Here is a 139,810-nt window from a genome sequence, read left to right on the forward strand (position 1 = left end):
CTCACAGTGCATACTTCAGAGTGAGAGCAGCAGACTTTGAATAAAGGCGTTGGTCAAGAATCCTTCAGAATCCGAGTCTTTTATCTGTCTTAGACTGGCTGTAACCCTGAGGTCCTGGGCACCCACTTTGGCCAGAGACCTTGCTACTGTCCAGGATGTCCCTGTGCTGAGGGCTTCCTGGGCTGGACCCTTCTCTCGCTGGCTCCGTCCCTGGGTCTGTGGTTAACGACAGTCCACTTATTTGGTCCAAATGACTGGGGAGACCCTCCGAGAGTGTTTCCAGCTAGGTTAGCTCCTCTCCCTAGTGTGATCTGAGGAGGCTGACTCACCCAGAACCCCAGGAGCGATGGCGGGTATTACCTGTCCATGCCGTCATCTCTTCACAGCTCCAGGGACAGAGCATGTCACCATCATTTCAGACAGGAGCGTTCCTCCATCCGTGGAACCATGTGAGGGGCATTAGGACGTCAAGTAGAGGTGACAATAGGGCTTTCTGCCTCTGCCAGAGCTGCGCTTTGACTCCCTGCCTCCTCTCTATTCCTCTCAATTCCCTGACCCTGCCCAGCATTCATGATCCATAAAAACCAGTATCCGAGCGGGGAGCCCTTGTGTTTCCCCTTTTCCCCTCGGTGAGGGTGGGGATGTGGCATTCTTAAGTAAATACAACCACCATAGCCCCCAAACCTCCTTCTGCCAGGGGATGCCTGGTGGTGAGGCTAAGTGACACAGGGGTCCACCAGGCCTGGGTTTGCTGCCCTCTAGTGGCCCCTGCTCCGAACCGTTTATATCCCAAAGGAAGGAAAGTGGGTAGGGTTTCCCACACAAGAGCTGGGCTCCAGGCTCCCAAGTGGATATCCTGGAGTTCCTGTCTGCCACCAGAGGTCACACTTCAGCACTGGGCTGACCAGGGAGGAGATCTGAATGGTTCTTTCCCAGGTTCTGGGAAAGTCGACGGGTGGGTGGGGACTCAGACGAGAAGTCACCTGTCAGGGAAATTCCCTGGCCCTGTGAAGAACCCCAGAGTAGCCAGCACAACCTGACAGAGGCCCATGGGACCAGCAGGGAATGGAAGTCTTGTCTTAGAGCTGGTTGTTGTGGTGTTGTGGTTGTTGTGGTGGTGCACAACTTTAATCCCAGCACTTAGGATGCAGAGGGAGGTGGACCTCTGTGAGTTCGTGGCCAGTCTGGTATACAAGGCAAGTTCCAGGATAGCCAGAGTCTCGGGAGGAGTGGGGGAAGCCTGTCCCTTCCCATAGAGAGACAGATCCTCTGTGGGCAGTGACCTTGACTAGCCTCTGGCTACATCTGTAGTGGCCTTGAGCCTTCTGTGTCCATGTGGTCTGAGATGCTCCCCTGGGTGCCCCCACTTCATTCCCACGTTCCAGTTACTCTACCTGCTAGCCTGTTTTCAGGGATAGGATAACCTGAGCCCCCCTGTGTCCCACTGCCCAGCTTCAGTAGACGCTTCATAAATGGGTTATAGAGTAAGACTCTTGGGTCACAAGGGGCAGTGTCTAGGACAAGGGCCATATTCAGACTTAGCTGGGGCTTCTGTCTGGAGGCAGGGGCTTTCTTAGCTATGCAGACAGATAGAGAAGCAGTCTCTATCCATCTGAACACAGATTGGATGTCTGTTTCATGGTCTCCAGAGCCTGCCTGTTAGTGGCGTGTGTGTGGTGTGTGTGTGTGTGTGGGGGGGGGTATCTATGTGTGGGGTGTGTATCTGTGGTGTGTGTGTCTGTGTGTGGTATGTGTGTCTGTGTGTCTGTGTGTGGTGTGTGTATGTGTGTGTGGTATGTGTGTCTGTGTGTCTGTGTGTGGTGTGTGTGTCTGTGTGTGTGTGGTGTGTGTGTCTGTGTGAGGTGTGTGTCTGTGTGTATGTGTGGTATGTGTATTGGGTGTAGAACTTGACAGCACTTCTTTGGGCAGTCTGAGGACTGGTATCCGAGTACTTTGGGGTGCCACAGAATTCAGGCCTAGAGTCCCATCACTGATCACTGAGGGATAGCCAGGAGGGAACAACCTACATCAGCAAGCCCATATCTTCTTGGGGGTCCAGGCCTTTGATCTGAAGTCCACCCTGCACAGGCCTTTGTGCTCAGATGCCTCTGCCTGGAGCTGCTGTCCCTTGTTCTGGAGATGGTGGTCATGCTCACAGGGTTCATTCTCTCAGGGCACAGGTGGGCTGGGCAAAGAGCTGACAGGCCCAGGTGAGCAGGTGTCACATTCCACAGCCTCCAATTAGGAGCTCCACATGTCTCTCGATCCACCGTCTCCGTCCACGGGAGGTAGGCTATCCTGACAGAGATATCTGTGAGAGAAGTTTGCTGAGAGAGCTCGGAGGCTGCCCTGTAGCTGGACTGAACGCCCGGCTTCCTGGAGCCTGCCTGCGGGACCTTGGTTACCACTTAATGACTGTGCCACAGGACTCCTTCCTTGGGACACTGGTTGCCATGCCTTCTATCCCTGCATTGCCCTAAGTCCGTGACTCTTCTATCAACGTGCTGACCTTAGATTTTGCTGCTCCCAGATCAGGGAGATCTGGACAATATTGGACTTCCTGGCATGTTGTCAGACCTTTGGGCTGCCCCATAAATCCCGACCGAATGCTCAGGAGGAGGCAAGGCGAATGAATAAGGTCCCAACGAAGTGAATCCAAGCATGAGAAGAGGATTGGGTGATTGACTAGATGAGTTAGTATTGTGTGGGGTGCAGTTCATAAGTAAGGGAGGGGGTGCTTCCCTTCAGACCCGGGAAAGTCCCCGACCAAGTCAAGGCTAGGGTCTTGCTACACATCGATACTTACATATTCAACTTTTTCTATGTAAAATTATGTTCCGTGATCTGGTTTATGTAAAAAAGAGAGATCATATCGAGAACCTCTTGTTTTCCACTATAACGAGTTGGTGGAAAATAAATTCATGTGTTTTTTTTCTTTTAAGAAGAATCCTGAGCCTAGCAGGCGGCAGGAAGTGCGGCTGTTGGAGGTTTTGACCTTCCCCTCCCCCTGGCTTCCTATTGTGCCCAAGGAAACCAGCCTGTGAGCTAAGCTGAGCCAGGAGGCCCAGCTCTTGGGTTATGCTCAATAATTTCCTAGGCAAAGTGCAAATTCTTGCTCTCCCGTGGGTCCTTTCTTCCTCTCTCCTTCTTCCCCCTTTCTTCTCTGCTGGTAAATTGTGAGACAGGACAAATGTCAGAAACTCCTGTGATGGTTGTCTCGCCCACGTTGACCCGGTCATAGTGAAGACATGAGATCTTCAGTCCCACCAGACTCCGTCCTGGTTTACTTTTCCTTTAAAATCTGGGTGCAGGAGGGACAGCTTGGATGTTAAGAGTGCATACCGCTCTTTCAAGGGACCTGAGTTGGGCTCACAGCACCACACTGGACAGCCCACAACCACCTGAGACTCCAGCTGTGGGAAATGCAGCGCCCTCTTCTGGCCTGTGAGGGCACCACTGTCACATGTGCACATTCTCACACAGAAACACACAACATACATAACCAAAAATGAAATAATAAATCTTTAAGAAGCGTAGAGTTGCTGTTTTGATATTTTGAGATGGAGTCTTACTATACAGCTCAGCCTGGCCTAGAATTTTTTGTCCTCCTGCCTCAGAGGGATGGGATCATAGATGTGACTTTTTAAGAAATCTAGTGAGCCAGGCATAGTAGTATATGTCTTTTAATCCTATCTATTGGGAGGCAGAGGCAGGTGGATCTTTGTGAATCTGAGGCCAGCCTGCTTTACACAGTGAGTTCCAGAACAACCAGGGCCACATAAAACATGCACAACATAAAGTCTAATGTTTTAACCATCCATTGTGGCAGGGTTTCTGTCCTGCCTGGTCCCACAGCTGTTCGGTCCCAAAGAAACACACAGAGGCGTATTTTAATTATAAACTGTTGGCTTGTTAGCTCAGGCTTATTATTAACTAACTCTTACAATTAAATTAACCCATAATTCTTATCTATGTTTAGCCATGTGGCTTGGTGCCTTTTCTCAGTAAGGCATTCTCACATTGCTTCCTCTGTGTCTGACTGGTGACTGTGTCTGACTTTTCCTCTTCCCAGAATTCTCCAAGTCTGGTTTCCCCACCTATACTTCCTGCCTGGCTACTGGCCAATCAGTGTTTTATTAAACCAATATGAATGACAAATCTTTACAGTGTACAAGAGCATTATCTCACAGCAATCAATAAGATTTTTAAACACTAGTGCAAAGTATGTGCCTGATTCTTTTAATAAAGACTAATTTTTTAATTTTTAAAATGTTTAGTTTTATTTTGTATATAAATGTTTGCCTATATATACGCTTGCATGTGTGCCACACGCCTGCAGTGTCTGATGAAACTAAAAGTGGGTATTGGTCCCTCTTGGAACTGGACTTGCAGATGGTGTTGAGCTCCCAAGTGGGTGCGAAAGCTGAAAGTAAGTCCTGAGCCATCTCTGCAACTCCTATTTGTGTGTGTGTGTGTGTCTTTGTGTGTGTGCCTCTGTGTGTGTCTCTGTGTATGTGTCTGTATGTCTCTGTGTGTGTCTGTGTGTCTCTCTGTGTGTGTATGTGTGTCTGTGTGTGTATCTGTGTGCCTCTGTGTCTGTGTCTGTATGTCTCTGTGTGTGTCTCTCTCTGTGTGTATGTGTGTCTGTGTGCCTCTGTGTGTCTGTGTGTGTATCTGTGTGCCTCTGTGTGTGTGTGTCTGTGTGTGTCTCTGTGTGTGTGCCTCTGTGTGTGTCTGTGTCTGTATGTCTCTGTGTGTGTGTCTGTGTATCTCTCTGTGTGTGTGCCTCTGTGTGTGTCTGTGTGTATGTGTCTGTATGTCTGTGTGTCTCTCTCTGTGTGTATGTGTGTCTGTGTGCCTCTGTGTGTGTGTCTGTGTGTGTGCCTCTGTGTGTATGTGTCTGTATGTCTCTGTGTGTGCGTCTGTGTGTCTCTGTGTGCCTCTGTGTGTGTGTGTCTGTGTGTGTGTGCCTGTGTGTCTGTGTATATGCACGTACACTGGAAACTGGAGGACAGCATCAGATCCTCTGGAACTGGAGCTACAGCTAGTTGTAAGTTGCCCAACAGAAGGGTTGGGAAACAAACTCAAGTCCTTTTCAAGAGCACTGTGTGCTCTCAACCTCTGAGCCGTCTCTTCAGTCCCCAGACTCCTCTTTTGTGTATAGCGATCAGCACTGTTCACATCCAGGACTTTTTCAGTATCCTGTGGACTTCTCCCAGCCCCCATATATCTGCACTGCCTTTCTCCTGTCTTCTTCCGGCTGTGTCTTCCCCTGCATGGATCGTTCAGTATCTACTGTTCAGTGTCTGGCTTCTGTCTCTCAGCACGGTATCCTCCAGATTCATCCATGTTGTATCACACGTCAGTGCTCCATTGTGTGTGTGTGTGTGTGTGTATGGCCGGATAACTTTTCACAATAGGAGTTTGCTATCTACGCACCAGAGCACAGCTACTTGGTTGCCTCCACTTTTCATCTGTTGGGGATCAAGCAGATATGAAGGTCCACGGTCCTGCCCTGGAGGTGGCCTCTGGAGATAAAGGCTAGACCCAAATTCCCAAGTCCAGGGCTGAAGAGTGAGGTGTGGGGAGAAGCCTGACTATGGGGGTCGGCTGTGCACCCAACCCTAATGCCCGACTGGGTCGTTGCTGGGGAAATCATGGCCTCTTGAGTCCGCCTGGTGGTCCAGGCTTCACAGGGCTATGCGTGTTCATCCATCACTTGCAAATGCTTTTCTGGTAAAGGCACAATGTCTGTCAGAGACGTTCAAGCCAGGCAGAAGTGAAAACAAAATCAAAATGGACTGCAATGCTCTCCATCAACTCCCTGGGGGACATGCCTGGCAGTTTTTTCAGGACACAGATGAGAAGACACATCTTACAGACACAATCTCTTACAGACATTGAACATGGAGATTCATATTCTTGTGTGTGGAGTGTGGGTGTAGATGTTTCTGGGAATCCAACTGGCCCTCACACTTCTGCAACAAGCACGTTACTTTTACTGACAGAGATATCCCCTTGACTCCTGGGGACGGGGCTTCTGAGTTCGTACTGAGCCCAATGCCTCGACTGTCTGAGGGTGGCACTTTAGGTGATTACGTAGGGGTCATTAGAGTGACCTTGAAAACAAGCTAGAGGCACCAGGGGTGTCGGTGAACAGACAGAAAATGAACAGACAGAAGGTGCTGGCTGTGGCTGGGAAGAATGCGGTTGAGGGGCCTGCATCCTTGAGCCAAGTTCACACCCCGTAGAACCGTGAAGGTGTGACTGTTTCTTCTTTCTGCCACTGAAGTAGATGTTTGAGTCCAAGTCTGACATAGACCAGACTGGCCGCAAACTTGCTACGCAGGCAAAGACGACCTTGAACAATTTCTTTTGAGACAGGGGTCTCATGTTGAGCCTGGCTGTCCTAGAACTCCCTGCAGAGACCAGCCTGACCTCAATTCAGACATTTGCTTGTTTCTACTTCCAGAGTTACCTTGAACTCTGATCCTTCTGCTTCTACCTGCAAGGGCTGGCATAGCCACAACACCCAGCTTGAATGCTTGTCTTTTAGTCCCATCCGCGCTGTCTCGTCACGGCCACCAACCAGCTCAGATGACCCCACCTGGTCACGTGCTTTCTGGATCTTTCTGCGCTCCCCCCGTCGCCCCCGACTGCTCTGCTTGTTCCAGAGCTTTGCTCAAGTGCAGTCACATAGTGTCTTCCTCTGTGTCTGCCTCCTCCACACAGCTTGGGCTCAGAGCACATGTGATATGTGTCCACAGTTTATCCTGCCCTAGTTGCAAAGTCGGACCTCAGCTTGGTGTCCCTCTGCTGGGAGGAAGAAACTGAAACCATTTCATTCTCAAGTGGTCTGAAGTGAGTCGTTAACAACTTTTCTCTAGAACTTACCTATGTATTTATTTGTGTGTGCATGCGTGCACATGTGTGTGTGTACACGTGTGCATGTGTGCGCATGTGTGTTCACATGTGTGTGTGTGTTGTTTTGTTGGTTGTTTTACTCTTTGACTCTTTGGGAGCTCGCCACCCAGCTCCCAAATAAATATACACAGAATCTTATTCGTACTTATGAATACCCAGCCTTAGCTTGACTTGTTTCTAACCAACTTTTCTTAACTCAAATTCTGTCTGCCCTTTGCCTCTGGGCTTTTAATGTTCTCTATGTCTGTATTTCTTTTCTTTGCTTCTTTCTCCATGTCTGGCTGTGTGGCTGTGTGGCTGTGTGGCGGGGTGGCTGGGTGGCCCTGATGTCCTCCTCCCATTCTTGCTTCTTCTTCTTCTCCCAGATTTTTCCTACTATTTATTCTCTTGGTGTGCCAGACCCGCCTATCTTTTCTCCTGCCTCACTATTGGCTGTTCAGCTCTTTATTAGACCAATCAGGTGTTTTAGACAGGCAAAGTAACACAGCTTTACAGAGTTAACTAATGCAAAATAAAAGAATGCAACACATGTTTGCATCATTAAACAAATGCTCCACAGTGTAAACAAATGTAACACATCTTACATTTGTTAAATAAGTGTAATATTTATTTAAATATTATTTAATATTTAAATATTACTTAAAATAATATTCCACAGTGTGTGTGTGTGTGTGTGTGTGTGTGTGTCTGTGTGCAAGTGCCTGTGTGTGTACATCTGGAGAGCAGAGGGTGACACTGAATGTTTTTCTCCATCACTTTCTACACTATTCTTTTGAGACAAGGTTTCTCACTGAACCTGGAGGTTGCTGTTGTAGCTAGAACAGCTGGTCATTGAGCTCCCTGGATCTGTCTAACTTCTGACCCTTCCGTACCGGAATTCCAGACATATGCCACCATGCCCAGTTTTCAAGTGAGTGCTTGTGATCTGAAATCAGCACTTTAACTAAAGTTAGCACTTGACCCACTGAGTCATCTTTCTGGTTTCTTCTGACGTCTGGAAACGTCTGTGTACATACCTGTGTGTAACTTGGTTATGTCCCTGGGAACTGAAATGCTGGCCACACAGATGGTATGTATGCGACTCTGTAAGGCTTCCCCGTACCGTTGTCCAATGTGGTTGCACCATCTAACGTCTTACTAACAGTGTGTGAGAGTCTTCGTTGCTTCACGTCCTTGTGATGCTTGGTTGGGCCAGAGCCTTCTAACGGTGGAAAGGCCCCTCTTGTGGTTTTAACTTGAATTTTCCTAATGGCTAATGATGTATAGAGTGTCTTTTGTATTCTTTGGTGCAATCAGTTTTTTTCTTGTTTTTTTTTTTTTTTTTTTTTTTTTGACACAGGGTTTCTCTGTGTAGCCCTGGATGTCCTGGAACTTTTGTGACCAGGCTGCCCTTGAACTCACAGAGATCTGTCTGCCTTTGCCTTCCGAGTGCTGGGATTAAAAGTGTGTGCCACCACCACCCAGCTAGATTTTATTTTTTTTAAATTTTGAGAGACAGGGTTTCTTTGTATAACAGTCTTGGCTGTCCTAGAACTCTCTTTGTAGATGGGGCTGGCCTGAACTCACAGAGATCCACCTGCCTCTGTCTCCTGAGTGCTGGGATTAAAGGTGTGCGCCACCACACTTGACTAGATTTTCTTTTTCTTTTTTATGTTAAGAAAAATTAGGTGAGTCGTGGTAGCACAGACCTTTGATCACAACACTCAGGAGGCAGAGGTAGGTGGGTCTCTGAGTTTCAGGCCAGCCTGGTTTACAGAACAAGTTCTAGGACAGGAAAAAGAAAGGAAAGAAGGAAGGAAGAAAGGAAGAGAGGGAGGAAAGAAGGGAGGGAGGAAACCTAGATTGTTGGGGCTGGAGAGATGCCTCAAGGTGTTAAGAGCACTGACCGCTCTTATAGAGGACTAGGCTTCAAGTTCCAGAGCCCACGTGATGGCTCACGATCATGTAGCCGTCCCAGGGGCATTGATGTACTCTTTTGGCTTCTGTGGACATTAGGAAACTTGTGTGCTGCACACAAGTACATGCAGGCAAAACTCCTATACACATGAAACAAAAACAAACAAAATCCTTTTCCCCAAAAAACTCTTAAAAAACCCAGCTAGGCTGTTTTTTGCTACAGGTTAACATGATACCCAAAGGCCCAGCTTGGGACAGTACTGGGTAGTGGTGGAACCTGCAGGAGGTGGAGCCAAGTGGGAAGAAGTTAGGTTCCTGGAAACGTGGCCTCAAAGGGAACCATGGGACCCGTGATTCTCTGCTTCTCATCTGTGTCAGGTGAGCAGCCTCCTCCACAATTAGTTCAGCCTTGGTGCTCAGTCTCTACCATTTCAAAGCCCTAGGGACATTGGTAGCGGACAGAAGTTTTTGTCTTTAAAAGTTGATTATCTGAGGCATTTTGTTGCCATCACAGAAAAATCGAATAACTTGTTTGTCTTCTCATTAAATTATATGAACTAAAAACATGTTTTGGCTTTGTGATTTATGTGCTGCGAGGGTTTTTCCCGGTGTGTGGCTTGCCTCTCATTTCCTTAACAACACACTCTGAAGTGCTGACAGACAGACGTCCTCTGTCTTCACAAAGCCCAGCTTCCCTTGTTTACTGCTTGTGTGATTTCTCTCCACGCAAAGATACCCTTACCCGCTCAAGGTCGCAAACATGTTTTCCTACGTTTCCTCTTGGTCTTGCAGGTTGGACATTTCCGGTCAGGCCTATGGTCTATCCAGAGACTGGACTCCACTACAGTGCTAGAGATGTTGGAACACACCATCGACGTCTTTGCTTTCATTGCTGTTTTATTTCTGTTATTTTGACATGACGTCTCACTGTGGCGTTCAGGCTGGCCTGGAACCTCCTTTTATACACCCCTCCCCGCCCCAGGGCTGCGATTATAAACGCCCTTTGCTATTCTTTTTCTTTTTAAAGATTTATCATTTATTTATGAGCATGTGTGTGGGCACATGCACATGAGTACAAGTGCCTATGGAAGTCAGACGAGAGCATCAGATCCTTTGGAGCTGAAGGTAGTGTGGGGTGTCCATTGTGGGTGCTGGGAACTGACCTCTGGTCCACTGCAAGAACAGCAAGTGCTCTTAACCCCCGAGCCACCTTTCCAGCATTGAAAGGCTGCCTTCTCAGATAGCCAGTTCCCTGATAAAGTACTGTCTCTGCCCATTGGCAGCCAGTTCTCTAATAAAGTTGTCTCTGCCATTGGCCTCTTTCATAACAGGCAGTATGAGGTCTAATATCCCGGGTCCAGCCACATTTTTCTACCCTGTAGATGACTAGTAATTTCTAGCCAAATGCTAGACGCCATTTAGCCACTTAGCCTGGATTCTTCAGGGCAGGGAGGCGCCTCCTCTGAGGGATGCTGTGCCCTGTGCAATTGTGCAGCCAGCGTGGTCTCACTTTGTCCTCCCTGCAGCTGCTCTCAATGTTACGGCAGCATTCCTGTGGTTCTCCTCTAGGACTCAAATCCTGGCCTTCCCAGGGCTCACTGGCTGCCCGACTTACTCCCAGAGTAGTCCCACGCCGGCTCTTGGGAGTTCTCCAAGTTGGGCCTACATCCCCTAGCTTTCCAGCAGCTTGCTGTTCAGGGCTGGGGGAGCGCTCAGCACACACAGCTGACCACCTGCACGTTTCTGTTTCCTCCCTTCTGAGCACGATTTAAGCATCTCTGAGGCCTGCAAGGCAACATGTCCAGGCTTCTGTGCAGACACCACAAAGCTCAACAAATGCTGACCCATGACTCCTGTGACTTCTCCTGTGCTTTTTCATGTTGCCCAATCTTTAAAAACAGTTGATTCATGCATTTTCAGTTTCAAACTAACCACTTCTCTTTCCCCCACTTTCTTTGTTTCCTTTTTGGAGACAGGATCTCTTTGTGTTTGTGTCAGTGGTGGTGGGTTCTCTGTGTAGTCCAGACTCACAGTCCTCCTGTCTGTACCCAGAGCGCTGGGACAGGTATGTGCCAACAAGCCAGACTCTACCAGGTCTGTTTTGGTGAGCGTGTGCACTAAAGATCTAACAGTCTCGAGCACAGCAAACATGGTGCTGACAGGCTTTGCCCTTTATTCTTCTCTTGGCCGTGCTAAAAACAGCTCAATACATCCCCAAAGCTAGTCTGCATGGCTGCTGACTCACTCCCGAGACTAAACACCAAAGTCCAGCAATCAAAATTAATTACACAACTATTCTGGCTAACCTGTCCAATCAGGACTTACCAAGTCTTTTCTCCATAAAAACCCATTCCTGAAAAACACACCTACTTGCTGCCTGCTGCCTGTCTGCCTTGGTCCAGCCCAGAGGCAGTCCCCTACCCCTCTTGCCCCTCTAGGGTAATAAACATCTTTAGTGCTGAGAACTTGGTGTCTGGGTGAGCCCTGTACCCAACTCTGAGGGGCCACCCTCCTTACACGACTGTTTCCAGTGTCCCCTTTATTTTCAGGGTAGCCTGAGGGGCCACCCTCCCTTACACGACTGTTTCCAGTATCCCCATTATTCTCAGGGTAGCCATGTGCCTCTTTGTATACATTCCTCATGCTTGGCTATTTCTGAATCAAACTGGGAGTTGATGTAAACATACTTCCGACTTACAAACAATTTTCCAAATAGGTTTCCCTGGTGGGCAGTTCTAATAGAGGAGGGAGGTCCACTGAGTTCACACACTGTCTTCTTAGCCTTCATGGCGTGTCCAGTGCTGGCCCTCAGGATGTTTCCTCCAGGGGGTGCTCAGTCTCTCCTTCCCAAAATGAGCACCCTTGCCTTTCCCCATCCCTGTCTTCACAGATGCCCCGCTCCCTCTCTGCAGAAGGTAGCTGCTGCCCATGCCTGCCCAATCTGGAGCCCAGGGTCTCCTGAGCTCCTGGAAACCTCCATAAAGCAATGACCGTGGCTCTTCCCTAGGTCCAGTTCCCTCCAGAAGGTCAGGGTGTCCAATGATCCAGGAGACAGGAGGACACTCCCCGCTGGTCCTCTGTGGCTGTCTCCTTGAGCTGTCTAGGAGTGGTACAGGGTAGAGGCTCAGCTCTGGCACCCTGTCATGTCTGAAGCTCTTAGCTCCTTCAAGGTTGCGACCCTGGCTCAGGGTGCCTCTGGGAAAGGTGGAAGGGCCAGGCTTAATGAGAGGGCTGTGGGTGTCCTTGCCACTGCAGGGTCACAGGGAAGCTCTGGTGTTGAATGCACAGGCTAGAGAGGAAGGTGGAGTCTCTGGGTTAGCAAGCAAACAAGACGAACAGGGATTCAAGGAGCCGAACCTGAAAAGGCACTGTAGAAGTGGGCACAGATTGTGGGTGGGCAAAGAGCAGGCGCTGGCAAGAGGCACCCAAGGGTGAAGGAGAGGGGAGACTGGGGGGTGCTCTGGTAGCCTGAAGTGTCCCTAAGCACTGCCTGGACACAGTGTGGAGAGAGGTGCGTTTATGAGCTCAGGGCAGGACAGCGGGGCTGGAGGGAGGGGATTCAGGGACATCCCTGGAGCTCAGGACTGGTACCAGGCAGCAAGGAAGGTGAGGTGCAGACACTTGGCTTCTATCCTGGTTCCTGATCCTGTAGTCCCAGAGGAAGGTGGCCAAAGGTAGGCAGGGGCGGGGGAGATAAGAGGGCCACTGAGGTGTGACAATGGTGGGTGAGGCAGCAGCTGGAGCTTGGAGCTGAACCGAAGACCAAGCCCGGGTGTCACACGCTTCTGCCTCAGCGTCTGAGTCCTGGAAACCCCCAGGGCTTCTCTCTCTGCCAGCATCTTCCTGACTGCACGGCACACCCTGCACCTCTGTTCTCTGTGCAGCTGCTGTGCAGAGCCTCCCTGTCCAGTCTGCCTCCACCATGATGGCTGGAGTGGGAGTCCCACTGCTCTCACCCAGCCCAGCTCCATCTCCGTGGTTAGCCTCCCCATCATGTCTGACTTCTCAGTAGTTCTCTCCTGGCAGACCTCAGGGTCTGTTCCTCGGAGCTACTCTTCCCATTCCCCACACAATACACAGCTCTCTCAGTGTGGAGTGTGTCTGTGCTCATGGCTGGCACCACTGGGGCCTGGCATGCCTCACCAGCCGCGGACCTGACAGTTCAACGTGTGCCCTAACAGAGACTGTCTTTTCCTCTATGCCATTGTCATCCTGCAGTAGCTCATCTGCCAGGTACAGCCCAGAGCAGTCTTGAGCACTGAACCATGGGAGGGAACCATTTTAGAATGGTCCCCTCACTAGGGAATCTTGGTGCCGGACTTCAAGGTGAACGAACAAGAGCACTGGGGTGAGTCAGGACCTCACCTTCCTTTCCCAGAACTGAGATCAGATGTTTTCTGCATTTCGCTTCCCACTGTCCTGACAAGAGAAAGAAGAAATACCATAGGGGAAATTCCAGATGCTGGAGACTTCCCTGATGGGGTCAATGTACCAGGGGGACAGCAGGGATGGGCAGCCCCTGCGGAGGTCACACTGATTAGGGGATATCCTCCAGAGGATGTCTAGATGATAGAGACAGGCTTTGGCTTGGGGCTTCTGCCCTGTGGAGATCAGAGTCTTGGCAGGGGTGTCTGTGTCTGTGATCGGATCTCCTTCTGCCTTAGTTTCCCATCTTCATTGGGGGAGGGGCTGTTATGGTCCCCTCCCCAACCTCTCAGCCTCCCCTGGATCAGTTGGGCACCCAGAAGGAGCCTGGATAACCAAAGGGATCTTGGGGGTCTCAGAGCTCATGGGGACAGGAGGCAAGAGCCCAGGGATGTTCGCACCTGTCCATCTGTCGGTGGCTGAAGTCAAGGGGCAAAACCAGCAGGTGGCAGCCACTAGCGAATGCTTTGTAGGTGGGTAAGAGCTGGATCCGGCCTCTGCTGTCTGGTTTGTCACTGGGGACCCAAGCAGAGCTTATCTGGTGATGGGCATGGGATGGCCGGGGTTGAATGAGTGGCTGGGCACCTGTAAACGGGGACTGCTCGTTCTTTTTCCTCTTTGATAACACCACAGTCACCCCTAGCTTTCATTCAAGAGGTGGTGAGGTAATCCTACACAGGGTGGAGAGTTATAAGGCATAGGAATGGATCTCACAAAGCCCTTCTGTTTAGGCTAAGATCCGTACATAGATAACATGGCCTTTATGCTGGCATCTGGTGGAGGGGCCGAGCAACGGGGCATTCCCGCTTCAGCTAGGTGCTCCACGGTATCAGTAGCTCCTGTCTCTTGCTGTGTCCCAGGTTCCTGACTGATGGATGATCTCCAATTGTGTATCTTCTGGGAATGGTGGCTTGGGAACCTAATGGTGTGTGTGTGTGTGTGGGGGGGGGGGTGTCTTTGAGGTACTGTACTGGGTTCAGGGATCTCATCAGAATCCTCTGGTCTCCCAGTCAGAAGACATGGAGACATTCTAGCAGATCAGAGCCTTCCGTGTGTTCTGAGGCACCGTGAGCTGTAGGCTCACGCATGGGATGGGGTACAGGGGCTGTCCTTCCCTTCCTTGGAAACTCCTACAGTGCTATGTTGGGCTGCCAGAGCAAGAGTTGAAAGATGAAGCACAATTAATAAAAACTCAGAGAGAGCCGGGCGATGGTGGCGCACGCCTTTAATCCCAGCACTCGGGAGGCAGAGGCAGGCGGATCTCTGTGAGTTCGAGACCAGCCTGGTCTACAGAGCTAGTTCCAGGGTAGGCTCCAAAGCCACAGAGAAACCCTGTCTCGAAAAAAAAAAAAAACTCAGAGAGAGAAATTGGGGTTCAACCTGAAGATCCAAAAGCAAAGCAGCCGGTCACTGGCTTTTACCTCGACCTCAGTCTGAAGTGGCGATCCTGCCCCTAGAATCTCAGAATGAGACTGCCTGTTGAGAGTTGTTTCCTCCCATTTTATAATTCTCTCTAGGGCTAGAATTAAAGGCGTGAGCCACTGGGATTAAAGGCTTGCACTGCCTGGTTTCTATGGCAACTAGTCTGGCTACTGGGATGAAAGGTGCGTGTTACCATTACCTGGTCTGTGAGGCTGACCAGTGGGGCTGTTTTACTCTCTGATCTTCATGCAGGCTTTATTTATTAAAATACAAATGAAATGCCACCACAGGAGGAGTTGACCCTTCCACAGGCCCTCAGACTACAAGGTTAGAATATGAGTGATGAAGGGCTGGAGAGATGGCTCAGTGGTTAAGAGCACTGCCTGCTCTTCCAGAGGTCCTGAGTTCAATTCCCAGCAACCACAAGGTGGCTCACAACCATCTGTAATGAGGTCTGGTGCCCTCTTCTGGCCTGCAGATATACACACAGACAGAACATTGTATACATAATAAATAAATAAATAAATATTAAAAAAAAGAAAATGAGTGCTGAGAATCTCATGAAGATCATAACCTGACCCCTGTCTGGTCCCCCACTTCAGGGCCTCAGGAACTGGGAGTGCCAACCTCTTTACCCGTGGAGGTAAGCAAAAAGCCTCTGACCCCAGGTCGGAGAAGCTTCGGCCTGAACTGACAGGGCACCTCTGTTCATGCCCATATAGAAACAGTCCTCCTGCCCTAGCACCTCTATCTTCCTCTCTGGGTCTCCAGTGTGACTTGAGGACACTAGTGGCTGTAGCCAGTGTGACCCTTACCAGTGGACAGCCTTGCAGGAGATATCTGAGCAATGCTGTCTGACCCCAGTGCCTGTAGTTTGTAGTGGCTTGTCCCTGTCCCTGTGTCCTGTTTTACTTTCTGTGACTTGTCACCCTGAACTGTCTGCTACAGACAGAGCACACGAGGGGCTATGTGGAACAGCCCCTGTAACATACAGCAGACTCTTTGGTGTCCCTCTGGGGTGGGATTCTGGGGGACTGTGGGCTAGTGTCCTGGCTAGTTTTATGTCAGCTTGACACAAGCTGGAGTCATCTGAAAGGAGGGAATCTCAACTGAGAACATACTTCCGTAAGATCTGGCCAAAGAGCATTTTCTTCATTAATTATTGATGGCGGAGGGCCCAGCCCATTGTGGGTGGTGCCATCCCTGGGCTAGTGATCCTGGGTTCTCTAAAAAGGCGGGCTGAGCAATCAATGGACAGCAGGCTGGTAAGCAACACCCCTCCATGGCCTCTGCATCAGCTCCAGCCTTCAGGGCCCCGCCCTGCTGAGTTCCTATCCTGACTTCCTCCAGTGATGAAAACGATACTGTGGAAGTTCAAGTCAAACAAACCCTTTCTTTCCCAACGTGCTTTTGGTCACGGTGTTTCATCGCAGCAGCAGCAGCAGTGGTAATCCAGACTAGGACCCAGAAATTGCTATGGGTGGGTCCGTCTCCCAGGAGTTTAGATGGAGGGTCCCAAGGGAGCAGATGGGAAAATGTAGAGGCTCCTGGACCCCATTTGGCAGTAAGAATGGCAAAGCAGCTCCTCGACTCTGAGCCCAAACCACATCTCCACTGCAGCGCGGGTGCTGGAGCAGCCCAGGGCAGCAGCCGTGCTCCGCAGCGTACGGAGGTTTCCATCCAGGGTCGCCAAGGTTCTCATCACCCAGAACTCACATGGTTGAAAGCTGTCTCCTTCTCAGCAGGCCCAACCTCAGCGACTGGAAACTGCACAGTGTTGTCATCTAGGTTGGCTCACAGTGTTTCCTGAACAGGGTGTGTTAGGTGTGCGCAAGCCCAGGGCTGGGTGCCAAGCAAGCCTGTGAGGCCGGAACATTGATCTGTGGTTAATGGACAACAGAGGGGACAGAGCCAACAGCGCAGGTGGAAGGATCCTGAGGAACTTGGTTTCCTGCGTTCTCTTGAGGTTGCTCAGTCCTCTTTGGAGCCTAGGTCTGTAGCAGGCCCCCACCTCCAGGCTTACTGAGGTCCATGCTCAAAGAGGGTGGATCTGGGCCCAGCGCACAACTCTGTAGTGAGAAGCCCCACCCACAATGCAGAAGGACTGTTCTGCCTGGGGGGACAGTGATAAGAAGTCCCGCTTCACCCCTTCGAGGGATAAAGGTTGGCTCCTATTCTTAGGGCCCCATGTACTCAGAAGTGTGTAGGCTGAGGAACTGGGCCGTGGCAAGCGGCATTGGGGAAGAACCCTCACATGGTGACTGGGAAGTGACTAGAAGCTTCTGGGGAAGGGTCCTGTGAGAGGGGTGTGTTGGGAGGTGGGTCAGCAAAGTTCCCAGTTGCTTGAGGCTGAGGTTCCTTTGTCAGAAACTCAAGACCAGCACCAAAGTGTTTGAAGTGCTCTGGAGGGCAGACAAGCTTCCACAGGGTGTCCCTGCAGGCTGGGACTGTACGAAGGGGGACTCGCTAGTGTTCTCAGTGTTCTCGTACTGCTGTGGCTGAGGCTTCAACTGCTGTTCTGGGACTGGCCCTCCCAGATCACCCTCCTCATTACTCTCGGTACCTCCCCCAGGCTGTCTGGGTTTCTCTTTCATTTTCCCTTCTTGCTAATGGGCTGAGGAAGGTGTCTGTGTGCAGCCCAGGCCCACGGGGCTCCGGGCCTTCAGTGTCTTGGTCAGGAACATGGAACCTCTGCCAGGATGGGAGTCTTCACCCTGGAGCCAGGCCCCCACAGCCAACACCTTCAGGCTGGTGAGTCCTTGAGCCTTTTCCTGTCCCCAAGCTCTGTCCTCCCCAGCCGAGCTCCAGCCATAGCACTGATCACCCCAGCCATTTCCTGTCCACAGAGAGGTCTCCTAGGTTCTCTCTGGAACACAAGCTCCCGGGGCTCTTCGTTCCTGGATGTCCAGATCTCTGGAGGCGATTGAGGACAACCCCATGTTGGGAGCCTACAGGCAGGCTGGCCCCAGGGGGCTCCACTCACAGACACCTGCTGTGGCTCTCATTCAAGAGCAGATGGTGGTGCCCTGGGCATGGGGGCACTTGGTAGGCCCTGCAGAAAACGGTCAGCACTACGCAGCTCTGCCCCTGAGAGCAAGCCCCTTCCTACTGTGGAGGTGGACATCAGGCCAGGCCAGCAGGAGCCAGGATGTCTCTCCTGTTTGCTCAAGTACGCGACTGACCACAGACAACAGCTGCTCTCCCCTGGATTCTGAAGAACTGTTCCCACCCCTGCCCTGCTGGGGGAGGGAGGGAGCCAGGGAGATGGAGGGAAGATTGTCCTTTCCAATGCTCATCTCGTCTCCCAGGGGCTGTGTGTCTTCCTTTTGAACTTCCTGTCCTGTGTCGCTGTTGAACCCTTATGCAAAGAGGAGGAGTATTCTGTGGGGGACCACTGCTGTCCCATGTGCAACCCAGGTAGGAGCAGCTCCAGGAGCAGAGCTGTGCCAGGGAAACTCCTGGACTGAGTCTCTTGACCTCTAGGTGCTAAGTCCAGTGGCCCAGTGGGTCCAGGCTGTACAGTGTTCAGTCCGGGGATATCCCCTGGCCGTCTGGATTCCTCAGCCGCTGGGACCTTTGGAGTGGCACCCTGTAGGGTGGGCCTGGGACATAGGGAACGCATAGCTTAACGGGAGGCTGAGAGTGAAAATGGGCTGCGGTCAGAGGCAGTCCTGGGTGAATTTGGAGGCCCCACACTGTGAACTTCTGAATCACCCATAGAGGACACAGAAGGCAGATGGGCCAATGGGTCCTGTGGGGTCGTTGTTTTGGTCAATGCGGTAGCTGCCGGAGTTCCGGGTGAGGGTACAGGGTAGGTTTCTGCAGGCTACCCCCAGCACTGAGGAACTGTGGTCTGTGGCTGCAGGTTACTATGTGAAGCAAGCCTGCAGTAATTGGACAGGCATAGTGTGTGCCCCCTGTCCCCCACAGACATATACTGCCCATGCAAATGGCCTGAGCAAATGCCTATCCTGTGGAGTCTGTGATCCAGGTAGGAGCTCTGTGGAGGTGGGCTGTGCGGAAGGCAGGCCCTGGTGCACTGGGACAGCCGGAGGACGGCTGCTCTCATCACCCTGTCTCTGACGGCAGACATGGGCCTAGTGACCTGGCGGGAGTGCTCCAGCCGGGAGGACACCGTGTGCCGCTGCATCCCAGGCTACTTCTGTGAGACCCAAGAGGGAGACCACTGTTCCACGTGCTCGCCACACACCAACTGCTCTCTGGGACAGAGGGTACTGGAGAGAGGTGAGCTGGCTGACTGTAGGTTCCTCCTCGGAGGCCATTCTTGTCCCAGTTCCCCTGCTGCCTGGTGTCCAGAAACTGTCCAGCTCAGGGATTGCAGGAGGAGCTGAAACCTTGACCACTCCAGGCCACTCACCCCAGAGGAGTCCTGCTGGCAGGAGAGGCAGGAGAGCTATAGGCAGACAGGGGAAGGGAGGGGAGAAGCAGAAGATGGGGAGGGTGAGAGAAGGGGCAGAAAGGGCACAGAGGGCAGGAGAAGGCAGGAGGCAGGGATGACAGGAGACACACAAGGCAGGGACAGGCAGAGACAGGCAGGAGAGGGCAGGGAATCTGGGAGATTCGGGGCAGGGAAAAGGCTTTCTGGTGAGAGTCAGGAAGAGGACCGAGGGCAGAGGAGGGAAGGAGACCTGGGGCAGCACCAATGTCTCTCACTTCTGGTCTAACCTCAGCTATCCAGCTTCAACCCTGATGCCTAGCAGGAAGCCTGACATGAAGGGTAACCTAGGGCAACCTTGCTACTCACCAGATGTGAGTGTGAGGCCAGTCTTTGCTTTTCATCTGGAATCTGGCCAGGACACCCAAAGGACCCCTGGATTATTAAATCAGGTCCTGCCCTTGCCCAGGATGTCCTAGAATTACCCAACCCCTCACACACATTCTCAGGGTGTCATCTACTACTGCAGCTCTCAGAGAACCATGTGCTGGAAGGTTCCAGAGCAGACAGACCCAGGCCTCACCCCAGGGAAACCCAGCTTCCTGCCAACCTGAGCCCAGAGTCTTCTGCTTGTCTCTCTCTGACCCTCAGGTAATTACTTCCAGGACACTGTCTGTGCTGACTGCCCGACAGGGACCTTCTCACCTGGAGGGGCTCAGGAGGAATGTCTGCCCTGGACCAAGTAGGTGACCTGTACCCTGGGGAAGGAGCTATTCTGTTCCTGGGGAGAGGAGCACCCAAAGCCTGCAGAGCTGCACCCTTGATAGGCAGCAGTCAGCACAGCATGGGGAGCCTGTGCTCTCAGAGATCATTGGGCCTTAGGCGGGAGGTCGCAGGCTGTGGCCAGTTCCCACCTATGAATGTGGCACCCGGGAGTCATGGATATGGGCATTATCGTTTTAGTTAGGGTTTCTATTGCTGCGAAGAGACACCATGAACCCGGCAACTCTTATAAAGGAAAACGTTTAATTGGGGCTGGCTTGAGTTCAGAGGTTAGTTCATTATCATCACGGCAGGCAGCAGGGCTTCGTGCACACAGTGCTGGAGAGGTAGCTGAGAGTTTTACATCTGGATCAGCAAGCAGAAGGAAGAAGAAGTGACACTGGGCCCAGCTTGAGCTTCTGGAAACCCAAAGTTGGCCCCCAGTGACACAGTTCCTAAAACAAAGAGAGAGCCCACACCTCCCAATAGTGCCACCATGAGCCTATGGCAGCCTTTTCATTCAAACCACCACATAATGACCTCAAGTGAGGTCCCATCTCCACCTGAGCCAGGACCTCTTTAAATGAGGGCCTGAGACCCTAAAGCTCACCCAAGAACGCAGGGTCTCTGAGGGTTACTACGTGTCCTTGGGTTTTCAGGTGTGGCTTCCCTAGAGAAGGGCCCAGTGGTCCCCCCTTCTCTCCTTGTCTCTCTTCGCTGCTGTCAGCTCAGTTCCCAGCTTTGCCCCATCAACTCCCTCACTCTCCTTCCCTCCTTCTCTTTCTCCCACTTTCTCTCCCTCTCTCCCTCCCTCCTTCCCTCTCTCTCTCTCCCTCCTTTCCTCCCTTCCTCCCTCCCTCCATCCCTTGTTTTTTGCTGTAGTACGAGTTCTAATTAGTCTTAATAATAAAAATCCAGAGTCAGATTCTAGGGGCTGAAAACTGAAAGACCAGAGAAGCAGAGCAGCCCCCCGCTAGAACTCCTACCTCAGACTGGAAAGAGCGTGAGCTCCTGTCTCCTCCTGTCTGCTATTCCTCTCTCTGCTCAGTCTGTCACTTCCTGTCTGTCTGTACAGACCTCCGGACCTCTATGGCTAACTAGTGGCTGGCTCTGGCCTGTGATCTTCAGGCAAGCTTTATTTGTTAGGGTACAGACAAGGTGCCACCACGCTCTGCTGCTTTTAACGCCCTGCTCCTTCACTGGTTTTTCTTTTCTTTTATTTCTTCCTTTCTCCGTCTTCCCATAAATGGGCTTGATGACTGTGGCTGACCCGAGTCCTGCCTCAGAGCTGTTGACTACCCGAGTGGCTCTGAGCTTCATGGACCCTGCCTTAGCCCTGCCCCGCTAACAGCGCCCAGTCTGCTGACCTGTTCCCTTGGCTGCTCTCTCCTAGGTGCGATGCATGGTATCTGAAAGCAGAACACGGGACCAGCAGCACAGATGCCACCTGCTCCTACTCCGGGCTGTTCTACTTTGTTTGTCTCAGCCCTTTGGGCGTTATTTTGGTGGTTGTTTTCTACGTTATAAGAAAGAGATCACAGACCAGTGAGCATCCTTTCAGGTCTTACAACCCCAGGAGGGATCCCAACGGTCCTTGCAGTCTTTGGGTCCCTCTTTGTGCAATGGCTAGCGGTGGAGGCTTTCCCCAGAACCCAGCTGTCAGGTGACCTCTCTGGAGCCCTCCCCTCTTTCCCTCCCCCACTTTCTCCCTCCCTTCCTTTTCTCCTTCCTCTGTCTCAGCCATGCTGTGCTGAGCCGGGTACCAGAGACCCGCTTGCAGACCAACTCAGGCCCGGGAAGCTCTTCATGGTCCAGGGAAGTGAAAAAAAAAAAAAAAACAAAACAAACCACTAAGGGCCAAACAGGCCACACTCTTGGCAGTGAGGAAGCATACTCCTGTGTGCTCACCTCTGCATGTTCCCAGTATAGGTGGCCTCTTCCTAGTCTCCGAGGTGGGTCAGACAGCTCATCCCCATCCCCTGTTTATGGGAGTGAGTGAACTCCAACTCTGTCAGGTTGACTTTGGCTTCCAGGAAGGTGGGCCTCCTGTGGGTTTGACACATGTCCACGCTCACTTCCTCTCTTTGAGAAGGTCAGACTATGGGGGTAGACCACACAGCTGGGAGCCCAGAATGTGGGTTCTGCACTGCTGTGTACCCATCTCCCCTGGCCAGTCTTGTTTCACTATCTCTCATGACCTGATGTCTTTGTGTTACAGGACCGGCAGCCAGGGAAGTGGAGCCCTTGCAGGTATCATTGCTAGAGGTGTTTGGGTTGGGGGAGGAGGTCCCAACAGCATGAAGAACCCAACCCCTTGGTCTATGCTGAGCTTTATCTGTGCCCCAGAACTATGCAGCCCCTGGCTTGGTGCCTGAGAGGCGGGACTTTACCCTGGGTTTCTCTGGCAGAGGCAGGAAAAAGACAACACTGTCAAGCTTCCTGTCCTTGAGGTTGGGTCTGCTGAGGAGGAGACAGCTTTCAACCGTGTGAGTTCTGGGTGATGAGAACCCTGGAGACCCTGGATGGAAACTTCCATATGCTGCGGAGCATGGCTGCTGCCCTGGGCTGCTCCGGCACCACACTGCAGTGGAGATGTGGTTTTGGCTCAGAGTCGAGGAGCTGCTTTGCCATTCTTACTGCCAAATGGGGTCCAGGAGCCTCTACATTTTCCATCTAAACTCCTGGGAGGTGGTGACCTAAAGCCTTCCGTATCAGTGACAGCTACCACTGACCCTACTGCCCGGCTATTCCTGTCAGCTCACAGCATTCGGTCTAAACCCTAGTCTGCTGCCTGCCCTGGAGAACAGGTGGGCTGGTGAGCGCGGGTCTGGGGAACACCCCGTGAGACATGAACCAGGGGATTCATTTATTTTGAGGGTCTGGGGCTGCAATCCCAGACCTTGACCATGCAAGGCTTTGCCACTGAGCTATATTCCCAGCTCTCTCTTCATTTTTATTTTGAGGCAGAATTATATGAAATTGTCTGGGATCACTTTGGACTCATTCTGTACCTTGGGCAAGCCTCAAATTTGACCTCTCTACCTCAGCCTTTCAAGTAACTGCGATTACCTCAGTGGGCCTCCAGGCTGGGACAAGATTCTTTTCTGTTCTTCTCTTTCTGGTGCGTGCGAGCGTGTGTTGTGTGTGTGTGTGTGTGTGTGTGTGTGTGTGCGCGCGCGCGCACACGCATATGCAGGCTAGAGGTCCTTTGAGCCAGCCTGGGGCTCACCAATTCAGCTAGACTAGTCTGCCCCTGAACCCATCTCTGTCTCCTCAGTGCTGGGAGGATAGGCACACAGCACTACACCAAACTTTTTAAGTGGGTTCTGGGGATGAACTTAGGTTCACGAAGTCATGACCTTACGCTTGTGGGTCAGTTTAGTGACTGAACAATTCCCTCGCCCTCAGAACAATTTTCTAAATTACATTTGTATCTTCTCTTATTTTTCTACTTGTTATAAGAAATAAATATTTTTGTTACATGCCCTGTCTCTTTGTAGACATCTGTGTCTCCTCGAACATTTGTTTGTGATTGCGACGGTGGCTACTCCAGAGTTCCTGTGTCAAGCGGTCTCTTGGTGAAGGGTATCTACAGGCATCCTTGGGTTTTTTATCCTGCTCGCTGGAATTTATTCCGTCGCTGCCTTGATTTCTGGCCCTGTACCAATAGGTGTCTATTAACGTCTCAAACTCCATGGGAGTGATTGCCTGTCAAGCCAAGCGCTGCACTCTGGGCTCCCTTGTCTCCTTGCCCCGGTCCTGGCATCACTCTCCAAATGACTGTTTGTATTTATAAAAACAGTGTTGAGGGAGGTTGAGACTGCGGCAAAGTGTGCTCCATCGGAGGTGCACAGGGGTCAGCCTTGGTTGTCAGTTTGATTGAGTTCAGGGGTGCCTTTGAGGTTAGCGAGACATATTCGGGGTGCACTTGTGGAGCATCTAGAGAAGGTTTGCTGAGGGGAGGTTCTTATCCTGAGCACGGGTACAACCATCTGAGGGGGCATGTCCAGGCGGGAGGAAAGGCAGACAGAAACCCAAGAGCACAGCCTTCCCCGTCTGCTTCCTGGCCGCTGTGAAGTGAGCGGTTCTGTTCTGCCATGCATATCTGTTGTGGATACTGCCAAACCACAGCAGCAACGGAGCCAGTGACCATGGACACCGCCAAAACGGTGAGTTGAAATACATCCTTCCTCCTGGAAGAATTTCCCTCAGGGATTTGCCACAGTGATGGAGAGTCTCACTGACGCTCTACGTCCCAGCTCTGTGGATGTATCTTTTCATCTCTGTCCTAGTTCCTGTTCTGTTGTTGTGAAGAGACACTGTGAAAAAGGCAGCTCATAAAAGGAAGCATTTAACTGGGGGCCTGATCCCCGGTTCAAAGGGTTAGTGCATTATCATCATGGCAGGAAGCAGACAGGCCTGGCACTGGAGCGGTAACTGAGAGCTTCATATCCTCATCCACAGGCAGGAGAGAGAGGGGGGGGGGTCTTGATATGGGCTTTTTTAAAGTCCACCTTCAGAGACACACTTCCTAATTCTTCTCAAACAGTTCCACTAACTGTGGCCCAACCACTCACAAATACGAGCCTACGGGACCATTGTCATTCTAACAGCCACAATCTCTACATCTATCTTTCAGACCTTTCCCATGGCCCAGCTGGTGAGCTTCCTGCGCCTTCTCTCATCTCTGTATATCACCCATCTATCTCCTCTCTTTATCACCTGCCTTTTCTTATCTTTCGTGTATCTTTCTTCTTTATCGCGTATAATCTGGCTGCTCACCTACTCACTAGGTGACTAGAAGAATGTGTGTGTTGTTACTAGGAGTTAAGGGAGTTGAGTTAGGAGGAAGAGAAGGGCAGGTTGCACAAGTGCCTGTCATTTGCTGAGATACAGCTGGATTGCAATCAGACTGTAGAATGAGCCTGCAATAATGTCTCACAAAGAGGAACCGGTGATCACGAGGAGAGCCTCCAGTAACTCTGTTCACCAAAGACTCCTGCCAGCTTTAAGTGTGTGCACGGATGCAGCTTGTCCACGGTAGCCGCTGACCTGCCTGCCTGGTCTGAGTTCAGCAATAGTCTCCCAGCAAAGTAAAGGAGACAGAACCGTCGGGGCGCAGCATGGAGCCTTTTGTGCAGACTGTGCTGTCAGCACCCGGATGTGCTTGATGCCCCTGGTGTAAGCTTGAAATGAACCAGGGAGACCAGACTTGCGTGAGGTCACTTTTCTCCTGACCATTTTCTAAACTCTTAATTCTGATCTCAGTTGCAGGGATCAGCGTTCTGCCGCTCAGGCCCATATTCTGTCTGTTTAGGTCCCCAGCAGAGTGCTCCTTGGATTGTTCTAGATCTGTTAACCTCTGGCTTTGCTCTGACTGCATCTAGGGCCTGGTCTGTGAACACAGGGCCCAGGTTGCTCTAGAACAGCACCTGTGGACTCTGGATGAACAGAAGAGACATAGGAGGTGGGGGAATGGTTGTAAAGCAAGGCCGGGGCCCAGGGGGCCTGAGCACTGTTCTCTCTGCTGTTGTCAGAATGGATGGACAGAGACATGAGCAGAGCCCAGAGACTACTGCCCTCTTCTGCTCTTGCAGGGCCCTCTTCTTTGCCCTCTGCCCTCCTACAGAAGGACAGGACATGCATGAGCAACCAATCAGAGGCAGAGTTCATACCCACTCAAATAAATGGAGGCCTGGGGAAGCTGTGTGGCACCGTGTTCCTCGTGTTCCTCGAGCTGGCTGTCTGAGGCTGTGGAGAGTTCTGGAGATGCCCAGTCTGGATCCACTTGGAGCTTGGGGTCCCCAGAACCAGAATCTCCAAGCCACATTTACTCCTGCTCCGAGAGAGGTGCAGTAGGATCCCAAAGGCTCTCTTGGTCTCTGTATCCAGCTGTCCACACAAGACGCCTGCTCCAAACGTGGTTTTATTCTGATGGTTTAGCATTCGGAGGATCACTTTTCCTTACGAGAAGTGCCAACTCCTGAATCCAGGAAATAGAGGCCGGGGAGTTTGCAGTTTCTGCTCAGACTGACTAAGCGGAAGCCCACCTGTGAGCAAATACCTGAAAGAAACGACCTAAGGGCCCTAGATTGAGAGCCTCATCCGTTATGGAAGGCAGCAGTCTGAGGTATCAGTCACACCGTATCCCTCTGGAAACAGAGTGGTGGATGCTGATGTGTAGTTTGCCTTCTCTATATTCAAGACCCTTGCTGGTGGAATGGTGTCCCCCCAACCATTGCTAAGGAGGTAACCAACCCTAAGGGCTGGTTTCCCGCCTCAATCAACCCTTCGAAACTCCTTCGAAAGATGCCTAGAGGTCTATTTCCATGGTGATTCTAAATGATGATAATCACCATTAGCCGTTACACTGCTGGATTTAGAGTCACAGCCTCTGCCCCAACAAGCCAGGTTTGTCCTTGAGAAGACACTTTAAAAAGCTAAATTCAGGGCTGGAGAGATGGCTCAGTGGTTAAGAGCACTGGCTGCTCTTCCAGAGGTCCTGAGTTCGATTCCCAGCAACTACATGGTGGCTCACAACCATCTGTAATGAGACCTGGCACCCTCCTCTGGTGTGCAGGCATACATGGGGGCAGAATGTTGTATACATAATAAATAAATAAATAAATCTTAAAAAAAAAAGCTAAATTCATAGTGAGAAGCAGAGAAGGCCTTACCAGCTTCCATAATGGTGGTGTCTGCACTGTGAGAGAGGGTGCAGGACAAGGCTGTGCTGTCTCTTCGGGTGTGTGCCTGGAGGACAAGGCAACCTTAGATCATCACAGTGTTGGGTTGTCAGCCCAGCTTCTCTTCTCCATCATTGTGTGACTTTTGCCCAGGAGATATGAGCAAGTGTCTAGTTACCCCAGATAGTACACTAAAGACCTTAGCCCTGCAGGTCCTGTCCCTGTGTGTGGCCTCACATTGGCTGCCCTGGAACAGTTCCAGGAGGGAGGTGTGGTCCACAGAGGCTGGCAGGGCTGGGGGAAGGGAAGGCACCGAGTGCCTGCAGGGCGGCACAGAGTCTGGTGGGAAGGAAAGGGACAAAGTTCAGCTGAGGCCTGGGAAGTGGTCAGGGCAGGAATCCCCAGAGTGGATGGAGTCTGCAGAGGGCCACGCTGGGAAAAGTGCCGTCTCCGTGGCCATCTTTCTGCTCCTGACCTGAGGTGGAGTCAAGGCAGAGGCCAGAGCCATGCATTTGAGCAGTCCTGTCAGGGAAAAGTGCCGTCTCCGTGGCCATCTTTCTGCTCCTGACCTGAGGTGGAGTCAAGGCAGAGGCCAGAGCCATGCATTTGAGCAGTCCTGTCAGGGAAAAGTGCCGTCTCCGTGGCCATCTTTCTGCTCCTGACCTGAGGTGGAGTCAAGGCAGAGGCCAGAGCCATGCATTTGAGCAGTCCTGTCAGGGAAAAGTGCCGTCTCCGTGGCCATCTTTCTGCTCCTGACCTGAGGTAGAGTCAAGGCAGAGGCCAGAGCCATGCATTTGAGCAGTCCTGTCAGGCCCCAGTCTCACCCAACCAGAGCCACTCTTGTGTCTCCTGTAAAGTGGTCTGGCAAACTGGAAATCTCTTTCCAGAAGTTTTGCTTCTGACTGGCCCAGGCTTTAGGCTTCATTTTCTCACAGAATGAGTTCTGGGCCATTCCAGTCCCCTGGGATCCCTGCTTCAACAGTCTGAGGGTTAACGTGAAGAACAAGATGAGTCCTTATAATAGCTTCCCCTCTGCCTGGTTAGTTACAGCCACAGCACCCTTCGCCTCCTCTAGGAGACACTGATACCCCAGGCCACTGATCCCCAGAGCCCGAGAACTAAGACTGGCCCTACAGCCAACCAAGCCTAGGCCTCCTGAGTGACCTTGTCTGGCCTTTCCACATGAAGGCTCTCACCTGTTGGTACCTTGCTTCTTCTGCTTGTTGATCAGCCCTGGGGCTTCCCCAGGTGGCCCTGTGTGGCATGGGGGAGAGGCTGTAACAAGCCTGCTTCTCAGTGGTGGTTTCTCCAATCTGCAATCTGACCAGTCTGCATCAGTACAATTCCTGCACTGAGACAGGCCACAGGATGAGACTGTGCTGTCTCTTCGGGTGGATGGCTAGCGGACAGGGCACCCTCAGCTCCCAGTGCTGGGTTGTCAGCCCAGCTTCTCTTATCCATGTGTCGTGTGATTTTTGCCCAGGAGTTGTGAGAAAATGTCTAGTTATCCCAGATCAGACACTCAAAACAGATCAAAAAAATATACTACCTAGGTCTAGCTTAGAGAACCTATGCATTTTTGTTGTTGTTGTTACTTACAGAGCATGGACACTCAAAGTCAGCTGCATCAGTGAAAAGTTTACCCCCACATGAGAGACAGCTCAGGAATGCCACAGCTGAGTATCCTCAGGACTGGCCTTTACACAGAGTCTGATCCTCTCTCATGGAAGCTTCTGGGAGCTTGAGAAGCTAAAAGGGCTCCAAGCTGTGCAGGCACAGTCAGGGGCCTTCTGCCAAGGGGATGTCTGAAAGATAGAAGAAGAAAAAACAGCTGAGCAGCAAGGGTGAAAGGCAAGGGTCTTCACCATGGGAAGTGGGGGGCGGAGTGCCCCTGGAGGGAGATCTGCCTGGGCAGATGCGAAAGTTGTGATATTACTGTGCCCGGCCCCGCCTAGCTCAACCCCGACCTCATCTCTACCCTACAGACAGCCTTATCAGCAGGGAGCGGCTGCAGGTGTTCAGTGCCTTATTCTGCTAGGGATGCCAAAATTCCTGGTCACTGTGGTGAAGTCCACCATCACATTTCCTGAACGAGGGTCATGGCAGGGGCCTTCTAGGTGGGTCTGGCTTTCCTGAACCCCTCTCCTTTGGGGCGAGGACAGTGCAGAAGGGCCTGGCATAGCTCTCGATAGCTGGGCATAGGCCTTTACCCAATGAGCTGAGAAGCCAGGCACTGCTATGGGACCTAGGAGAAGTCTGAGGTGGTGGTTGGGAGGCATGGGGACGGAGAGAGGCCTGCAGCCTGCCACCTGGACTCCAGGACCTCTGCCTTGTATCTGTGCGAGTCCTTGGTTCCGAGTTTCAGTAGAAAGTTTCTTAAGTGTGGAAGTTGTCAGAATCAAAACAGAGGCACCAGTGTCAAGTAGGAGATTAAGAAGGAGTGCGTCTCCCCTCTCAGCATTAGCCCAGAGCGACCCCCACAAACTCTTGACCAGTACAACAGCCTTGTATGGAAAACGCCGCTGTGGGAAGTCCACCAGCCCCTGTCTGTTCCGCCCTGAGCTGGCATCACTCTCGTCCGTCATCCTCCATGGCATGGGGCAGGTGGCAATCTTGCCCACTAGCCTCGGCCTTCTTCAGGTTGGATATTGTCTACTGTTGTACGTACATTACATGCTCCCTTGGAAAGCACGGTCATTCCCGAATCCTTGGAGAACTGCTCTGCTCGTCATCAGGTTAACAAGATTTGGGGGTGCAGAAAAGAGACACAGAAGAGACGACAGTAGGAGGGGACCCTGGACATAAAACCATGCAAATGTTAGGGAGTCACTGTGCAAACTTTCTTGCTCCTTGGCAGGGCATGGTCTTTGGAACCACCTGTTTTATATGTAAGAATGCTTGCCTACATGTATGTCTGTGTATCACGTATAAGCCTGATAGCTGTGGAGGCTGGAAGAGGGCCTTGGATCCCCTAAACTGGAGCATGAGGGGGCTGTGAGCTACCACATGGATTCTGAGAGCATCCAGTGCTCTTAGGGACAAGCCATCTCTTTAACTCTTTTAGTAAAACTTTTGGTTTACAGTAAAGTGATCCAGAAGGCCCAGTGTTAAGACAGCTTTGTGAAACTGTGAGAAAATATCTGAGAAAAACTCAGCAGAGAGAAGGTTTACTTTGTTTTATAGTTTCAGAACCTGGTCAGGGAGCCGAGAAACAGAAAACTGCCCACTCCATGGCCATAATGAAAGAGAGAGGAGGAACTGGAGACCAGACATATTTGTGTATGCGTGTGTGTGTGTTCTCTGGAATATCTATTTTTCTTTTTCCCAGCATAATATTTTCATTAATTATTTGGGAATTTCATACAATGCACCCTGACCACACTTACTTCCCATTTCTCTCAGGTCCAACCTCCCACCCAGCCCCTCCACCAAAAAAAAAATAATGAAAATAATAAAATAAAAACCAAGTCCAATTTGTGTTGCCCACATACTCACTGGAGCATGGTCGAACTTCTAATGGCAGCCCCTTAAGGAAAACCGAGTCCTTCCCCAGCTCACCCTCCCTGTCAATGCCATCAACTGTGAAGAGCTACACTTCAGCATCTATATCACAGATTTTAGAGCTCTCTTCCATAGCTTTATATCTGAACTGTTTCTTTTTGGGGGGCAGGCAGAAGTTGTCATAGAAGGCTTCACTGCCTCTCTTTCTCAGTGATGAGTCTGTAGTCATCAGTACCACTGCAAAAGGAGCTTCCTTGCCCATAGCAGCCGGCAGCAGCATGGGTCACAGACACCAACAAGGCTCCTGGTGCAGCATGGGTCGTGGAAGTCTTTTGAGGACTTAACCTAGAAAATGGACCATTCTTGATCTTGGGTATATTCTTGTTGCTTAGAGTCGGGGTGATCGTGTGACTGTGTCCGGGAACAGGACCTGTGCGAGCTCCAGGCTGCTGTGCACCACCTTGCCCTAGGCACCTGCTGCTCTGCCTGTAACCGGGCACAACCTCAGCCCACACTTCAGGCTGGTGAGTCCTTGAGCCTTTTCCTCCCCAAGCTCTGTCCTCCTCAGCCGAGCTCCAGCCATAGCACTGATCACCCCAGCCATTTCCTGTCCACAGAGAGGTCTCCTAGGTTCTCTCTGGAACACAAGCTCCCGGGGCTCTTCGTTCCTGGATGTCCAGATCTCTGGAGGCGATTGAGGACAACCCCATGTTGGGAGCCTACAGGCAGGCTGGCCCCAGGGGGCTCCACTCACAGACACCTGCTGTGGCTCTCATTCAAGAGCAGGTGGTGGTGCCCTGGGCATGGGGGCACTTGGTAGGCCCTGCAGAAAACGGTCAGCACTACGCAGCTCTGCCCCTGAGAGCAAGCCCCTTCCTACTGTGGAGGTGGACATCAGGCCAGGCCAGCAGGAGTCAGGATGTCTCTCCTGTTTGCTCAAGTACGCGACTGACCACAGACACAGCTGCTTTCCCCTGGATCCTGAAGAACTGTCCCCACCCCTGCCCTGCTGGGAGATGGAGGGAAGATTGTCCTCTCCAATGCTCATCCCCTCTCCCAGGGGCTGTGTGTCTTCCTTTTGAGCCCTGTGTATGTGTGTGTGTGGGCCTGTCCTCATCCTCACAAAGATCCCGTGCTTATACATAGTATATGCAGGGAGTTGGCCTCACTCCTAGGGAGGATGACCCTCTGTCTCTCAGTGTACACTGGAGATTGCCTCACCCTTACAGGTGAACCTCTATGCCCACACACAGAGTCTGCACGGGGCCAGCCTCACTCCTACAGTGACCCTGGATCTATCCACACAATTCCCATGAAGCGTTGGCTCTGGCCTAGAGAGAGGTAGAAGTCTGCTCTTTCCTGTGGATGAGAGTCCCAGGTCTGAGATTCTAAGAGCCACCACGCCACTCTGCGGAACGGCAGAGCCTACAGACTCCACACTTCCAGGGCAGCGAGAACATAGTTGGGGAACTCCTGCTTCCTGGAGTAGGAAAAAACAGACACAAGGAGGATTCAGACTGAGTTAAAACCCAGGCCCCTGGCCTCCAATCAGTCCTTGACCCAGGCCAGAGCTCAGAACAGTTGTGCAATGCCTGACTCCCCCTGCAGGACGAAGTTTGTATCACATGTGAGGAGCCTTGAGTAGAGGGGCAGGTGGTGGGAGGACCTGGTGCACTGGGTGCGACAGCCAGAGGAGGGGTGCTCTCGTTGCCCTGTCTCTGACGGCAGACAGGGGCCTAGTGACCTGGCGGGAGTGCTCCAGCCAGGAGGACACCGTGTGCCGCTGCATCCCAGGCTACTTCTGTGAGACCCAAGAGGGAGACCACTGTTCCACGTGCTCGCCACACACCAACTGCTCTCTGGGACAGAGGGTACTGGAGAGAGGTGAGCTGGCTGACTGTAGGTTCCTGCCACACACCACCTGCTCTCTGGGACAGAGGGTACTGGAGAGAGGTGAGCTGGCTGACTGTAGGTTCCTCCTCGGAGGCCATTCTTGTCCCAGTTCCCCTGCTGCCTGGTGTCCAGAAACTGTCCAGCTCAGGGATTGCAGGAGGAGCTGAAACCTTGACCACTCCAGGCCACTCACCCCAGAGGAGTCCTGCTGGCAGGAGAGGCAGGAGAGCTATAGGCAGACAGGGGAAGGGAGGGGGAGAAGCAGAAGATGGGGAGGGTGAGAGAAGGGGCAGAAAGGGCACAGAGGGCAGGAGAAGGCAGGAGGCAGGGATGACAGGAGACACACAAGGCAGGGACAGGCAGAGACAGGCAGGAGAGGGCAGGGAATCTGGGAGATTCGGGGCAGGGAAAAGGCTTTCTGGTGAGAGTCAGGAAGAGGACCGAGGGCAGAGGAGGGAAGGAGACCTGGGGCAGCACCAATGTCTCTCACTTCTGGTCTAACCGCAGCTATCCAGCTTCAACCCTGATGCCTAGCAGGAAGCCTGACATGAAGGGTAACCTAGGGCAACCTTGCTACTCACCAGATGTGAGTGTGAGGCCAGTCTTTGCTTTTCATCTGGAATCTGGCCAGGACACCCAAAGGACCCCTGGATTATTAAATCAGGTCCTGCCCTTGCCCAGGATGTCCTAGAATTACCCAACCCCTCACACACATTCTCAGGGTGTCATCTACTACTGCAGCTCTCAGAGAACCATGTGCTGGAAGGTTCCAGAGCAGACAGACCCAGGCCTCACCCCAGGGAAACCCAGCTTCCTGCCAACCTGAGCCCAGAGTTTTCTGCTTGTCCCTCTCTGACCCTCAGGTAATTACTTCCAGGACACTGTCTGTGCTGACTGCCCGACAGGGACCTTCTCACCTGGAGGGGCTCAGGAGGAATGTCTGCCCTGGACCAAGTAGGTGACCTGTACCCTGGGGAAGGAGCTATTCTGTTCCTGGGGAGAGGAGCACCCAAAGCCTGCAGAGCTGCACCCTTGATAGGCAGCAGTCAGCACAGCATGGGGAGCCTGTGCTCTCAGAGATTATTGGGCCTTTGGCGGGAGGTCGCAGGCTGTGGCCAGTTCCCACCTATGATTGTTAGATCCAGGAGTCACAGATTTTGGGGCTCTCTACCCTACTGGAATTGGGGGAATTACACATCTAGAAGCCCAGAAAGTGGGTTCTGCATTGCTGTGTACCCATCTCCCCTGGCCAGTCTTGTTTCACTATCTCTCATGACCTGATGATGTCTTTGTGTTACAGGACCGACAGCCAGGGAAGTGGAGCCCTTGCAGGTATCATTGCTAGAGGTGTTTGGGTTGGGGGAGGAGTTCCCAACAGTATGAAGAACCCAACTCCTTGATCTATGCTGAGCTTTATCTGTGCCCTAGAACTATGCAGCCTCTGGCTTGGTGCCTGAGGGGCAGGACTTCACCCTGGGTTTCTCTGGCAGAGACAGGAAAAAGACAACACTGTCAAGCTTCCCCTCGCTGAGGTTGGGTCTGCTGCGACTGAGGAGGAGACAGCTTTCAACCATGTGAGTTCTGGGTGATGAGAACCTTGTAGACCCTGGATGGAAACTTCCATATGCTGCAGAGCATGGCTGCTGCCCTGGGCTGCTCCAGCACCAGATGGCAATCAAGGTGTCATCATGACTCAGGGTATAGGAGCTGCTTTGCCATTCTTAGTGTATAATTTAATTCATGGGCCTCTACATTTTTTTCATCTGTTCCTATGGCCCCCCCTCCACATCCTGGGATGCAGTTACTCAAACCCCCTAGTATCAACGGCAGCCAATCCAGTCTTGTGCATTTACCCTGTCTGGATCTAGCTTAATGTAATACACCCTGACCCACCTGTTTTTTCTAATACTTTCCCAGAAAAATGTAGAGGCAGGGAGCTGAGCATGGTGGCTCAGCCTTTGAAAACAGCAACCCGGAGGCAGAGGCAGGAGGATCTCTATGAGTTCAAGGCCAGCTTGGTCTATGTAGTGAATTCTAGGACAGCCAAGGCTCCATAAAGAGACCCTGTCTCAAAAAACAAAAATAAGAAAATATAGAGGTAAAATCATTAGACATGCAGTAAGAATCCAATGGGCGGACTTGGTGGTGTCAGTACCGTGGCTTGCTTGTGATCAACCAAGTGAACCTTGTTTGAATAAAGTCCCTTTGGTTCTGACCATTTTTCCAAGTCACTCTTTCAGACACAAATTGTGGAAATCACTTGGTCTTCTGTAACCCTGGACCATGTTCTGTTCCTAAAGTCCTAGTTGATGTGGGAGGTCCTTCTGTGTGTGTGTTGATGAATAAAGCTGTTTTAGCCAATGGCTTAGCAGAGTAAAGTGGTTTGGGAGAGCACCTAGTAACGAACCTCGGATGAATGACATAAACAACTGAATAAGCAGGAAATGGAGGCCCCAGTGCACACACACAGAGGTCTGTGCACTGCTTGAACGCTGACAGAGGGGCAGACTGAAGACCTTGGAACAAGTTTGGGCAGGTGTTGGGAGCAATGAGACCCCAGATCCTGAATTTCTTGTAATCCCCTGATCTGAGTGCCTACAGCTGCTCTGAGCACGAGACCTTCAGGAGTTCCTGATGGTAGGAGAGTGGTTTCTGGTGGGTTTGGCTGGGGCGTGGCTATCTCTATATAATCTGTCCCTGAACACAATAAAGGGGCATTCTTGGGGAATTCAAGGATGGCCCGTGTCGCTGTCTCTCTCTCTCTCTCTGTGTGTGTGTGTGTGTGTGTGTGTATTTTAACCTCCAGCCCCTTGCCCGAAGCTTGGTAACTGGGTGCCAGCGCACAGAGTGTAGACACGGGGGCACTGTGCACGGCAGGCAGGGCCTGTAGATCACCGTTTTCTTTCCTGCCATCTCTGAGTGCTTCCTACCCCTCTTCCCAGTAGCTCACTCCACTGTGCAGAGGCCGAGTTCAGATATGTTTGTGTGGAGACTCCCCGAGGCTCTGGTGGGCTCTGGGGTCACACAGCATGGAGCCATACTGGTGTTTCCTAGGGATATCCAGCACAGTTTCCCCCCAAGCCACACTCACTTCGGTTGTCAGCAAAGAGCATTGGGACCTCATGGTCTCTTCTGTTTTTGCAGTCAGCCACCCACAAGAGAATGCCAGTACCAAGCATGTGTGTTTATTCTGATGATCTGATGGTTTTACGCCTGGAACCTCACTCACCTAGGAGACTCTGCTTCTAGGGAGAGTAAATCCTAGACACACACATGCACCAGGAGCCAGAGTGTGCAGTTTGCATGTGGACCACCAACCCATGCCTTGTCTTCAGCTTGTGACCCCAGAGTCCCCGCCGGTAAGCCAGGTTTGGTCCCTGTGGTACAGAGTCTGGGAAGCCATCTGTACCAGCCAAGCCTAGGCCTGCTCACTGGCTTTGCCCAGCCTTTCCCAGGAAAACCATATGAAAGTTCTCACCCGTGGGTAGTATGGTGGTTTGAAAGAAAATGGCAGAAAGCAGCCACATTCTTCACCAAAGCGACACAAGAACAGTCTCTGTGCCACATACTAAAATTCTTCTCCTTTGAAACCTCTTGAGCCAGACCCCTCAGCTCCAATCGCCCTTGGTACGACGGTCTTCCATGCCCCCCTTAGCATGGCCCATTAGTCTGCACTAAATACTCCACTGCTCTCCTGACCCAAAGTCCACATCCCTCAAACAAAGGTAGAGACAGACCTATCACAGCAATACCCCAGTCCCTGGAACTAGCTTCTGTCTGAAGGTTTCTGTTGCTGTGAGGAGACGCCATGACCGCGATTGTTACAGCTCTGGAGAGAAAGGTATCCTGGCCGTCAGAGGTCAGGCTATACCTACAACTGTGAAGGGAAAGCTGTAAGAAGTCAGGCTACCTACAACTGTGAAGGGAAAGATATCTTGGCACCCCTGTGTGGCTTTCATGGTAAAAGCAAAGAAAGCAGGGAGCTCGGTAGTGACACCCAGTGGAAGGGGAGAGACAGCGGTTAGAGCAGCAGAGAGGGAGTAGCTGGAGTGTAAGTGCCTTAGAAAGCAGAATTGCACATGTGGTGGGGTTCTGAAGGGCATCTCAGGGAGTATGCCCACATGAAGGGCAGCCCAAAGGCTCTAGAAGATTCTTAAAAGGTCAGAGATAAGAGACTTCACTCCCCTGAGGCTAAGGAGAGAGAGTGGATATTGAGCCTGGGTGATATATTTAGTGGGGTTTAATTGTAACCCTACCCTGATAAGAGGGGAACAAGAAGATGTGGGTCCCTAAACCTCTGTCAGAACTAATTACACGGCCCCAGCATCTAGAAGGAGAGGGACAGGTCACCCTGATACTGTGATGTCTACCCGAGGCTCCCAGTGAGAGATGGGTAGTGGTCAGGCCTAGGGAGCCTGGAATCACTCAGTTCTCCATGGCCAGATCTAGGTCAACCATCAGGGCTTGAGGCCTCCACACCACGAGGGACATGGGAGCAATCAACACCCGAATGCCCTTCTTGATGGCACCTTGGACATGGCCTGGGTGGTTTATAAGTAATCAGATAGATCTGGGTGCAGTAACCCTCATGACTGCATTTGAAACAGGGAAACAGTCTCAGGCTTTGAGAGGCCAGGGAGCCTGGGCAGTTGCTACGGCCAGTTGAAAGGCCTTCACCATCATCAGGCAATTTTGTTTTCGGGCTTTTTCTGTGTCCTGGGGTACACCTTAAAGTCACTGTTAAGACTATGGAGTCAGGAGCCCTTTCTCTAGATGTTTAAGTTTGGCTCTAATACCAGGGAGACTGAAGGAAGTGGTAGGTCATAGGAGTGTTTTCATTCTGGGATCTCGGGATCCAGATTGGTACATTGGAAATTGAGATGGGTTATCATGTTTGTCCTGGATGACTGTTGGATTGTTTTTCATAATTTACCTCTTTAAGGGTGGCCATTCAGGAGACCAGTTGCAAACAGATCTCTCTAGCAAGGATTCCCCCCTGGGGCATAGTAATTTCATTCAAGGTCCTGGTCAGGGATTGCTTCAGCTCTGACTAGGTGGGCAATTGTTGCTGAAAAGTGAAAAGAGAAACCAGAAAGGCTGGAGAGGAAGAGAAGGGACTGTGGGTTGAGGTTTGTTAGTGTGAAAATCATGGAAGAATCATCTGGTTTGGGCCTCACAGCCAGAAGGAGTTGTTTTCCTTAGATGGCTTATGTCATGTGATCACTTTCATCAAGATGGGAGTGAGGTCACATGGCAAGACTGAAAACATCAGACAATACCTTAACAAAAGTTTCAGAGTTAAACCAAAACCACAAGGGTCTGAGATGAGTAGCAATACTCCCCATTGGGAATAGTCAATCCCTTTATTTTGTTTTGCTCTTTTCTTTGTCATACAGCAGGTGGCTTGCCTGATATGGGGCAGAAATTTTGGAAGAAACCATTAAACAAGCACACTTGGATCGAGAGGAGGAGCAGCCCTACCCTAACTCTAGAGTCAGATTTTAGTTCAAGTGGGACAGAAAAAACAAAACAAACACCACCAACAAAAAAAACAAAACAGTATAACGACATTTATACTTAAAAGACTCCTGAATGTTTGCAAAGCTGAATTTAGTAAGCTGAGAACAAAGAAGGTTCAGAGATAGGAGACTTTTGAGTCTTGACTATAGACAGAGGACGCTGCAGGAGGGAGCTGAGAGAAGCACCAGCCAGTGAGGAGTGTGTGCAGGGTGTGCGCATGGTGTGGGCCTGTTGCAACTCGCCTACTACTTTGCTTTCTCCCGCCCCTGCCAGGTCTCACTCCTGGCTTCTACTTTGCAACAAACTTACAGATCCATCTATTGTAACTTAATAGGCAAAAACAAACCAGACTTGGAGCTGAGAAATAGGGAATGTGGAATCTCTTTCCATTTCCCCGATCACACAATATTTGTAAAGGTCCCAATGTTAGCATCTAAGGTGCCATTAGGTGACCCTTTGTATTCATTATCTAAGGAGTTCAATACCGAGTTTGATTGCAAAAGTGAATAAATTTAGGGCCCTTCAGGTCGGGTGCCAGGTGGAGAGGCTGGAGGTTTTCTAAGAGGCATCTCAAAGGGGAATGAGAAGGTATTGGAGACACAACCCCATGGATGAGGGAAAATGTCACTGCAGATGTCACTGCAGCCTGTAGTCGTGGGCATCCCCAGGACTCAGGGAGGACCAAACCAGGACCAAGCCATTCAGAGGGCCATCACCACACTCAACTGTGGTCAGGGCTTAGCCTGGCTAAGCCAGAGGAGAGACTTGGGGCCTGGAACCAGGGCTTTCTTTAGCAGAGGTGAGAAGGCGAGAACGAAAACCAAACTCTGGGAAGAGGGGGGTCTCATCCACAGGAAAGGGTCAGGGAATCGGTTCACAAAAGTCATGCTGGCCTAGAGGAGCTGTGGGGTTACCGGCAGCTCCAAGGGGAAGGTGGGAGAAGAGGGCAGGAAGGGGAGCAATAGCTCTGTTTGGTCTAAGGAAACTGCAGGATTGTAGCTCCACGGGTGGGGGATGATGTCAGGTGAAGAGGGCCAGGTTTAGCCTTTAAGACCCTGGCTGAGGATATCTCTGACTCCTTGAGGGGGTGCCAGACTCTCAGCGGTGATTTTCTCAGACTTAGGGAAATGCTTACACTGACCAAAGGGAAACTTAGCAATTACTGCTGATGGATGGGGTGGTGACCCAGAAGAGATGAGTCTGTTGCAGGTGTGATGGGGAGGAGGGATAGGGTCCCAGTGCAGCTCAGATCACAAGGGGAAATCCAGGCACTAGGAGAGTCTGTCTGAGTCTCTGCACCAAACGTAAGTGTTACAGCTCAGACAGAAAGGTGTCCTGGCAGCTAGGAGTCAAGGAATACCCCAACGTCACAGCACACAACAAACCTCGCACAAGAGACTTAGTGGGAGGTTAAACACGAGGAGGGTGGCTGCCTCTGCTTAGGAGAGAAACAGCAGCAGACCCAGCAGGATAGAGGGTTTAGCTAGAATTTCTTGGGAAGTGGTTAGAACTTTTCAGGGTGGAACTTTCCAGGATGGAGATTGGTGGAATTTCACATCCAGAGATTGGGCTTTTGCTCTGTAGGATGGGGGCAGGGTCCATCAGTTAGGGCAGTTAGAGTGTTCTGTGGGTGGAACCTGGCAGTTGGAGGACCTCGAGGGAGGGGCCTGGTCACTCATGTGGCTTGAGGGGCTTACGATGAACCACGACGATTCTTATGAAGGAAAACATTTAACTGGGTCAAGCTTACAGTTTCAGAGGTTTAGTCCACTATCATCATGGTGAGAAGCATGAAAGCATGCAGGTAGACATGCTGAAGAAGGTGCTGAGAGTTCTGCATCTTCATCTGCAGGCAGCAAGAAGTGAACGGTTACGCAATGGGCATAGCTTGAGCATATATGAGACCTCAAAGCCCCAGCACCATGTCTGCCTGTATGCCACCATGCTTCATGACATCACCATAATGGATAAACCTCTGGAACTGTAAGCCAGCTCCAGCTAAATGTTTCCCCTTATAAGAGTTGCCATGGTCTTTGTGTCTCTTCACAGCAATAGAAACCCTAAGACAAGTACCTTATTCCTTGTGCTTGCTGACCAACTTTGGGGCTTCCTCAGGTGGCCCGGTGTGGCATAGGGGAGGGGATCTAACAAGCCTGCTTTTCAATGGTGGTTCCCCCAGTCTGTGGCCTTGCCAGCCTGCATTTTGGTAATAATACTGTCACTAACACTCGCACTGTGAGACAGGGCACAGGACAAGAGTGTGCTGTCTTATTGGTGGATGGCTAGAGGTTCGGGAAGCTTTAGGCCACAGTGCTGGATTCTCAGCCATAGTTTTCATTCCTCATGGTTTGTATGACATTTGCTGGGGAGATGTCAGCAAAGGTCTAATTGCTGACAATAGCTGAAGATAGGATTTCACTGAAGTCCATCTTAGTGAACCACTGAGTTTCCTGACTTTCTATTAACTCAAAGGCAGCTCTACACCACAGAAAAATCCATCAGCCTGGGTGATGAGTCTCAAAAGCTTCATCTCTAGAGCTAATTGTGAAGCTTTCATGGTAGCTCAATAGGTCGAGATAATCCACTTCCTGGATGACATTGTTATTTCTCTAATCTTGGGGAGGAGCCTCGTGAATCCTTTCAGTTTCAGGAACTTCCTTTGAGTCTTGTAAATTTCCTTTACTTTCAGAGCTTCAAGAAACCCTCCCCTCAGAGAGGGACATTTTCAAATGGGAATAAAAAGCTACATAATAGCATTCCTGTGTGTGTGGCTCCTCCAGGGTCCCCTGGCCTGCGGAAGACTAAAGTGATATCTTTTTTTTTTTTACCTGTTTTTGTTTGTTTGAGACAAGGTGTCTCTCTTTGTAATCCTGGCTGTCCTTAGAACTCACTATGCAGACTAGTTTGGGGTTTAACTCACAGAGATCCACCTGCATCTGTGTGTTGGGATTAAAGGTGTACACCAATACTCCTGGCCATGAAGTGAGATCTTTGTGTGTGTGTGTGTGTGTGTGTGTGTGTGTGTGTGTGTGTGTGTGTGTGTATGGAGGTGCTGAGTTATACTCTGACATTCAGCAGCTGCACAGGGGATCAGTGTTGGGAGTATGAAGGTCCTTGCACCCACAGATCACCGGGAAAACCAGGAATGTTAAGCGCTCAGGGCTATCCTCTCAAGGGAAAGGACATATATGCTGCAAGATATTTGATCACACTGTGAGATGTATCTGTTTTACCTCACTTACCTAAGGCACCTTCTGATTGGTTTAATAAAGAGCGGGAAGACCAATAGCGAGGCAGGAGATCGGCAGAACTGTGGAGAGAGAGGAACTTGGGGAAAAATCTGAGAGGTGGGGGAGTCACTACCATGATGTGGGATGTCCTTCTGTTTATGTGTTGCTTTTATTGGTTGATGAATAAAGCTGTTTCAGCCAATGGCTTAGCAGAGAAAATCCAGGCAGGAAATCTGAACAGAGATGTATATATAGAGAGAGTAGGCAGACTCAAGGCGACGCCATGTGGTTGACAGAGGAGACAGACGCCATAAAGCTGCTGAAACTCACCGGTAGGCCGCAACTGCGTGGTAATACACATATTAACAGAAATGGGTAAATTTAATATGTAAGAGTTATTTAAGAGACCTGAGCTAATAGGCCAAAGAGTGCTGTAATTAATATAGTTTTGTGTGATTATTCGGGTCTGGGTGGCCAGAAAATGAACAAGCAGTCTCTGTTCACACTAGAGACACATAGAGGAAGTCAGATGTCCTGTACGGAGGAGCGGTAGCTAGCCATGTGGCAGAATGTAGATCAATATAAATGAGTTAATTTAAGTTCTAAGTGCTAGTTGGGAACAAGCCTAAGCTAAAGCTAAGCTTTCATACTTAATAAGAAGTCTCTGTGTCATTATTTGGGAGCTGACAGGCCAAAGAAAGTCCTATTACACTTAAAACCTGTTTTTCCATCAAGAAGGCTGGGAACTGGAGGTGATTAACAGTCTGGTGATCTGTGTTATCTGTAGGGCCAGGCCATACAAGCTCCCACAACCAGGACCGGAGGCGGCTAGTAGTCTAAATGGCTCATATTATTTATATAGCCAGGGCTCCCCCCAAGCTCCCACAACCAGGCCCAGAGGTGGCTAGTAGTCTAAATGTCTCTTATATTATCTGTTATAGTCAGGGCTCCCCCTAAGCTCCCACCACCATGACTGGAGGTGACTAGTATCCCAAATGACCTCTACACTATCTGTATGACCAAGACAGATTCTTAGGCCCTTAAGCTAAGATAGGTGCCCTATCTCTACAGTCCATCTCGGAAGAAATGACATGGATTTTAAGTTTCAATTTAATTATGTATGCTGTGCACCAGGGATTGTATTATACCAGGAAACATTCCCAAGTTGTACTGTCTTTAAATATGCTGGCAATGAAGAGCCCGGCACCCAGACTCCCACTAAGTCAGGATGAATTGACTTTTCATTCTCACCCCCTCACGGATCATTTTGCTGCCAACCGTGAAGCCTGCAGCAACCCCTGCATCAGCCAAACTACCATAATTTGGTAAAAAAAAAAAAATGGCAGCCTGGAGCAGTGACCTGTGAGGGCTATTCGGTCTCTGACGGCTCCTTTCTGGCTTCCCCATCCTTCCGCACTGTGAGCCAAGGCTGGTGTGGTGGCTTGAATAGGAATGGCCCCATAGAATCATGTGTTTAAATGTTTAGTCCCAAGTGAGTAGCGCTGTAGGAAAGGATTAGAAGGATGGGTGTGGCCTTGTTGGAGGAAGTGTATCACCACATCAGGTCCAGGATAGCTCTTTCCTTTCTCTCCTCTCTTTCCTCTCTCCCCCCTCCCCCCTCTCTGCTCTCTCTCTCTCTCTCCCTCGCTCTCTCCCTGCCTGATGATCAGGATGTAGCTTTCGGCTGCTGCTCCAATGTCTGCCTGCATGCTGCCACGCTCACTGCCATGATAAAATGGACTAGACCTCTGTAACCGTAAGCAAGTTCTCCATTAAATGCTTTCTTTCATAATAGGTGCCTCGGTCATGGTGTCTTCTCACAGCAGAACAGTGACTAAGACAGATGGAACTCCCTTCGACCCAGCCACTGTTCAGGGCCGTTGCTTGCAGTTGTGCGAGCCTTGATAACTCTTGGGGGGACCTCTACATCAGCCTGTTTGTGGGGACCACGCACACAGGTCCCTCCAGTCTGCTGTGCCACAACACGCCATTCTCCATTCCTTGCGTTGATGCCCATCGTCTCATATTTTTGGGGAATGGTGGTGAAGGAGAGCAAGCTTGCTCATTTCCAGGCTTTCTGGAAGACACATAGGTCCCTGCCCGCAGCGTCCACCTGGCCTTGCTGTGCTTTGGTCAGTGCCAGGTGAGCATCAGCAGGGTGCCCCAGGTCTGCTTTGCCAGGAGACTGAAATGGTTCAGAGAGGCATGGCTCCCTCAGCCTGGATCTCAGAATGAAGCATGCACCAGGAGCGATCCCCACCCTTCTGACATACAGGAGCAGGAGGTAAAACTTGGTTGCTGTGATCAACTGAGGTTTGAGGTTTACGTTTACAGAGGGATAAACCCAGCTGCTCTCTGAGGTTGGCACTTCTCTGCTTGAATATTGTTTAATTCCATGTGTCACTGATATTTGTGAGAAGGACAAGAATATACCACTCCAACTTTGCTGGTTTGGCGTAAGAACCAACAAAGGCAGAAGCTAAAATGATTATGCAAAAGAGGTCCTCCTTACTCTGGCGGAAAGCACAACCCTATCCCCAAAGATAGGAAGTCAGCAGTCCTGGTAGAATTCTGAAGATATCCTGTTCAAACAATTCACAGGTTTGCCTGCACATGAAATTTATGTGGGAGCACCGGACAGAAATCTCAAGGTCCAAATCAGGAGCAGAAGGAGACGGAGCACGAGCAAGGAACTCAGGACCACGAGGGGTGCACCCACACACTAAGACAATGGGGATGTTCTATCGGGAACTCACCAAGGCCAGCTGGCCTAGGTCTGAAAAAGCATGGGATAAATCCGGACTAGCTGAACATAGCGGACAATGAGGAATACTGAGAACTCAAGAGCAATCGCAGTGGGTTTTTGATCCTACTGCACGTACTGGCTTTGTGGGAGCCTAGGCAGTGTGGATGCTCACCTTACTAGACCTGGATAGAGGTGGGCGATCCTTGGGCTTCCCACAGGTCAGGGAACCCTGATTGCTCTTCGAGCAGATGAGGGAGGGGGACTTGATCGGGGGGAGGGGGAGGGAAATGGGAAGCGGTTGCGGGGAGGAGGCAGAAATCCCTAATAAATAAATAAATTTAAAAAAAATAAAATAAAATAAAGAGGAAAAAAAAGCTGACACCGGCACAGCAGGAAAGGTACGTTATGACGAAAATCAGTATTTTCGCGAAAACGCGACACTCTGGGACTTTTCAAAGCAGGAACTCAGGCTCTGGAAAGGCTGGGTTCTTTTCTTGTGCCGCTGCCCTGCAATTCGGATCGCTGCTTCAACTCCAAAGCCACTGCCCTGCAACGGTTCCAGGCGCCTGATGTAAGCGGAGACCCGCATTAGCACATTTTACGCAGGCGCACCGCTTGCGGAAGTCTGTCGAGCTTCTCCTGCTACTCCATTGGCTAACGGGTTTATGCACGTGCAAAAAAAAAAAAAAATAATAACCCAATTCCTTTCCCCACTTAGGAGGCTGGCTCTTCACCGAGGGGTGGGGGTGGGGGGAAATCTACGCGCTGGAATATCCGGGGCGGAGTCTTGGGCGGGGCAAGGGCGGGGCCTAGCAGTCCTGACTTAGGAGATAGTGCAGCCCTCCCGGACTGGGCTACGAGGTTGAGTATTATTACCGACTGAGGCTTCCCGAAGCCCGGAGCATAAGGGGACCGAGGAAACCATGAGTGCGGTGGACCTTAGTCGCGTGGGCGCGTGTGTCTTGAAGCATGCAGTGACCGGGGAGGTGAGGCCTGCCCGGCGCAGGGCAGAGAACGTATCCCAGCACCCGCCCCGGTGCCCTGCCAACTCACATGGGCTAGAGTGGAGGTTCAGAGCGGTCCCATGGGTTCGCATGCTGGGCGTGGATATTGCCGCAGTAGGAACAGTGGGGCTGAGAATCATGGAGCAGCACGCTGCGGGACGTGTGGGGCTGTAGGACCTACGGCTACGATGAGCCCACGCCCCCTGACAGCTTTATTCTGCAGGCTGTGGAGCTGCGGAGCCTTTGGCAGGATAAAGCTTGTGTGGTGGCCGGTCTGCGACGCTTTGGCTGCATGGTGTGCCGTTGGATCGCTCAGGACCTCAGCAACCTCCGGAGCTTTCTGGACCAACACGACGTGCGCCTAGTAGGCGTGGGGCCTGAGGCCCTGGGCCTGCAGGAATTCCTGGATGGTGGCTATTTCTCAGGAGGTGCGACTCTTCCCGGACTCGGAACCTTGGCTGGCCTCTCCGCCAAGCCCTGTCCAGTCCACCCCTTTCCAGGCCAAGCAGGAACATACTCATGTGTCAGCACTTCAACTCTCCCAAGCGCAATCTCCAGCCTGTGCACTGGTTGCCTAGGCCCAGTGGCAAAGTCCCAGGGACTTGCCCTTCCCGTTTAAGCAGTGCTGACATTCAATCCCACCTTGCTCCTCTTGGCTTGGTTGGGTTGAAATGGACACCGTGAGTGGAGGGGACAGACGGCGGAGGCCTGGGGCACATACCTGTGGTTTTCCCTTTTTAGAACTCTATCTCGATGAGAGCAAGCAGTTCTACAAGGAGCTGGGCTTCAAGCGGTAAGTGTGACTGTGTGGGACTAGCCAGGGACAGGAGGATAGAGTGGCCGCTGCTGTTATGCATCTTCTTGCTACCACCCTCTGCTGTTCAGTTGGTGCCATGGGAACGGACTCTGGTGGCCTGGGCAGTTTCAGCCAAGCCCTCTTCTGGGGTCTTCTTATGGGTGTTGGCCCAAGTCAGGCCTACCCTCTGCAGTTTCACAAACAGGAGGGAATCTTGGAGCCCAGTGCCTTAGCAATGGCCCAGTTCAGTCCTCTGTTGCCACAGGCTGCCTGTTGTGATTGGCAGTGCCAGCTAAGCCAGATCCCGGGGCACACCCAGCTTGGAGTTCAGTCCCCACATTCCAGCCCCTCTCCGGGGCCTCAGGCCAGCGGTATCCAACCTGGGGCTCCCTATGCTTCTATAGATGCTCCGGGTTCAGGTGGAGGCCCTGGGTTCAGGTGGAGGCCCCGGTAAGAGAAGTGGGTGAGGCAGGACACTGGGGACAGATGTGTGTGCTTGTGCTCATCCAGCATCTGAACTCGGGACCTTGTTTCTTTGTAGGTACAACAGCTTGAGCATCCTGCCGGCTGCCCTGGGGAAACCTGTGCGTGATGTGGCCTCCAAGGTCTGTGGCGGCCAAGAGCATGGTGGGAGTCCCTGGAGACTTTGCTATGGGGCTGACCCGGGTCCTGTTCCTGTCTTTCTAGGCTAAGGCTGTTGGCATCCAGGGGAACCTGTCTGGTGACCTCTTGCAGAGTGGAGGCCTGCTGGTGGTCAGCAAGGGTGGGTCAGGGCAGGGCATACGGCTCCATCCTGCCCTTCTTGGTGGTTCATGTCTTCATGGCGCCCACCCCTTAAACCGTCTTGGGTGCTTGGGTGGGAGGTTGGGCTGTTTGGCTTGGTTAGTGGAGTCCCCTCTTCTTCCTGTCACATGAGTGTAAGATACAACTTGACCGCCTGCCTGTGGCTGCAGGTGGTGACAAAGTACTGCTACACTTCATCCAGAAGTCCCCAGGTGACTATGTTCCCCAGGAGGACGTCCTGCAGGCCTTGGGTATCTCTGCAGAGGTTTCCTCCAGCAAACCACCCCAGGTGAGTAGAGGCCTTGGGGGACATTGCTTGTTATCCAGCCCCTAGCGTGTGTGTGTGTATGTATATATGTGTGTGCGCGTGTGTGTATGTATATATATGTGTGTGTATATATATGTGTATATCCATCCCTTTGGGACACACACACACACACACACACACATCTATCCCTTTGGGACAGTGGTTGGCATGGTTAGGAACTGAGCTACAGCCTCTTGGGATTTACCTAATTTTGTGTGTGTTGGCAGCCTTGGGATGTAGATGTGTCTCTATGACTCTACTTGTAGAGGGGAATAAGCTGAAAGGGATGGAAGAGCAGTGAGGACCGTGGTCAGGCATAGCAGGGTCCCGCTGTGGGCAGGAGCTGTGGGTTAAGGAGGGCTGGGCTCTGTGTCTCTGTCTGGCCTTTGTGGTTCTGCCCCCTATGCTCCATGTGTAATGGAGGATTGCACTGATTAGACTGCTTCCTGTGTCCAGCACGCCTCCTTCTTGGCCTCTGAGGAGTGTGACCGGACTGACAGGGCCCCCGTTTCCCCTACAGTGTGACGAAGAGGTGTGTGGGAGGTGATGCCTGGCCTCTGAGGACTTGGAGGCGTCTGCAACCTTGGATGTAGCTGGAGTAGAAGGAATTGCTGTGGAGCCATTGGGACATGATACTGGACATTGTCTCCTCCTTGAATGGCAATGAGCCATTAAAGTGCAGGTCCCCGGCAGTGAGTGTCCCCACTGCTTCCACACTCTGCATTCTCTGGTTCCTACTGTTGTCCCTGCCGGCAGGAGGGACTCGAAGTGTAATCTTCCAGAGGACAGACTTCAGGTTTTGGTTGTGGGACCCTGGGGACAACAGTGTCATTTCCTTACAAGGTCGCCCTGACACTGTTCTCACTCCGTGGGAGGATGCAGAGAGGAGGGTTTGTTGGACTCAGCTCCCAGCTGGAGCCCAGCTGTGGGGAATGGGAGGCAGTTGTCTGCTTGTGTTTGTGGTGGAGGGTGGAGGCTAATGGGACTCAGGGAAGAGGTGGCAGACAAAGACTGAGGGACCATTTCCGGAGCTGGAAACCCTTTCCGGATCTGTCCTGGAAGAAGCCTGGGTCTGGCTAAGCATGTCTGTTTCCCCGGGGTCCTAAGGTCTGAGCAGAACTCCAGACACCCCACCATTTCAGGTCTTCCCTTCTCAAGGGTTCTTCCCTCTAGGTGGGCTCTGATGACCAGCCTAGCACTTTCTAAGACCAAGCCAGGGTGACTGCCATATCCACCTCGATGTCCTCCCTCTATCCAGGGACATCTGTAAACAGCAGGTAATGCCTCCTTTGCGATCTAGACCATCTCTGGCTTCCAGATTCCACCTGTTGCTCCCCATGTGGTCCCTCTGCCAGGTACTGATTTGAGTCACCAGGATATATAGGTCAGGTCTGTTCCTGGAAGCCAACTCACCGAATTGTAGACCCAAAGGGTGGCCTCTCGAGGCATCCTGGTCTCTTCAGGATTCTTAGCACAGAAAACTGGGAGGCTGGTCAGGAGCCCTTTCTCCCCATCAGCTGTAATTCTAGCCCTGGCCACAGCTTACCCAGCCGCTTCCACCTGACCACCCACCTGACCCTTACATGAGCAACGCAAAGTCTTTGAAGCATTTACTTAGCTCAAGTCTGAAGCTTGAGGACATTTAGCCACGCACTATGGAGAGGGCGGAAGACAGTGGACAGCTCCTACAGGACTGATGACCCTCACTGACTTGAAGGGGCGCAGGACCAGGCATCCCTCATCCCAGGTGTGGGCGGGCGGCTGCACTCTAGGCCGGTGCGGAGGGCTGGCTGGAGGCTCCAGTGGCCTTCAGACAAGGACTTGCACATCCAGCTGCACCTTTCACGAAGCCTTTAGGTGGCGGGTGGGCGTGGGCTGGAGCGTAGCTCAGCCTTGGCTACCAGATGCGACACCGCTTCCTGGGGTGCATGGGGCTGCCTCGTGGGCAGTGGAATGCCTCAGAGAAGGCGGCCAGGTTCTGTAGTGAGCCCAGTACCCTGTGGACCAGCAAGTCCAAGGAGGTTTGAGATGAGGGAAGGGGTCAGGGCAGGGGCGGGCATGCGTGCTTGCTTGGGGACCGTACACTTGCCTGTACTTAAGAGGACTGTGGACATCCGTCTTGATGGATTGGATGGCAAACTCAGGCCTGTAGGACCCGCACCACACCTAGAGGGGCATGAATGGCTTGGTTACGGCCTGCGGGCTGGAGCACTGCGCTCTGATTAGAGAGACCAACAGATTCCTTCCTTCCTTCCGTACCTGCTGCCTCCTCCCCAGCTGGCCCCCAGTCCTCTCGGAAGCCTGCCAAGCCTACTGGCTCTGGTTTTGGAGTGTGGCAAGCTCCTGGTGCCCTTGGATGTCCCCTAGAGTGGGCCCTCCAAAGCTGTGGGTGTGAGGAGCAGGACTAGAAGTTACCTGGGCATAGTTGACAAAGAAAAGCTGGGCATAGGTCAGGTTCAATCCCGGCAGTTTCTGATCCTTGCCACCTTCAGACAACCACTGTAGGTAAGCCTGCAAGTACCAAATTGGTCCAGCCAGGCTCTTGGAGAGCCCCATGTGGAATAATCTGGTTCCAGGACCTTCCCTGGATGGAAACCTGCCTCCTTAGCTTAGGGCTGCTGTGTATAGGCCAGATAATTCTTCTGCAGCCCTCAAAAGACTGATCCGACAGAACTCTGTGGGACCCTTAGCCATATAGCTGCCACCTGAAATCCACCCATCTGGGCTCCTGGTACCCGGTGTTCTATTCCCAAGGCTGGAGATGTGGGCTGCTCAAGCCCATGGCCATGTTGTGTCTGCCCTAAATACTCTTTAGGAGACAAAAAGGGTTCCTACACTTGCTCATCGGGTGAGATATCAGGTTTACAACCATGGGGTTTGGATTTCTGCTTCTTCCCCAGTCCAATTGGGGTGTTTTTAGGACACAGCCCTAATTTGGGCATTGCCCTGCCATGCTGCGACTGCCTCAACTCTCTCTGAGGGCTTTGCCAGGGCTCACCTTGTATGCCTGTCGTACCCCACCATTGTCAGCGATGTTCTCCCCGAGGGTGCTGAATCCGTTCACCTGCACGAAAGAGACAGAATGAGGTGGGGGGGGGGAGCCTGGCCTTGGCCCTCCTCCTGTCCCGCGGGGCTGGCTGGGGTGCATGCAGGTGTAGGGCCGCTGCAGTCCTGGTGACATGCTTACGTTCTGGTTGCCAGCCAGTTCCCAGGAAAAGTTGCTGTACTGATAGACCATGCACTCCGACTGTTTGCGGAAGTGCTGGGCTGAGAAGTTACTCCACCAATCCAGCATGTTGCCATTCTTGTCGAAGTTCCGACCTGGGTGGCAGCAGAGGATGCACACACTGTCCCCCAAGGCCCCGCTCTTACTGCCCTCCTGCACCCCTCTCCAAAGGCCAGGCCAGTGCTAGATTCCAGGGGTTCTGAGCACACAGCACCATGTTGAGGGCTGCTCAGGAGAGCTTCCACGCCATCCTTCCCATCCTTGCCCCTGACTAGGACCAGGAGTCTCAAATTCAGGGGTCTAAACCCAGGTAAGGGGGGCCACATGGCTAACCTCATATGATACCCCTGGCCGAGCCATATGGGAAAACCAGCTCAGACATCACAGGTGGTGTCAGGCTCTAACAGTCAAACAGGGAAGCTGCTCCAGGGATGGAGACCAGGCAAAGCCCCTGTCTAACTAATCTACTGAGAGATTTAATGGATGATCCCTGGCCGCTCAGTAGAGGGGTGTGCGTGCGTGTGCGTGTGACTTACAGGTGTATTTGTGACTGGGGCACTCCCCTATGCCCCTTTACCATTGTCGTCAAAGCCGTGTGTAATCTCATGCCCGATCACCATCCCGATGCCCCCGAAGTTCAAGGCCTGTGGTTGGTCCTTGCTGAAGAAGGGTGGCTGGAGAATACCGGCAGGAAACACTGTCCCAGAAGGGTGACAAGGAGAAGCTGTGAGTGACGGTGCCAGGCTCAGGTGGGCACCTCTACTGGGCCTGCCATCTAATGCTGTGGCCTAGGGAGGTTAGGACTCTCTGCCCAGTGTGCAGACAGGGACAATGAGCTCGGAGACTAAAACGGGAATGCTGGATTGGCGATCCGTGCCCAGTTTCCTCCCGCCCACCGCTGCCTTCTTAAAAACGTTCTCTGATGGTTCCTCTGTGTTCCTTCCAACCTGTGACCCTTGGGACAACATGAAAGAGACTGGAACCCACTCTCCTTCCTGAGGTTAGACTGGGAGTTTCTAAGCAAGGGCAGGGCCTGTCCTCTGGCTCTAGAGAGGTGAGATGGGCTTACCAATCTGGTTTCTGTTTGGGGAGTAGAAGGCATTGACCACTGCAGCCCCGATGATCCAGCTGTGGTGAATATACTGGTCATTTGGAGTCCACATCTGCCAGGACCCTCCCTATGGGCCCCTCTGCCCTGGCTGGCCAGATCCTGCCCTGAAGAACCCCCAAAGCTGAGGAGGGGGAGGGCTTAGGTCTAGTGTCCTCTTGAGCTGGCATCAAGGCCAGACTCCTGTAGCCACCCCTGCATGCCAGGCTAAGCCTCCTAGTCATTCCACTCACAGGTTGTGGTCCACTTTTTCCCGAAGCTTCTTGAGGCTCTGCTGGGCACTGGCCTTGAGGTTCTGAAGCCCATTCTCGAAATACAGGTCCTCTGAGAATATCAGCTATGAGGAGAACAGAGCTTGACATGACTGGCACTCAGGCTAAGTCCCCAAGAGTGTAAGAGGAAGGGCTGAAGGTTGAGGAAGGGTCTCCAGACCCTCAGCTGGCATGTGGCCCTCAGGCTCCTGGAGCAGCTAAGGACAAAGTTTATTTCCCTGGGCCTCAGTTTCTCTGTCTGTTAGCAGAGTGAGATTAGAGTCCCTCTAGGGTGTAGATGTCTAAGTGAGCAACTGTAAGAACAGAAGGATGCCTGGCATGGAGAACCCACTCTCCAGGGGTTCAGGGCGGGGGGTGGGGCCAGGCACAGTGCCCAAGGGTACACACGTTGGAGTATTCCTCATCCAGGTGCCTATTGCTTTCTTCCAAGATATAGTCAGGGTAGCCGATCTGTTCCCGGATGTTCATGGCCTGCACAGAGGAGGGGCAGCTAGGGTCATCCACCATGGGAGGTCCCTTGTCCTACATGCTAGCTTTGTTCCCTGCTGTGTCAGTAAGGGGATAACAGGCATTTTCCCTCTATCAGCTTGCAGAACCAGACACGTCGGTGGGGCTCTGTGTGGGTGCTTGGGAGTCCAGTGACCGTGGCTTGTCACCAGAGCTAGAGGAGCCTGGGTAGATCCTAGCCCCAGACCATGGAGCCTCCTGTTTCCTGGGCACTTCCCTCCCACCAGGGCTGTTTCTCCAGCATGGGGTCCTGACAGCGGGAGCTTTCCCTCAGGTCTTCACACAGGTTGTAGCTCACCTACCTTTTCCTGAGCCTTCCTCTTAGATTCCTCGTCCATCCAGTTCAGCTCATCCAGGGTATCCACAAACACGGATCTTACCTTGTCAATCAGCTCTTTGACCTGGGGGAATGCATATCCTCATGTCCTGGGCTGGCTTAGGGGGCGTGACCAGAACTCCAGGCTTGGTCTCACCTTTAGGGTGAGACCACTGTTGCTCTGTCCCTGACTTCCTAGAGGGGTGTGGCATTGATAGGGGGTAACTATTCTGGCTCAGAATTGGAGCCTCACAGGTGGGTTGGAGGTTTGCTTGCCCAGGGCTCAGAACCCACACATACAATCTGTGCCTTTCCCAGGGACCTAACAGGGTCCAGGACTGGAGTTCATGGTCACGAGCAGCTGGGGGCAGGGTTTCTCTTGGCCTTCCTCTGCTCTGGTGGGCACTGGGATTAATGCATGTCCTCTGCCACACATGGGAGTCACTGGGTAGGGTGGTGGTGATGGGGCTGGTATCCTTGCCAGGAAGCTGTCCCAGGGTGAGCTTGAGAGCTGCCACGGACAGTGCCCTTTTGCAGTCCAGGTTACACACCATGTCCTTGCTGTCCTTGGAGAAGGCCTCCTTGATGTAGAGGGAGCCCACGGCGCTCTCCATGTTACTGTTAACATAGCTGACACACTCCCGCCAGCGCACCTCCTCCACGGTTGTGCCATACAGCGCCTGGCATGTTTATTCATTCAGTCACTCACGCATCCTATCCCACGTGCCAATGTTTAACTTTCCCCGGTCATATGTGGGTCCCTGAGCTTGTGAGGTGAGGCAGGCAGATCCTCCCACCATAGGCTTCAGGGTATCCAGAGGATGACTCAGACCGGATGCTGACTGTGGACATGAGAAGACCACTACTCTGGAAAAGCTAGGGTCCCACTCAGACCCTCACCCCCTGGACCTGGTGGTTTGCCTGGACACTACTCAAAGCTTCTCCTCATCTCGTGTCTTGAGAGTCAAACTGACCTCTGTTGAGCATCTCCCTACCCTGCCTGGTCCCTCCTCTGGTCACACTTAGTTTTTGACAGCCCCGTCTTCTGCTTTGTTGGCTTCTATTGGGCAGGAGCCTTTTCTCAGACCCCGGTGATGACAGTGCACGCACGGCTCGGTGGGCAAAGGACACACTCACCTTGAGGTAGCTCACTCTCGCTTCTTTGAATCTCTGGCTCAGGCTGCTGATGCGATCCAGCACCAGGCGCCAGATCAAGTAGTTCTGCATGGTCCTGGAAGAAGCAGAGGTGTAAGGGGACAGGTGAGCCAGCAGGTGCTACACCAAGCAGAGTTCAAGATTCTCTTAAGAACTGGCTTGTTCATCCCTCATGCTTGATAGGATTCCTGTCGCCAGCGTGAGGCACCATGGGCACCAGAATCGAACCTCTGTATCCCTCACGTCTGAGAAGTTCTTGGTGGTATCCTCTCCTGAAAGCAGGAACTGTGTGTGTGTGTGTGTGTGTGTGTGTGTGTGTGTTGTGGGGCAGGCACAAGGTTCCCCTTCCCGGCCTCACCGTGCTGAGTAGATGTCAATGATGGACTCAAGGTTCTGCAGGTAGGGGATACCGTAGACCACCACCTCCTCATCCGGTAACAGTTCGATTTGGACAGAGGACAGCACACTTTGTATGAAGAGGGTCCAGTTAAACCCCTGGAGAGAGAGAGAGGTGGGGAGAAAGAAGGGAGGGTGGACCTTTGTGCATCTGAGAAACTCAGCTTCCACCGAAGAACATTTGAGAAACAGGTGAGAAAGGGCTGTTAAGAATCAAGACAAAGAGTGACATTTCCCAAGAGCCTGTGGGCTATGAGATTGCTAAGAACCTATGCAGAATATTTGAAAATGAAGTGTAGTTGGGGAGATTACTGGGCAGACACGATTTAGCAAAAATGATCAAAGTAGAAAATACGATGGTCGTATATGTTACATAAGCTGGGTAGGTATCTATTTTGTGTACAACCTTTTTAGTATTTATGTGAAAATTAACGTAAGCCTCATGCATGCAAGGGCCGTGCGCTACCATTAAAGTCTCCTAGCCCCATAGTCATGTTTGCTCTCAGTGAATCGGCCACACTGCTGAGATTAGTGGTGTACTTTAACTATTTTTTTTTGTTGTTTGTTTTTTTCGAGACAGGGTTTCTCTGTGGTTTTGGAGCCTGTCCTGGAACTAGCTCTTGTAGACCAGGCTGGTCTCGAACTCACAGAGATCCGCCTGCCTCTGCCTCCCGAGTGCTGGGATTAAAGGCGTGCGCCACCACCGCCCAGCACTTTAACTATTTTGAAAAAAAAAAAATCTTGAGACACAGTCTCTAATCAGGCTGGCCTTGAACTTCTTTATGTAGCTGACAATGTGCTCTCTCTCTCGCTCTCTCTTTGTGTGTGTGTGTTTTCCAAGAGAGGGTTTCTCTGTGTAGCCCTGACTGTGCTGGAACTCATTCTGTAGGCCAGGCTGTCCTCAAACTCAGAGATCTGCCTGAATCTGCCTCCTGAGTGTTGGGATTAAAGGCGTGCACCACCAGGCCGGGCTTGAATTTACTGCTTAATTAAATATTTATTTTAACTTTTCTGATGTGTGGTGGTGGTGTGGGTGGGTGTGGGTGTGTCTGTGGTACCCACTGAAGCCAGAAGAGAGGCACCGAATTCCTGGAGCTTCTGCCTACTGTGGGTGCTGGGGACTGAACTCTGGTCCTCTGAAAGTGCAGATTCTTAGTTGCTGAGCCGTCTCTCCAGCCCTGACCTTCAAATCTAGGGGCCTGGCAGCATGTAGAACACAAGCTGGAACCGGGGCTCTCTCGGGGTTTGCTTGTCTTATCCTTGTGCAGAGCTATGGATTCCAGTGTTTATTTATATGTTCTAGTCGGGAGGAAGAGGCCGCAGGCCCAGTCACCTACTTTTGTAGCAGCTGCACCCTAACCTACAGAGGAGGCCTGTGGCAGGGCAACAATGGATGTCCCCCTAGAAGGTTTTCACTGTGCTCATTTAAAGGCATTATCAGCCTGGATGTCAGCCCTATGGTCCCTTTAATGTCGGAGTAACTTTGCAGGCGGGGGGAGGGGGGATGAGTATCCAGGTGGGTTGGGGCTGAGCCCCTGCTACTTCCTGGTTGGTGCCTGGGTCTTACCTTCAGACCAAACCTGTCCTGCAGCTCCACCAGGTCCATCCTGTGGTACAGGGTGGTGACATCATGCCTTTCCTCCTGGGGGACTGTGGCCTGCGTGGGGACCAGGGGTCACACCGCGTGGCACTCAGCACCTAGCCCGAGCCTCCCAGCGTGGCCCTGCCTCACATTGGCCAGATGTGCCTCCAGCGCCAGCACCTGCGCCATTTCCTTCTCCACCAGAGAGTTGTCATTGGGCAGGTTCATATCTTTCCTCAGCATGGTGGCCACTGATACCATGAACTGCAGGTAGGCTTCCCGCACCTGGGCCAAAGGACGATGGATGGAGCTGGGCGGCTTTGGCCACCTTGGCCACCATGGAGCACTCTGTGGGGTGGGGGTGGTATGTGACGTGGAGTGGCCCCTAGAAACTTGCCCCTCTAGCTTCCCCAACAGGTTCTGGCACAGGCAGCCCAGAATAGAACGTGGAGACTATCCATACCACACCCCGCTATGACTGCTGTCTCCATCCCACTCTCTAGGGACAAGCCTGCAAGACAGCCTCTGTATTCTGTAGTCTGGGTCCTCTCCCTGAGCTTGGTGCGGAGTCACAAGGCTCTGGCCATGCCAGACAGCTCAGGACCAAGTTCTAGTCCCAACCCCATTGCTCTGAAAGACCCGTGCACAGGCCTCTGAGGGTGGGGACAGTTTTTCAGGGCTGCCCGGTGCCACGCTGGCCTCCACAGGTGCTCAGTAACTCTTTAGCCATTGGAGCCAGGGTGAGGTAGGACTGCCCCAGCCGTGATTCAGCCATGGGGTGTGTTATGTTTGTCCAATTCAGTTGGACATCCTTTCTTGTGTCTATCCTTGAAGGGGCTTTCCTCACTCTAGCTGAGGCTTCAGACTGCCCCATCCACCGAGACCTTGCTCTGCCAGCTGCTAAGTGGGACTGGGGGCCACACCTGTGAGCTTTTGGGGATGATCCGGGTCCTGATTTCCTGTCTCCTGCTACCATCCTTCTTTCTCGATCCACCCACGTGCCCACTAATACTTCCAGCCCCTGCTGTGAGGGTCATTCCTACCCGGTTCCTGGCCAGATGCCTTTGCTGTCCCTGCCTTCTTTCTGTCCATCCCAACTCTTCCTGCTACCCTGGCCTTCCTGGGCTACAGCTGACTTCTCTCCGCAGAGCAGGCTCAGGACACTGGGCCTGGCTCTGCACGGATAAGTCAAGCCGAACAGACTGCTTGACCAGATGAGCTCACTCACCTCAGGGCCGGCAGTGTGAACACTGGGTGTCCATGTTTGTATCCCCAGTGCTCAGTGCCTGTCCACAGCCCCACAAGTGCTTCCAGAGGCTGGTTGTGGGGAGCAAGGCTAGTGGACAAGCAGGAGAGCCGATCTCTGGGGGAGGGGGGACAGTATATGTGCAGGGAACTGCACCTGACATGGGCCCCAAGGCTCCCTGCTTACCTTGTGACTATTGCCTTCGTTGAAATAGTACTCCCGGGATGGCATGCCCAAGGTGGGCTGATCTATCTGGAAACACAGAGTGTGTGACTGCTCACGGGTGGTGGGGAATCCCTGCAGCCTGGCTGAGAGGGGCAGCAATCCCCTGCCCCCAGACTGTGTCTGGTAACAACACTGGCTCCCTGTGCGAGTCAGATGCTTCCGAACCCAAGCCTCTCCTTGATAGAGAGGGGCTGTTTGGGGTTCAAGTCCCCACAGGAGGGACTTGCACCACAGCCTTCCCGAAGTGGCATCTGTGCGCTTCTCGGACCCTCCAGCCAGGGGCCAAAAAAACAGGGTAAGCACAGGGCCAGCTTCTCAGAACACAGCAGGGGCCACGAGGTCCCCTGTGAGCCCTGCTTAACACAGCATACACTGCACACCAAGCTGTGGACAGAGGACACAAACATCGGGCTCCCAGATCCCCCCAGCCACCACCCTGTCTATCTCCGGCTCTCCTGCAAACCCAGAGTTAGACTCAGGGAACCCGATCCCCACCCTACCCACTGAGGGTATTGCGTACATAGATAACATGCCGGCTGGAGTTCTGGTCGTCATTCCAGATGAAGAGGTCAATGAGGACGCGCCTGTTGAACTGTGAGTTCAGCACAGCCAGCTGCCGTTCCAGCTCCCACTTGGGGCCTGAGGAGTCAGTACCCATGCTGGAGACCAGCTAGCTCCTCTCCAGACAGGGAACTGTAGGTCCTGAGCACAGCATTCTGGGAGTATAGCGAGCCCTGCCAGGCTCGGGTAGTGAACTCATTGTGAGACTTTGGGGACCAAGGAACGATTCCCCAAAGGGGCTTAGGGACTGTTCTTCAAAGGTCCACAGGGAAAGAGTGGCTGTGGATGGGAGATGCCCTATTCCAGGCATCATCCCTGCCCCTGAGTCAGAAGTGGGCCACAGTCTGAGGTCTGAACAGGGATATGAAGACTGGCGTCTTGGATAATAGGAGGGATGATCCAGTACAGCGCTTCAGGGGACCAGCCATTGTGAGGACCCATCACAGATCCCACTGACTCCCTAGTGTGGAGCCTAAGCCAGATTTGGGGGCTGTAAGTTATCTCTGGGAGGAATGAGCCTCTTGGGGCTTCCCTAAGAGCAGGCAACCTGTGGGCAGCTGTGGGGTTGAGCAGCCTGTCCCCGAAGTTGGCAAACTTGCCTATACTTACCCACCATCTCACTCCACTTGTCCATGGCCACAGGCCAGCCTCCTACCACATCTAAGATGTCCAGCAGAGGCTGAGAGTCTCTCTTCTCTATCACACCTGAGGAGGGAAGGAGTGGGTGCTTACGCAGACTCCAGTGGCCACAGCACCCGCCAGGAACATGCCTGCTGCTCCACGGCTAAGCTTTAGCTCGGGGCTTGCTGATAATGCACACAGAGGATGGAATTTGGCAGCAGGTGACAAGCCTAGGGAAGAGTGGTGGCCAGGAGGGAGGCCCAGACACAGGATGTGCTTGGGCAAGAGTCGGGTCACACAGGGGTCTTGTGACTTGCTTCTGTACACGATGGCAGTCTAAAGGCGTGGGCTGAAGCCCAGAGATGCTTCCCTCGAAGGAAGTGCTTCTCTGACAGGGTACTTGGGAGAACTTCAGGCAAGGACTAGTGCAGAGGACATAACCCAGAGGTCACTATAAATACAAGGGCAGGCCTTTGGATGACAGGGCAGGACTCCAGAGCTGGTAACGAGAAGGGGCTGATGTCTACTGTCCCAACATGTGGCAGGGCTGAGGGGCCACAGGGAAAGGACGATGGTTCAGTGGTAAGGGAGGCACCAGATGAGTCTGATGGAGGACGCTAGCCTTGAGATGCCATGGGTGTGTGAAAAGAGGAGGCCTCCCATGGGTTTGGACAGTGGCCTCTCTGGCTTTCTCTGCTTGGGCTTCATTTGGAAGTAGGGACAAAGTTAGAGAAACCAGTAGTTATAAATGAAGTCCTGGTTGCTTGGGTCAAAGCGAGCAGGATTCTGTGCAGCTGCTGGGCTGCTACTGTGGTTGGTGGGCTGGAAGCTGAGGAAGGGGCTCGGGGTTCTGTTCACATACTGCTGCCATCCTGCCTTGGGCACCCAGCCCTTGAGGCAAGAAATTCAGTAAATGTGAGAATCTAAAGGAAGTTGTCTGTGACTAGTGGGTATCGGTCACATGGTTTGTGGAGATAAGATAGCCCTGGCCATGCCCAAGTACAGGTTCCAATGGAGATAATCTCATAAAATCACAGTCCCACTAAGTAGCCTTGTTGGTACACAGGGATCAACCCCAAACCTTTAGGAGATGTCCAGGGAAGACAGGTGGCCCCAACTTGCAGCTCAGCTGGCCAGAGTGGTACCTTCGGGTAATGTAACTACAGGCTAGGGTTATACAGCTCCAAACCCAGGGTAGCTGGTAATGAGCTAGGCCAGGTGAGGCACAGCACACAGCTCCTTCTCATGTACCCTGCATGATGTTCACTCCCGCCCCGAGATACTTCCGTGTGTAGTGTACCATTAGCGCTAACTGGGCCCTAACAGGTGGCTCGACTCACTTTCGTTCATGCAGGAGCGGTACAGTGTCTTGGCCTTCTCCACAGCCGGCCGGTCCTTGAGAGAGGAGTCCTCCAGCACCCCTGTGGGCAGAGGAGAAAGCTTCACAGAGGTGGAGGTGGCTGCTGGGGCCCCAGGACAACTGATGTCTACGGTCTAGCCCCGGGCTAGCATCATCAAGCTGCCCTGAGACTCAGACAGTCACAGGCCACTCCAACTCTGACTCTGATACTTCGCTGTCAGGCAGGGACCGACCCAAGGCTCAGTGAGACTTCTATGCCCCTAGGTGGTGGCTACTCTTCACCTTTAAGGATCACCTCCAGCTCGTCCCGGAGAATGTCAAAGACGCTGTATCGGGAGTTGGTCTCGGGAATCACGTGACGCCGCAGCCAGCCTCCGCAGGCATACTGGTAGAAGTTGTCACAGGGCTCCTGTGAGTTGTCCATGTTCTGGAGGATTCTGGCAGCTGTTTATCCAGAGGGGGTGGAGAGAGGAGCGGGAAGAGGAGACCCTGAGATGTGGACATCTTGATATTATCTCAGAGTCTGAGAGACAGTATCTCTCCCTTTGGGGACAGTTTGTCCCAGATTTAATATCAACTATTAACTTGGTGGCAGCTGCTAACTTGCCCTTGGGCAAGTCAGTCACTCTCCCTGAGTCAGAGGGAGGCTAGTGACATTGGGAGAATGACCCAAGTGTCTTCAAGGGCTACAGCAGCCACTTATAAGCTACAGGATCTTGAATACCCCTGTCTTCTCCCTCCTGCTGGCGACCCTGCCTCCTGGCCTCCTCTCCATAGCCCTTCTGCCCCATGCAGTCCGAGTGACCTCTCAGTCCTCAGGTCCTCTGTCCTATGGGAGAGAAAAAGATCTCCCACCCTGTCTATTGCCTTGAGGTTTTTCTTTATCACAGGGGCAGCTGTGTCCATCCTAGGATCCAGAGCATGTTGGTGACAGGGGCCTGAGCTATGGGCTCACTGGCTCTGCTCACTCTGCCTGGGAACCGCCTGGTCTGGGGCTTTTGTAGCGGGAGATTTCAAAGGAAGCATCACTGTGGGGCTCCAGGACGCACTCAGACAAAACAACCTATTCCACCCTCACCCCACAAAGCTTCGTTTTCCCTCCTGCAGAGGGCAGTCTGTGGCACCCAATTTTAAGACAACATCTTGGTAGAAAATTTGAAATAAAAAAAATATCCTTTGATTTGACTTTGTTTTCTATAAACATAGATGAGGGCTCTTGCATGGGAGGCCTGCAGGTGGGAGCCGACCCCAGCCCACAGGGCTGCTCAGCTCGGCTCCAGGCAGCTAGGGGAGGGGCTCACCTGCAATCACACAGCCTGGGGTGACGCAGACGACGTCATTCTGCTGTGATGGCTCTCTGATGGCTGGAGGAGCAGAGGGAGGAACGTGAGGTGCGGAGCATCGGATGAGCTGGTACAGACGCTTGGCTGCACAGCTTGCAGGCCTTGGTGAGAGGACCAAGGCCTGGGAGGGCTTGGTGAAGCACAAGCTGGGGTGGACATGGCAGGGTAGACAGGGTAGGCCTCCATTCTCCCCCACCTTCCATGGACACCCCCAGGAGAGCTCTGAAGCATATCACTGGTCCCCAGTTGGATCCCAAGTGTGACTTTTCCTTACAGCAGTGACCTGGGATCCCCTTTAAATTCTCTGCCTCCGCTGACCCCTATTGGGACCCAGCACCTTCAGAGCTGAGGCTGCTCATAACTACCCTGCTGTCCCACCAGCTCTAACGGACTGCATTTTCCCACCCTCTCCTTACCCTGGAGTCAGTACACCCAAAGGTGACACCAGGCTGGCCTCTTGGGTGGTACCCAGCTGTGCCCAAACATTCTACATACAACAGGCACTGGAGATTGGTGTCCCTCTCTTCCCTGTCCCCTCCTGGACTCTCTGCCCATCTAAATTACCCGCGGCAGGCCCAGATGCCAAGCCCACCTCCTCAGGGCTGCCTGGCAGGGAAGGCAAAGGCTACCTCGTTTTACAATTGTCTTCTCTTCCTGGGAGAAGCGTAGTCGGCTAGTTAAGAGGGGCAGCTGCTTCCCTGGGGAGAAACACAGGGCTCAGCCTTCTCCATTAGCCCCCCGGTGGAGCCTTGGGGATCTGGTTATGTCAGCGCAGGTATCTGTATACAGTGCTGTGGGCTCTAGTGCTCACCACACAGTGAAGGCTGGCTTCCAGGGAACTGAGACAGGGGGACTATGCAGCTTAGGCATCCTTTCCTCTATCCTCTTTCTTCTCCTCATAGGTCCTGCTAGGTTTGAATGGGAAAGGAAAGGTCCCTTATCTTGCTATTCCTATCTTCTAGTCCATCTGGAACTACCCAGGCTCTGCCTGTCTTCCTGGACTGCACTTAGAGAAGGCTGCTCTTGCTGTCTTACCGCAGGAAGAGGCTAATTTGGGAGATCAGGCCTTTGTAGGGAGCCCTGTCATGGCAGCCTTCACCGCCCCTCCCCCAGAACTACTTTCACTGCCTGCTGAAGGTTTAAGGCTACCCTCCTTGTCCTTGTCTCTCCAATACATGTGGGGAGGGAAGCTGCTTAGCATGGAAGCCTTCAGGACCTGGAGTGAGGTTTGGGAGAAAGCAAGTCAGGCCTGGCCATCTTCAGGCCTGGTGTGTGGTGTTGAGGCTCCCCATAGTCAGATACACAGACGGTGGGGGAGGAGGGTTTAGGGGTGTATCTGCTTGGTTCCCGGCATAGTCAGCACAGACGGTGTTGGAGGTGCCAACAATGGGTGCTCCTTAGGACTAGGCAGTGTAGAAGGCCATTTGTTCTACACATGAGGGTGCTACGAGCCAGACCCGACGTGGCTATGATGCCGGTGTGGGTTCTATCCCTGAAGAGCCCTACCCTTTCATCCCCAATCTGAAGGAGCCATTGAGGGACAACTTTCAAGGGGCAACCTGAGATCCGGGGACAAGAACGTTGACTCCTCAGCTCTTCAAGGGAAGGGGTAAGATCCCTGAGCTTTGGCTGCCCTGTGGGGGTGTGCCCATCTCAGGAGCAGAGTCTGAAGGTGAGACACTGAATCTTGGATCTCATGGAGTCACACCACACCTCCAGCGAGAGGACGTGTGACCAGGAGGACCGTGAACCTGCTGGCTCAGCACACCTTTGAAGCCACCACAGGTGAGCTTAGGACGTCTCAAGGAAGATAAGGACACAGAGGCACAAAAGAACGGGATTCTAGCCGGGCGGTGGTGGCGGCACACACTTTAATCCTAGCCCTTGGGAGGCAGAGGCAGGCAGGCAGGTCAGCCTAGTCAACAGAGAAAGTTCTAGGACAGCCAGGGCAGTTACACAGAGAAACCTTGTCTTGAAAAACAAAACAAAAACAAACATAAAGAACAGAATTCTAGACATGAGTCCTTTCCTTCCCACAGAAGAGTGACCAGGCCAGAGTCCAGGAAGGGAGGCCGTGCTGCAAGGCCAATCCCAAGTATGCTTCCACCCACAGAATGTTGGGTACACCCGGGTGGGCTGCTGTGGGAATCAGGGTCTCGGGGAGTCCCTGATGCAGAGGGTGTATGTTCCCATCTATTCTTGCTCACATAGCCTTCAAGGGGTTTGAGGTTATGTCCACTGACAGAGAGGAGAGCCGAGAAGAACCTTCCACTTCTAGCCCCCAGGGAAGCAGCTAAATATTGTTGACAATGAAGAAGGAACCTTGGGAATCAGGACGTGGCTCAGCTGGTAGAATGCTTGCCTAGCAATGCACAGAGCCCTGGGTTCCATCCCAAGCACCACATGAACCACACGTGGCATTTAGGAGGTAGATTTAGGAATTTAATGTCATATAGTTAGTTTGTGGCCAGACCCCAGAGCTACATGAAACTCAAATCATTGCTAGGTGTGGTGGCATACACCTCTAATCCTAGCAGTTGGGAGGCAGGGGTAGGGGCATATGAGTTCCTGGACAGCCTGGGACCCTGTCTCAAAACAAACCAAACACATACAAACAAGCAAACAACAGCAACCACCCCTTCACAAAAAATAAAAAACAAACAAACAAACAAAAAACCCAAAGAAGTCTGGAGAGATGTCTCCTCAGAGATTAAGAGCACTGGCTGCTCTTCCAGAGGTCCTGAGTTCAACTCCCAGCGACCAAATGGTGGCTCACAACCACCTGTAAAGAGATCTGGTGCCCTCTTCTGGTGTGCAGGCATACATGCAGGCAGAACACTGTATACATAATAAATAAATATTTAAAAAACAAACAAAACAAAAGGAAACCCCAAACCCTAACTAAGACAAATAAAGAAACCAAGAGGGAACCCCAAATGATCAAAAGGAGTGGACTCTGGGGTGACCCCACTGTTAGCAGTGGCAGTCTGTGCAATGGCTGTGGTCACTAAACTAAAGAGTCTATCAGGAGAGGTGGGAAGCTTACAGATAGGCCCTGTGCTTCACCGGGCAAGTGGAAGCCACAGAAAAGAGCAGGATGGAAATGTTGGAAGAGAAGTGACGTCACTGAGAGTGTTGGGGATACTCAGGACCACTCAGGAGACGGACGGAGGATTAGGAGTTCAAGGCTAGTCTCTCTACAGAACCAGTTTAAGGGTACATGAGACCCTGTCTCAAAAAAAAAAAATGTAAGGAAACCACGTCCCAGATGTGATGGTCATTGAACCCCACAAAGGAAGTATTAGTTTCAGGACATGCCAGTCAGCAAGACTTTTCAAACCAAACCAAACCACGAAGGCAAGGGAAGTAAATCAATAAATAGAGGGAACAGTTACCCAAGCTTAGAGCGAGTCAAGTATGGTAATCTCAAGAGTTCAGGAAACAGAGACAGAAAGATTGCAAGCTCAGGGCTGGCCTGGGCTACAATAGTGAGACCTGACCTCAGAAGAGATGGAAACAACACGAGAATCTCTGGGCTAACACCACAGGTAACAAATGACTCGAGCGAATGGGATTCCAGGAAGATCAAATTCCCTAGACGTCCCCTGGTGTTTGTTTAGGCAATGTCTATGGTATGCCAAGGCCAATAAACAGCTTTGAGAGTTGTTGGCTCGGCGGACAAGCATTTGCCAAGCAATTGTGAGAACTGGAGTTCCTCAGCACCCAAGTAAAGACCAGTAGGTGATGTGGAAGTCCCCTCTGATTGCTGTGAATAGGTTTTATTACCATTGGTTAATAAAGAAGCTGTTTTGGTCCTGTGGCAGCACAGACTAGAGCAAGGTGGGAATTCCAAGCAGAGATGGAGGAGAAATGAAGGTGGAGTCGAGGAGACACCATGTAGCCGCCAAGGGAGAGAGACACCTGGGAACCTTACCAGAAAACCACAAGCCTCGTGGCAAAATACAAAATAATAGAAATGGGTTAATTTAAGGTGTAAAAGTGAGCTAACGAGAAGTATGAGATAATAAGCCAAACAGTGTTTTAATTAATATAATTTCTGTGTGATTATTTTGGGTCTGGGAGGCTGGGAAACAAGCAAGCAGCCTCTGTCTACAAGTAGGTGGCCCACCTACACTCCCGGTGCTTTCTAGGTGGAGACATGGGGTCTCTGAGGCAAGCTGGCCAGCGAGATTAACTGAACCTCTTCCTCAACACATAAGGTTTAGAACAATCGAAGAAAACACCCAAATGTCCACCTTTATCCCCCCCAACACCTGCACACATATGTGTGCCCACACATATGCAAACATATATATGCGCACACATGCATGCCACACAAATACACAAAAAATAGTCTTCACAATCCCTCTGAAAGTTTATTTTCCTAAAATTTTGTTTAAAGAAATTTAAAATTCCTTGACTTCTAATCAAGTTTTTGTGTATATGGGTGTCTTTGTATGTGTGTCTGTACACTATGAGCATGCCCACAGAGACCAGAAGAGAGTGTTGGATCTCCTGGGTCTGAAGTCACAGCCGGCTGTGAGATGCTATTTGGATGTTGTGATTATGCGCCTGGGTCCCCCAGAAGAGCAGCCTGTGTTCTTAACCACTGAACCATCTCTCCCATCCCTAAGACTTTAATTTAAATAACCTGTGTTTCCCATCTCCTCAGTTTCTCTCTTAGGGAAACAACTACAGAGGGTCTGGGAAGACCAACTAGTCGGTAAAATGATTGCCGACATGTGAGGGACTGAGTTTAGAGCCTCAGCACTTGCAGAAGAAGCTGGGCTTGGTGGGGGCAGCTCCTATCTAGCCAGCCTAGTTAATCAGTGACCTCCAGGTTCAGTGAGAGCCCAGTCTCAAGAGACTGCAGAGATGGCTCAGTGGTTAAAGCATGGACCACTCTTGCAGAGGACCCTGCTCTGGGGTCTCTGGCTCCTTCTTCTCAGCCTAAAGGGAAACTGCACTTGCGTGCACATGCCCCTACACAAACATACGTGCGTGTAAGGAGCTAAAAATAAACACATAATAAATCCTTAAACAACAAAATGGAGCATGGTAAAAGTCACCTCACAATGATCTCTGGCTTCCACACCTGAACACCCAGTGCGCGCGCACACACACATCACACACCACACACATCACACACAAACACGAGAGAGAGAGAGAGAGAGAGAGCGCTACAACAATGGAGAAAACTCATGTTCCTTGAGGCTGAGTAACCTGCTGAAGTGGGTGGAGAGGCAGACGGGGGTTGAGTGTGGTGTGGCCAAGGAAACTCGCCCTGAGAGTCAACAGGAAGCTGTCCCAAATGGAAGTGTCTCAAGACACCCAATGGAAATAAACACATATTCTCAGAGGGAAACTCTCCACTTACATCACACAGAAGGCCAAGGACAAAGCCCACGTGGATGTGAATTTGTGTTTGTGAAAAGAAGTTGTCCATACATCAGGAAGAGCAAAGGGCAGAGCCCCAAGGAGTTCAGATATGGGCAGAGGTGCCACGTGGCCTGCTTTGGCGGACAAAACGAGGTGGGTGTGGCATGCTCCAGTTCTAAGCGAGTGCCCCAAGAGCCTGTGTGCTTTCACGTGGAGGGGAACATGACTAGCTAGGTCTCTGGACCTGGATGAGGTCACCCCGACACAGACACGCGCAACCTGACCTCAGCCAGGCACAGAGGTTGGGAAATTGTTGTTTGGGGGCCTGGGTGTTGGTATAGGTTTTATAGGTATCTAAGTGACACAAAGCATAATATACTTCGGGAATGCTTAAAGGAGATGGAATAATTGAAAACAGGCAAGGAGTAGTTAAAAATCAATTTGAAAAAGAATCAGCTGTAAATGCTAGAGACAAACCATATGGGACAGTGAGGTGGTTCATTGGGGCAAAGTGCTCGTGCAAGCCCAACGACCTGCGGTGGAAATAAGCAACTCCTGCGAGTTGTTCTCGTGCTGTGTGGCATGCATGCAACTGCATTCACATATGCCTCTCTCTCTCTCTCTCTCTCTCTCTCTCCCCCTCCCTCCCTCCCTCCCTCTCTCTCTCTCTCCCTCTCCCTCTCTCTCTCTCTCTCTCTCTCTCTCTCTCTCTCACACACACACACATACACATGCACACACCTGCATACACACTAATAATAAATACAATAATAAACATTTTAAAAAGGAAAATACGCAGCTGTTGGGGTTTACAAACAATCGCCAACCCAGAATGGATGTCTTCAAGGCGGCGGAAGAGAGACTTGGTGAGCTACAATGATGGTCTGTGGAACTAGCAAGGAGCTCCAGGCAAAGTCAGGCACAGACAAAAAGCACCAGAAAGGACAGACTGAGAAAAGCGAGTCCATAAGCAACCAGAATTTTATTTCATTAATTCATGCGCTTATTGTTTGCATGTTCATATGTGGGGATGCATCTATGCACACACGTGTGGAAGCCAGAGGTCAGTCATCTCTCCAGCCCCTCCTTAGCCTTATGTTAAGTTAAATATGTACCTGGGATTTATGAGAGAAGCTCTATTTCGACACCAAAATTCACAACGGAGTGCCATTTCCTTCCTAGAAACCACAACAAGAGCCAGATAACCTATTTTTAAAAAAGAACCACTCTTTTTGGACCCAACCCAAGACTCAGCCACAAGATGAGGAAAATGACATTTCAGAGAACTTGGGACAGTTTTGGGGAGAGGCGGGACACACAGGTCCGGGAGAGATGTTCAAACAATGAGCAAGAAGTCAGTCACTTCTAAACCAGCTGACCGCCCCGTGTGGGCGTGCTCCTGATCGGAGGACTTCCAAGAGCATCCATGCTTTCCCATGATTTCCCAGTCGCTGGCAGGGCTGATGAAGGAAGGTCTCAGAAGACTTTAGAGAGCCTGCTCCAGAGAGACAGAGGAGCTTCCAGTAGTGGCAAGGTGAGGCCAAGAAAGACAAAGGTCCAGCCATGGAACTGCTGAGTGCCTGGACCGGGAAAGATAAACTTTCACCTTCATGGGCCAGGGGAACAGTTTGGCTCTGCAGAAAGTGGGGAGGACGGCAGGAGAGCCTGAGGGCCCCGGAGTGGCTGGCTTGCTACGGAGTGCCCTTGTCTGCTTCTGTGTCTGCTTCTGCTAGAAATACCCCAGGGGAGGGGGTCTTTATCAATCATATTAGTAGCGGGGTTTTATTAATCATACTGGGAATGGAGCTTTCAAGTAATGGAACCAGGTTATCAGGACCTGAGACCTCTGAAACCGTACCCAAAATAACATTTCATCCTTTAAAGCCATTTATCTCGAGCCACAGCCCGGGAAAGCTGACAGGAAGCTGTCAGAGGACTCGTCTCTGACATCAGCCTGAGGGCTGAGGAGGCCGCTTACTTGTGTAAAATGAACAGCTGCTTACTTCTGAAATTTTATTCTGCAGAAAAGATGAGCGAGGCCAGGAAAATGATTTTAAAAGCCAGAGCTGTACCTCGAATGGGCTGACATCTAAGGTGATCTTATTGACTATTTTCCTGCTGCTGTGGCAGAATACACTGGCAAAGAGCAGCTCTGGAGAGAAAGGGATCACCAGGCGGGGCAGCGGGAGTGTGCGGCTGAGTGTGCGGCTGCCCTGCCAGGCAGGAAGCAGCTGGATCACGTTTCGTCAGCCCACAGGAAAAGCAGGGGAAAAGTGGAGCCATAACCTTTCCAACAGTGCCACCAGGTGGACACCAAGTGTTCAAACACATGATCCTATGCCGGGCATTTCAAATCCGTAACACTGCAGGACTAACCTGGTGTTCAGGTTGCCTGTTACATCTTCTCGATAACCAGGTGGACACCAAGTGTTCAAACACATGATCCTATGCCGGGCATTTCAAATCCGTAACACTGCAGGACTAACCTGGTGTTCAGGTTGCCTGTTACATCTTCTCGATAATCCGCAAACACTATCTTAAACTATCTTAAATCAATACAGGTGTTGAGGAGTACTCCTGCAATCTAGCGCTTGTGAGGTAGGGACAGAAAGATCAGAAGTTCAGGGTCGTCCTCAACTGTATAGAAAGTTGGAGGCCCGCCTGGGCTACATGAGATCCCGTCTCTCTCTCTCCCTCCCTGCCATACACCGGGCACACAAAAGCACAGAGGTTTTTTGAAAGGGTAAAGGCTGGTCTTGCATAACAATCACAAGACAGAAAAAGGAACCGTCAGTAGAGTTATGAACAATGAAATCCAGACAATAGCAAGGAAAGAAAATGTAACTCATTAGTTTTCATAGTTCATAAAGACTGGGGGCTGGAGAGATGGCTCTGGCAGAGGGACTGAGTCCGGTTCCCAGCACCCACATGATTGCTCACAGTCACTTGCAACTCCAGTTCCCGGAGCTGACCCCTTCTTCTGCCCCCAAGAGAACTTGTGCTCACATATGCATGAACTCACATATTCCATGTATACATAATTGAAAACAAATGATAAGGATTTTAAAATACACCATAGAATATATAAATGACGCGCGTGGATTTAAGCAAAAGCTATGGAGACCTCTCTATCGGGAGGTGGGGGCTTGGTGTCTCACAAGCGAATCCGCCTTTGTACAGGATGTAAAGACAAGACTGATGGCATCAGAGGCCAAGACTGGCATCTTGTTATTACATTTGATAATGAGCAATGCGACGGGCATTTTCTAAGCATTCCTGTTGTGTCAAGTCTTCAAGCCCTCTTGTGAGCATACACTCCTATCATTTCTGCTTTGCAGGTCAGGAAACTGAGGCCCAGAGATGTCACGGAAGCTGTCTGAAGTCACACAGCTGAGACAGGAGCTGGAATCCCTGGCTGTATAGCTGGGAACTGATGTGCACACGGCCTCAGGCCCTCATGTCCTCACTGACTAACAGGTAGAAGAGCCCAAAGATGAGCTGCAGACTCCAAGGACACAGTCCAGGCTGGCAGCATGCTCCTGGCAGGTCCTGTCTCATCTCCTCAGCTTTGCTGCTTGGCCAGAAAAGGAGTCTAGGTGTGCACAAGTGGGCAAGGCCGCATGCCAATAAAAGCTTATTTACAAAGCCAGGCAGGGGCCATGGTTAGCCAACCTGAACAATGAATATGGTTGCTGGTGGAGAGAATTCTGGGTGAGCATGGACGAGGGCACGACACTGAGCCACTGATGAAAATATTTGACTTTCAGGGCCAGCCAGATGGCTCAAGAATAAAGACACTTGCTGAGAAAGCCTAGAGACCTCAGTTTGATCCCTGGAATTCATCCAAATATGGGATCAAAGAATCAATTGACCTCCACACCCATGCCACACATACCCCACCACATGCACACAAGATAAAATGGATTTCCAGGAAAAAAGGTGGATTTATAATTTTAACCGAGCAACTAATTAAAACAAAGAACACGAGTAACTATTAAAAAGATATAAAAAAAATTCAAGCCGGGCGGTGGGGGTGCACGCCTTTAATCCCAGCACTCAGGAGGCAGAGGCAGGCGGATCTCTGGGAGTTCGAGGCCAGCCTGGTCTACAAGAGCTAGTGCCAGGACAGGCTCCAAAGCTACAGAGAAACCCTGTCTCGAAAAACAAAAAACAAAAACAAAAACAAAAAAAAACAAAAAAACCCAAAACAAAACAAAAACAAAAAAAAATTCAAGCAAATTGAGGGAAAAACAGCTCAGTTTGAACAAAGGCAAGAAAAGATGAAAACGCATCAGAAATACAAACAAACATTGTGCACAAAAGACACAGTCTGGTGCTGACAGGGAATGCAGATAAGGAAAATCCTCCCAGTGAAAGGCAAACTCGAAACCCAGCCATCAGGGCTGCAGGAGAAACAGCTGAGCTGCGCAAGGGACGCTCGCTTGGCTTGCTTCCCGAGCAGAGAGTGGAAGCATTCACTTTCCATCCTCCAGTCCCGTGCAGTGGAAAGGAAACTGACCCTACAAACCGTCCTCTGCCTTCACATGCAAGTCACGACCTGCCCCCCCCCCCCCCCCCCCCGCACAAATAAAATGTGATGGGCAGATTGTAAAAAACAACCGTCTGGTTTTTACTATTTTATTTTTATGTGTATGTGTGTTTTTGCTTACACGTATGCCTGTGCACCATGTATGTGCCTGATGCCCATGGAAACCGGAAAAGGGTGTCAGATCTCCTGGAACTAGAGTTACAGATAGTTATTAGCTGCCGTGTGGGTGCTGGGAATTGAAGTCAGGTCTTCTGGAAGAATAGCCAGTGCTCTTAACCACGGAGCCACCTCTCCAGCCCCATGCAAAAGGATTTTGTTTTTTTAAAAAAGAACAGAATCTAGGATTAAAAGCATTGTTAAGATACAATCACTGTGTAATGACTTGTAGTGGGCTGATTCTGTATGCATAACTAAATATAAAACAGCAGGGACAGCACTCACACACACATATACATATATACATAGAACTGCATAAATTTATGAAGCTAAGTTTGTACTTTGTGGCTGTTTTGATGAAGTGGTTAAGGAAAACATCGTAGAGTCCTCTTTTTTTTTTTTTGAGATTTTACTTTATGTGTATATATGTTTTGTCTTGTGTGTGTCTGCGCATCATTTGTGCTCCTGGTGCCTGTGGAGGCCCGAAGAGGGTGTCAGATCCCCTAGAACTGGAGTTAAGACAGTTGTGAGCTGCCACTTGAGTACTTGGAGTTAAACCTGGGTCTTTTGGAAGAGTAGCCAATGCTCTTAACTGCTGAGCCACCTCCAACCCCTTATGGCTAAATTTATGGTCATGGGCTAATCTTAAATTGGTGAGAGAAATTAATCCTTGATATCACTTCAGAAATCTGACAAGTCTCTAGTGCAAGAATTTCACACACACACACACACACACACACACACACACACACACACACTTAATAGCTATCTAGAAGATCAAGAGAATGAAGGAAGCAACTATTACAGGGGCTTTCTTTGAACTCACAGGCACCTATGGACACTGTCACTCAGCAGGCAGGGGTGGGCACAGCCCTCGAGCGCCTCTGGCCGATTTGACAATTTTCCTGTAGGACAACTGGCCAAGCCTTACTTGGCCTAAGGCTAGTGTGAAAATCAGCATTACCAACTTGATAGGATTCAGAACCACCTGGGAGCATGTGGGAGGGGAACGATCTGACTGACTGAGCTGTAGAAGAACTGCCCACTGTGGGTGGGATGTTCCCTAGGTAGGTACCCCCGGACTGTCTAGAATGAAGACAATGAGTTGAACACAGCGGTCATTGCTCTCGTCTGATGGCTTTGAGTCCTGCTGTCGTGACATCCCCAAACACTTTCTCTCTTACATTGCTCTTTTCAGGGTATATTTCATCGCAACGGCAGAAACATTCCCAAGAAGGCCAATCTCAGGCAATCACGAGGAATCCCACCAGGCCACCTCCAGCTGAGTTTTTGACAATTGTGCAACTGACCCAGAGGTCAAAGTTAAGATGGTAACGCTCATGTGGATATCGACATTAAAGAGTAAATAGTAGCTCACAGATTGGAAATAATAATAATAAAAATCCTCCAGACAGAAACAAGAAAATGTTTGAAAATGGCGAATACAAAACTCCCTATCTGCCCAGCCCTGACTGAAGTCCTGGACTGAAGCCCAGGTTAGATGTGGGGTCATTCTAGCGGCCCAGGAACCCTGGAGGAGGAGGAAGCAGAAACTGTGGGGCCCTGGTAGAGGCAAGGAGACCCTGGGTGTCCCAGAAGTCATACTGCTTGAAGGGCAAAGAGAGAACCAGGTGGGGAGAAGAGAGACAGGACAACAGACAGGGCAAGAGAGAGGATTCCCACCCCTTAACCTCACTGCTGGCTGTGGGGTCATCAGACCTGTTCTCTGAAGGGTTCAAAATCAGGTGTTTTGAGATCAGTGCTCCTCAAACAAAGGGCCCTAGGGCCCTGAGCTCCACTGGGCACAGGGGCTCTGTCACCCCTGCCCTTGAAGTTGGCTGTACCTGTCAACCCTTGCAGGAAAACCAAACAGGCAGAGACCACAGTAGCCACTGGGCGGGAGCCACACTCTACATGGCCCTTGAAGGCAGCCCTGGGTGTGGCAGAACCCACTTGCATTTCCCAGCTGCCCCTCATCAGGAGTCCCCTGAGGGGACATTCAGGGTCTGGTGCTCTGGAGTTAGAGCCAGACCAAGGTGAGCGCATCACTTACAGACATGGCGGAGTGGAGTAGGTGGACCTTCCTTCCTCCTGTGTGTTTATCCCCCTGCTCCTGGCTCAAAAGGGATGAAGGGCTTGGAAGTTACAGAGCTGCTGGGTGTCTAGGTGCCCTCTCCAAAGGGATCACCCTGGGCCTACATGTGGTCCTTTAGGGAGAGGTCAGTGTGCTAAAGCAGTTCCTAGGACACCCGAGGTCTATCCGCAGGGCAGCCCTAGCCACCCCTCCACCTTCATGGGTCCTCAGGCTAGCCCCTTCCTTCAAACTTGCAATAAGCAAGAAGAGCCTGTTTCAGAAGCCACCAGGTCATCCTGACTGGCACCAGGTGAGACAGCTGGAGGGACCCCTTCGCTCAGGGGCTTGGGCTCCTGCTGCTGGGCCACCTGGGAACTGCAGCAGCCTCTTTGCCAGGCTGTGCTGCGATTAGAAGGGGGCTGGCCCGGTGGGGCGGGGGACCTGTCTGCCGTCTGCAGCATCCTAGAGTCCTGCTGTGGCAGAGGGGGCGGAGGCAGAGCCTGCAGCAGCTGCCGCGCCAGCAAGCCAGGACAGAGCTATCTGGATGGGGTCGCTGGGTCCGTGCAGGTCAGTGTCCCTTCCGTGGCATCTCTGGAGTCAGCACCATGGCCCTGGGAGCGGGCAGGGGACCCTGGCAGAGCCCTCTGCCCCACTCTGCAAGGCTGGCGTCTCTCAGGCCAAGCCCTGGGCGGGGGTGGGTAGGGGGAAGGTAAGAGGGCAGGGTGTCCTTACTCACCTCTGCTGTAGAGGACACCCAGGGCCACTAGGGTTCCCAGCAGCAGCAGCAGTAGCAGCAGTAGCCCCCCCTCCAGGAAACCTGAGCGCCTCTTCTTCCCAGACCGGTCTGCTCTCTCCACCATCCCCACTGGGCTCTCCGACTTCCCCATCAGCCGGTTCTAGGGGAAAAGCACACAGCTGAGCACCCCAGGCCAGGGCCAGGAGAGGCAGCTGGAGCTTGAGTGCCTTGACCACAGAGAAGCTGGTGCTTTAGGGATGCCGTGTCCTGGTCTCTGCTCTCAAAGCTGCAAGCTGTGCCCTGAGTGCCCTGGTCTTGCCAGGGGTTCTTATGCTAGGGGTAGGGGGTCTCTGAGTGCCCAGGGAACCCCTGTGTAGAAATGAGACCTGGCCAATGGGTCACGATGGCCATTGCTTTTCAAAGTCAGTTTGTCTTGTTCTATCATCAGACACAACAGGGACTAACTAGTCCTGGAGCTATTCTGCTCCAGGCCTGGGGTCTGCATGCAGGACCCAGGAAGCTCCACCTAGATATCTCTACTGGCAGTGGAGCCTTCTTGGGTTGCCTGTGCCCAGGGCTTCCTGGATTTCTGGGCCTGGAAGCTGGATCAGGGATGTTGTTGGGAAGGTGGCTCAGGCCCCGAGCTCCTTGCCTGTCTTTCCACAGTTCTGGTTGGAATCCAGGAGTTTCGGGGGTTGGTGGGGTTAGGAAGTGTGAGAACGCGTGTGGGAACCAAGGAGAGCAAGAGGAGATCGGTGTCTGGAAGTTCCTCCCTATCATCCCTGGGGCTGTGAACAGATCTGGTCATCCCTTCAGCTCCTCACTATGGGGAAGGTGTGTCTGTCCAGGAGACACACAATATGGGTGGCAGGTTGCTGCTGTGACCAGAACAGGTGGCTGGGCGGGGCTGGCTGCAGGACAGGCTCAGGTTAGTGACCAGGTTCCTGGAGTGGTGAGTGCCCCTGTCATCCTGCCTCAGTTCCGGGCCCATTCATTGGGGATCTCAGACACCTCTGTCTCTATGTCATCTTCCAAATGGCCCAGCTTGGGAAGGGGGCTTAGGTGCTCTGAGGCAATTCTCACAAGGTTGGCATGGCTGGTTTCGATACGGTGGAGAGTAGGCTGGACCCTGGGCCTCACTCCCTGCCTTTTGGTGGTCAGTTAACTGTCATTGAACCCAGCACTTCTGATACTTCCTCTGGATGCTCAGACCACGGCTGCCTGGCCATTTGCACACCCACAGAGCTCTGCCTTCCTCCAGACAGTCCCATTCCCAAGTTGTTGGAGACTTCTGTTCCTAGGCCTTTAGTTCTGCAGGAGTCTGACCTTGGCCCCTTCCTACTGCCCCCAGTTGGCTCCAGACTGCCATCTGCTTGAGCTGCAGCCAGACCTACTGAGGGTGTGTCCCCTTTCCATCTTCTTAGTGGGGAAGTCAGAAGATATCACCTCTAACCTCCCTTGGAGCATCAGTTCCTATTGTCATTTCAGGACACTGTGGGCCTGCCACCTCACACCCCCCCCCTCGTCTATTTCCCCAAGCCACTTTGTCAGGGTGCCCATCTCCCAGATCCCTAACTAAGGAGAGAATAGAGAAGGCCGCATCTTCAAGGGTCTTCCCCTATCTGGCTTTCAAGTTCAACTGAGCAACCTTAGCTTGTTCCTGTTCTGCGTTATCTTAACATACAGTTTTACAACCCCAAATGTTCTTATTCAAGTCATCCTTATGAGACTGACAGACCCCCAGGGTTGGGGCTCCTGTGACTTCTGTAGGGTATCCATAGCAACAGTTGAAAAGGTGACTCGTGAAAGAGAGTCTGTCATCCCTGCAAAACAAGCCGGTTCCTGGGCCTGGTCTTTGCAGCTCTAGTTCCAGTAACCTGTTCCGACTCCGAATGCATTCGCTAGTTCTCTTCTGCATTCTACGGGCTCACACCACTCTGTCCTGAAACCCACTTCTAGCTAACAAGGCACACACAATAAAAACGCAGTCAGGTGACCTGGGACAGGCGGGGCATGTCTGTGCTGGGCAAGAGGGAAAGGAGTCAGTGCGGCCAGGCCCTGAAGTGGGTTTTTATCTCCCTGGAGATCTTCTAGGAGACGCTCTGGGTTGTCACGATAAAGGGACAGGGGCTTTTCAGGTAGGAAGGGGATCACAGGGGCTACCCAACTAGGTGTAGGTGATGAAATACTGAAATGCTCGGTGCTGTCGAATGAAATGCCTGGGTTATCAGAGGGTCCCATGACAAGGCTTACATGTCTAGCGTGATGGTGCATTTGGGAGGCTGAGACAGGAGGGTTGCTGTGAACTCAAGGGCAGCCTGGGTTACAGAGTGAAACTGTTTCAAACAAAACAAAAATTTAAAAATCCCTCCAAACCAAAACAACAAAACAAAACAAGATACCATCCAGTGAGGCAGCAGGGCAGGGTCCTCTCCACGGACCTTAGGGTCCTCTCCACGGACCTTACCGAGTGATCTCAGGAGCTACAGCCACCACTGGGCAGGTCCTTAAGGGCTGTGTTAGGGTGTCTCAGAGCTGGGGTGAGCTGGCCAAGGTGGGCTCTCGGTGGAGTAGAGCAGCGGTCAGGCCGATCTGGCTGTGAGGTCACACGGAGCTGGCTTCTGGCTCCTTTGTGATGGCGTGAGCTCCCTGGAGATGTGACATCCTCAGGCGTTCCATGAGCTTGGGTGTGGGGGAGGGGCAGACATGTTTTTTAGCATAAGTGGGTGTTCTGATCCCCCAAGCCTTATTTACCTCTCATTTCTGTCTCTTGACTCTAGTCCAAAGGGACCTAGGGACTTCTGGGTAGGAAACACGTTGCTCCTTTGAACTGAGGTGTTGGTTGGGTTTCTGATGCAGGCTGATATATGTGGCCCCTCCTCTGGGCTTCTTCCCTGTAGTCTCTGGGTGGGGTGAGGGGTGGTTCTGGAGGACCTGTCAGCGTAAGGAACGCCCTGCCCATCGTGATGAACAGGCATGGCAGTAGAAAGGATCCTCACTCCAGATGATAGTGAGAGGCTGGACTCTTTCCCAGGGATTGTCGTCTGTGAAGTTTACACACCAAACCCAGAGCCATGAGAACAATCTCCTAACAGAACTGCTGGAGACACTGGGTTTGTTCTCAATGGCTTCTGAGGGTGACTCATGACCTGTGGGGAGGGCAGTCTTGCCTGCAGCACAGAGCTGGGTTCAGTGTTTAGATGCCTCATCTGGAATTCTGGATGAAATTGTAGTTATAGGGACAAGTGCCTGATGAGAACAATTTAAGGAAGGATTTAGTTTAGAGCATTTGAAGGTCTAGTGTGGTGTCGGGGAGGTGAGGTGGCAGGAGCGTGAGGCAGTGGACCTCAGTGGATCTGCGGTCAAGAACAATGGTGGACACTGGTGCTCAGGCCGCAGTGGTGGACGCTGGTGCTCGGGCCACAGTGGTGGACGCTGGTGCTCGGGCCACAGTGGTGGACGCTGAGGCTCGGGCCACAGTGGTGGACGCTGGTGCTCGGGCCACAGTGGTGGACGCTGGTGCTCGGGCCACAGTGGTGGACGCTGGTGCTCGGGCCACAGTGGTGGACGCTGAAGTGGTGGACGCTGGTGCTCGGGCCACAGTGGTGGATGCTGAGGCTCAGGCCACTTATTCCTTTTTATTTAGTCCAGGACCCCAGCCTATGGGTACCACCCCCATCCAGGGTGGTTCTTCCCTCTTTAGTTGAACTTTTTGGACATAGTGTTGGAAATACACTCAAGAGGTATTATCTCCTGAAGGATTCCAAATCCAGGCAAGTTGATCCTGATTAACATAGATGGATCCTGTCATGAAAACAAATGTATGCCCAATGCCAGGCAGGTGTGGTCAAGCTTCACCTGCAAGGGGCTGGGGAGGGTGAATAGGGAACCAGCCTCCTGAGCAGAGAGGGGCAGCTGGCTGGTCTGATGGACGCCTCAGAACATTACAGTATGTGATTCACGAGTTATCTTTATCCCAGTGACACTCAAACTTCCTAACCTAACCACCAGTAAGTAGCTCTCCATGTAAACCAGTGTTATGGCGATCTCTGGAGTGGCTTCCCATCCGCCATGGATGTTTCCCACTGCCTACACAAGTAGGAAGTCTGGCTGTTCCGTTAGCCTCAGGGATCCTCTTGTCTCTGACTTCCCCGAAATGGAGGTTACAGGTGTGTGACACTCTGGCCTGGTGTTTATCACCCCAGTTCTGGGGATTGAGCTCAAGTAAAATAAGCATTTGACTGAGTTGTCTCCTCAGCACCTTACCGAATTCTTATGAGAAAATTAGGTCATTGGACAAGAGCTGGACTCTGAAACTTGGAATGGGAACGTCTGGATGGGCTGAGGTGTGAACTCAGGAGCCCCAGACTTTCAAGTGACCCTCCACCAGGGGCATATGGGGGCACTAGCCTTTCTTGTCTGGAAACCCCATGGTCAGTCAGTGCTAAAAGACCTGGCTTTAGACCCTTGGCAGGCCAGATTTTAGGAACCCCTGAGTGAATGAAGACTAAGTTAGGCCCTTGAGGCTGTGGCTCACACACTGTGACACCTTCAGGAGTCCTGAGGCTGTGGCTCACTCTCCATGGCACTTCCAGGAGTCCTGATGCTGTGGCTCACACGCCGTGGCACTTCCAGGAGTCCTGAGGCTGTGGCTCACTCTCCATGGCACTTCCAGGAGTCCTGATGCTGTGGCTCACACGCCGTGGCACTTCCAGGAGTCCTGAGGCTGTGGCTCACACGCCGTGGCACCTCCAGGAGTCCTGATGCTGTGGCTCACACGCTGTGGCACCTCCAGGAGTCCTGAGGCTGTGGCTCACACACTGTGACACCTTCAGGAGTCCTGAGGCTGTGGCTCACACGCCGTGGCACCTCCAGGAGTCCTGAGGCTGTGGCTCACACACTGTGACACCTTCAGGAGTCCTGAGGCTGTGGCTCACTCTCCATGGCACTTCCAGGAGTCCTGAGGCTGTGGCTCACACGCCGTGGCACCTCCAGGAGTCCTGATGCTGTGGCTCACACGCCGTGGCACCTCCAGGAGTCCTTGAGGCTGTGGCTCACACGCTGTGACACCTTCAGGAGTCCTGGGAAAGTAGACGGGGGCAGAATCGATGGTGACAGCCAACTGGATGGGGTGGCTGTGTGCACACTGATCCTGATCAGAACTACTCGGCTGGAAGTGACTCATGGTTTGCCTGGTTCAGTGCAAGCTGGACTCCATGGTCCAGAGACACTGGAACCACACAAGAGCTGGACACCTGCCCTGGGCGCATGGCTTGGGTTCTTTCCATTCCAGCCACGCATGGAAGAAGGAGCTGGGAGATTGTGGCTAGGAGTTTGGGGGCTGTAAGGAGGTAGATGGGTCTGCGGAGTATAAGTTCCAGAACGGTGGGGGCCAGTAGCCCTGGAGATGGCCTGTTGGCATAAACCCCAGGTAGGGTGCACGCACAGCTGCCATACACTTCCGACAAGATCTGCAGACTGTAGCGGTGATCTAGCCTGGGACCGTTTCATGAGACAAGGTGTGGGCTGAGGGGCTTGGCCAGCTAGGGCTCACCTCCATCTTCAGGGACTAGAGGTGTTTGGTCAGGGCAGAGGTGGTGGTGAGGAGGAGACACTGTATCTCAGTTCACTCAACTGCTATGACAAAAATATTACTGGCTGGGAACCTTGTCGAGTGAGGTTTATTTATCATGGCTGCGTCCAAGCTGGGCACTGGTTTGTAGTTGACACCTTCCCACTCTGTCCTCACACATGGGTGGGCTGAAGTGTCTTACAAAGCCATTCACCCAGTTCTTAAGGCTCCATCATCACAACCTACTTCCCATCTGCAAGACCCTACACGACGGCACCATCCCCTTGGTAGTAGGGTCTGAACACATGAATTCTGGGAACACAGTCAGACCACAGCAAGGTGCCAGATAAGCAGTGTGTGTGTGTGTGTGTGTGTGTGTGTGTGTGTGTGTGTGAGCGCATGCACACGCACACGCGTGAACATATGCCAAGACCCTGTGAGTTGAACCATGAGGTGCTGGGCGATGCCCCCTTGTGGCTGGAGAAGGAGAGGGTGGGGAGGAGCTTTGCCAGATTTCAGTACCTTCATGCTGAGATGTCCTTGAGTGGATGAATGTGACAGATACCTCAGGTTGAGGGATGGAAGGAACAAAAGGCACAGGGTGGGGAAGGCACGCCCAGGTGACAACTGCCTGCCACCTCCTCTTTCCTGCTGACCCGTCTTTAGTCACCAGGATTCTGTGGCCTTGACCTTGGTCTTGCTGGGTATTGGCAAGTGTCTGTAGTGCCAAGGAATGCACAGGCGGAGAGATGGACAGACGGACAGACGTGTGGTAGGTGAAGGTGGAACCTGGGTATAGGCGCACCAGGCTGTCCTGGAGACTGCAGTGCGGAAGGCAGGCAGGAACCAGACTGTGGCTCATGAAGCCTTTCTAGGCTCCCTGCTCTTCCTGGTCCTCCGTGGAATGCACTGACCCATGGAGACAGAGTTTGGCAGGTCTGGCTCTCACTCCACGGAGGGATGGCAAGGAAGGAGGCTGCTAACCCCATCCAGTCACTTCATTGCTGCCTGGGGATGGGCAGGATTAGGGATCTTGTGTATCTGAGCCTGGGGGTTGGTTTGGCTAGTCTATGGGACTAAGGACTGCAGAAGGAAGGGGCAGAGAGGGCAGCCCAGGGCAAAGGGATGTGTTCAGAATTCAGACACACTGCCCTCACCCTCTCAGAAACCTAGGAAGGGGCTTGTGCCACTTCATGCCAAGCAGCCCTGCCCATTGTCACGAATGAATGAGCCACCCCAGCCTGATCTCTGTGACAGCTTTGGTGATGGTGGTGGTGATGGTGACCGGCTGGAGCCCCATGACAGGGAGCAAGACAGGAGGGGAAGTCTGCCTAGGTCTGGAAATTGCTGTCCCAGCTCAGAAGGATCAAGTCGCATGCTGACAACTTGGACAGGCCCAGGCCAAGTGGAAGCCAGGGTCTCTCAACATCACAAGGATTCAGGGACCTGTGGAGGGAAGGGACTGCGTGGGCTGGGCTTGCTGGTGTGGGCACGGAGTTCCCCGATGAATGGCCTTGCAAAGCCAGTTCCACCTATGCATCCAGGAATCTGGACATTGGGAAAGGTTGAGGCAGGAGTCAGTCCAGACCAGTCTAAGCAGCTTCCTTTCCAAGGAGGGCTCCCCGGGACAGCCCATCTCCCCCAGGACCCTGAGGTGACAGCCCTGATCTTCCTTGTGGCTGCTCCAAGGCCAGGTGTGAGCAGAGGACTGAGGCTGCCCACTTCAGTGGGGCCGTGAGTCACCCAGGACAGCTGTTCTACATAAGCGGGAACTGTCTCCTCCAGTCCAGACAGGGACGAGTGGCCAGTGGAGAGAGCAGCTCTTGGATCTACTGGTCAGTGCAGTCTGCAGCCAGAGGATACCTCCTTGCGGGTCCTCACCTTCAGCCTCTTCAGCCCACGGTGGCTGGGGTCCACCAGGAGGCCATTCTGGGCTGCTGTCCAGGCCTCCTCATAGTGCTGCTCCTCTAGACAGTGCTGCCCATGGGTCAGGAACACACTGGCTGTAGGGCCCCGACCAGGTTGTTCTGCCAGGCTGCTTTGAGCTTGGGCTGGAGACAGGGCCAGGGCCTGGGTGAAGGCCCCTGCAGCTCCATGCGTATCCCCCAGACTCAGCAGCAGGCGACCCCGGGTGCAGAAATCTTCTGTCTGCCTTGTTGGGTCACTGTCCCCTGCACCGTCCTGCAGCACACGATCCAGGTCCCTGAGTGCTCGGTCATACTCCTGCAGCTGGGTCAAGCAGGCCATTCGGAGACGCAAGTAATAAGGCCTGCCACCACCAGCCAGGACAGCCAAAGAACAGTATCCCAGTGCCCGCCTAGGCTGTCCTAAATCCAAGAGGTTGCTTGCTTCCTTGGCAGCGGCCTGCGCCGGGGACACAGAGAAAAAGCAGAGTTAGCCTCTGCTGGAGTGCGGTCCCTTCCCTGTGCAGAAGACCCACCCGCTTCTGGGGGCCTGGACGTGGGTAGAGATGCCTAGAGGTCCCTAGGTAGTCAACTCCATGTGACTGAGGGCTGGCCTAGTATGTGTGCCTCCCCTTGGGTCCCAGGGCTCTGCAGAGCTACTGCTAGGAGGGCTGATGGGTCCCGGGGTCCATAGGAACAGGAACCGGCTTTCCCTCATGGGGTACAGTGCCTTCTCTCTGTACTAGATTGAAGGCTCCCAGGCAGGGCTCTAGGCTTTGAGGTTAGGACAAGGGCATCTGCTCTTCTTATTCCCTTCTGTGTGACCTGCAAGAGCCTCTTGCCCTCCCTGCCGAGCTGCTTGCTCCTCGTGACTGCCGGGTGCAGCTAGAAGGGACTCAGAAACCACCGGTGCAAAGGAGCACCCCGGCTCTGCAGGAGCTCCGCTCCGCCCAGCTCAAGAACCGGTACTGACTGTTTAGTCACTGGCGCAGTATATACAGCAGGACTGCTCTTGGTGGGCGGGACCAGAGCGAGGCAGGAAGCTAAGAAAGGCCACTTCCGGGTTGGTCCCTGTTGCTGGGCAACCGAACGCTGCCTTGCTAAACCCAGCCCTTGGGATCCAACTCCCGTAGGTCTTGGGGTCTCCCTAGTGTTTTCTCGATTCTCCCCTTCAAGCTTCGGGACCTCCCCAGGCCTCCATCTCAAGTCCCCAGTCCCTGCTTGAGCTCCAGGAACCCCGTAGCAGCGCCCTCAGCGCCCCCCCCCCCCCCCAACTCAGAATTCGCCACTCCTCCCATAGCTTTGGGATCGCGATTCCCCTTCTGACCTTTTTAGAGCTTCAGGATCCCACTCCCCAGCCCCCTCCAGTTCTGGGACTCCTATCTGGCACCCAGGACCCCAGAGACATCTCTGATCCCGACCCTGTGTAAGCTTCTCTGGGTTCCCTGACACTCCACCTTCTTCCCTTTCTCTTAGCTCACAGTCCAGATCCCAGACCCCCTGTCCCGAGGCTTTTAGTCCCTTAGAATCTATACTATAGAATACTGTTCTACAGATATGCCCTTTTCCACGTCACTCTGCTGGCAGAATTCAGAGCAATGGAGAGACAGAGGCATTTGGAGAGATGCTTGTTTTGCCTCATGTCAACTCTTGACGCAATGTCTCTCAGACTCCAAGGCCTGGACTTGTATTCGCCCCCCCCCCCCCCTTGCTCTTTCCAGCCTGAGCTGGGTCCTGGGGTGGGCCTTGAACCGGGGTAAGGTGCCCAAGTCATCTATGGCTTGCATGCACAAGCAAAGAAACAGGGTAAGTGTTTCCAGAAATCTTCCATGACCAGATCTGGGGTTTCTTATTCCACCCCACCCCAAACCCAAGGAAACCAGCCAACAGCAAGGAGAGAAGAGCTATCTGGGCTAGGCATGGACTTCTGAAGCTTGTGGTGCTGGGTCAAGGTCAGCATGGGGCTCAGGGGGTCTGTCCCACCCGGCCTCCCACCTTCTCACCTGGGTGAAACTCCGCCGCTCTGGGGATTCAAGGAGACGCAGCAGGAAGCTGAGGTCCTGAGTATCTGTCTCTGCCAGGCACTGCAAGTCATGGGCAGCAGCTGACACAGCTCCCCTTTTAAGCTGGAGCAGGCCTCGCCGGGCCTGGGCAGCCTCTGATGAAGGGCTGAGTTGTAGAGCTTCTTGCAAGTGGGTGCCAGCCTCTTGATACTTGCCTGTGGGGATCAGGGGAAGACAGTCAGTGTGTGTGTGTGTGTGTGTGTGTGTGTGTGTGTGTGTGTGTCTGGGGAAGAGGTATGCCCAGGAAGGGGGACATCTAGCCCCAGGGAGCTACTTTGGTGCCCCCTACTCTGTCTCGGTTGGGGTCCATTGATGGGAGCAGACTCAGCCCCGGTAGGAGCAGAGCTGTGGGGCAGCCCCCTGTAGGCTCTGGAGGACAAACGCAGATGAGAGAGAGCTTCCTTTCAAACAAGGGGTGACAGGGAAACATGCATGGCGCATGTGGACGCACAGGTCCTCTGGGTGTTCCCTGTGCCAGCAGAGGGATCTGACTTGGCAGTGGTGACACGTCTTTAACCCCAGCACTAGGCAGGCAGAGGAAAGTGGATTTCTACGTTTGAGGCCAGCTTGGTCTAAGGAGCGAGTTCCGGGACAGTCAGGGCTACATAGAGAAACCCCGTCTTGGAAAACAAAACAAACAAACAAACAAAAAAGCCAGAGAGTTGCCATTCCACAGGCCCTGCAGGAGTTGGAGGTCACGGGATTTGGAAACATAGACACCATAGTCCAGGGATTCTTTCTCCACTTCACAGAGAATCAACAGAGGATCAGGAGTGTGGGTCAGAGGCCCATGTCCCCCGCTCTTACACACATACCCAGCCCTGTGAAGATGTCTGTGAGAAGCAGGTGCCAACTGGGCTGTGCAGGGTCGATTCTAATCAACGCCTCCCCCATGGCAAGGAGGCTTTGGGTGTCCCCCTCCGCAAGGAGGCCTCCAGTGTCCAGCCACTGGTTCAGGAGGACCTGGAAGCGGCTATGGAGGCCCTGGGTGAGGGGCAACTGAACTTCTGGCTTCAGGGAGTGGATCTCAGAGATCACAGTGCCTGGATCGAGCTTCAGGGCGGAGAGCATGTCCTCCACAGCTTCCTACAAAGGGAGGGAGGCCTGTGAGTGTGGGGGTGGGAGGGCTTTACTCCCATTTTTCAATTCTCTTCTCAAATTCTGTCCATGGAGTCTCAGGGGGTCCGTTCCACCCAGCTTCTCAACTTCCCTATCCTGACTATCCCGGCCTACCTACCTGTTAGCGTTCAGGCATCTGTACTGGCTGGCCTGCCCTCCCCCCCCACCTCTCTCTCCTGCCACTTTTGTCCCCAGAGACTGGTTTCTTACCCCCAGCCCTTTCTGCCTCTTCTCTCTCCTCTCCAAATAAACCTCCTATGTGAGCCTTGTTGCATGGTGTGATTTCTCTTCGTGGAGTTTTAAAATACATTACAACACTACCACCTGCACAGGTTTACTAAGATCCACTAGCTGCTCCAAAGCCTTGCAGATCTATCCCTGCAGACTGAGGCAGGAAAACGTGAAAGGTGAAGCTGTGGGAATGTGACTCTCGTTCTCTGTAAGTGCTTGTGGGCAGAAGAGTTCTGACGTGCACCCTGATGGATGGAATGTCATAGGCCACCTTTTTGGGGGTGACTTCTGCCAGGCTCCTAGCTGCAGCGGGCTCATATGGGCCCCGTCACTGGAAGCCTGACCTTGCTCACCTTCCTTCAGCAGAGGAGGAAGGTAGCACCCCGGTCTCCCTCACGTCTGCTTGCCTAGGCCCAGGTGGGGAGGATGGGCTGGCACCTGAAGCTGGTCCAGGGCCAGGTGCACGAGTGCTCGGCCACACAAAGCTTGCACGTTCCTTGGCTCCTCCCGAAGCATGGAGTTGAAGTCAAACATGGCAGTCTTCTTCTGACCCAGGATCCCATAACAGCGGGCTCGGGTGAGGAGGGACTCATTGGCCCGACTCCCTGAAGGAAGTACATGTGGTCAGGACAGGGCTTTGGCTAGGGCTCTTGTACAGGGTCCCATACAGTGTCCAATCTGGGTGGGCAAAGGGATACAAGGTCCACCCTGGGGTGCTAAAACTCCATTGGGTATTAAGACTCTGTCAGGCCACCAGGGTTACTGGCCACAGGGCAGAAGCCCAACCAGGGTGGGTGGTGCCTGGGAGAACTAGTGGATGATTGGGGTGTTCTTGGAAGGTCTATGCCACTGTTTTGGTGGAAGGGGGTAAGACAAGTTCCTTAGGCCAGGGTAGAGAAAGGAAAGATGTGGTAGGTAGACTGAGGATCAGAGTGGGCAGCTATTCCCAGCGAACTCTGGGAGGTGGAGCCTTTCCCCAGACAGACTGCCTCCATCACACTCCTGTACATCTGCCTAGTGTCCCACACAGGGAACCACACACTCCCTCTGCAGGCCATTCTGGGCCCTGACCTTCCCCTGTCACTGATGACCTGCTGGACTGGGTACACCAACCGTTCCTCTTCCTCCTCCTACGAGCTCCCTTCCACCTACTCTGAGGAGCAAGTGGTGGGGAGGTGCCAGCACAAGTCACCAAGAAGCCACCACGATCAGAATGCAGGACTACCCAACTCCCACCCCTGACCCTGCCGGGCTCCAGGGACTTGTTCTTGCACCGTGGCACTCGAGTACTGCGCTCCAGCATGCTCGGGGAGCCTGCTGCAACCCAGATGAGAAGACTTGGCCAGATGTGGAGGCCAGGTATGGGCATAGAAAACCTGCCACTACTGTAAAGGGCTCAGGGAAGCCAAGATCTGGACTACACCTCAGAGGGGAGCAGGCAGAAAGGTAGCACCTTGCTCTCCCTCACTCCTGCTTGCCCCGCAGAACAGAGTCCCAGCTGGACCAGGCCTTCCTCAGGCTTTGATACACTCAGCAGATAGCTAGGGTTCAGCACGTAGGTGATCTTGGTAAATGGTCCCATCTCATCTACACTGTGGAGTCTCAAAAGCACAGGATTGTGTGGAGCAGGCTTGATCTCAGATCCCATGTCTCCCATGCATCTGGCATAGGATCAGACCCCTGGGGCTGGTGGGGGTTCCTACCTGCAGCAAAGATGGCCAGAGAGAGGTACGCGATGGCTTCCCTGGTGTGGGCCTCGCTCTCTGCCCCCCCTGGCCGTGTCTGCAGTATGTTTAATGCCCGTGTGTGACAGTGACTTTGCAGCAGCTTCAGGTCCTCCTGGTGGAAGACGTCCAGGGTGTGCTGGAGACAGGCGGTGTTTCCAGACTGGGCCACCTTCTTCACCAGCTGTGGGGCGAGAGGGGAGTCTTTGCTGTGATCTCCATTGTTCCTCGTTTCTTACTACCCACGCCCTTCCCAGCACTAGCTGCTCTGTGTAGGTCCTGGCTCTGCATTCACAAGCCTGGGGTGGGGGAAAGCTGTCTGTTTTGAGCACTGGAAGGTTTTCCAGGAATTGAAGTCCCGGCCATTTAAGCCCTTGAAGGTATGTTTGGCCTCCGTTTACTGTGCCTCCTCCTGAGAGGACAGGGATGTGGGGGGTGAAGAAGCATAGAATGCAGCAGCAGAAACTGATAGGTGGGGTGGGCTCCTTTTCCTGAGTCTTGATGTCATTCTCTGTCATGTGGGTGGAGACCCCACCCCAACAAGCTGACCCAAGGAAGGCTTGAATAAATTTGAGCAGGAGACCTCAGAACAGCAAGTGACGGGGACTCTAGGGAGCTGCTCATAAGGTGTGGACCAAAAGCCAAGGGTCTGGCCGGGCTCTAGCCAGGGGTTCTCCTCTCTCCATGATTCCATCCTAGGAGACACAACTGTTCCCCATGGGCCTGGTATAGACTCCTTACCCCGGCAGAGAAGGATTGGTTAGTTCCAAGTTTCTGCCCATCCTTCTGCCCAGAGAATCAAGGTTCCAGCCAAACCAGAGGAGAATGAAGAAGCTGGCTGGTCCCTCAGCCCAGACTTCATGGCCAGAAATCTCCCCAGAAACATGAACTGTGAACCTTGGTGCAAACAGAAAGCTCACAATGCCTGGGCCAGGTCTTAAACTCCACCATTCCGAGAGCAGGGGTTCTCAGAGGCTGGGAAGCAGGGGTCAAGAGTCTTGTAAAGCTGCACCTCTATTCCAGGCAGAGTTAGGCTTGAGTAGGAACTCAGACTATAATCCATTGGTTCTTGGCCACTTTTCACTACACCACAGTCAAAGCAAGTAGGAGCACCTACTGTGTGCAGGTGCCTCTCAGGTCCTGAGACCTCCCTCAGCCAATGAAGCTCAGAGAGGTGAGGGATGGCCGCAGGTGGTGGTGTGGGGCTTTATTTGCCTATTTCAAAGCCCAAGCTGTAGGAAGCAGATATGGGGCCATGGGATGCACGTCGTTCTCCGCAGAGCAGTGCCCGCTCCAATCTGCACACACCCACCTGGGTCTTCTCACCTGGTTGGCATCATAGCAGAAGCCCCTCCTCAGCTGAAGCAGGGCCAGTCGCACCAGCACAGGGGCCGCTTGGGGCTTCCGGGACAAGGCAATCCGCAGGGATTTGTGAGCATCATCCAGGCGGCCCAAGAGGTACAGGGCATCGGCCACCAAGAGGCAGGAAGTCTCATCCTCTGCATCCAGCTCCATCAGCAGCATGGCCAGCTGGTAGACACCATAGGCATCCCTATGGAGAAGGTGGTTCAGTGTGGGACAGGCCTTTTCCTGTACCCCTACATCACTCACGATGTCAGGCCTCAGGTGACTCTTGCCCCCAACCATGCCTGTAGTCTGGATAGCTCCTTTCCTAATGAGCTGCAGAGAGAGGACCACGTCACCTCTCTCCAAACTCCCAACTGCCCCTTCACCCTCCCCATGCTCTTTCCACCACCCCACAGGGCAGGCCCTCTGCAGAAGAAGGGACCAAAGTCACCTAAGGACCCTGAGCAGACCCTGCCTCAGTTTCCTTTCTTATTAATATAAGAATTGATGGTGAAGCGTAACAGCAATAGGAATACACACCAGGGCAGAGGGAGCTCAAGGGTGGGCATGGGGTGTGGACTAATGGTGGTGGGCGAAGGCTGGGCAGAGGGAGGTACACCCCTCCCGCAGCGTGTCACATGGGCTTGGGAGGGCAGGGTGGGTGCTACTTGAAGTCAAAGACCTTCCTTGGAGTGGTCTCCTGAGCCAGAGCTACACCTGTCCGCACTTTGGGACAAGTTGTTATGGAGACAAGGTATCACAAATGTCTTTAGCAACAAAAGGAAACATCACTCAAGTTTAGGAGGAGGATGCAAGCTGCAGCACAAACTCCGTATCTTGAGGCCTTTCACATGCGCACTAAGAAAAGGCTAGAACGATGCATTGTAGGGGTCTGATGTTCAGAGGGTCTCATTCCTTCCATTTAAAAAGGAAAACAATGGGGGCTGGAGAGATGGCTCAATGGCTAAGAGCACTGGCTGTTTTCCTAGCGGACTAGGGTTCAATTGCCAGCACCCATATGGTGACCACAGCTGTAATTCCAGTACCAAGGTCTGAAGCCCTCTTCTGGCTTTTGCTGGTACTATAGGCATGTGATATACATATAGGCAAGCAAAACAAAACGGAAAAAAAATCACAAAATAAAATGTAAATACTTCATTTAAAAAATTGTGGGGTGTGTGTGTGTGTGTGTGTGTGTGTGTGTAAACGAGAGCAGTTGTCCTTGGAGGCCAAAGGCAAGGGTTCTCTTGAAGCTGGAGTTATAGGCACTGTATACATACTGCTGGGAACTGAACTCAGGTTCTTACTAGCACTTTTTCTCAACTCTTAAGCCATCTCATCAGCCCCCTGACCTTTTCGCTTCTTGCTTTTCTTTTTCTTTTTCCTGTGTGTTTTTGAAACACGGGCTCACTTTGTAGCCCAGGCTGACCTGGAACTCTATAGCTCAAGCTGTCTTCATGGCGATCCTCCTGTATCCGTCTCCCAAGGGCTGGGATTGCAGGTGTGAGCCTCCACCTAACTTAATGTATTCCTAACATTAAGGGGAGGAAGCCCACAAGGCACCACTTTCTGAGATCCAGGATCCTGAGATCCAGATTCCCACCGTTAGCAACCCAGCCGATCCTAGCACAGTGTTCTATCAGACATCCCTACCTAACTTCCCCCATCTCCAGCGCGGGGCAGGCTCTCACCCCTCCTGCGCCTGTGCTGCAGGGCCAGCACCCCGCACAGCCTTCCTCGTGCAGCTAGGCGAGCGCAGCAGCATCTTGCGGCCCTCCTCCCGCAGCACGGTCAGCAGCAGCCCTCTCTGGTTCCAGGGCACATAGGCTTTGGCGACTAGCAGCGTCTCCTCCGGCCGCAGCCGGCAGGCGGTGACATAGTCCAGCGCGCCCAGGAAGGTGCTGCCCTCCAGCACCCGCAGCAGCCCTCGGCCGCACAGCGCGCGCACGCAGCCTCCCGCGTGCGGCGCCCCGCGCTCCACCACCGCCTGGAAGTCCTCGCGCGCGCGCCGCGCATCACCCGCGTGCAGCGCACAGAAGCCGCGCAGCGCCAGGAGCGGCGCGAGGTCTCCGGTGCGGTCCCCGATGCGCTCCCCAGGACGCCTGGGGTGCAGGAGACGCTCACACTGCGTGCGAGCGCCCCCCACGTCCCCGGCCAGCAGCAGACACTCGGCCAAGCGAATCCCTAGCGCGAGTCGCCTTCGGGCGGGAGCCACACGGAGCAGGACCTGGAGCGCGTGGGTCACAGGAACCAAGAGCTCGCGGTCCGCGTCCTCTCGCAGCTCCCGGCGGCTTCGCACAGCCTCCAGGAAGCGGTCGAAGCCCACGTCCGCGGCTTCCAGCGCCTGAGCCTGCACGCGTTCGCGGTCCTCGGCCGACAGCAGTGCCTGGAAGTGCCTCCGTGCTCCGGCGGGACTCTCACGGAAGGCCTCCTGTAGGTCCAGCAGCATGTCCCCCGCTCGGCCGTCCAGGAAGAAGGCCGCAGCTGCGCGGGTGACCAGCAGGGCTGCCAGGTGCTCACCTGGGGAGAGAAACCTGTATTGTTCTGCCTTCCGAAAGCTCTTTCTGTCAGCTCAGGGTATCTCCCCTAAGTCCGCAGGTAACCCAGGACCCTGGAACCACAAGGACGACCCCAAATGGCGCCCATGAGTGATGCCATAGCATCCACGCCAGCACCACAGCTGGTGCCACCCATCACTGTTCCTCCTGATTCTGGGTAGGCATCACCTCTCAGTCCCAATCGAAATTTATTTACATTTCCTTCCGCCCTGACTTCCAGCGATGGGTTTTAGTTTCCTTTTCAGGGATGTAACCCCATCCAACCCACTCTGTGAAACTGGGATTCTGAGTCTTGACTTTGTAGGGTCACCAGTCCTGGAATCTTTGCATCCTACCATCTCGGGACCAAATGCTTTCCTGTAGGAAAAGATAGCAGAAGGAGGGGCTCAGTAATCTGAAGCCCTTACCGGAAGAGTGGGTGGAGGTCACTGGCTGAATCTCCTGATTTCTATCCCTTCCCATTGTTAGCTTGGGGGTTACAGTGATGGACACCCCCCAAGGTGTGAGGATGGATGTGGGGAGCACACTATCACAGCCCTGAACCCAGTAAAACTACAAACAACCAGTTTGCACAGATTGACCAAGAAACACGCCTCCAACAGGGTCCCCTGCCCAAAGGTGTAAACAGAAGAAAGATCAACACTGGAAACAGCCGCACTTCCTTCCAAGAATGCAAACACACACACACACACACACACACACACACACGTTCGATTTCTTCATCGTCCCATAGGCTGTTAAGGCTCTATTCATTTTTTCTTCTGTTTTTTTTTTTTTGTATTAGAGTATCTATTTTATTTTAAATTTTGATGACTCTTCTCTTATCTTTATAGTGTTGATTTTTCATTATTATTTCACTTTTGAATTAATTTCCATTTTTTGGGTGATGCTGAGTAGCAAATCCAGGTCTGTGTACATGTTAGTCAAGCATTTCACCACTGAGTTATGCTACCTCCGCTAGTATTTTTTAAGTTGTAGACCAGACATTTGAGCAATGCCCTGCAAAGACTCTCATTTAAGTATGCTCCTCAGATGAGGGCTGAATTTTGTATTTGTAGCCAGTTAAGTTGCCTGGACTCAAACTCCGAATTCTGTAGCAGAAATAATTAAAACCCAGAGACAGAAATTGGGGTTCAACCTGAAAACCAGAAAAGCCAAGCCAGTAGAGAAATCTTAACCTCTACCAAGGCTGGGCAACCACAAACTAAGCAAACTAAGCCCCTCTCTCCTCCCATTTTATATTCCCTCTAGTGCTGGGATTAAGGGCATGTGACTCCCTAGTGCTGGGATTAAAGGTGTAGGCCATTCCACCTGGATTTATTTCTGCATTAATATTGTGTAGTCCAGGGTGGCATTGAACTCACAGAGATTCATCTGACTCTGTCACTCAAATCCTGGGATTAAAGGTGTGTGTCACCACTGCCTGACCTCTAGTGGCTTTAGCTTTGCCTCTGGTCTTCAGGGAAGATTTATTTATCAAAATACAAATAGACCACTACAAAATTCTGTCAAATTCTCTTTTTGGTTCTTCCTGATGCTTCACAGGGACCATCTTGTCTCTCCTGTGTGCATCCAGTTCAGCAATCAGCCATGGGCTTAACATTAAGATTCTGCACCGCATCCTTCCCGTGGCCCCCTCCTCGGGACTCTCTGTTCAGGAGCCCACTCTTCTTAAACCTGGGCTTTCAGTTGTACGCATGATTGCAGAGATGCTAAAGGAAAAGCCTCCGAGCTCCCACCTCCAGGCAGTCACCAGCCGACACCTTCCTTCAAATACTTGGCTTTTGATACTTCATCCAAAACAGGTAGCTGTCGCCCGTGGGACAGGTGACCTGTGAGGACCATCCACCTTTCCCAGAGCCGGATCCGCCCTTAGCTTTAGTGATGTCGATGGCCCGGGACTTCTAAGACACCATCTCACTGCTTTCATTTTCGGTTTTCTGGGGTTCCCTAACGAATTTCCTTTCCAATCAGCTGTGTAAAGAAAACGCTTTCCCCTTGCTGTACTTCTCCTCCATCTTGTTTCCACGGTGCTGGATACTTTCTCCAGGTTTTGTTGCTGCGTTTTCTCTTTGGGGAAGTTTTTGCCAGTTATTCTATTTATTTATTAATCTCACTGATATGTAGGAATTTCACAAATCTCTGCATACTGGGTTCCCTGCCCTGTGGGGAGTCCAAGGACCACCCACCTCCATCCAGGTCTAGTAAGGTGAGCATTCAAACTGCCTAGGCTCTCACAAAGCCAGTACGTGCAGCAGAATCAAAAACCCATTGCCATTGTTCTTGAGTTCTCAGTAGTCCTCATTGTCCGCTATGTTCAGTGAGTCCGATTTTATCCCATGCTTTTTCAGACCCGGGCCAGCTGGCCTTGGTGAGTTCCCGATAGAACATCCCCATTTTCTCAGTGTGTGGGTGCACCCCTCGCGGTCCTGAGTTCCTTGCTCGTGCTCTCTCTCCCTCTGTTCCTGATTTGGACCTTGAGATTTCAGTCCGGTGCTCTTTTATTTTTACTTTTATGTGTGAGTGTTTTATATGCATGTATATCTGTGCACCATGTGTGTGCTGTGTCCATGGAGGTCAGAAGAGGGCATCAGATCTCCTGGAATGGGAGTTACAGATGGTTGTGAGCTGCCATGTAGGTCTTGGGGAGCTGAATCCAGCTCTTCTGCAAGAACAGCCAGTGCTTTTTAATGCTGAGGCAGCCCTCCAATCTCATATGTTCTTTTAGTATATTACTGAACGTGGTGAATCATATTATTCTGCAAACGTAAACTTAGCAAGTTCAATATTATCTGTTGCTTTTGTTTGTTTTGAGACGGAGTCTCACCGTACAGCCTGACTGGCCCGGAATTCACTATGTAAACAGACTGGCCTTGAATTCACATCCATCCTGCTAGTCCTGCTTCTGTAGCCAGAGTGCTGGGATTACAGGTGTGTCCCATCACATCCAGCTAAGTCCTCTATGATGTGATGCACTTTTGCCGACCACACACATCAGAGCCAGGACATGGAGCTTCCGGTTCTTGCCAATTCCTTCCTGTTCCTGTTTATTATGTTCCGGCCGGCAGGGACCCTGGCATTCAGCAGACACTTTGTCTCTCTTTGCCACATCCCAGCGACTTTGTGTGACCACAGCTGACTACAGACTGAAGTCCACAGAAAAATGACAAAGTAAAAGAAATCTTTACTCTTTATACGTTGATTACCTTAGGTGTTGTGTTACAGCCAGAGAAAGCTGCTAGCGTAGGGTTGCTGTCCTCGTTAACCCCTCCCCAGTCAAGTCTTTAAATCATTCTTGGTTCACAGTGTGTGACTCAGTGACACCTCAGATCCATTATTTCCCTCTTCCCTCAGCCCCCACCTTCTTAGTGCCCTCGCTCCAGCCTTCCACCTTCCCAGCGCCTGTCTCCTTCAGCTTCCCTAAGACTCCTGACTTTCCAGTCTTCCAACCTCCTCCCAGACTTCCAGATCCCAGCAAGTCTGGCCTGTTTCTGACTCCTGAATCACACTCATACACAATACCAGAAGAAGCATGGTTGAGGCTCAGCTGAAAAGCCACCTCTTCTGGGAAGCCCTCTCTGCTAACAGCCAGATTTGTGCCTTGCATTTTATAAGGCAAGAACCTTGTTTGTTCCCTTCTGGGTTCTCTATCTTTTCACTGTGGTTTCCCCAGCTCCAGCACCAGCCCTTGCCCCACCCCAGCTTTGGTCCCACCACAGACAGGTTTTAACTGTTGTTGGAGTGACCGTCGCCACGGCTCTCGGGGGTTGTGACTAGTGATTCACTGTCCTACCTTGGGGTCTGCTCCCCGTTGGGTCAGGCTGAAGGTCCCGGCTGCACGCTGCCAGGCAGTCTTCAAATCTGCCTCTATGAAGCAGAGCTTTAGGTGACATGGCCTCCACCCAGATGCCCCTGGGGTCCAGGGCCTTCAGGAGTGCCCGGCAGTTGGTCTCTTGTGGGCCGCTGCTCTCTGTGGCCTTCAGGAGTCCTGAGAGGTAGTCCTGGAGGATGCCAAGCAGCATGGGGAGATAGGGCTGCTGGTGGCTATGGATGAAGGCCACCGTCCGGTCTGCACTGGAGGCATAGGTCTGAAGATAGGCAGCTATGCCCTCACTGACCTGGTCCACTGAGAGGACCCAGGCTAGGGCACGGGTCAGCTGTAGCTCCAGGGTCTGCTGGGAGTGTGTATCCAACAGGGCATTGCAACGCTGTACCACCTCCGTGTGGCGCCCGTGGGCCAGCAGGCCAGCTAAAAAGTACAGGACAGTGGCAGGGTGGTCTGGGTAAATGGCACCAAGGAAGGCAGAGGCCAGTGGCCCTGTCAGGGAGACCACGGTCATGCCATCCCAGTGGATATCAGGAATCTGGCTGTCCCCACGACACCAGGCCTCCAGTGTGGCCACCACAGGTACCCCTGGGGCCTCAGCCAGGAAAGCCTGCACATGCCGCACAGCCGAAGGGGCATGACAGCTGAAGGCCGCCAGGTAGAAGCCTGTGGCTAAAGGCAGCACCCCAAGGGCCAGGTGCTTGTCCCCCTCCTGGCAAAGGCAGACCGCGAGCTCCTGAGCTGACATCAGGGTCTCAGTCCCCACTGGTCCGTGTTCGGTCTTCATGAGTACCACCGATACCTACAGAAGGGGAATTGTATTAGTGTCGAGGTTCAAGTTCACCTGCCCCATAGCCTCTCTTGAGTCTGACCTCAGAGCAACTTCCCAGTTCCTTCCACTGAGACCTCAGAACCTGTACAGACCCTGCTGGACGGAACCTGGGACCTGGTTACCAAAGAGACATTTTTGGAACCCCTTGACAGGCTGTCTCCGTTAGCGGGACTTGGGTTCTACTGAGGCCCGCCAGTTTGGGTTTCAAGTTACTACTCTTATCTCTTGAGCCTCAGTTTTCCTCTTTGTCAAGTGGGATGGGACCCTGCCTACTCAGGTCAGCCTCAGGGGGCCTTGGTGTCCACGTCTGGGGAGCAGCTGAGTGCTTAAGGGGTCAGGGCCTGGGCATAGTCTGGGACCCCTGGATCCCTCTGTCAGGAAGGCAAATAGCTGCAGGGTCTCGGAGCTCCAACCCAGCACAGTACCCCCACCAACCTGCTCAAGCCTGGGGGGTGCAGGCTGAGGGCTGGGGCTGGAGCTGGGTGTGGAACGGCACAAGAATCCACGGTGAGTTCTGAGGTAAGACCCCAGGACTAACTTGTCTTCTAACCCTGGCCTCTGACCCCAGGAACTACTCTTGGCCTTTCATTTCCTGGTCCCCAAATGCTTTCAGTGAAAAGCCCCAGCAAGCCCTCCCTGACAGACACCTGTACTCTTGCCTACCCTCAAAGCTTGCACTCACAAGCTGAACCAGCCAGGTCTGGGGATGGAGAATCTCTGAAGACTCAGATTCCTTATTAGGCTGGGACCAGGGTTGGTGGGTGCAGCCGCTGGTCAGCCCCAGGGACTCTGGGCCCCTTTAGAGACACAGAAGCAGGAGAGGCCAATCTCCAGTTCCCAGGGAGAATATCAACATCTCAAAGCTGCCTGGCTGCTCAGCTTTGCCCTCTAGTGGCCAGACATGCTCAGGCTCAGTACCCACCTCCCCAGCCCTTGCAGTGGTAAGGAGGGGGGAGGGCGAGGAAAGTAGGTGTGTAGAGGCTTCTCACGATGACCTTGGAGTAGAGAATCTAAGTCTTAGAGGAGGGGGGCTCAGGAGAGTACAGCCTCTGGTTCTGGGTGAAGCTACCCGATGACTTGTGCTAGTCCCCGCCCTGCACATTCAGACTTTGTCTCTGGACCCCAAAACTCAGCCTTAGGGGTTGGGATAGTGTGATCTCCACACCACCCCCACTCCCAGGCCTCTCCCTCCAGGCCCCTGTCCACTTTGGTGTCCTGAGGGTCTTCTCACTTGCCCCCAAGTAGTCCCTGACCCCACAACCTGCTCCTTGAACTGGGCAAGTGGGCTGTGATGTATTTCTGTGCCCACAACCTGTTCCTGGTATCGCCCTGGCTCTGGCAGCCCTGGTGAACTCCTCCTTGTTGGGTAGTGGGACACAGGGTTCAGTTTTGGAAACAGGGTGTAGATACTGGGACCTGAGAATCAGTCCAGATTCAGTCAGTTGCCCTATGGGGCATGCTGGGTAACCAGTTTCACATGGCCACAGAGGGGTTCTGCTTTGGGCAGCCCCTCCCAACTCACTGCACCAAGGTGTCCAGGTTTGGGGCAGTGCTGGCTCTTCTGGGGGTTCTGGGGACTGGGTGTAAGGTTGCTGGGGAATGGGGTCCTCTGATGTCCTCTTAGAGGCTACCTTTCCGGAAGGTCCTACACCCCTCTTTGGAGGGAGCTTGGGCTGAGGTCTGAGGATGCAGGGTGGACACGGCCAGCAAGGCCCATCTCCTTGTATGGCTAACCTTCTCCCAAGCTCCTTGACATTCACAAAGGCATGGAACTCAGGCAATCAGCAGTGGTGAGGGCTTATTAAGAAATTTCCTATTATGTTACTTTGATTACTTTCATTTTAATTACCCTAATTAGGCGAGCTCTGTAATGGAGTAGGCTGTCCTGTGGGGCTGTTGGAAGGGCCTGGGGCACAGAGGGGCACTGACTATGGCAATCACATTAGCCCTGATCTGTCCCCTGTGTCCTGCCTGGGTGTATGGAGCCCGAGAGCCTGCAGGCACTGGCCAGATGGGCCGTCTTCTGGTTGGGAGTGAGCTGTAACCGCAGCTCCCATTGGAGGGCAGCACGCCTGGATGCAGGGCCCTACCTGCCCATGCTATCCTCTGTATTGTGTTTCCGTTTCTGATACCATGGTAGACACACACCGGTTGCTAGACCTGGGTGGAGAGGCCAAGGCCTGTGGCCCCAAGTTTCAGAATCTGGACATGGGAATGAATCACACAGCTTCAGTCTCCCTGTGATGGTGGTGACCAGAATTCTGGCCCTGGGCACTACATGGGTCCTGCTGCTCTAGACACCCTGCCTTGTTGAGAATCCAGTCGGCCCTGCTCCATAGGGATAACCCTTAGATGCCACATGAGGGTAGTCTCACAAGAGGTATCTGATTATCTGGCTTCATATCCGTGGTTGTGGTTGGCCCCTGGGAAAGGCGGAAGAGTCATGGCCTCCCGCAAGGGTTCCCCAAGGCATGCAATGTCTAAGCAGGGCCTTGGGATGCCCTGCATTGGGAAGAGCACTGGGCTGGTGACCAGGTCTTCTTAGATGAGCAGAAAACAGTGGAGAAGTTGAGGAAACTGAGGCTGACCTTGTGGGATGCAGGTCTGGCGATTGTGAGTTACTGTTCAGGGACAATGCTTGCAGGGCTTATAGAGACGGCTTTCCCAGCTCTCCAGAGGAAGATTGGGAGTGGCTGTTCCCATGGGAAGTCTTTACAGATCCCCTTCCCAGACTCCTAGGTGCTCTCCCAAGAGGACTGAATTAGAAAGATGTCCATGTCTTTCCAGAAGTCTGACATCTCACCCACTTAGTGGGCAGTGACAACTTGCCCCTCAGATACAGATACATCCCTGATGGTTAGGTTCAGCCCCAAGGGCTGGGGATCTGAGCCTTCCTGACACTGAGAGCTACTAGTGGTGCTGGACTCAGGGTACAGTCCATGACACAACTCAGTGGTAAACTGGTCAGCCTTGTCTGCCCATCCCAGGCCTCCAAGGGGTCTGAGCTTCTCTTTGCCACTGACCCGGCATCCCACCTGCCTCCCTCTCCTTCTGCTCCTCCACAGGTGCTCACCTCAAGGGTTCATTGTGTCTAAGCCAGTTTGAGTTAGAGTAGATCAGCACCCAGGATCCCCCAAAGGGCAACCTTGGGTTCCCAGGAGTGCTCTTCACTCACCACTGGCCCAAGAGCTGGCTACAGCACTGTCTATGAGCTTGGTTCTTACCCATATCCACCAGGGCCACCTGCCTCCCAAGCATCCAGATTGCTCTGTCAGGCTGTGTAAGCATCCGAGCCCCCTCTAGCCATCAGAGCTTGGGATACCCTCCCCAGCCAGGGTTCTATGTGACCTCATTCAGTAGAGAGCCCTCCAGGTTTCAGATTATTTACCTGGGGCACTCTGGGAGTTACCTAATGGCGTTCCAGTTTGTCTTCTCTGGTGACAGTGAGCAGGAACTGCAGGCAAATCCGAGGCTCTTCTCCTCTCTTCTCTCCTCTCCTGTCCTCTCCTGTCCTCTTCTGTCTTCTCTCCTCTCCTCTCCTCTCCTCTCCTCTCCTCTCCTCTCCTCTCCTCTCCTCTGCCCTCCCCTTCTCTCCCCTCCTTACCAGCCTAGACCCCATCTCAGTTGAGCTCGGTCCTTGGCAGGCCATGCAGCTGGCAGACATGCCCAATCCACACCTGTCAGGGAGCTGTCTCCTCTTGTTCCCTGGGGCTCTTGTTCCATCCTAAAATCAATAATGCAGCAGGACAGTGTGCTCACTCCCTTCTTCCTGCCATCTGCCCACCTGCTGCTTCAGGTTGCTTCAGGCTCTCCTTAGGTGTGGAGCCATCCCTATGGCCAGGAGGTAGGCGAAAACAAGAGCTGTATGACCTAATGTGGAAAAGGTTACGGGGTCTATGTTCCAGAGTTTGTGGGGGCTGTTCATTTGGGGCTTACAGGCTCCCCTGGCAGGCAGCCCAGCTACAGACAGGGCTGTGTTCATAGAGAAAAAGCCATGACCCTCCATGACTGGTTTTCTCAGTCTTCCCACTGAGAGTTGGGTTCTGAGGCCAGGTGGTAGGTCTAGGCCCTAAAGAGGAGACTTGGCTCAGAAATTGTGCCTGGAGCCTTGGGTTTCTGGCTACCTGGCCACAGGAGCTGGGCTAGAGAGAGACCTTCTCAGATACGCCTTCCATGAAACTCCTCGGCTCCCCCCCCCCACATTGTCTCACCATCATCAAAGCATAATATGTTTCATCATATCCCATCTCACTGCCTGCATGCCTGCAGTCCGTCTGTACCATGTCTGACTACCTCACTGCCTGCATCCTGTGTGTACCACGTCTGACCACCTCACTGCCTGCATCCCATCTGTACCACGTCTGACCATCTCACTGCCTGCATGCCTGCAGTCCATCTGTACCATGTCTGAAACACAGCACACAAAGCCCACTCCGATCCTAACTAGGGATCTGCCTTGCCTCTTCTCACCTGTTTCAGCACCTGAATTACTCAGGCCACTCGCAGTGGTCCCTTGTAGGGCCAGATCCTACCCTGTTCCCCCGTAAGCCTGGTCCTACTTAGGGTCTTTGTATCCCTGTTTCCTCTCATTATCCACCTGGTTCTCCTTACTTGCCTTAGGCCTGGGGCTCAGTCATTCCCACCTAGACAGACCCAGTTACATGAAGTAACTTCCCTGGTCTGCTCCATCACCATCACCATCAGCTTTGTGCTCACTTTTTGTTGACTTGCTTGCTGGGATTCCAACTGAGGATTCCAACCTCCCAACGGAGGTCAGGGTTGGGTTACCATCACCTAGAAGCTGCCTGGCAGGCAGCTAGGAAGGAAGAAGGCAAGGGGACAAGTAAGGGAGAGAAGGCAGGGAGAAGGAAGGGAGGGAGGAAGGAGGAAGGGACAGGAAGGAAGAAATAAATAGGAAGAAAGGAAGGAAAAAAAGGAAAGAAGGATGAAGGAAAGGAGGGAAGAAGGGACAGGAAGGAAGGAAGAAGGAAGGGAGAGAGGGAGGGAGGGACAGGCTGTAGAGGTTCTGTCTAAGAACTTCACATAACTGTGCAGGGACACCCTGGACCCCTAGGTCAGTCCTGAGATGCACACAGGTCTCCCCAAACTCAGTCCTATAACTGAACATGGCCCCACTCTTGCTGGGCAGAGACGGCTCTGGAGTCCATCCTTTTAACACCAAGAAGTTCTTTGGGCCCAAGTACTGCCCAACTTTTTCCTTTGCCTCCTCTTTCTCCTGAAACTGTCACCAATGGGGGTGAGTGGATGGGGGCGGTACAGAGAGAGATTGATGGCGCTGGGCCGGGAACCGCTTCGCAGTCTGTGTACACAGCCCAGATTGGCTTGAACTAACGAAGTTTATCAACCAGGCCACCAGGAGCCATTAATCACTCAGAAAAATAACAGAGCGAAATGACTTTTCAAAATGCCGAGGGTATAATGATCATCTTGCCCATTCTGCTAACTGCTGCCATTTGTGTCTGAGATACTTAAATATGCAAACAGTAATTAACGTGGTAATGAACGGGGGCTCAGAGCCTCCCCTCCCCAAGCTCATTTGCATGTTAATTATCATCAGCAACCAGGGAAACAAGTTATAAACAGCCCAATTAGCAGCCGGATCATTTTTACAAGAAATCGCGTGCACTTTGACACAAGAGCAAGCATGAGATTAATGATGTCAGGCGGAGCTGCCCCACTGCCGGGGTGTTCAGGGTGTTGTGACTTTGGTAGTCTGGGTGACAGGGAGGGCATTGGCTGTGGGCTCAGCGTGCACCGGAAGTCTCCTGATTCTGAAAGAGAGGACAAGGGCGGAGGGCAGTTGGCAGGGAGATGATCATGATCCCATCGCTGTGACAAGGGAGCCCGTACTCAAAGTTGGTGCTGTAGCTGGAGGGATGGAGCCTGTTATAAGGACAAGTTGGGTTCATGAGGGTGGGAGATGGGAGTGCTCCCTAGAGGAGCTGTCCAGGGTCCAGGATTGCTCAATGACTCCATCGGGTTCTTGCTCACTGCAGCAGAGGTGACTGGACATCACAGGTGGGGCCATTTACCCGGACGAGCAGGCTTTTGCTACAGATTGACTGGGTTGTCCACAGGCAGGCCCAGATGAGGCTCGACCACAACAGGACCGGTCTAAAGTCCATCATCACAAAGTCTAAGATCCTCCACCCCGCGTGGGGGGAGCACTAAGCCAAGCAGGCTGTGTTCTCCACCAGAGGCAGCTATGTATGCCATACGGTTCTGGGTGTCAGGCTTTGCCCGTACAGTAGTCCTGTGAAGGATGAGTGAGGTAGACCCAATTCAGTGACCAGGAAGCTAAGGTTAAGAGAGGTGGAAAACCTGACTGAGAGCCGGGCCTTGGAGAATCTTGGTTTCTGCTAGGTGCCTCCTCTTTAGGAAATCGGCTTTCCTACTCTCCCAGATCCACCCACCGTTGTGGCCCATCATGTCTTTTCTCAGGCCCTGGCCTGTTCACACGGTTTTGGCTGCTTTGGCTCTTTCTGCTGCCCTCCTTGGTGGAGCTGGTGTTCGATGAGCGCCATCCTGCATTCTCCCCAGAGGAGCCGGCAGACGTTTTCTGGAAAGCTCCTCTTCTGGCGTTTGCTTTTGAGACTTGGGGTCTCCGGAAAGCTTTCCCTCCATCTCCACAGAACAGAAGCCACCAGTCAGCACTGGAACAAGTTCCACACCCTGTGGCTGAGCCTTGTGTCTTTCTAACCCCTCCCCGTTCCATCCCACACCCTTGAACCCCCCTCCTACTCTTTCTTCCCTAGTTCCACAGGAGACCATGGGGTCTCACATAGGTGCCACCTGGCTAGCAGGAAGATGGTTTTGACCTCCTTGGATGTTGTGGCTACCCAAGGGCTGTGACCACACCTACAGAGAAGCCACTATCCCTTAGCACAAGGCATCTGGGGACAGAGAACAACCCCTTGTCCTTTTCCAAGCACCAAGAAGGTCCTGGTGTCGGCCGCTGCTCAGTGCCTCAAAGATCAGACTCTTTGGGGAACAAGGGAGGAAGAAGCTAACTCTGGGCCACTTCCCGCTGTGTCACCCCACCCCCTTTCACCTCCCCCTAACACCCCTCCAGAGGCTGCTTCTAGATAGGTGCTTGTTCCTCCTGGTAAGTGGGGTTTTTTTTTTTTTTGAACTCAGGTGTCATGTAGGAAGTCTGAGAGCCTGGGGCCAGGTGCTGGGGACCATGAGAAGGTGACAACCTGGGTAGATGGCTTCATGTTATCAGTTCCCATCTTGCTGACTTGGATGGATTCAGGCAGAGGGCAGTGCCGGGCAGCTGGTCACAGTGGCAACCGTCCACATCAGGAGTCTTGTAAAGAAGGACTGTGTCTGGGTTACTGTTGGCTGCCTGCTTTGGAAACATGCTGGAAGCTATCGGGAGCTTTCCGCTAAAAACTAGGCCTAGAATCCAAAGAGGGGCAGGGCCCAGAGCTGCAGTGGGGGGATGATGGTCAGCCTTTTTTAATTTTCCAGCAAAGGGAAGGACCCCCAAGAACTGTATGAGTGGTGAGGAGGTTCCCCAAGATCCCTAGGCAGAAGCTACCTATAGGTCCCTGGCTGCAGCCGCGTGCTAGGATGTCAGAGGAAGTGAGACCCTTTCAGGCTGGCCTGTGCGCCCCAATGCTTGCCCGCCCCTCATTCTCTTGGGTTGCTGATCAGGGCTGACTCATCACAGCTGATAAGCCAGGGGTGTTCAGGTCCTTCAAGAGTGGGCTCCCCCTTGAGGAGCAAGCAGGCAGTCCCAAATGGATGGAGGACTCTGGGGCCCCTAGTAGTGAGCCAGAGGTGGTGGGCACAGAGGGTGGGATATGAGTTGAAGATTCTGTGTTCTGGTCTTGGGTCTGCAAAACCATTGGGGCATGAGGCAGAAGACTAGGTCATGGGGGCTCTGGGCAATGAGCATGAGAATCAGAGAACCCAGGAAGGCCCAAGAAAGTCATACTGGTCCAGGGACAAGGGGCACACTGCAGTCGGGTTCCTGGGCCATGGCGCAGACAGCTATGCATTGTGATCGGGTGTGTGATGCTGCTTCAGAGCTCTGCTAAGGTCTTAGTGCGGTGAGGCTGGGCATAACACAGGTACCGTCCACATGGGAGCTGATGAGCCGTGGGTGGATCCACAGGGAACCGCGAGCCCATTGCTCAGTTCTCTCACCTATGGTACATGGCCAAGTTCTCAGGAATGGAGGCAGCGGAGACCTATGCTCATGACCTTTGTCTATAGCTCTGCCATGCCTGGGAGCTGTCATCTGCTCCACAGGCTTCAGGTTTTGCTGAGACCCAGGATGGTCACGCAGCCCCATATCCGTATGCAGCTGTGATTGTCCCCCGGGGTGTACCGAGACTACAGGGGTATACATACAGGCTTTGGGTAAGCTTCAGCCGATGTAGGTCTCATGGAACACAGGCCAGGGAAAGCATCCCTTGTTAAAGGCGAGGACACAAAGCCAGAGAAGGAAGGGGACCTTCAGGAGCAAAGCCACCTGCTCTGTGCCTTAAGGAGCCTGCAGCTCTTGCCTGGGAAGTCACACATGAGCAAGGGGATACAGATCTGGCAAGGATGGTTGGGAGTCTGGCTCTGCTGGGGTGGTCCTTGCTACTTGCCTCTTAGGCCTTATCAGAATGTTTCTGAAAGTTGGATTCCCACATCAGTGAGTCTGACTGTGTATCTGGGACCCCAGATCTATATCAGTGAGTGATAATCTCCAGGGAGTCTGGTGTTGATGAACCAGGCTGTCAGAGAGACATGTATGGAACCTACGAAGGGTAGCAGATCAGCTGTGTTGTGGGGGCTCAGTTCACACCTCCTCCTTCCTCACACTGACTCAGCACTGGCTCCGCCACAACCGACCCTTCCCAAACCTCGGCTTTTCCACACACCATCAAACAACGCAGGGCATTGCCTTTCTCGTGGAGTCTCGGTGCTGTACCTCTACCTGTCTGTAGTAATAAGGGCGGCGGGGCTGCGTCCCCAGCACCCTGGCTGCCTGGCTAGCTTATGCCCGAAATAACAACACACAAACTGTATTCATTTAATCACTGCTTGGCCCATTTCTATCTAGCCTCTTCTAGGCTAATTCTCACATATTAATTTAGCCCATTTCTAATCATCTGTGTAGCGCCCCTTGGTGCGCATACCGGGAAGATTCTAGCCTACGTCCATCCTGGGTCGGAGCTTCATCACGTGTATCTTCCCGGGAGCGGGGAGCATGGCGTCTCTCTGAGGCGTCTGCTCCCGAGAGGAGAGCTGTGGAGTCTCTGAGCTCACTTCCTCTTCCTCCCAGCTTTCTGTTCTGTTTACTCCACCCACCTATGTTCTAAGCTATGAGGCCAAGCAGTTTATTAACCAATGAAATCAACAGATTGATATATGACACTCCCACATCACCTGTCAGGCAGTCTGCAGTCCAGTCTCCACCGTGGTTCTCGCTGTGCCCCCATTGGTGGTTAGCCGATCCTCCTTCACCCCTCCCTGAGACAGAAGGGTCAGTAGGCTCCTCAAGGTGGGGACATGTGTCTGTAGGGCAGAAATTGTCAGTCCAGGCTCAGCTGAACTTCTGACCTCCATGGGGACTGCTACTGCCTCTGCCTTCCCCCCACCCCGTTTAAGGCTCCTGTCTTTGATCTCCCTGTGATGTCCCTACTCCCTGTCCAGCTTGGCAGCTTTCTTGTGGTAAGGACAACAGCCAGGATGGATGTGCATCTGGGTGCACAGCTCATGATGAGCCACAGGCATGGCAGGGTGTGAAGGATACGCCTGGGGACCTGCCCCTGGTTCCTCAGCCAACCACTGCGTTTGTGGGGTGTGTGTGGCTATAAGTCCAGATCTGGGAGAGGTCACCGAGTCTGTGGCACTGGGGTTTTTAGCATGTGGCCAGTAAGACACAGCAACTGGAGTGTTAGCGGTGGGCAAGCAGGTGGGCTCTGTGGCCGGGGATCTTGAATGCAGCTTTTCCCCATAGCTGCTCACTCTGTCCTGTGACCCTGGTCCCATATGGAGGTCTATCTCAGCCTCCTACCCAGGGAGAGTAGATCTTTGAATGCCTGCTGCATGTGGCGTGTCAGGAAGAGCCCAAGACAGCCTCCGCCTCTTGCTGTGCTCACAGGACCTTAGTGACTGAAGGCATCAGTTTTTTTTTTCTGTAGAATTCCCTCAGATGACTTGATAGCCGAGCCCTTCTGGGCTTTGCTGGGTCATCTGGTCTTGGCTCAGTTCAGTTTGCAGCCAGGAAACAAAGCCAGCCGTCTCATTGAGGGTGATATTCTTCCCCAGGCTTGGACTCTGAGGCCAGCCTTTTTATGATTTGAGTCTTGTGGTTATAAAAAGCCTCAGATCATGAGAAAGTTCACTTGGATCCACAGCCCACTCCCCTGGGGAGTAACTGTCCCTGTCCCCTTGGAGAATGGGAATGGAGCCCAGAACTGGCACACTGAGGCCGAGTTGTTGGATCCAGTTTGGCAGTTCAGATATAATCTCTGTATTTGGCATTGCGAATACTCAGGCTGCTGAAGAAGCGCTGGCGGCCGCACTGTGTGGGGATGAGCCTGTGACTGCTCACTTACTAATGTCATAGTTAAGTGGTCGTTAAATCTTCAGTCGGGCAGCGTAGGGCGGCTTGCCTAAGGGCGGGAAGAGTGGTGGCATTTTAAGGGAACTGGACGATTCTCTTTGCCAATTGAAATGGTTAGTACTTGGGAAACTTTGTTTATTGAGATCACAGAAATCCTCACGCAGGCAACTACATTGTATCTATAAATACCTGCAGTGTTTAAGGGAGCTGTCTGAGCCCCACCCCTGGAAAAAAAGATTGCTACTTTGAAATTAGTAAAAGAACAGGGAGATGTTCCAGAGATGGCTCAGCTGTTACGAGCAAAGCAGTTAAGAGTCATTGAGAGCGAAGACTCATAGGTGGCTCACAACTGTCTGTAACTCCAACTCCAGGGGTTCCAAGGCCCTCTTCTTGCTCTGTGGACACCTGGATACCTCATGTACCCTACCCCTGTACACGCAATTAAAAATAGTAAAAATAAATCTTTAAGGAACAAAAAAGGAGAGGGGGGAGAGAGAGAGAGAGAGAGAGAGAGAGAGAGAGAGAGAGAACTGGGAGAAGTTTCTGTGTTGCTCAGGGACTTAAGGAGAAGTGTTTCTCTCTCTTCACAGGGACCAAGACTATTGGGGCTATCAGTGGCAGCATTGATCACTGTGGGGCACCAAGGGTAAGGAGCCAGGCAGAACCTCATGGCCCCAAGTATTGAATGAAATATTGGGAGAGGTGGTGGTGGGTACCTCTGTGTAAGCTGGCTGCTGTCCCTGGACTAAAGGCCGTGGTTAAGCCTCCCTGAGCGTGGCCTCTGATAGTGTCTAACCCTGTGGGGCACAGAGCCCCAGTGGGCCTGGCTGGGCCTCGAGGCCTCCAGTGTCTTCTAGAGATCTGGTGGGGTAGGGACAGGAGTCTGTGGGTTTGGAGCTTCTCAGTACTAGGGTAGCCTGGCCCTGAGCAGAGTACAAAGACCTTTGTCAGTGAATACTTGATCCTGCTTCAGGGGAGGGGACACAGGTGACTGAGTTCAGGGATTCAGACCTGTGCATGTACCGTGTGTGGAATGGGGTGAAGGTGTCAGGCTCCCTGGAGCAGATGGGATGTTCATCTTACGAAAGGGAACATTCTGAAGCTGGTTTCCCTGCTGTGGAGTACCCCAGTCCAGGTCACATGCTTACCTGTCCTGCCTTTGGACTGCTGGAGTCAAGGGCAGTGTTCGGTCTCCACTTACTTATTCCACTGTCCCTGGGGTCCCCGACTGAGGGAGGCTTCAGACAGTACCTTATGGATGCTCTAGAAGGGACAAGGTATCACAACAAGGGCTTGATGTTTCTTTTCTCAGCTTTTCCATCTAGGCAAGGCAGAAAGATCAAACTTTCTATTGCTATGGCCCTTTCTGTCTGGGGGTGAGGAGCAGTGGCATTGGGCGGAGGGTGTGCTTACCCATGTAGCACTTAGGGTGAAGTAGTATCCATGTAGATGGTGGTTTCTTGCCTGCATATAACTGCTTTCACATAAACTAAATCCTTATACATGCCTTGAGACTGGGAAGGGGACACCTAGTGTCTGTCCATCTGTGCTACTCAAGAGCTTGGTCACTTGGAGGGATTTGCTTTCTTGGCTGGAGTCACCTGTGGTCATTGCTCAGAGATGCCAGCAGAGGGCAGCCATACTCCATAGCCTGGGAGTACTATGCACTGTAGGCAGGTCTCTCCTTCCAATCCCACAAAATCTGCTGCTCAGGTACAGGAGGTGCTCATGGGCTTGGTCTCACAGGACCACCACAGTCAGGGTGGAAGGGATGTTATGGGAGCTATGATTCTGCTGGACCAGGCCTGCTCTGCCCACAAATGGTGACATGGGGCTTGGTCCTCTGCCATGGAAAGGTGGAAACTGCCCTCACTCCCAGGGACCGATTTTCTCCTTGAGGAGTTTGGGGTCCCCTCAGTCAAAAGTTTAGTGCCCTCCCTAAGGGAGAGGCAGCAGAGTAGGGAGGGGTTGTTTACGGGTTGCTCAAAGGGCAGTTCAGAGGGAGGGTTCTCCTGCAGCTCAGGGAAAACCAGACGCCCGGGCCAAGGGAGAGACAAGCTGTCCTTCAAAGTTGTCAAGCACACCTTGATGTCTGCAGAAAAGCAAGTCTACCCTGCTCTCAGCTTCCAGGGTAACGGGTGGGGTCTGTGACCCGGTGACTCTGTGGCCGGGAATCCAAGCAAAGGACCTGACCCTGAACCCCCTAGGTTCTGGGGATGGAGCGTTCACCTCTGTTTATGGTGCCTGGACGCAGAAAATAACAAACTAAATAAAGCAAGTGTCGACCATGGAGGAAGAGCTAAGCAGGTGAGATGTGGCATGAAGCAAAATTTTCCTCTAGCAAAATGAATCATAACACGAAGAGAAAAGGAACACGCTCGTTTGTTCCCTGAGACGAAATGCGGGACCCAGCTGCTGGAGAGTAGCACTGATTTATTACTGCAGGCTCTGGAGATTGAGGTCCTGAAATGGAGGTGTGGGCAGGGCACATCCTCTCCAGAGGCTTCCGGTAAAACCAGTTTCTGCCAGTTTGCAGAGGCCACCCACACCCTCTACCCCAGCAGACCAACCAGTGTCTTCCGTCCCTGAGTCCCCCTCCATCTTCACGGTTCCCTCTTTGGCCTCATCATTCTCTTTTAAGGCTTATTTATTGATTTTTATTTTACATGTATGATGAGTGCTTTGCCCGTGTGTGTGTGTGTGTGTGTGTGCATCACATGTGTTTCTGATGCCTGAAGAGGTCAGAAGAGAGTGTGGGGTCTCTAGGAACTGGAGCTACACGTGTAGTTATGAGCCCCCGTGTGGGAACTGGGAGCTAAACGTGTAGTTATGAGCCCGCTGTGGGAACTGGAGCTACACGTGTAGTTATGAGCCCCCGTGTGGGAACTGGGAGGTCCTCTGCAGGAGCAAGTGCTCTTACCCACTGAGCCATCTCTCCAACCCCACTTTTGTTGTAGGCTGGCCTGGAACTCACAATCCTCCTGCCTCAGCCTTCCGAGTGACAGGACAATAGGCCTGACCAACACACCCCGCCTGCCTCCCTCAGGTACGGTCATCTGATGGCTTTGACCCCATTCAGATAATCCAGTACATTTTCCCATGCCAAGGCTCTGTGCTTAGGCCACCTGCAATGTCTCTGTGAAGGTTAATTTTGTGTTTGGCTGGGGCACCAGGCATTTGGAGAAAGTTCCTCCAAGTGTGTCTGTGAGGGTCATGAGATAAACATTTGAGTCTGGGGAATGACTGCCTTCGGTGTGGCGGGCCACTTCTAGTCAGCTGATGATCTTGATAGACATGAAGGAATTATCTACATCAAATAACATGGCATCCACGATGCCTTTGGATGTGAACTGAAATATGGAACCTTCCCAAGTCTGGAGCCAGCATGCTTTCAGATCAGAGCTACCCATGGTGCTCTCCTGGTCTCTAGTGTGCAGAACTTGACACCTCATGCATATGTGGCCTCACAGTTGCTCCACCTCTCTGGGGAACCCTAAGAGCAAGCAAACTGGTCACTGGGCATGTGGACATCTTCCTGCTGACCATGTACAGGAAAGTCCGTCAGGACATTATTACAGCTCCATAAGAAAATTACAGAGCAGAACAGGGGAGTCTGTGGGGTTTACAGTCTGTCTGTAGTTGGAGATTGGGGACAGGGTCCTTCCTTAACCCTTCTGGGCTTTTGGCCCCTTTCTCCTGGTGGGAAATTTGAACATAGGCATACTAGTTGGTTTTTATTGTCAACTTGACCCAAACTCGTGTCACATGGGAAGAAAGAAACCTCAGTTGAGGAACTGCCTAGTTCAGATTGCCTTATAGGCATGTCTGTGGAGAAGTTTCTTGATTGCCACTCGATGCAGGAGGGCCCACTGTGGGCAGTACCAGGGGCCGGTGATCCTGATCTGTATAATAAAGCTGGCTGAGTAAAAGCCAGAGAGTAAGAGAGTAAACAGTGTCTTCTCCGTGGTTTCTGCCTCTAGGTTCTTGGCTTCCCTCTCTGATAAACTGTAACCTGTAAGAGGAAATAAACCCCTTCCTCCTCAAGCTGCATTTGGTTATGGTGTTTATTACAGTAATAGAAGACAAACCAAGGTGTAGCAAATGCATTGGGGCCACTTGGTGGGCCACTGTAGTATGGGGTGGACTGGTGTACTCATCTGCATGTGAACACAGTCTGTGTATTCCCTGTGTCTCATGTCTGGATGCTCTGACATAGCCTGAGGGAGAGGAATAGGAGGCTGGGGTGAAGGTACCACCTCAGGCTGCAAGAGCAGGGATACCCCTGCTGTCCCATCACCTCCCTCCCTACCCAGTGTCTGTTTTAGAACATTCCATAACTCTGTTTCCACCCTCAGAATCAACTTCTATTCCTGGTGAATCCAGAGTCCTTGACTGGGCAGAGTCCACTTAACAGCAATGCCCCTGGTACAGGCAGGGCAGACTGGCAGTGTGGACACCCACCTGGGCCAGGAGAGCCGGGTCCTTCTCCTTGAGGAGCTATGGGGAAGGGGCAGGGGTGAGGATCCAGTTCTGAGATCCTACTGGAAAACTAGAGAAATAGAGAAATGGTGGGCAAAATCGGCTGGTCACTGGCCAAGTTGGCTCCGTCTAGACAGGAGTGCTGGCTTAAGTGTGGGATCATGAGGGATGACAGCTGGCTCTGCACTCGAGAAGTTCATGATGTCCACTGCTAGCACTGGCTGACGCATGGCACCGGTGGAAGTGTCTGGCTCTGAGCGGCCTCACATTGTCCCACCTTAAAGGCTGGGGGTGTCCCTGAGGGCTGGCATCTCCACATTGCCGACAGGCCCGACCCTGATGTGTCGTTCAGATGGCTGACTCTGAATCTAGTCTGCTCAGGGGCCGTCAGGAGTCAGATGTGGTCATCCAACATGTCAGGGGCGGCTGGACGGCAGTCCCAGGGTGTAACGACCTCAACTGAGTTTCCACAGTGGGGCTGACTGGGAAAATGGTTGTTGAAGGTGTTTTTTTTTGTCACTTCGGTAGTGTTATGTGTGGGTAGAAGGCTCATGCAGGAGGCCTTAAATCTAATCAAAAAGGGGTTTGTTACTCCCATGATATTTGTGTCATGATTGGACCTGTATATTTTACAGGCAGGTGCCTGCTGTGGGCCTCAGGGTTCATGATAGTTGGTGATGTTGATCTTTTCCTACTCTGGTAGTGAACAGAATACCTTACAGCACCACAAATACTGGTCAGTGGGGGGTAAAGCTTCTGGTTGGGCACCAGCTCGTTCTTTCCGTGTTTGATGGCATAAGTAAGTTATATTGTCATCGGTAAAGCCTCGTGGAGGGTAACCAACAGCCTTGGCAATAGCTTGAGACACTTTGGGGGTCTACGGAACTGTTGGCCAACAGCTCAGCGTAACGTCCGCAGGTCCAGCACCAGAGGTTTCACCTGGTGGCGTAAGGTGTTCCTCTAGACTCAGGATCTCTTCAGAAGAGGAGGACAGACTGTAAAAGCCAGAGGTGGTGTTTGACTCCGAGGAGACGGAGTCGGCTAGACACAGCAGGGATGATATACGCTTGGATTCACAGAGGCTGTGAGGCCTGCAGTCTCAACCAGGCAGGATGCAGTACCGAGTCAGGGAAGTGGGCACAGAGTCCCATCCCTAACCAAGACGCGATTCGCAGCTGATACCCATTGGGAAGGGGAAAATCAGTGTTCTCTAATGGACTGTTACTGGGTCTCAACCACATGGCAGACCCTATGCCCAGGAATAGTTGGCCAGAACAAAACGGATTCCAATTATTTTTCTTTGTGCGTGCACACGGTTTGTTTTGTTTTCTGTCTTGTTTGTTTTGACTCCTTTTGTTTTCTTTACTTATTTATTGAGAGTGAGCAAGAAAGAGCGAGGGTGAGAGAGCATGAATTTGGATGGGTAGGAAGGTGAGGAGGATCTAGGAGGATCTAGGGAGAGGAAAGAATATGATTAATATAAACTGTATGTTAAATCTTTCTTTTTAAAGGTGGCTTCTGGTGACTGTGATCAGCTGGAGAGCTGTGGATCTATCTGTTCCCAGTGAGAGAGGTCCTGGCTTTGGGAGGAAGGTGTGTGTGTGGAGAATTCTCAGCACTCTGCATCTTGGCCACTAGAAGAAACAAGCGTGCTAGGCCCCAGGAGACCTCAGCTAGACCACAGGCCATGCTATACCGTTGCTTCCCGAGAAGCATTTGGGACACACTTGTGCTAGCAAACGGATCCTTGCTGATTTGATTCATATTTTAACAGGCAGCTGTATCATCTGTGGCAGCTCTGTCTGCAGGGACCGCGGGCTCACAGATGTTCCTTCTCTGCCAGGAAATCTGCAGTGGTTCTCAGGAGTCCTCCCTCAGGAGTGGTTCTAAACCATAGGCTGTGTTCTTGGAAGTTCCTGCAGGGACCAAGGAAGGGAGGTGGGAGGAAGAGGAGGAAGGATAGAGGGGAGAAAGGAGGAAAAGAAAAAAGGAGGGAAGGTTAGAGGAAAGAAGGAAGGAGATAAAAGAGGAGGGATAGAGGGAGAGAAGGAAGGGGAGAGCAGGAAGGGAGAGAGGGAGGAGGGAAGAACAAGGAGGCTCTACCACCAAAGGATGCTTCAGCTTTACCAATTCCTTGGGCCTATTATTCGGCAACCATTTCTGAGCGCCCCCTGGGGGCTGCCCTGGGTGAAACCCTCCCTGTAGAATTTTTGCTTGCAGTCTGACCCAGGCTCCTCCAGTTTCCTCCAGGCCTGGAAATGGCTATGACCTGCCATCTCTATCATACATAATGAGGGATTCTGACGACATCACGCCTGTGTGTGATGGGGCATCTCAGCTAAGGATGGGTTTCCATGTGGGTGCTGTGTGGTGGCCTCTGGGAGAGCTCAAGGCTAGTGCTCAGAGTCCCTGGAAAGACCACAGACACAAAGGTACCCTAGTTTCTCTCCTTAGGGGCCCCATCAGGAGTCGAGTGTCAGGGACATGTTCCTGCAGGGCAGTTAGGCACATCAAGGCCACCATGGTCATCTTGGAGGGCATCAGGCAGTGTCCCTGATTCTGGTCTCTTCCCCTCATACTGATGTCCTGGGAGCCGGCCTTCTGCATAGCTGCTCATCTCTCTTACGCACTCCCCGATACCTCCTGGGCTCCATGGCTCAGGTCCCTGGGGTCACATGAGGATTCCAGCTTGAGCAAAGGTATCAGTCTAGGTTTGGGGGTTACAGCCACTGCAAAAACTGCACATAGCCAACACAGGCCTGACCCCAGCTCTGGTTCTACACGTTGGGCACAAGCCCAGAGGACCAATGTTTGGTGGCAACAGGAGACTCTAGCTGTTCTCCCTGGGTGCCTGCCTGGGGGTCCCCAATTTTGGCAGCGAAGGCCTTGGCATCAGAGTTTTCCAAACAGTAAGGGAGGTGTAGGTCAGCCCGTGGCTGCAGTGCAATCCAAATTCGGGTGGGGATCTGAGGCAGATTGAGAGATGCCTATGTGTAGCAACCATTAACTACCAGGTAACAGATTTGATTAATTTTGTGCCTGGAGGTTTTTTAGGTTTTCTTCCCCCCTCCTCTTTTCCTAAAGAATCAGAGAAAACAAAATATTTTTCTAATTAAATAAATCTACGGTGCTCGCTAATGGAGCCCGTCTGTGGGCTTGTGACAGGGCAGGGGGAGCTGTGGAATAATGATTTTATTTTTTCATTAAATAGAATTATAGGCAGTTACTCAAAGCAGCGCTGAGCCTAATTGAAAGAAACCCATTTCTTCTTAATTTACTTTCACGGTTTTGGATGATAAAAGAGTGTGTTCGTTGGAAAATTAAATAAAAAACACAACACAAAGAAAGGACCCTGTTTAGGTAATTTTCTCCCCTGTCCCCAGGCTCAGGTGAGGAAAAGGGAGACTTAGGCTGTCAGGGGATCCATCTAGGGGTCCTCTGGGTAGAGGAAATCTAGCAGCTGCAGCTGGAGATCCCATGTCCTCCCTGTTTTGAGGGGTTCCGGCTCAGTTCCTGTGGATGCATTCAGCCCCATCTGGTCAGCACGGGCTGTGCCATTACGGGTGTTCTGCTTGGGCCTCTGTCCTGCTTCTCTGGCAACTGGTCTACCTTTAGGAAGTGGTCTCCACTCCCGGGAATGGTGGAGGTGATTGCAGTCCTGATGTATGGGACCGTGGGGTCAGGCCTGGAGTCATCCGGGACTTGGTAAGTCCAGTGTCCACTGAGAGCTCCCAGCTCTGTGTCCAAGCTCTGGCCATATTTTCCACAGTCCTTCTGCCCACTCATTCCAACTGCCCAGTTGCCATGGCCCCCTGTTCCAGGCAGTCCTCCTGGGTCAGCATCTCTCCTGTACTCATGCCCCAGCTCTTTGTGAGTCCAGATCACAGGGTGACCAAGATCACCCACCATCCTAGCCTATTTTTCGGGAGTGCGTGGAATATGTGCCTACAAAGACACAGGCGACTAACAAGGCCCTGGACCATTCTGGCTGTGAACCTACCCTGCCTTTCTCTTACCTGTCAGGCTGTGGAGGCTTCAGAAGGGCGGAGCCAGGCAGAGGGCTGCTCTGCCCTGAATAGCCAGTGTGACAATGCCTGGATTCCCTGACCCTCCTCGGATTCTGGTCTCTCAGGATCCTCCCAGCTCTGTTTCCTTGCAGAGCCTGGCCACCTGGCTGTGCCTTAGGGTCACCTCTGGGTGAGGTCCTAGCTGACTCCCTGGGGGCTGCAACTGCTAAGATCTGTTTCCATTCACAGCTCCTGCTACTTTGTACACTAACTGCTTCCCAGGAAGGGCCTGGTGGCCCAGATATAATGTTTCCAGTCTGTGAACCCTCCAGGTTTACAGTTCTTCCTCTACCCCCGCTCTAGTCTGTAACCACCAGAGGGCCTGGCCCTTGAGGCGGTGTAAACCTGGGTTGGGGTGATCTCCAACAGACTGAGCATAGCCATTGCAGTCTAACCAAGGTGAAGCTGTTGAGCCGGCAGGAAGGCTCCCTGCTCAAGCTGCTCTTTGCTACTTATTGGCGTTTATTAAGTGCCCGTTATTTATGGGGCTGGAGAGATACTTCAGTTGTTAAGAGCACTTGCCGCTCGCTCTTCCATAGGACCTAGGTTGGATTCCCAGAACCCACATGGTAGCTCACAATCGTCTGTAACTCTGTGCCTAGGAGATCTCCCTGTCCTCTAAGGGCACTGGTTATGCACATAGTACACAGATACACATGCAACCAAAACCACCTACACACATAAAAACATTTAAAAGTCACCTGTTGTGTTCCCAGCCCAAAGCTGGATTCCGAGACCTGGGTGGTGGCGGCGGCTACCTGTACTAGAGAGGGAGGAGATTGTCAAACCTCCTATCTGAAGAGAACTGCAGGGACTCCCGGGTCCCCGTCTCTTCCCACAAATCAGCCCAGTTCCAGACAGACACCTTGCTGACCACGTGGCAGGCATCCATTGTCTGCAGACAGGATGGTGTCCAGAGTGAGCCTTTAAGAGGAGATGGTGAGATAAGGGGCCTTCTCCCCAACAGTGGGATCCAGATGAATCCTTTGAAAAGCGGCTCCCCATGCCGACCTTGTCTCTGCTGCTGCCCTGTGAGAACAAGGTGTGCGTCCCCTCTGGAGGACACAGCTCTTCAATGCTAGTCTTTCTAGACTGGGGCTTCTTAGAGAATCTTCCCTCTTGGTCTAAGAAAAATTTAATATGACCCTGGGAATATACGTATATAAGTCGAATATTTACTGTTGGGAACTATGAACCTCCAGGTCTTGAATTTCCTGTAAACAACTTGTTGTGCTTGCAGCTGCTCTGAGCAAAACAGCTTGTTTTTCCTGTGTTTGCAGCTGCTCTGAGCACGAGACCCTCAGGAGTTCCTGATGGCAGGGAGTGGTTTCTGGTGGGTTTGGCTGTGGGGGCACGGCTATCAGTTAACGATCACTGTATAAGCTTCCCCTGGCCACAATAAAGGGGGCATTCCTGTTTCAAGGACGACCCGTGTCTCTGTCTGTGTGTCTCAGTGTGTTTAAATCTCCAGGCCCGTGCCTGGCTCATGAATGGTCCTGTAGTGCAGGCTCCACAATAGAGGAGTAGTGCCGTACTGTCACGTAGTACAGGCGGGCAGTACAGCTTACAAAAACTAAAGAAAGTTGTTGTTTTAAAATAATTAGGTATAAACGTAATTTTAGTAAAGATGGGAACACATTTGCATACTAATGAAATGGATGTACCTACTAATGAAACAGATGTGTTGTTTATTCCTCTGTGTGTGTGTGTGTGGTGTGTGTATGTTTGTGGTGTGTGCATGTGTGTGCAGGTGCCTATGCCCATGGGCACGTCTGTAGGGAGGCCTGAAGAGGATACCCATGTCCTAGTCTACTGCTCCCCACCCTAGTCCCCAGAGAGAGTGTCTGCTTCTCTCTGAACCTGGAGGGATGTTTGGTGAGACCGGCTGGCCAAAGAGTCTGATAGATCCTCTTGTCTACAGCCCCCCCCCCCCCAACACTGCTATAGGATTGTAGGCACATGGCCACACACAGCTTTTCCACAGTGCTGGGCTCTGAACTCAAGTCTTCACGCTGTGCGGCAAGTGCCCTTACCCATGATCATCTCCCCGACTCCTTGTTTACTCCTACAGGAATCTGGCTGGGTTTGTGCAGGACACAGAGTGTCTTCAGTGTCTTTCAGAGTTGATGGACACTTGGTTTTGCAGTTCTTAGTGCTGAGAACTCTGCTTGGCATAAATATGCAGTACACACGGCAGAATGTTTAGGCTCCTTTCAGAAATAGATGGAGATTTTGTCTTACTCCTAAGTCAAAATTCATTGAATGATTTTTTGTTCCTCGTGAAACTCAAGTCATCAACTCAAATAGCAACGTTTGAAGTCAAACACTCTAACACAATCCAGTCCAAAGATATGCTAATTTGATGTTGGGTGCTGAAGAATGAGAATGGGAAAGTATTGAAAGTCTTCATTTTCTGCAACTTACACCCCCTCCCCGCTTTCTGAGACAAGCTGGATTCTAACTTTCTGTGTAGCTGAGGCTGGCTTTGAACTCCCGATTCCCTGCCTCTACCTCCCAAGCTCTGAGATCACAAGTGTGTACCACCACTGTCAGCATGTTTCTGCAATGGCAGAAAGGTGTTTATGTAGAGAGAAAACATTCTTCAGTCCTAACATCAAATAGTTTCTAACTGCCGGGTGGTGGTGGCGCACGCCTTTAATCCCAGCACTCGGGAGGCAGAGGCAGGCGGATCTCTGTGAGTTCGAGGCCAGGCTGGTCTACAAGAGCTAGTTCCAGGACAGGAACCAAAAAGCTATGGAGAAACCCTGTCTCGAAAAATCAAAAAAAACCAAAAACCAAAAAACAAACAAACAAATAGTTCCTAACTGAACTGGGGACATTTCAGGCGGCCCTCCTTGGTGTCCTGTGATGGTACGTGAAGTGTGGCGTGCACAGAACTGTGGGGATGTCATGGATGTGACGTGGTTAAGCACTACCAGAAATACCTTGGGTTCAAGACACACTTGACTTTGAGCTAATTTTTAGTCATTTTGTTTTACTGTTGCCCTTTTTTTTTTTTTTGGGACCCCGTTTGCTGTTATGAGTCAGGGTTGTGACTGCCAGCTTAGGAAGCCGTGATCTGGATGGCAGCCTTCCAGAACTGATAGAGACAGAGTTCTCTTGAGAGTCACCAGGCTTGGTTTGTGGCCCTGGTGTATGGGCCTATCCAATGTGACAGCCATGCTCTCCCAGCCGTGTCCCTCTATGTCACTGATTCGACAGACAACAAACATGGCTGAACAGCACTGAGTGCAGGAGACCATGAGTGCTTTTGGGGGGTACAGGGCAGAAAGGAAAGGGCAGGACCTTAGGGAGAGGATAGAAAAATGGCAGGTTCAAGGAGCCAGGACAAGGAAGGCCTGTGGCTATGAGAGTTGGGAGGAGCCTCAAGCTGTGGCTGGCCTCAAAGTGGGGCCTTTGGATGTTTGCCCAGTCATCTGCCCAGGGCAACAGTGACCCTGTTTACCAGAGATCCTCCAATACCTTCCATTCGTCTGGCTTCTATGGGGTAGGGCATAGCCCTACATTCTGACCATGGCACCTAAATTATAAGAAAGATCCTTATTTTTCCATGTAGGGCAATATCATGACACCCCCACTTCTCATCATAGAACCGGGGAACTGGCTTTTCTCAGTCCCATCCAGGAATATTGAGGACGCTCTTTGAATCTTGGTGCCCCAGACTCATCTACACATCCTTCCAGGGGGCTCCAGTCCCCCACCCCAGGGGGGCAATTAGGAGAGTCAGCCTCCCTAGCCAGCTGTGGGTGTTTGTCCGGGGCATGATGAACGCGAGAGGCCATCTGCAGGGCAATGACAAATGTCCCTCTCGTTCACAGCCTCTCTTTGGAATCCTCTAATACTCCTCGAAGGTGAAGTTCCATTTTTCCCTGTAATCACAGTATTAAACTTTAATATCCAATATTAATAAAACATACTCTCCCTGATAGAGCCCGCAAGGCTGGGAGTGAGCATGCGAAAGATGCCTCCCCCCCTCCCCCCCCGTTGTGTGGGAACCAGGGACAGTGGTGCTGGAAGAGGGTTTGTGGGGGGCATGCTGAGGAGCAGCATCTGTCTGCTGGTGGAGGTTTTGAAACCAGGCTCTTTGGAAGGGGGGGGCAGGAATGTTGGGTCTCATGGGCACCAGGTGTGGCCCCTTAATCTGCAGCGGGGAGTGAGCAGAGCCAGTATCCTGCAGTAGCCGACTTTCCAGCTGAGGGCCTTACAGGAAGAGGGTGAGCCCTTCTACCCTATCCACTGTGCCCCAGTCCTGGTTAGCTACTGGGGTTGCTGGGCAATGTTTTACTAAGTTGGGGTGCTCCTAAGGTACTTTTGCCTAGGACACTGGTGCAATGGAAACGCCCAGGAACCCCCTCTTCACTTTGCTTTTCTATCTGTCTCACCTGGCCTCGTCTCAGGGGACACCTGTCCACTATGGCCTTGTCTCGGGGGACACCTGTCCACTATGGCCTCATCTCAGGGGACACCTGCCCACTGTGCATTTCTGTTTTCCAACCCCTCAGGATCCCCTCCCCCCAGGGGTTCCCTGGAACTGACCTGTGGGCTTGTTGATGGCATGTACGCCGGCCCCTTTGCCCTTCAGGGTGTGTGCACAGTCTGAGGATGCTGGCTGCCCTGTGGTCAGGGGATCAGGCAGTGGAGGGGGCAGAGCAGATCTAACGAGGAAACTGCAGCTCCCACAGGTCATTGCTATCTGCATCTAGGACCTGGGTGGTACCAGAGTAGCCAGCAGGCACCGTGGAAGGGACCTCTGTGTGGACCAGAGGCCTCTGTGGTGGCTGCTTATGCTGACTTGATTCTAGCATGCTTTGTTTCTCCCAGGCAAGGCTGTGTGGCAGGGAATTGTAGGAAAGACGTGAGTCCAGTTGACCCTGCCAAGGTGAGTTGGTGAGGTGCCTGCGCTGGACTCTTATTCTCAAGAACCTCGTTTATAGGCTTGCCTATTGGCCAGAGGTATATTTGATCTCCAGACCAGTTCTCCTGGTACACCGAAGGTCATTTCCAGACAATGAAGATTAGTGGCGAATTCGAGTCCCTGTATTTCCAGGTGAGGCCCTGCTGTGACGGCAGCTACTCCTTTCGGCTCTGGGTCTGTGGTGCCATGTGGTTTGTAATTTACGCCCTTTCTTCGGTGACTTTTCTGCTTCAAATGGCCCTGTCACTGGGGAGATGGCTCAGTGGATAAACAGTTGCCGCACGAGGCTAGGGACTGATGTCTAGATCCCTAGAACCTGTCTAAAAGCTGCGCGGAAATAGAGGCCTACCTATAACCCCAGAGATCTGGCGGCAGAGTTGGAGATCCCTCTGTAAACGAAACGGATCACGGCAAGGAAGAGCAGGGCACCGACCTCTACCCCCACGTGCACTTGTACACGTGCGTGTCTCAGACCGTGCAGACGTGCATACATTTCACATACATGCAAGCAAAATATGAATAGATTCCCAGATCACCATCCCCCTGGCCTGGATGGCCTGTGGGCTGATGCAGATGTGGGGAAATCCAGACCCCGGAGCCACTTTTGGGACACCCTCATCTAACCGCCTTTGGGGGAGGGGCGGAGAGTTGTGCCTCTGGTTACCTGTGGATCCAGGACATATGTGTTGTCCTTAATTCGGTTTCTCCTCCACCGCGGCTTTCCCTTACCCCTTTTCCCCAAATGCTGGCTTTTTATGGGTATAGGGGTGCAGTTAGGGATGTCTGTGTGTGCAAGAATATAGTGTCACAGTCACTAATGGGGGCCCTACTGGGACATTCTGAGTCCTGAGCTAGTTCCTTTGACAGGGTCAAGACTTCTCACCTGGGAAGTGAGTTTACATCAAAGTGGAGCCAAGTCCCGTTCCCCACCTGCTTGCTTCCCTGCTTCCTGCCTGGGAATCAGAGAACTAGGCTGCATGCTGTTGCTAGGATCCTCTCCTTAATAAGTACAAGAGGACCCTTCCTCTGCCACGTGGGCTTTGAGTCTCTTTGGACAGCCCCCATATACACCACACTGTCTGTCTCTGGTGTTGGGATTTTTCTAGGAGCCCCTGCCATGTTGCTGTCCCCCGGTCTGTCCATGGCATTAATATCTCTTCTAAGAAATTCCTTATTTTTTGGTAATGCATCTCAGTGTCCCCTTGAACCAGCAGCCCAACCCTGAACCTAACAAGGGGTGCAGGGTAGGAATGAAGAAGAGAATCCAGAGGGGTCCAGGTCAGCAGAGATCCACTGAAGGCTTGGAACCTAAGTGCCTGCTGCCCACTGGCTCAGAGGTCAGGAGGTTGAGTGTGTTTTCCAGAGCATGAGCCTGGAGAGGGATTGGGCTTGCGAGGAAGCCATGGACAAAGAGGTTTTGCTGGCAGTGTGTGGGAGCTGCAGCACAGGTGGGCAGGGGTGGGGTAGGGATGAAACCGATTTTGACAGAAGGGAGACTTTATCCCCTCACGTGAACCAGGGCTGGCCTTACTCTGGCAGTCCTTGTATCCACCAGGCCCAGGGTCACAGTATCTAGAGACTTCCAGGAACCCGACTTCCTCCTAGCCAAACCCAGGTTTTTGTGGCTGTAAACCCTGGATCAAGGGTTCTGAATTTAAAATCCTAAGTCCAGGTATATGAGGCCTTATCCTGGGGGCTTGGCTGGCTGGTGGGTAGGAGGGAGCGGCACAAGGGCCAGACTCTGGAGGGGCAGGAAGGGTCCAGCCACCCAGGAGTCATCGGACACCCCCTGGAACGTGAGGATCACTGGTGAAACTGCAGTTGATCAAAGTTTTAACTCCAGCCTCTCAGCTCATCACCTAAGAGTGTGAACTCCTAGTGGAAGGTGTGTTCTGGCTGTTGTCCTATGTGCCCCCATGCCTGCTGGGACATTCCTTCCCAGCCTGGGCCACAGAGCAGCCAACCTGGATCCTACAAACAGAAGCCACAGAGCTGCTGAATACTCTGTCTGCAGCCCAGCTCTCTCTGTAGCCATCTTTCTTCCTTCTGGATTTGGACTTCTGTTTCTTGAAGGACGTCCCTGGGTCACTGGTCTCAGCCACTGGTCAGGTGGGTTTTCAGAAGCAGGTGCATGTGTGTGTGTGTTGGCATGAAAAAGTCATTTGGCTTCCATGTATCCACTAATGTGAAATTTAAGATTAATTATGATTCCCACAGAAACCCCATTATGTAAACATCATCATTTTCTCCTGAAGGGCTGTGCTGGGGTCTGGAGGCCTCTCCTCCATCTCCAGGGCATTATCTGTTAGGCAACTTTGTCAGACACAAACACGGAGTCCCTGAACAGGGAAGCTCAGGGACCTGCAGGGGAAACCGTGGTCCCCACTACATGCTTAGAAACAGCAGCAAGGTGCCTTTCAAAGCCTCGAGAAAGCTGAGAAGGAATCAGAACTCCGTTAACAACATCACAGAGCACACTGCACCACTGTGGTCATGGGACAGACAGGCTGTGAAGCTGAGCAGGGTGCAGAAACTTGACATACAACTGTATCTGCACTAGCGGGGCCCGCCTGTGTCCTGGATGTCCCAAGGGACAGATGGGGGTTAGTCTCCCTGCTTTGGGACTCCAGGTTCCCTCTAGGAACTCTTCACAGAAGCAGGACAACATCGTGCAGTGGACGCTGGGGGGAAGGTCACCTTGGGACCAGCAGGCTGTCTGCACAGAAGAGGAGCCCTGAGAAACTCCAGGAGGTTGCCTGGAGGGAACAGAGTGACCATGTCCACTCACTCTCTGTCTTCCTCACTGTGCTATTGCTGTAAAGACACCATGACCAAGGAAACTCTTATAAAAGAAAGCATTTAATTGGGGGATTGTTTAACGTTTCAGAGGTTTAGCCTGTTTTTCATCGTGGTGACACCCAGGGTTCTAAATCTACGTGAGGGCTACAGCCTGATCTGTAGGCTGAGAGCGAGTGAGCCTGGACCTGAGATAGGCTTTCAAGACCTCAAAGCCCCCTCCCTGCCAGTGACACACTTCCTGTAACAAGGCCATGCCTACTCCAGCAAGGCCACACCTGCTAATCCTTCTAATCTTTTCAAATAGGGTCACTGCCTGGTGACTAAGCAGTCAATATATGAGCCATTCTTGCTCAAAACACCACACTGACCAAGAGCAAATCAGGTAAAGGGAACCGCTCATTTTAACGCACAGCTAAAAGATGTGTCTGGAAAACGGCCGTTGAGATCCTGTGGTCACAGGGCGTGCCTTTCAGCACACTGCTTAGATAACAAGTGTGCATGTCACACATCGCACACGCGGCTCTCCCACATTCAGGGATGCATCACGCCGTGTTTGCTTCTCCATCAGGCTAGGAGCCTTGATCCTGTGACGACAGTTGTTCTAACAGCACGAGGTGACATGATTTCAACAGAGTGAACAGAACTGGAGGGAGGCAGTTAGGTGTAAGAGGTGGTGAGGAGTAGGGGTAAACACAAGTGCGAAGTGTGTGTATGGTCGCCAGAGACACCACAACACCATTCCCTGCACACACGCGGCAGAGCCTCCCTTCCCACCCACCATGGCCTCACTGTGGTTCTTAGTTTGCATTTCCCTGACTGTATTTCACACAGCTGCCGACCGTTCATGTGCTTTCTTCAGAGAAATATCTGTTTGGGCCCTTTGTCCATTTTTAAATTGGGTCATTTGTTTTCTTGCTGTTGTTTATGCTGGACACCAACCCTTTTCAGACGTGCTGTTGTGAATATCATCTTTCATTGGTCAGATGGTTTCTTTACTCTGTGGATCGTTTTCTTTGTTGGGTGGAAGTTTCCCAGATTGATGTGACCCCCTTTGAGTTGGTTGCTTTTTGCTATTTATGATTTCTCCTTGAAAAAAAAAATCAGGCTGGGGAAATGACTCAGTGGTAAAGCACCTGACAAGCAAGTTTGAGGACCTGAGTCCAAATTCCTAGAACTCAGTTCAAGCTGTGGCAAAAATCAGCTCTTTGGGAATATACAGGCTTACCTGGCTTTTGTGAACCATCATGCCCACCGTGAGAAACAGGGAGGAGACACGATAGGGGCTTATTCATGATGGTACCTTGGAGTATGAAATGCTCCCACAGGCTCAGAAGGTTGCTGGGTCTCTGGACGATGGTATGATTGAAAGGCATTTAGCATCCCCCCCCCCCCCCCGTGTGTGTGTCTGTCTGTCTCTTTCTCTCTGTTCTGTCTCTGTCTCTCTCTCTCTCGTTCTGCTCCCTCCCTCTCTCCTTGACTCCCAAGCAGTGAGCACCTTGGTTCCACTATGATGTTCGGCCTTAGGTCGTGAAGCAGTGAGGGCCAGTCAGCTATGGATTGAGATCTCTTTAACTCTTAGCCAAGATATCTTCCTTCCTTAAGCCAATTTTCCTCAGGTATTCTGTCACAGTAATGAAAAACTGATTAACACATGTGGTGACCTTGGAGTGAGGCCATAGGTCCCTCCCCCATCTCAGCCTTGTATCTGCTGCTGAGAGCACAGTTGTGGAGACACCTGCTCTGGCCTTTTTTTTGTGGTGTGTGTTTGTTGGTGCACATGGCAATTCTGTTCACTGTTTTTGAGAGATTACCATGCTGTCTTCTATACTGGCTTATTCATTTCCCATCTTCCTCAGCATGTGAAGACAGGAGTGAGGTACCTGCCAATTTCCGGGTCGCTGTGCCTAGATTCTCTCCAGGTGTGGCTGACACTCATCTTCAGCAGGAATGCCCTGTAGGCCTTGGATCTTGTCTGTCTCAGCAGAGTTGAGAATGCTCAGATGATGGGTGGTGACTGCAGAGGCTGGGGTGGGCATCTTGCTGCCTTCACCCTGTGCAGCCTCCACAAAGACCCTTCTCCAAGACTTCATGAGAACACTGGGCCAGAGGCATCCAGACTAAGGTCTCTCCTAGCCTGGTGTCACAGAAGGGACGGCGATCTGGGAGGGAACAGATGAGGTCTCAGTTCCTGTGAGAATATTGTCTGTATTTCATAGAACTTTGCACTGCTTGTTCAGAGACCAAAGTGCCTAGTAGGGTTTGAGCTCCTCCCTGTGATTAGGAATAGAGTATAGGAATTTTCTTTTTTTTTTCATTTTGGTTATTTTATTAAGACATCATTTAATATTAAAATTAACCATTGAAATATATGTTATTAAGATGGCTAACAGAGGAACAAAATGCAAAACCAAATCCCAAACAGTAAATATTAAGTGTAGACAGGCTGTAGAAAAACTGGATCACCTTCACACTGCTGAGGGAGATGGGAAATGAATAAAGCCAGTACAGAAGACAGCATGGTAACCTCTCAAAAACAGTGAACAGAATTGCCATGTGCGCCAATAAACACACACCACAAAAAAAAAAAAAAGGCCAGAGCAAGTGTCTCCCCAGCTGCGCTCCCAGCAGCAGAGCTTCTAACACCAAAAGGAGAAACAGTTTAAGTGTCCATGAATAGACTAGAGGAGGAGCAACCTGTGTGGAGTCAGCACATTGGGATATTACTCAGGATTAAAAGCACGGGACTGCCGGCCGGTGGTGGTGCACGCCTTTAATCCCAGCACTCGGGAGGCAGAGACAAGTGGATCTTTGTGAGTTCGAGGCCAGCCTGGTCTACAAGAGCTAGTTCCAGGACAGGCTCCAAAGCTACAGAGAAACCCTATCTCGAAAAACAAAACAAAAAACAAAAAACAAAAAATAAAAGCACGGGACTTAGGTCACTACGCCATGGAAGAACTTTAAGAACACTAGAACTTACGGAGACAGAGGTGGAGGGCTGGCTGCAGGGGTGGAGGAGTTCATGTTTAATGGGGACAGAGTTCCAGAGTTCTAGCTTGGGAAAGTGCAAGGCTCTGGGGATTTAAGCAGTCATACAACATGAATGTACTTTTTGTTTTGTTGTTTGAGATGGGCTCATGCTGTGAAGCTGTGACTGACATAGCACACACTTTGTGGTCCTGCTTAGCCTCACACTCAGGGCAGTCCTCCTGCCTCAGTCTCCCCAGTGTTGAGGTTACAGGTGTTTCTCATCGTGCTTGGCATTTGTGAAAGAACTTAATGCCACTGAACTGTTCACTCAAGAATGGCCAGTATAGTAACTTTAAAAATTGTTTTTCTTTTATGTGTATGGGTGTTTTGCCCATATGTATGTCTGTGTACCACATGTGTGCAGTATGCACAGAATCCAAAAGTGTTAGATCCTCTGGGACTTGGAGTAGCATACTGTTTTAAGTCATGATTTGAGTGCTAGGAACCAAATCCAGTCCTCTGAAATAACAGCCAGTGTTCCTAACTGCTAAACTATCTTTCTAGTATTATATCTATATATCTATATTATATGTGTGTTTTATATATAACACATATATGATATATATATATATACATACACACATATATCTCACAATTACAAAAATGTAACCAGACTATTGTTTAGTCCTCAAAATTTTCTGTCCTTCAAGTTACATACTTGGCCAAATCCCCTGAAAATTCTCTCCTCCTTCCTGTCTACAACAGGCAACCCAAGATGAGATTCCTGTCATGTAGATTAGTTTACACTCTTTTGGGGTTTTCCAGGAGTGTAAGTGTGTCCCCCAAGGTCCAGATTCTTTTTCTCAGCCTAATTGTTCTCTGATGCACTTGTGTTACTAGGTACTGGTAACTTTCTGTTATTTAATATCCACCCCTCTAAACCGCCTGTCTGTAATCCACACATATTGTGTGTCTAGAGTGTATAGTCAAGTACTTACTGCACACGATATCCACGGCTCACTCCACACTTGTCCAGTTCTGGCAGGCCACAGGATGCTGTCCACCAGCCTTTTCTGTTCTTTGTCTGAGTGGTCACCAGTGTTTCTCTCAGCTGCTCAGAATACTTATGGGCACCCTTCTGGGTGAACCTTTTCATGTGTTGAACAAATACCTAGGTAAGTGTGGACTGTCTGTGTCCTTGGACAAACTATGTGGAAGATGGCAGTGCCAGCGGCCCACAGCTATAGTGACCACATACCCCAAAGTGCTGTGTGCCTTAGCAGCCCTGGGTTATATCAGCTTTTCTCATTGCACCCATCTTAAAGGCTTCTCTTATTTTATATACATTTTTATTTTTCTGCTTTTTACACTAAAGAAATTTAACTGGCAAATATGAGTTGTGTATACTTATCATGTACAGAATGTAGTTTTGAACTATGCACATTATGGAATGATTCATTTTCCAGTCTGCTGTTTGCCAGGATTTATGTGACTCCCAGCTATGGGACAGAAATCAGTTCTACCAGGGTCTTGGTACTGCCAGATGGGACAGGAGTGGAGTATGGCAGAGCTTGAAGGTTAGAGACATGTCTAACAACTCTGGGGTGACGCTTCTGGTGGGGCTGTCCAATACCTCCAACTCAGGCCACTCATGAGTTCCCTACTTGGCCTGGGGAGGGAGCCAAGGCCCCGTGGTACACGTGGGAAAGCCAACTTGGAATAGCTATGTGATCGGCTCTGGGTCTCCCAGGAAGGAGACGCCACAACTCAACAGGCCTGGGACCCAGGGCCCAACCAGGAAGTGCCTGTGGCATACGATGCATCATTGTGCTGTCCATGGCTTCCTTTGGCTCACAGGCCAGTCCTCACCTTCAGTTTCTCCACTTCCCCGGGATGTCAGAGTGTCAAGGGTTCTGAACCTAGAATCCAGACTCTGCTCTGGAAGACAGGGGAGGGGGCTTCCCAGGTAGGAAGAGAGGGTCTGGGTAGGACTTCCCCACAGTCCTTTGTGTCTCACAGTTGCTGTGGTGAGGCCTTGGCTGGCATCTGGTAGAGAGTGGATTCATGTCCATCTCACACTCAGTCCTCTGTGAGGAAGTCATCACATGTGCGCACACGCAGGGTGAGCTCTTGCTCAAGACCCCGGAGGGGCTGGGCAGAGCTTTGGTAGCAATGTGGTTTTATAGCCTTTTTCATTTTTTGATGTTAATAGATTGTGTGTGTGTGTGTGTGTGTGTGTGTGTGTGCACGTCCTTGTATGTAGGCCAGAGGCCAGTATGCCTCTCTATTGCCCTCTGCCTTGTGTTTTGAGATAGTCTCTTTGGAACTCTGATTTGTTTGAGCAGCAAGCCCCCAGGATCCTCCTCCTATCCCCCAGTGCTACCATGCACAGCTCTTTACATGGGCATTGCAGATCAAACTCAGGCCTTCACGGAAGTACATTACTGTCGGAACCACCTCCCCAGTCACCCTGGAAGCATGTGGAAGTTTGGTCTCTGCTCCCCGGAATTGGTCAGTCCAGACCCTTTCCACTTGGTCACCCTGTGGTGGCTCATTTCATTGTTTCTCTCCTGTAGTTCTGGAATTTGGGCCCAGATGTCTTCATTAACTAATGATTATTTCAGTTTCTCTTTAAAAAAAAAATTAATCAGAGACATCCCAAGCTGCCAATCTGAGGTTTGATCAGCCACGATAAGCAGCTCGCCTACACGGTGCTGGTGGGATTCCAGCCTGGAGCACGGAAACTTGACATTCTCGACAGCCTGGAAATGTAGGATTTCCGTTTGCCTTGTAATGTGGAGCCAGCTCAAGGGAACCCATCTCCCACTTTGTAGCCCCCAGCAGGGGGCTGGCTGGGACCATATGGCTTGGCAGTGGGCTAATGTTCTCCCTGGGGTTACTTGATGCCCTCTCTCCCTATCTGTCCCGCCCCCCTCCCCAGGACGCTTCCAGAGCCCTTTCTTGGCTCCCCAGCCTGCAGGTTGCCAGTGGGCCATCTGAGTGCCTGGGCTGGCAGTCCTGTCCTCCTCCCCCTCGGAGCTCACCGGTTCTGCGCTATCATGCCCTCTATCGCCTTTGTGCGAAACGTAACCCACAAAATGCTTTCGTGGTAACCTTATCCATCGGCAGCCAGCGATAGCATCTCGCGGCCCGTGACGGGCAGGAACTCGAATGCATGGAGTTAATAACGCAGACTTTCAAAAAATGAGGCTGGCAGAGGGAGACGAGGGCGGGAATAAAAGGGGCCGGTGTGGCTGTAATTGGGACCATGTGAACTTCCTCGGAGGAGGATTAGGAGGAGAGACAGGCCTTGCCCGCGAAGATTAGTTTCAATTAGATGGGCTGGAGGCGAAAGGCCGGGCTCGGTGAAAGATTAAAACAAGAAGGAGAAAGTTTCCGCGGCGAAGGCTCCGGGCCTGCAGCGGGGGCCAGCGAGATCCGCTAATTGAAGTAAAGCGTGCACCGGGCTCGGAAGAACGGTCATTAATTGATTCGATGCTGGTCTGCTCTGAGGCCTTTCCCGGCTCGCCCCCATCCTTAACTTACTTCCAGATACTCATTTGTGTTTGAAATCAGGGGGTGGGGGCGGGGCGGGGCCTGCCCTGCCTGAGCTCCTCAGGTGGGGGAGGTGAGCAGAGGGCTGTGGTCAGCCGTCCAAACATCGGTGTGGTCACTTGGGGCTCTTGTCTTCAGCCCGGGGACACAATATGACTCAGTCTGAGGTGTTAAGATTTCTGCTGGCTGCCCTGATCACCCATCACTCGGCCCTCGAGAGGCTTCCTGGGGACCCTCAAAGAGGCTGTGTGTACCTCTTCACCTGGGTGTTTCTTTATGCTCTGAGAACTAAGCCTGCATCTCCGTCCCTCACCCCCCACCCCCATGTTCCCATTCATGGTTCCACTTCGCTTCCCTCCATCCACCCAGCTGTCCATCTTTACGTCCACTCTCTTCTTTCCCTCTGCTTTCTCAGCAAGCTTGTCTCCACTTGAGTGTTTTGTGTCCTGAACTCTGAATGTCTGTGCACGGCTGGTGAAGCTCCATCTTAGACATTCAGGGCTAGGGACAAGAGAGGAGTGTCAGTGTCTCCTTTTCCCTGTTCCCATCTTTTCTTCCCGTTCTTCTCTGAGGCTTCGCTATCTGCCAGGTGGTTTCCTCCATCTCAAAACCTGCCTTCTTTTCTTCCTGTTGCTAAGGTGGATACTGTGACCCTCTGGAAGCTGCAGGGAAGGGAGGAGCCGGGAGTGGAGAGGTACGACGTGTCAGAGGTTCTTGAAGGAGTCTGGTCCTTGGGCCTTGAGTTCTGGCTATGAAACAGGGCACCAGAGAGGAGCAGGACCTGGCCAGGGGATTGCGTGGCCCCTGCTGTCCTTGTTTCTCAGGGGCAGAAGAGAATCCTGGTCCTAGTTCACAGTTTCAGTCCATAGTGTCTGTCCAGCCTTTATTTGGTGAGGCCCAGGGCCCAGGGGCTGGCTGGGCTCTGCCACAGTGTGCCCTTACCAGCAGCAGCCTGTCCTGGCTAGGTGTGGCCAGCAGCCTGCATTTCACAGTGAGGCCAGCTGCTTCCAGCCCTTCCCCGGACAGCTCCCCTCGGGGGCTTCTGAGCACGTTGTGTGTGTGTGTGTGTGTGTGTGTGCAAGTGCGCGCGCGCACGCGTGTGTTTTATAAATCCTTCCCATTGTAATGACAGCTAAATTATGGAAAATGCATTTTCACAGCTGGTGAGAAAACCCATTAGCATTAATCAAGGACTGGGCCTCGTTGGGGATTCTCAGGCTGGGCTCTGTTGGTAAAGTTATGGACGTGCTAAATAGTCATTAGTGGTCCTCGTTTGCAACGGACCGATCTTTCATCTCCCAGCACTTGGATGCCTCCCTTCCTGGGACGGAGGGAGGAGCTCTGCGCAGGGCCCCTGTGGCTGCTGTGGGCTCCACCTTGGTGTAGATGGGGCCCCTGCCTTTCAGGGACTGTTTTGGTGATGGCTATGGGGTCAGTTCAGTCACAGTAAGGAGAGGCAGCCCCACTGCACAGTGACCTCACTGGCATCAAGACCTGTTCAAAGGCATGCATGAATCCAGGAGCCTTAGAGTCCCCTTGCTCATTGCATTCCGGGGTCCATGTTCCCAGCCTCATATGCGTCTCTGAGCTGGACAGCCTAGGGCATCACAAGAGCGCTGGATTGAGGGTATAGAACAATGCCCTGGCTGCCCAGGTCTGAAACTCAGCACTGGTCCTTGGGTCTTGAGTTCTAGCTATGAAACAGGGCATCAGAGGAGCTGGACCTGACCAGGGGATGGCGTGGCCCCTGCTGTCCTTATTTCTCATGCCAGGGTAACTTTTTATGTGTGTGAGCTGTATGTGTGTGTGTGCACACACGTGTGAGGGCACTCGAAGGCCTGGAGAGAACACTGAGTGCCTTCCCCTCTCTGTATTATTTCCTTGAGACGGTGCCTTTCACTGACCTATGCTCACTGACTCTGCTAGGCTGGCCGACCCATGAGCTTCGGGGATCCACCCATCTCCGCCTCCCACTGCTGGGGTTCTATGCACACACCACCACCTTTACATAGGTGTTAGGGATATGAAACTGGGTTCTTATGACTGCATAGCAAGCATTCGCACTACTGAGCTAGCTCACTAGTCTCAGCGTTTTATTGTGGAACACCTTCCGAGCACGCAAAGAAAGAACAGCAGGTTCAGTTCCAGTATCCTCCTCTCTGAGAATTCTCTCCAATATCCAGAAACACAGGCAACTTACTGAAACACATCAGTTGGGCCCAGGTAGGTGGCTTCTCAGGGCAGCCAGCTGGTCACTCCCACACTTCTTTGAGTCTCCCCCACACTTTTCTCTGTGGCAGTGTATGAAGGTGGATATAAATGAGTTGGTGTACACACACACACACACACACACACACACAGATATGTAAGTACCTGAGAGCAGTCTGCACACACACACACACACACACACACACACACACACACACACAGATATGTAAGTACCTGAGAGCAGTCTGCACACACACACACACTGCACACACACACACAGATATGTAAGTACCTGAGAGCAGTCTGCACACACACACACACACTGCACACACACACACAGATATGTAAGTACCTGAGAGCAGTCTGCACACACACACACACACACACAGATATGTAAGTACCTGAGAGCAGTCTGCACACACACACACTCACACACACACACGCACACAGATATGTAAGTACCTGAGAGCAGTCTGCACACACACACACACACACACACACACACACACACACACACACATCTATGCGTACATAGTGACCTGGGCACACAGACTAGAGCATGAACTTGGGCACATAGGGGCAGGTGTCCACCCCTTTTCACCTGATCCATCCACCAAGAGCAGACATCATCCAAACAGCACAAGCATACCAACATCCAGGTTGTTTTTCAGTCCATCCCACAGAAAGGAGAAACAGTCATCCCAGAGTTGGAGAAAGGAGCCTGGAGCATCCTGCAGTGCCCAAAAAGAAGGGAGCATTTGGAATATAAAAGGCTGGGGTGTGTTAAGGAAAATAGGCTTGTTGGGTGGGACTCCCAGCTCACTAAGTTGGGGGTAGGGAGAAAGAAAGTTGGGGGAGGGAGAGACTGCACTTTCTGGTTGAAGGAAGAGTGTGCAGCTGTTCCCCAAAGAGGTGGGCCTACTCCAAGTATCCACAAGGAGATACATGAGGCATTTCATCTTGAAGAGATGCTGGTCATGGAACTTGCCCCCTTGGACACGTGATGCTGGCCCTGGGTCACTATGGGACACCGAGGGAGCCCAGAGACTGAGTTACCTGCTTGGGGTCTTGCAGCAGGTACCTGGGGTCTGCCAGGTCTCATCCATTTATAACCAGCACAGGGGTCACCCCTCACTGCTTACAAGACAGTGTTTTCTCAGGAAGACTTCCAACTTCAGTGCAAGTTGGAAACTTCTTGTGGGAAGCGGAGATGCCTCTGGGTTTTCAGAGCTGGTACCCATGGGGCTCAGGAAGCCTATGCATGCAAGGCCAGGATGTGGGTCAAGTCCTGAGTGGGGCCTTTGTATTGGGTCCTGCCTATGCCTTCATTTCTTCATGTACAGAATGGAGAGGCCAGCACCTTCCTGCCATCCTTCTCGGTTGCTTATGTCTGGGTTGCTTACATCAGGAGTCAGGAAAGAATGGGGTCAATTGAAGAACACTAAGTGTGTTGTGTCATTATAACCAAATCAATGCAGTTTTAGAAGTGGAGGGACTCTCTTCCCCATCTCTGCTGGGAGAGTCTGTAGTGCTATTGGTCCCATGACACCTTTTCTGCTGTCCTAGGGTGTGACCTCAACTTGCAGCCACTTAGCTGGGTTCAGGGGCCTTGGAGCCCCCACATGACACCTGACTGTCAGTTCCCCACTCCTGGCCATAGCTTGAGCTAGAAAGATGCAATCTAACACACGTTGCTGTCAAAAGCTTCAGTGGCTCCCTTGAGAACCTAGGTGAAGCCTCTACGCCCAAACTAGTTTATCCCTGGAAACCTGCTCCGTGACCACCAGGTAGTACAGGGTAAGCTCACCCACCTACCATTGGTGACCTGGGAGCCCCCTGAAGCTCCTTCTCCCAAACACCCCTGAATCTTTTCATAGCCCGCAAGCAGCCAGTGTGAGGGCTGTGCTTACCTTGTCCACTAGAGGGCAGCATAGCTAGCCAGTGGGCAAGACTCACCTGGTGGCCAGTCTTTTCTTAGCTTCCCTCCATCTAAGGGCCCTCTTGTTGGAACTGGTGACTAGCTTGAGAGAGGATGACCCCAAATGAAAATCCAGCTAAGTAGACCTCGTTGATCACACACTTGGGGACCCCAGGCAGGGAAACTGAGCCTTTGACCTACTAGTCACGTTTATGAAGCTGGAGTTAGACAGACAGAGGTGATTCTCTGTCTCTGTCTCTGTCTCTCTCTCTCTCTCATCTATGAGCAGGGTAATGTGATATTTATGAACAGGTTTAGAGGTGTGGGCTAGCATAGCCTGCCAGACAGATGTTTTCTGGGCCAACAATTATCTATGACTATTTACTCTCAATAAAGCCACATTTATCAGCCCTCGGGAGGATAAGTACTAACCCATCTGTGAACTCAGTTGGGTGTTCAAAGGGCAGGGATGTGGCTCCTGTTTCAGGCAGTAGTGAGAGACCTAAGAGTTCTCACTAGGCCGTGTCACTCTGGTGTGTGCTAAGATTCACACCTGGAGGCATCAGGGCTCGTGGTGCACGCTGGCACCTGGAAGGGCCAGGCACTCTTGTGGAGCCAGTGGGTGAGAGGCAAACCCCATTTGCTAAATTTAGTGTAAACTTGGGTGATTGATCTAAGTTTTAAAGGTTCTGTTCATCTGGGGCCGAACCCGTGGCTCACTCAGCTTTGAGTTCAAACTCTTAAAAATCAACGTGGTAATGATCAATTTGTTAGTGATAACCGCAATAAGTACTCAGTTCCCCATCTGGCCAGTTTCTCAGAGCCTGTTGATAGTAACTAATTGCCTGTGGAGGGGGTTATTGCCTGGAGAGGTCCCTAACTCCCCACACCTGGTGTGCTGCTTGGGCCGGAACAGATTCCTGCTCTGGCCAAGGCCCCACAGAAAGTTTCCCAGGAGACAGGAAGACAAGGCTGCTAGGAGCTTCCTGTTGATAGAGCCAGAGGCTTGGTGCATCCAGCGACCATGGAAGTCTGCAGGACCTCAGCTCTCGCAGGTGAAGTCTCTGCACTTCCTGGATGAGACATGAGATGAGCCACCCCACAGATGAGAAAACTGTTGGAAGACCTAGAGTTCCCAGTGAGAGTCTCCCAAAAAATGACATAAGAGGGCAGTGTGGCCGGCCGACTCTCCAAGCTGCTCCTTGCTGCTGGGGCCACGTTCACTCTCAGGACCTGTTTATCCTTTTCCACTGCCCCCGAAGGCTTCAGTTCTTAGAGTCTCGCACTGTAGCCCAGGCTCGCTTGGAACCATTGACTTTCCTTCCTAAGATTCCTGAGGCTTACAGGTGTTTCCCATCTTACCTAGTTTCTCTTAAAGATTTGGTAAAGTTTGTGATCTTCATGGGGGGCACATTTGGTGAAGGAGGAGGTGAGGGGTGTTTGAGTCCAGCTTTGGGACCGTTAGGGACAGACAGTTCAACACTAACTCTCGACAAGCAGGTGGTCTGCCCAGGTCAGCTCTGCCCTGCCCACCTCTCTGTGGCCCAAGGTTCATGAGTAACGAACCTTTGAAAGCGTGAAGTGATTTCAATCTACAGAGAAGGAACAGTGAAGGACAGAATCTGAGCTTTGGGCTGGAGGTGTGGCCTCCTCTATTCTATGGGGACCCCAATTCTGGAGTCCTCCGTGCCACTAAGAGCTGCCCAGTGATGTTTCAAAGCTATCGCTCTTTGTGGAGGGATGTGGGACCCAGCAAGAGGCCAGTGACCATGGATGGATGCTAAAGGAAATGCCATTTGTTTAAAGGCATAGATGTCAGGGGAAAGTGAGCGCTCCTCTCTAGGATCACCAGATCCAGATGTCAAGAGAGAATGTGCCCAGCTCCAGGCATCTGAGCCAGCCGGCGCTGCCAAGCAAGGGGAGCAACCTCGGGGAAGCTTACTAAGGCTCCACTCAGGTAGGCAAAGCCTTGTCTTATGGTTCCTTTGCCATCTGGCTTTGAATTCTCTCAAAGGTGGGGGTGCTCTCCTGTCCCTCATGAGCTAAAGCAGACTTTCTCAATGAGGGGAAATGCATATCAACAGTTTTACATCACAGAGGTTAAGCTGCTTCCTCCCTGGACACACTGTCTCCTTGCTCTCCCCAGCTGACCCTGATCCTCCCCCTTCTATCCCTGCCCAAAGTCCTTTCCCTATTCAGGGATCTTTAGAGAAATGGCCAGTCGTGATGGTGGGTATGGGGTGAGCTGTCTCAGTGGAGACAATTTAATACTTTCAGCCACTGACAGTCAGTGTGGTCCTCCAGGGCATGGTGGAGGTCACCCAACAGCCTCCGGCCTTCCAAGGCCATTTTCACAGCAGGGGATGTGGACTTTGAAAATCCCTCTACAGGAGATCACAGACAATGAAGGCTAACACTCTCAGTTCCCACAGACTTCTCTGGTAGGGACCGCTTCCATTCCTGTCCTCAGACCGACGGGTCTTATTGGGTCCACCATTAGCCTTTGATGACATTGAGCCACTTCCCACCTACCATGGGGTGTAGTTTAGTAGAGGGGATAGTGTCTGGCCATGCTCAGAGGCTCTAGGTCTGGAGTGGGAGGCTGTGTTTTCTCCTCATCCACAGCCTTGAGCATCTGGCAAGGGCAGTGCTGGTTATAGCTGGAGGCAGAGCAGGGAAGCCCTGGCACCTCCCCTGGGCTTCCCAGAAAGCCTCATGGTGTCAGGGACTCCCCAGGGTTGAGCTATGGGGAAGGCATGAGGTCATCCTGGCCTCCCACACCCCTACAATCCTGTCCCTTCCTCAGGCACACCTTTGAAGGTGCTACTGCCTAGGTTAGAAAGCCCCTGACATAAGCCCCTCCCAGGTCTACAAAAGGCTCACAGCACCTGGGAGCTGGGAGCCCCTGAGCAGGGACTACAGATGTGGTTAAGGGTAGGCATAGGGCCCCTATGCCCAGTCCATGGCCTGGTCCCTGCCTTCATGGGCACAGCTCTGGACAGGAATGGTACACCGTGATGTTGATCCAGGTCTCACTAGAGGCTTCTGCTCTGAGCACATCCTGAACTCACACTGCACAGCAGCGTCTGTCTGGGAGGGATGCAGGTATCAGTCAGATACATGGGCTCCCCTTGGGGCCTGGGAAGTAGCCAAGTCCATAGAAGATACCAGTGAGATTTCTTGTGGATCAACAGAGTGAAGGGTGAGCTGCAGCCCCCTAAAGGCTAGAGTATGACTTGGTTTTCAGCCCAGGTTACACCCACCCTGAACTGGGTGTAAAGTGGGAGTCAGGAGGCACAGCAGACACCTGAAGATGACCAGGATAAGGGACAGATGTGGAGAAGTCGGGGTGCATAGGACGCGAGGCTGCTGTTGTTAGTAGCTTCAAGGCCCTGCACCAGAGAGCTTCCTCTCTGCCGCCCTCCCCACAGTTCTTGTTGGGGCTTGGGATAAGCATTCCTGGAAAGAGAGCTAACACAAAGGCCAATGTCTACAGCTGAGAGCTGGGGATGGTGTGAGTCAGAGATCACCCAGGGCATCTGACCAGCCCACTCTGTCCTGGGCTTGATCTGGCTACCTGGTGCCATGTAGGATCCTTCTGTCTCTCTGGCAGCCACAGTGGTCCACAAATACATGCTTGGAGGGACCCATGTCTTTCTGTAGCAGGCACTCTGGTCTGGAAGGTGAAGGGTTGTCCTGAGACTCGTTTCCAGCTTCTACCCAGCTCTGATCAGACACGTACCTACATGTATGGGGCCTGACATACAGTTTGCTCCATCATGGAAACTTGCCATGCTGAGGGATGAAAGAGGCTCTGCCAACCCCAGCCTGTAGCAGGGAAAGCTGCTGGTGCTCACGGGGCTGTCAGCTTCACCTGGGCTCGGTCTGACCTTGGGGCCTCCACCAAGTGCAGTACGCAGGTCCTCTCAATTCAATACTGATGCTGCCATGCTCAAGACCATGGAGGCCCATGGATTAGCTCTGAAGTCTGGCGCCCCGTGGTGTCCTCACCCCTTCCTATGCCGGGAAGAGACGGAGCCCTGTTTATTTAGACTTTTCCTAAAGCTGACAGCTTGAATCAGGCTAATTCACCTGAAGTATACCAACCGTCCTTATATTTATTTTAGGATATTCCACCGGTGTAACCCAATCCTGCCCTCCCCGGCCTTGTTTACATGGCTCAGGAGCATGCATCTGTCTCCCATCCCTTACAGCCACTGCCCCACATTCCAAGGACAAGGGCAGGGAAGTTTGCGTATGGGGTGGGGTGGGGTTAGAGGCCAGCAAGCGCTGGACTACACAAATTGCTTTGGTGATGGTAGAGGGGTCTGTGGCCTTCTGTATGGAGGTGTGGGATTGGTGCCTTGGGCTTGGTCTCACGGTGAGAAGAGTGGGGATAGTAACCTGCATAGGGTTGGCCTCTCATGGCGGGGCATGGGGAGGGAGGGCAGATAGTCCTGGCAAGGATACTGGGACTTCACAAGGCCACACTGTTGTCACTGGGCTTTCTGACGCTGCAGGAAGGAAAATGTCCACTAAGAGCAACCCGCACACAGCAGTGTCGGGGCTGGATGCTCTTCCAGCCCAGGCTGCTCTTCCAGCCCAGGCTGCTCCAGAATGATGTCCCTAGGAAGGGGATGGGGCAGAGGGAGACCCAGAGCCCAGTGAGGGAAGGCCAAACCTGTGTTCTGGTGGCTGAATCAGGAAGACCCTCACCAGAGGCAGAGGCCGGTACCCCAAGGGGCTTCTTGCTATGTTATTATCAGCAGGCAATAAGGAATAAACAACTTCCAGGTCAGGAACGTTTTTTTTTTTTTTTTTTTTTTTGGTTTTTCGAGACAGGGTTTCTCTGTGGTTTTGGAGCCTATCCTGGAACTAGCTCTTGTAGACCAGGCTGGTCTCGAACTCACAGAGATCCGCCTGCCTCTGCCTCCCGAGTGCTGGGATTAAAGGCGTGCGCCACCACCGCCCGGCGTGGAACGTTATTTTTTGACCTTGATTCAGTCGTGACTTGGGTACCAGTTATCATTTAAAAGGGCACCATAGGCCGTGCATGCTTTGTAGACATCAGCTTAGAGCTCAGAACTCTGTATCTACCTCTAAGGGCTATTTGTGCTGGACTGGCTGGACACCAAGGGACAGCTGCTCATCTTTGGTCTGAGAAACAGCTACTCCCAAGAACAAACAAAGAAAGCAAAGGTTTCTTAGCAGGTAGTTGGGGAGCAGTCATAGCAAAAGGAACACAGTGATGCACTTGGGCCCTGGGCCTGGCAGAAGAGGTCCATGGGCAACCTGGAAGAGCTTCATGGAGGAGGTCACACTTGCTTCTGAGGCTACGGAACCAGCAGGAGTCCCCAGAGGAGGGAGTCTAGGGTAGACTGGCTTTGAGGGTTTGAAGTTGCAGAGGCCAGGATACGGTAGTGGGAGAAAGTAGAGGGAGGTCAGGTCAGTGGATGTGGCAGTTCCAGAACCTGCTCACCAGGGTGAGCTCGGTCCAGACTCGGTATAGAGATGCCTAGAGGGATGGTGAGATGGTGGGCGGCTTAAAATGAAACACTCTTAGGATGGTTTACTCTGCTACCAAACACCGGAACCCTAGATGGTATAGCCACTCTGTAGCCAAGGTCCTTGCTGAGGGAATGCCCAGTTTCAGCCTGGCTCCAGCTCCCTGCGGCTCCTTTGCAGCTATTTCCAGTCCTAGGAGTTGGTGGGGATGTCTGGGAGAAAGAGGCTTCGAGGGGGCTCAGGTAACCATGGTAGGGCTGGTGGCCTTTCACCAGCCCTCCCTCGGGGCTACAGAGCACATTTGCCCGTCTGAGTATGGAGGGTCACCCAGCTCTGCCTTCCGTGGAAGGAAGGGCACGCTCCCCTGAGAAAGGGGTCTTTGAGAGGAGAGAGGAGGTCTGTGTAGGCCAGGCAGAGCAAGGCAGATCCGGGGCAGTGGGAGGGGTGGGCTAGGTCCCCGATGGACTCTGGCCGGCCTGTCTATGGCACTTGCTCTACCACGCGTGTGCGCGCTCCCCTGGGCAGGGGCCATGCTGTACTGTGCCATACATCTCTGTCAAAACCCCTATGAATAAATTAACCTTTCTAAAGATTAGCACACTCTAATACCTCAGGGTTTTTAAACAGAACAAATACTAAAAATATTTTGACAGAGCTCACCGAGTTTGCAGGCTGGCTCATCAACAGAGGCAGGGCCATGTGCCTCTTAAAGGGCCAGGCCTACTGGCTGCCTTTGTGAGCACGGTTGCCATTTGTGGATGCTACCCTGCCGTCCCTGGACCCTGAAAGGAGACACAGTCCTTCCAGAGGAGGGGTGTCTTCCTTGTGGAGTAGGAGCCTGGAGGGGAACAGGACCGCAGCCATAGTGGAGTTCTCTGTGCTGGTCTCTGCTTCTGTTTGTGGATGTGCTCTGCCGGGCCACCACAGTTCTTGTTAATGTTGACAAAGCCCCTAACTCCCAGGGTCAGGTGCGACTTGCACTGCAGGCATTGGACCCCATGTCAACTGTAGGGAGGCAGCTCAGAGCGGTTCCAGAAGCCAAAAGGAAGTAGGTGTCTTAGGAAGGGGCTTAACCTGCATAGGGGCTCAGAGAAGGGAAACTGGAATTGGGGGCATAGAATTCCCCGAATCTGGGCCAAGGGTATCTGTCGACCCTGGTATCTCCAGGCAGTGGGAAAGAGGCCTCAAGGATGACTGTGGAGAACCTTTGTGTGCAGAAGAGAAGCTGGCTTCCTGTCTTGGGCCTAAGGGAGTCACTGAGGGCTGTGGAGGAGGTGATGGCATGGTGGGACCAGGAGAGGGCTTCATGGAGCACAGATGGTGAGGGCTGCAAGTAATCCAAGCGCAGCTGAGCTGGGATTAGAGGAGACACCTGGACCCCTCCTTACGACAGATGTCCCACCCTGTGAAGCCTTTCAGAGTCTGGAGTCAGGCTGGTGTGGCTGAACAGCTACTCAGCATGGAGGAAATGCTAGGTCTCTGTGGACACTAGAACCTGGCTCCTGCCTCTGGCCCCACACCCACCTGCTTTCCTGGGAGACGGGGTGAGAGTGTGCAGGGGTCCTGTGTTCCTCAGGTCCCCTCTGTCCAGTGGGGCTAAGGAAGAACCTGTCCTTTGGGGACCAAATATTCTCTTCTCCGTAGGGAGAAAACCTCCTCCAGCCTACTGTAGACCTTGTCCCAGACCACCATAGGAGGCGATGGGAGGCCCAGGCCACCATAGGAGGTGATGGGAGGCCCAGGCCATCATAGGAGGTGATGGGAGGCCCAGGCCATCATAGGAGGTGATGGGAGGCCAGGCCATCATAGGAGGTGATGGGAGGCCCAGATCATCATAGGAGGTGATGGGAGGCCCAGACCATCAGGGTTGAGCTCAGATGTAGGTTCCTAGCCCTGGCCTGGACTTCCCTCCACAGGCTGGAGAAAGAAACTCAAGAATACAGGGGTTATAACATATTTTGATCTCACCTCCCCAGGCTGAAGTCCTCTGTTGCATATTGGCTTCTTGGATTGTACATCCGTTCTAGAATTGTCAACCCATTGAGCACTCTGAGGTGCAAAGGACTGCTGGAATAGTCTTCGGAATTGCTTATTGGCTTTGGGGTGGCTTTGGCAAGGGGCTTGTGGGTAAACTTATGTGAAGAAGCCAAGTCAGTCCTCAGTTTGTCATTCCGCAGCTCGTATCTCATACACTGACGGTCTTCTATGACTCTGGGAACCAGCTAACAGAGGTCATCAGGATGGGGCCCCTGAGATGTTTGAGATGTTTGTCCATTAGATGCCTCCCATCCTGGACAGCCTTAGGTCTGGTCTCTGCCTGGGCTCCTCTGTGGTGGCAGGAGGGCTGGCCTTTTATTTCTTTTATAGCTTTTTGTTCCATGAGACTTCTGGGGGCCAGGATGGGAGAGAGAAGACCTGCCCTGGAGCTGTGGGTTGGGAGACTGGCAAGGCTGAGATGGGCAGGTGTTTGCAGATGTTGAAATTGAGCCATTCAGGCATCTCTGGA

The 139,810-nt window shown here is 52.3% G+C and overlaps 4 protein-coding genes across 5 annotated transcripts; 2 read left to right on the plus strand and 2 right to left on the minus strand.

Moving 5' to 3' along the window:
- Positions 1–17,066: 17,066 nt before the first annotated feature.
- Positions 17,067–23,307, plus strand: LOC121448438 (tumor necrosis factor receptor superfamily member 14-like). The gene is made up of 8 exons (XM_041652478.1): positions 17,067–17,418; positions 17,976–18,084; positions 18,533–18,658; positions 18,757–18,912; positions 19,715–19,805; positions 21,219–21,370; positions 22,044–22,075; positions 22,234–23,307. The coding sequence occupies exons 1-8, from the start codon at positions 17,350–17,352 to the stop codon at positions 22,324–22,326; spliced, it is 828 nt and encodes a 275-aa protein (XP_041508412.1). The 5' UTR covers positions 17,067–17,349; the 3' UTR covers positions 22,327–23,307.
- A 20,903-nt stretch (positions 23,308–44,210) lies between these two features.
- On the plus strand, positions 44,211–47,021 carry LOC121448621 (prostamide/prostaglandin F synthase). Its single transcript, XM_041652755.1, has 7 exons — positions 44,211–44,387; positions 44,629–44,833; positions 45,147–45,198; positions 45,743–45,806; positions 45,889–45,964; positions 46,155–46,273; positions 46,812–47,021. Exons 1-7 carry the CDS (start codon positions 44,325–44,327, stop codon positions 46,836–46,838), a joined length of 606 nt encoding a protein of 201 aa, XP_041508689.1. The 5' UTR covers positions 44,211–44,324; the 3' UTR covers positions 46,839–47,021.
- An 872-nt stretch (positions 47,022–47,893) lies between these two features.
- LOC121447802 (membrane metallo-endopeptidase-like 1) lies at positions 47,894–75,698 on the minus strand. 2 transcript variants are annotated; one of them, XM_041651052.1, is made up of 23 exons: positions 75,571–75,698; positions 73,104–73,263; positions 60,168–60,230; positions 59,149–59,310; positions 58,847–58,927; positions 57,495–57,590; positions 56,845–56,963; positions 56,286–56,351; positions 55,004–55,201; positions 54,839–54,928; positions 53,234–53,370; positions 52,858–52,951; positions 52,272–52,400; positions 51,707–51,805; positions 51,285–51,368; positions 50,859–50,962; positions 50,587–50,645; positions 50,095–50,214; positions 49,479–49,612; positions 49,290–49,355; positions 48,707–48,802; positions 48,381–48,457; positions 47,894–48,288 (listed from the first exon to the last, which is right to left on the minus strand). In XM_041651052.1, exons 2-23 carry the CDS (start codon positions 73,252–73,254, stop codon positions 48,189–48,191), a joined length of 2,325 nt encoding a protein of 774 aa, XP_041506986.1. In that variant the 5' UTR covers positions 73,255–73,263; positions 75,571–75,698; the 3' UTR covers positions 47,894–48,188. The 2 variants fall into 2 exon arrangements, with proteins under 2 accessions (XP_041506986.1, XP_041506987.1); XM_041651053.1 differs by lacking the exons at positions 73,104–73,263; positions 75,571–75,698 and adding an exon at positions 72,347–72,424.
- A 4,502-nt stretch (positions 75,699–80,200) lies between these two features.
- On the minus strand, positions 80,201–94,195 carry LOC121448895 (tetratricopeptide repeat protein 34-like). The gene is made up of 8 exons (XM_041653161.1): positions 93,415–94,195; positions 88,755–89,583; positions 87,043–87,268; positions 85,696–85,900; positions 84,431–84,597; positions 83,458–83,728; positions 82,583–82,797; positions 80,201–81,039 (listed from the first exon to the last, which is right to left on the minus strand). The coding sequence occupies exons 1-8, from the start codon at positions 94,193–94,195 to the stop codon at positions 80,512–80,514; spliced, it is 3,222 nt and encodes a 1,073-aa protein (XP_041509095.1). The 3' UTR covers positions 80,201–80,511.
- Between the last annotated feature and the right edge of the window lie 45,615 nt (positions 94,196–139,810).

This window comes from Microtus oregoni, unplaced genomic scaffold (genome assembly GCF_018167655.1).
Source record: "Microtus oregoni isolate MIOR12 unplaced genomic scaffold, Mior012 000005F_ref0000423, whole genome shotgun sequence".
NCBI lineage: Eukaryota > Metazoa > Chordata > Mammalia > Rodentia > Cricetidae > Microtus > Microtus oregoni.

Coding starts and splice junctions, on each gene's coding strand:
- LOC121448621 (XM_041652755.1), top strand. CDS start 44,325: ATGAGTGCGGTGGACCTTAGTCGCGTGGGCGCGTGTGTCTTGAAGCAT. Junction 45,199..45,742: donor AAGGAGCTGGGCTTCAAGCG/GTAAGTGTGACT, acceptor GTTTCTTTGTAG/GTACAACAGCTTGAGCATCC. Junction 45,965..46,154: donor CCTGCTGGTGGTCAGCAAGG/GTGGGTCAGGGC, acceptor CTGTGGCTGCAG/GTGGTGACAAAGTACTGCTA.
- LOC121448438 (XM_041652478.1), top strand. CDS start 17,350: ATGGAACCTCTGCCAGGATGGGAGTCTTCACCCTGGAGCCAGGCCCCC. Junction 19,806..21,218: donor GAATGTCTGCCCTGGACCAA/GTAGGTGACCTG, acceptor GCTCTCTCCTAG/GTGCGATGCATGGTATCTGA. Junction 21,371..22,043: donor AAGAAAGAGATCACAGACCA/GTGAGCATCCTT, acceptor TTTGTGTTACAG/GACCGGCAGCCAGGGAAGTG.
- LOC121448895 (XM_041653161.1), bottom strand. CDS start 94,195: ATGTCAGCTCAGGAGCTCGCGGTCTGCCTTTGCCAGGAGGGGGACAAG. Junction 85,901..87,042: donor TCTGCTATGATGCCAACCAG/GTGAGAAGACCC, acceptor CTCGCCCCACAG/CTGGTGAAGAAGGTGGCCCA. Junction 82,798..83,457: donor AGACATCTTCACAGGGCTGG/GTATGTGTGTAA, acceptor TGATCCCCACAG/GCAAGTATCAAGAGGCTGGC.
- LOC121447802 (XM_041651052.1), bottom strand. CDS start 73,254: ATGGGGAAGTCGGAGAGCCCAGTGGGGATGGTGGAGAGAGCAGACCGG. Junction 59,311..60,167: donor CCCAGGCTGTGTGATTGCAG/GTGAGCCCCTCC, acceptor CTGGATAAACAG/CTGCCAGAATCCTCCAGAAC. Junction 51,806..52,271: donor CCAAGGACAGCAAGGACATG/GTGTGTAACCTG, acceptor GCATTCCCCCAG/GTCAAAGAGCTGATTGACAA.